Source organism: Cannabis sativa, unplaced genomic scaffold, assembly GCF_029168945.1.
Source record: "Cannabis sativa cultivar Pink pepper isolate KNU-18-1 unplaced genomic scaffold, ASM2916894v1 Contig3, whole genome shotgun sequence".
In the NCBI taxonomy this organism is placed as follows: Eukaryota; Viridiplantae; Streptophyta; class Magnoliopsida; order Rosales; family Cannabaceae; genus Cannabis; species Cannabis sativa.
This window is the reverse complement of record NW_026870039.1, coordinates 3,674,257-3,818,435: the sequence shown is the minus strand read 5'-3', so window position 1 is coordinate 3,818,435 and position 144,179 is coordinate 3,674,257. Positions and strand designations below refer to the sequence as shown.

At 34.8% G+C, this 144,179-nt stretch overlaps 13 protein-coding genes and 1 long non-coding RNA gene across 16 annotated transcripts; 4 read left to right on the top strand and 10 right to left on the bottom strand.

The window, feature by feature from the left end:
- Position 1: 1 nt before the first annotated feature.
- LOC115723443 (uncharacterized) lies at positions 2-1,615 on the bottom strand. Its single transcript, XR_009685564.1, has 4 exons — positions 1,313-1,615; positions 594-674; positions 323-512; positions 2-176 (listed from the first exon to the last, which is right to left on the bottom strand). It is a non-coding gene; the product is annotated as an uncharacterized LOC115723443 (long non-coding RNA).
- A 30,232-nt stretch (positions 1,616-31,847) lies between these two features.
- On the bottom strand, positions 31,848-32,576 carry LOC115702492 (pathogenesis-related protein 1A-like). The gene has a single exon (XM_030629932.2). It carries the CDS (start codon positions 32,508-32,510, stop codon positions 32,022-32,024), a length of 489 nt encoding a protein of 162 aa, XP_030485792.1. The 5' UTR covers positions 32,511-32,576; the 3' UTR covers positions 31,848-32,021.
- A 6,923-nt stretch (positions 32,577-39,499) lies between these two features.
- Positions 39,500-44,184, bottom strand: LOC133033175 (uncharacterized). Its single transcript, XM_061107802.1, has 3 exons — positions 44,050-44,184; positions 43,647-43,756; positions 39,500-40,026 (listed from the first exon to the last, which is right to left on the bottom strand). The coding sequence occupies exons 2-3, from the start codon at positions 43,741-43,743 to the stop codon at positions 39,782-39,784; spliced, it is 342 nt and encodes a 113-aa protein (XP_060963785.1). The 5' UTR covers positions 43,744-43,756; positions 44,050-44,184; the 3' UTR covers positions 39,500-39,781.
- Positions 44,185-48,317: 4,133 nt separating this feature from the next.
- On the top strand, positions 48,318-50,187 carry LOC133033296 (uncharacterized). Its single transcript, XM_061108008.1, has 3 exons — positions 48,318-48,833; positions 48,953-49,711; positions 49,854-50,187. The coding sequence occupies exons 2-3, from the start codon at positions 49,293-49,295 to the stop codon at positions 50,119-50,121; spliced, it is 687 nt and encodes a 228-aa protein (XP_060963991.1). The 5' UTR covers positions 48,318-48,833; positions 48,953-49,292; the 3' UTR covers positions 50,122-50,187.
- Positions 50,188-55,651: 5,464 nt separating this feature from the next.
- On the bottom strand, positions 55,652-57,743 carry LOC115702381 (probable xyloglucan endotransglucosylase/hydrolase protein 10). The gene is made up of 4 exons (XM_030629851.2): positions 57,292-57,743; positions 57,113-57,213; positions 56,369-56,562; positions 55,652-56,284 (listed from the first exon to the last, which is right to left on the bottom strand). Exons 1-4 carry the CDS (start codon positions 57,497-57,499, stop codon positions 55,882-55,884), a joined length of 906 nt encoding a protein of 301 aa, XP_030485711.2. The 5' UTR covers positions 57,500-57,743; the 3' UTR covers positions 55,652-55,881.
- A 1,117-nt stretch (positions 57,744-58,860) lies between these two features.
- Positions 58,861-65,791, bottom strand: LOC115713450 (uncharacterized). The gene is made up of 6 exons (XM_030642120.2): positions 65,544-65,791; positions 65,243-65,334; positions 65,035-65,130; positions 64,328-64,431; positions 64,103-64,239; positions 58,861-59,269 (listed from the first exon to the last, which is right to left on the bottom strand). Exons 2-6 carry the CDS (start codon positions 65,300-65,302, stop codon positions 59,187-59,189), a joined length of 480 nt encoding a protein of 159 aa, XP_030497980.1. The 5' UTR covers positions 65,303-65,334; positions 65,544-65,791; the 3' UTR covers positions 58,861-59,186.
- Positions 65,792-89,019: 23,228 nt separating this feature from the next.
- Positions 89,020-91,879, top strand: LOC133033297 (uncharacterized). 2 transcript variants are annotated; one of them, XM_061108011.1, is made up of 2 exons: positions 89,020-89,188; positions 89,885-91,879. In XM_061108011.1, the coding sequence occupies exon 2, from the start codon at positions 89,936-89,938 to the stop codon at positions 91,517-91,519; it is 1,584 nt and encodes a 527-aa protein (XP_060963994.1). In that variant the 5' UTR covers positions 89,020-89,188; positions 89,885-89,935; the 3' UTR covers positions 91,520-91,879. The 2 variants fall into 2 exon arrangements, with proteins under 2 accessions (XP_060963994.1, XP_060963995.1); XM_061108012.1 differs by having other exon boundaries at positions 89,051-89,188; positions 89,851-91,879.
- A 3,751-nt stretch (positions 91,880-95,630) lies between these two features.
- Positions 95,631-97,395, top strand: LOC133033115 (uncharacterized). Its single transcript, XM_061107720.1, has 2 exons — positions 95,631-96,490; positions 96,603-97,395. The coding sequence occupies exons 1-2, from the start codon at positions 95,631-95,633 to the stop codon at positions 97,393-97,395; spliced, it is 1,653 nt and encodes a 550-aa protein (XP_060963703.1).
- A 1,762-nt stretch (positions 97,396-99,157) lies between these two features.
- Positions 99,158-101,272, bottom strand: LOC133033173 (ergosterol biosynthetic protein 28-like). 2 transcript variants are annotated; one of them, XM_061107799.1, is made up of 4 exons: positions 101,019-101,272; positions 100,680-100,811; positions 99,972-100,178; positions 99,158-99,762 (listed from the first exon to the last, which is right to left on the bottom strand). In XM_061107799.1, the coding sequence occupies exons 2-4, from the start codon at positions 100,792-100,794 to the stop codon at positions 99,692-99,694; spliced, it is 393 nt and encodes a 130-aa protein (XP_060963782.1). In that variant the 5' UTR covers positions 100,795-100,811; positions 101,019-101,272; the 3' UTR covers positions 99,158-99,691. The 2 variants fall into 2 exon arrangements, with proteins under 2 accessions (XP_060963782.1, XP_060963783.1); XM_061107800.1 differs by having other exon boundaries at positions 101,125-101,257.
- Positions 101,273-109,340: 8,068 nt separating this feature from the next.
- LOC133033114 (uncharacterized) lies at positions 109,341-112,342 on the top strand. The gene is made up of 3 exons (XM_061107719.1): positions 109,341-109,344; positions 109,780-110,466; positions 110,607-112,342. Exons 1-3 carry the CDS (start codon positions 109,341-109,343, stop codon positions 112,340-112,342), a joined length of 2,427 nt encoding a protein of 808 aa, XP_060963702.1.
- Positions 112,343-113,949: 1,607 nt separating this feature from the next.
- Positions 113,950-117,915, bottom strand: LOC115724764 (uncharacterized). The gene is made up of 5 exons (XM_061107718.1): positions 117,679-117,915; positions 116,289-117,152; positions 115,134-116,033; positions 114,287-114,804; positions 113,950-114,195 (listed from the first exon to the last, which is right to left on the bottom strand). Exons 2-5 carry the CDS (start codon positions 117,150-117,152, stop codon positions 114,054-114,056), a joined length of 2,424 nt encoding a protein of 807 aa, XP_060963701.1. The 5' UTR covers positions 117,679-117,915; the 3' UTR covers positions 113,950-114,053.
- Positions 117,916-118,515: 600 nt separating this feature from the next.
- Positions 118,516-120,456, bottom strand: LOC115719968 (uncharacterized). Its single transcript, XM_030649309.2, has 2 exons — positions 119,535-120,456; positions 118,516-119,433 (listed from the first exon to the last, which is right to left on the bottom strand). Exons 1-2 carry the CDS (start codon positions 120,182-120,184, stop codon positions 118,713-118,715), a joined length of 1,371 nt encoding a protein of 456 aa, XP_030505169.1. The 5' UTR covers positions 120,185-120,456; the 3' UTR covers positions 118,516-118,712.
- Positions 120,457-123,634: 3,178 nt separating this feature from the next.
- LOC115715534 (uncharacterized) lies at positions 123,635-126,452 on the bottom strand. The gene is made up of 4 exons (XM_061107717.1): positions 126,305-126,452; positions 125,830-126,222; positions 125,297-125,711; positions 123,635-123,773 (listed from the first exon to the last, which is right to left on the bottom strand). Exons 1-4 carry the CDS (start codon positions 126,450-126,452, stop codon positions 123,635-123,637), a joined length of 1,095 nt encoding a protein of 364 aa, XP_060963700.1.
- A 4,245-nt stretch (positions 126,453-130,697) lies between these two features.
- LOC115715550 (uncharacterized) lies at positions 130,698-132,472 on the bottom strand. Its single transcript, XM_030644207.2, has one exon. The coding sequence runs from the start codon at positions 132,231-132,233 to the stop codon at positions 130,698-130,700; it is 1,536 nt and encodes a 511-aa protein (XP_030500067.2). The 5' UTR covers positions 132,234-132,472.
- Between the last annotated feature and the right edge of the window lie 11,707 nt (positions 132,473-144,179).

Here is a 144,179-nt window from a genome sequence, read left to right as displayed (position 1 = left end):
AAGAGATGAAGTGTTGAAACAAAGTACAACCACAATGATGGACTCAATCACTTGGTCATAAGTAGTTGCTTGGTATGGAATTGTTGATAGATTTTCCACTAATAACATTCCATGGCATGTTGTAGAGAAGGTATAAGCCCTTCATCCAATAATTCTGAGTCAAATATCTCACTTGCCTACACAGAAATTCAATTTAAACAATTATAATGAAAAAAATAAAGATATCCCAATTCACATAACTCAACCAATTATGAGCAAAATATATACAAATTAACATAATTGTATACTCAGAAGTACATCTGCTTGTGAAGATATATCTTACCAATTTTAAGTTCATCAAAACGTTTGTTGAATATATTTATCTTCTTTTCCATACCATTAAGCCTCAACTCTTCTCATTATCTTTACCATTGGAAGGTAAGACTCACAAGTTGTTACCTTCTCCTTTTGCATTGAGGCCCCCAAAATCCATTGCCCTGGCAACCATCAATGAGAACAAACCAATTCCAGCACTACACAATACCATAATCAAAATCAAATAGTAAAAATATTCAAATCACAAAAAGAAAAAAAATTAAGTGGCAAGTAATTACCCAACATCAAGGTAATGGCAATGTGCTGTTATAATCTTGTTAATGACCCCAATGTAAGCTTGATTTCTAATATTAAAGCAACTACAAAAAAGTTCTTTCCCAATCAATGATTTCCACTTTTAGCATCAAATGAAAACTAGATTCATTGATTATAAAATATTATTTCAGTCATACTTCATAACACTTCATAACATTGATGACATGATGAAATACTTACTTGATAACATTGATGACATGATGAAATACTTTCTATGAACACATACATTTATTAAAGTACAAATGAGATACATTAAGACATTTGATAAAACACATAGTTTCTCTAGGTAAACAAGAAGCATTGAGACACTTGATAATTGTATATTTAAAGAAAAAAATATTTAAGGTTTTCAATTGAACAACACAAAAGATACATAAAGAGAAATATTTTAAGCACACAAAATAGAGAATGATGAAATTGCCAACGAGTTAGTTGTGAACCTCGTGTATCATAGTTGTAAAAAAGTAAACAAGAAAGAACAAAAAATGAGAAACAACAAAAAGTAAAAGGACATATAATTTTGAGAGTATCACAATACCAATATGATTTTTGAGCATGACTTTTAATTGACTTTAACATGAATGAGTTCATGGCACTTAGTATAGGCATATCAATTTCCTACAGTCGTAACTATTATATGAAAAAAAATATAAATAAAATTCAAGCATTAAGAGAAACATACATGTGTGTTTATCTTTGCCATATTCAATCACCATGCTTATCCATTACCACATTCTCCAAATATGGCAGAGTCCTTGGGCACCTTATCAACCATACATGGTGGATTGGATTGAGTCGCCGTTCGACTAAGGGACGAGTGTGGGAAGAGTTGTTGTTAATCTAAGATGTGCGCCCACACCCACAGAAGACGGTAGGCTGGTTCGAAATCGTCGATCGCCCACAAGAGGAACGAAGGTGGCGGAGGTGGCCGAAATCATCGATCGTCCTCCCACAGAGAGTTGTTATCTGGAGGAGTCATTTAATTTTTTTCATTACCCTAAGGGTATAGTGGGAACATGAGATATGAAAGTGGTTATATATTAAAGAATTAGAAAAAAAGGGTAAAAATTAAAATTGGTAAAATAAAAGAGGTATAGAGTGCAATTTTCCCCTTTTGTGCCTAATGACTTTTTGAGCCTTCTTTTCTTATTTGAAAAATCACTCACTCAGCATTGATTGAGTTTGATGGAGCTGAGCATTTACAATCACGTTAATTATAAATTTTGAGTTGGTATCAGAACCAATCAGCCTCACAATACCGAGCATCACCTCAAGACTAACATGTTGAGGGATTTAACCCTACTATATAGCCAACATGTGTTAGGCCTGAACCTATAGTACTATTGCTGGAACAAGCACTAATAATGCGTAACTCCAACAACCAATCTCTCATCACTTCAACACCTTAAAACCACATCATGAACGACAAGGAAGAGATTGAAATCATTACCCCCAACATCTAAGAGACAGAAACCCTAACATGGGAGGAGGAAATAAAGGTGGTTGAGGAAGAGGCTTGTTTAGTGGTAGAAGAAATGGCTCAAAGCCAACCTATCATGTATGTGGAAAATATGGCCAATCTGTAGCTCTTTGCTACAACACATTTGATGAAAATTACATAGAGACAGGTCCAAATGGTGGCGCTCAAAACAAAAAAAAAAAAAAAAAAAAAAAAAAAAAATAATCCATTTGCCTATGTTGCAAGCCCAAAGATATTAGAGAGTGATGACTGGTTTGCTGATAGTGGGCCTAGCAACCACATTACTTCTGACTCTTCTTCAATGACACAAAAGCAAGAATATGGTGGTAAGAAAAATGTTACAGTTGGTAATGGTACTCAAATATCTATTTCTCATCTTGGGAATGGAATATTGCAAATTAATACTGGTCAAAATCTTGTGTTAAAAGAAATGCTATTAGTACCTAAAAATTTTAAGAATTCACTAAGTGTCTCAAAACTTACACATGATAACAATGTTCTCATTGAGCTTCATTCTGATTGTTGTGTTGTGAAGCAAAATGTGACAAGGAAGGTTCTTTTTCAAGGGATGCTTGGGGATGGCCGCAGCCAACCCTAAGCACCAAGTTCCAAGTTAGATCCTCAAGTTTCCAGGAGAATGGAGTCAAATAAAAACACTATGTTTTCTGGTGATGTCAAGTCTAAGTCCACTGTAAATCAGTCAAAAACTTATCTGTCCTTTGTGACTAAGTGTGATGCTTATCACCATCCATCACCAAGTCTTGAGCCAAGTTTTAAATTCATGTCAAGTTAAAGTTTCAAAGAATATGCTTGTCAGTTTAGTAAATTTCACTCTCTACCATTTAAAAATTCCACCAATAAAGCCAATAATGTCCTTGATTTAATAAATTGTGATTTGTGGGGAGCTTCACTCATCATCTTCAACATTTATTGTAGATTTTACATACATTTTATTGATGATTGCACAAAATTCACATAGACATAGGCACATGGTTGCTCAAGCTCACATGCCTTTAAAGTATTGGTGGGAAGCTTTTGAAACCTCTTTCTACCTTATTAATAGACTTCCCACAACTGTATTAAACAACAAATAACATTTTGAAGCCTTGTAGTCAAAGAAACCAAGTTATGCCTTTTAAAAAGTTTTTGGTGTTGCTTGTTTTCCTTGTCTAAGGCCTTAGCAAGCTCATAAGTTCCAATTTCATCTCTAAAATGTGTTAATTTAGGCTACAATGAATCTCATAATTGATATAGGTGCCTAACACCAACTCGGAAAATTTATGTTTCAAGAAATGTTGTGTTTAGTGAACTTAAATTTCCTTTCACATCTAGTTTTCTAAACAATTACCAACCAGAAAAACTAGTCATTATTCAATGTTCCTCCTGGAATAATTTTCTATCTATCTCTCTTCCAATTAGTCATGTTTCTCCCTCAAATGCTCCGTCCTCGCGCACTCAAGAAGAATAACCTTCCTCACCAACACATTCTTAAGTAAATTCTTATGACCCTGCTGTTCCTATGCACTCACTTGTTGCTTCAACTAATGTTTCAGCTCCAGGAAGTGAGAGGGGAAATACCCCTTGTTCATTTATAAGGTCCTTTGCTATAAGTCATGATGCTCAACCTTGTTTCATTTAAGACGATCATGACCAGGATGATGATGTAATTCATCCTCCTATTTTCGAACATCCTCAAGTCACTAGCCACCCTATAAAAACTCGAGCAAAGGCAGGTATTTTCAAACCAAAAGTGTTCATGGTAAGCTAAGTGGACATCAATCTTTTTTGAGCCAACAAGTGTCGTGGAGGCACTTGCACATCCCAGATGGAATAATGCAATGAACACCAAAGTTTATGCTTTCTGAAATTTCGTATTTTAATATTCACAGTTTATTATTTAATTAAATGCAAAATAATAAAACTAGTATTGAAACATTTTTCTATAGCTACAGAAGACAACTATGTAACTCCAGAATAAACCAGAAAAATAAACAGTGCAGAAAAGTAAACACACACAATATTTTTGTACATGGTTTCAACAATCCTTTCAGATTGTTACTAGTCCACAAGGCCACGCCCAGAGATAAGATTCATTAGATAGATCTCAAAAATACAAAGTAATTGACTTATGTATAAATAGACTCCCTCGTATTGTATGCCGCAAGCTTGATGTATTCCACCTTCTAATTGAATCTTGCCGAAACTTCAAGTGCTCAAAATCCCTTTGATCTCCTTGAAGGGTGCTTGCGTTCTCCCGAGGTAAGACTTGAAAAGCAATATCCCGAAAGCTTTGTAAAACCTACTCCTGAAGGTAGCATTATTGTTCTTCTTCATTGTAGACTTGAATATAGACTTAAGACAATACAAAATACATATAAAGAGAGTAAGAGACGAAAAATCTCTTCTCTAGAAAACAAAGACACTCTTTTCTAAAGATATATGAATACAATTCAAAGTGTATGAAAGATATACATGACCAAGTTACTATAAGGTGTATTTATAACCAATACACCTTATTGACATCTCACACACTATCTGAACAAGACCACAACTCACTAGACAATTCCCTAAAATAGATCTTCAATCAAACATAATAAGAAACTCACCCAAGGTTAAATTTAACACAGCTGGATAGATGGAAAAGGGATGTGTCACCAAACTTACCCTTTATACCTTATTTTCCATAAATAGAAAAGCTAGACAATTTTCCTTCCAAATATAAAAGTCAAATATGAAAAATCTGGAAACCAATTTAAATACCTAAGTCGAATTTAAATAATAAATTTTAAAATATTTTTGTCACATGAAAGATGCCAAAAATGGAAGTTACAATCTCCCCCTTTGGCACTTCGATTGACAAAATATTTTATAAGAAGAAAACATATATCAAGTGTTAGAGTCAAAAACAATAGAGTATAGAAAATACTCCCCCTGCATGAAAGCACACTAACAAATAAACAAATAACATTTTAAACGGAAAAGTTCACATACCACAAACAAAACAAACAACACCCCCTGAGTAGTTGACAATAAGACACATAAACACTTATTTTCCTTTTTTCTATCAAAGAAGCCAAGGACGAAAGGAAAATAACTTCTCCCCCATTAGAAGATCATTCACAATCGAGAAACACAAGAAGAATGAGAAAGTGAGATAGTGAAGAATGTGGGTGAGGATATTATCAAAGGAAGAGAGATGTGGGTAGTTAGATATAAATAACAAATAGAAATCAATACCCACATAATTAAAATAAAAAGAAAATGAAAACTTTACTTTCTTTCCTTGAGCATCACATGTGCCTCAAATAGGAAACACACAAAATCTTCCCAATTTTTGGTTAAAACTTTCCAAAAAGGAAAATTAACAATAATAAAAGGAAACAAAATAAATAAAATACAATAAAAATATGTTTCTAAAAAAAATAAAAAAAAAATAAATGAAAAAAAAATTGCTCAAAAACCAAAAACCACGAAAATATGCCCCCTTTTTTCTTGAATTTTTTTTAGTATAAGCCTTTTTTTTATAGAAAAACGAAAAGGAAAACACACAAAAATACATAAAGCACCAATCAACACTTTAGAGCAAAAATAGTGTCTAAGAAATAGTGAAACATAACAAAGAAAATACCAAGAATTTTTAAGAAAGCTCAACTGACAATGACGGCCACACATTGTTTTTTTAAAATGAAAAACAGAAAAAAGAAATAATAAATAACCTTGATATATTGCCAATAAAAAGTACATTATTACCGCTTATCTTTGTCCCTGATGAAAAAATCAAACTCATAAGAATAGTCAGAAATTATTTTACCAAGCTAATGAACTAGTAAAATGAGGTCATACCAGTGACGTAGGAAAAATATTTACTCAGTCACCAAGGTCTAACCACCCCGATATGTGCAATCTTCATCTGCTCGTTCTCACTGCTACTCAGTCTTAGCTTTACCCTTTGTTGTTACTAAAATTTCACAACACCAAGAAGTGTAATTTAGTTGGTAAAAGATAGAATTATTTGAAAGATGATAAATGCGAGTATTCAACCTAAAACGGCGAGCACTCAAATAGGAATGCGAGAACAGACGACAAAGCTGGAAAAAATACAGAAGACAATGAAATATAGTGGTTCAGTCAGATTTTGTTCTGCTTAGTCCACTGTAGCAAGGGATTCGTAGGTGCATTTTCATGGTGGATCACCCCTTTATATACAAAGCAGGTGCCCAATCGGTTACATGAGGATCACATTTATTGTTAATCCATTATTTACACATTAAATTGTCATGATTAAACTCAGACAACGTTAACATTAATAAATATATGACAGTTACTGAACTTATCAACGTATGCGTCCTTCGCATCTGCGAGTTGACCGTTCGTGTTCCGTCTGTTGAGTTCGTAGGGTCGCACGTACGTTTGGAACGTCTGCGTCCTTAGGTGATCGCTCGATACGGACGTCGCATGCTGAAGTTGGTAGCATCTGGACATGCGAACTTACACTGGTCCGTTAGGGCTATTGGGTCATTGGGACCAAAACTGCATCACAGGGCATTGGCCTCTATACTTAACCGCAGAGGTATAGAGGGAGGCACTCGCACATGTTCTGACATATGCGAGTTGGGTCTACCCTGTATGATGAGGATTACGGTTATGCGATGTGAATTAAGTCGCATCCGCGATATATCGCTGGTTTTATCCTGGGCGAGGTCTAAACTTCGAGAAGCCTCTCCTGGACATTTCAGTCTTCATTGGAAGTCTGGATACACGTGTCCTTCAAAGAGGGGTCTGGTCTCGAGTTTCTAAGTGAGAGAAATCTCACTATAACACATGCCCCTAGTTTCGCGATGTGACTTGAGCGGTCACTGAGGGAAACTACTGCTCGAGAGACAGGTGAAAGGTTGTCACGAGGAGGTGACCTTTTGGTTGTCCCATCGAGGGTTTCGAAAAATGACGGCTGTAATGATTAATTTTCATTATCTCTAGGATGCCACGTCACGAAACTCTTCGGTTTTCGTGTAGGCGTGGCCATAGCTGGCCGTTAGATTGGGCGACCTTAGGCATTCTGGTTGCCACGTGTCACAATCCCAATAAATAAGGGATAGGGGTATTTAAACGCTTTGATACAAATCAAATATCCCATTTTTCCCTCCTTTCTCTTAACTCCTCCCCAGTATATACACCCCAGAAAAAAGAAATTCATTCCAACCTTTCTGTCATTTCCCACAGCATTTTCATTCTCAGAAGTGATCGAGAACAACCGCAGGAATCGAAACTAAAGGTTAGCTTCTAAGTCCCTGCATTTTCGTTTTCTGTTTTTTGGGGAAAATGTGCTTTCTTTCTGGTTTTGGGTGCTCATGGAAAACTCTTTTAGGAGGGTATGCTAGTGGGTATTTATGTGTTTTGGTCAATGATACTGGGTAATACTCATAGTATAGGGCCTGAAAATTGACATAACCGCAAAAAACTGATCACTACTGATTCACGTCTTCGAATGCTCGCGGATATTCGGATGAACAATTTGAATACTCGCGAGGGTTCGGTTGAACAACTTGAATAATCGCATGTTTCCAAACTTATTTCTGTTTAACTGTTGATTAGACCTTTTTAGGATCTTTTCGTGTCGCGGGCTGAGTGGTAAGAGTATTAACTGCCATTTCAAATGGTGGGTGTGTCACAGTATTCTAATGGCCATATACGCGATTATATGTCCCTTGAGATACTGTGATACGCCCAGCCATTTGTTGACGTGCGTTAATGCTCGAATGATCGTACTTTTTGGTTGGTAGGTTGTCTCGAAACGGTGGGTGTCTCCCAGTAACTTCAGGGTTATGCTCGAAAATGCATACTTCTTGAGTCACTGGGAAACTCCCAGCCGTTTCTGGAGGTACACCGCACAACCGAGGATGCGTGAATTACTCGCCCAAAGATAGTTACATTTCTTCTCGCATATCGATAGAAGGGTCAGTTTTCGCACAGAGTCTGACTTTCTTGCTGAATGCGACTTTTATAGTTTACTACGGGTGAGATCACTTATCTTTATTTTTTCACACATTCATCACGCTGAAAAGATCTTGTATCTTTCAGATGAGCGATCTATCGGATAGCCAGCAGCTCGGATCAGGAGGTCGCGCCTTTGACGGGGAATCGGACCAGGAGAGGGACAGTTTTCTCCCTACGGACATCTCCGAAATGGAGGCTGCGGAGATAGAGTTAGGTCCGATGTCTTCTGTGGAGATCGAGAAGATGGTACAGGAGCTTACTGAACCTGGGGCAATCGATATCCGAGATAGCGAATCTACAGTGTCAGCACGCGACTACCTCATCCGTACAAGGCAGGCTCCCGACATCGAGGTCGAGGAGGTGGAGGAGGGATGGACTACTCCAGCCCGCGAGTCAGGTGGGGAAGAAGAGGAAGCGGAAGGGAGCGGGACGGACTCGGTTGACGACTCCCAACTGAACGAGCCTTTCTCATGCGAAGACCTAGTCTCGAAAGTCGTCAAATCTGACTTCACCACTTTTGTGAGGTTAAATTTGTTGCGGCTTGCGTTTCAAAGTCCCAAACCCTCTCAGAGAGCGCATCTTCCGTTCACCAACCCTGCGATCATCCCCACGGAGGACGTGGTCATCTCAATACCCATTCTTCGATGTGGTGTATCAGTCCCATTTCATCCTTTCGTCGCAGCCATTCTTAGACGCTATGACGTATCGCCTTTTCAGCTAACACCCAACAGTTATCGCACTGTTCTAGCCTTCTATGCGATGTACATGGAGTACGCCCATAGAGCTCCGTCAGTAGAGGAATTTAGTTATTTTTATGACATAAAGAGCGTGGGTCTTCATAATGGCTTCTTTTGCTTTAGTAAATGGGCGACTTCTGAAATCAACGGGGTTGAGGGGATGGTTTCGAACATGGGTGACTGGAAGTCAAAATGGTTTTATGTTTTTAAGGTTCCTGGGATCAGAACCGACTTTAATCGCAGACCCAGTATGTCGCATATTTGTTGACTTAGATAAAGTTTGTTACTCGTTTTTCGAGATCTTTTGCTAACTCGTTCTTTTGTTGTCATCGCAGATAGACCAGCTCGACCAACGCTTAACGCTCATAAAAAGGGGGTAGCTGAAATTCTTGGGAGTCTTCCGGTACAAGATCGCGACTGGCGATTGCTGTGTACGACTGCCAAATTGCGAGAACACAAACTGATCCCTGAGAACGCGAGTCTTCAACGGGAGCCAGTATATAAAGAACCATCTGAGAGACAGCAGGAGCGGATAGATAAACGGCTTTCCAAGCAAACTCCTCGAGAAACTTCAGGTAACTCGTCCTTTCGCTATAACGTGATGAGTAGAGTCGTGATTTTTACTTATCTGTCTTTTATGCTTGTAGACATGACTTTCTTGAAGTCTGCCCCTGTCCTGAAGATTAAGCAAAAGGGTGGAACACCGGCATCTTCACCAGTCGTCGCCCAAAAAAGGAAGAGCGATGTGATGACTACGCTCGCTGCAGATTCCTCCAAGAAGTTGGCCAAGACTACTCAGGATAAGGGGAAGAAGGTTGTCATTGATTCTCCGGTTCGCCCTCGCGACTTCCTGGCCATGCAGGAAAAATTGCGGCCGAGATTCCTTATGAGGAACTTGTTTCTCGATCTACTGAACTGGCCGCACAATCTGTGGCTTTGTTTATGAAAGCCGTGGCCACGCCTTCGAAGGAAACTGACTCGCTGAAGAGGCAGAACGCTCATTTTCAGGAAAACATAAAGAGGCTGAAGCAGGAGGTGGCCAAGATGGAGGAACTTCACAAGGAGCTCGAGGAAGTCAACAGGGCCAAAGAACAGTTGGAGCTCGAGCTCAAGAAGTCGCAGGACACGATCGCTGAGATGGCTCGCGACTTAGAGGCTGAGAGAGAGAGTGGGAAAAAACAGTATGATCAGGCTGTGTCTGATTACATTTATACTACTCTCTCCAAGGTCCCTGACTTCGACTTCTCGCTGCTTGGAGATGAAGCTGCTGAAATGGCTGAAGCCTTTCGCTCGATGTCTCCTACCCGGACTCAAGGCAACCTTCCAGATGAAATCGAGGGAGTACAGGCTGAGGAGGTCGAGAATGAAGTTGTGAGCAAGATCGTGGATGAGGCTGCTCCTGATGAGACTACTCCCGCTGCTTGATTATTTTCTATCTTAGTTTCACTTTTTTTTTATATATGCGGTACACGGGTACTCGCACTTTTGTACTTAAAGAATTTTATCTTACTTTTTGGACAAATTTCTATCCTCGCGGGGATAGTATGCATTTTAATATTTACGCAGTACATGGGTACTTGCGATTTTATTTTCAACTTTGATCACAACTTGGTGTGACCGCGATTATATATATATATATATGCGACTTTAATTACAAATTGGTGTAACAAAGTAGAAAAAACTTAACAGGCACTTTTATTCAAACAATCAGTAATACATGCGGGTATACATGCCCCTATACTTAGGAATTATATTGAATAATAAATGTCTAAGTATAAGTACTCGAATCAAAGGACGCGAATATTACTGATAATAGAATTTCAAGCTCTCGCTATTCCATGCTCGTGGGATCGCGGTCCCATCGAGTGTTGCGAGTCGGTAAGTGGCATCACCAATTTGATCTGCGATCATGTACGGTCCTTCCCAATTGTCTCCGAAGACTCCGTGGGATTGGACTTTGGTGTTTGGCATTACTTTTCTTAGGACCAGGTCCCCTACTCGCAGAGGTTTTATCTTAACTTTCGAGTTAAAGTACCTTGCAGTTCGTTGTTGATAAGCCGCGTTTTGTAGTTGTGCTTTATCACGCTTTTCTTCTAAAAAATCAAGGTAAAGCAACTGATTCTCGTTGTTCTGCGAGATATCCAAAGCGTCTCTGCGCAAGGATCCGGCCCCAACCTCTACTGGCAACATGGCCTCGCACCCATAAGAAAGTGAGAAGGGTGTTTCGCCAGTTGTAGATCGAGGGGTTGTGTTGTAAGACCATAAGACTTGCGGTAATTCATCCGGCCATGCCCCTTTGCGATCTTCTAATTTTCCCTTTAGGGTGTGCTTAATTATTTTGTTGACTGCTTCAGTCTGTCCATTACTCTGCGGGTAAGCGACTGCGGAGAAGGCTTTTTTAATCCCCAAATCATCGCATAGCCGCCGCATTTCTTTACAGTCGAACTGTTTTCCATTATCTGAAATGAGCGTGTGCGGAATGCCGAAACGGCAGATGATGGAAGTGTAGACGAACTCGCGCAACTTCATTGCGGTGATAGTCGCGAGTGCTTTTGCTTCAGCCCACTTTGTGAAATAGTCAACTGCGACTACAGCGTATTTGACTCCGCCTTTTCCCTTGGGTAACTCGCCAATTAAATCAATTCCCCATATTGCAAAGGGCCAGGGACTCGTGATAGAATGGAGGTTACTCGGAGGCTGGTGCGTGTAGGTGGCTATTCGCTGACATCTATCACACCTTTTTGCAAATGTGAGGGCATCTTGTCGCAATGTTGGCCAGTAATACCCTTGCCGCATGATCTTTAAGGCAAGGGAATTGCCTCCAGTGTGATTGCCACAAATTCCCTCATGCACTTCTCGCAGTATATAACCGCAGTCTTCACCACTGATACACTTGAGAAGTGGTTGACTAAAACTTCTGCGATACAAGCTCTGGTCATATATCACATAGCGGGCTGCTCGTTGTCGCAATTTCCTTGCTTCTATTTTATCATTAGGTAAGACACCCTTGTCGAGGTATGCGATGATAGGACTCATCCAGGTAATTTCCTGAGCGTCATCGATCTCCATGATTGTTTCTCGATCTATGGTTGGATGTGACAATACGTCTACCGGAATTACGTCGAGTAACTCGGCTTCCCTGGTGGAGGCCAGTCGGGCTGCAGGCGTCTGCATGGGCATTTTGAGTACGCGGTACTCGAGATACAACTATATGTTTGAATTTCTGCATGATTTCACGGACGATGGCTAAGTATTTAACCAATCTTCCGCCTCTTGCTAGGTATTCTCCACTTACTTGACATACCACGATTTGAGAGTCGCTAAAGGCTTGTAGGTATTCGACTCTCATCTCGAGGGCCAATTTCAGACCTGCGATTAAAGCCTCATACTCGGCCTCATTGTTAGATGCAGAGAATTCGAAACGTAGAGCAGCGTGTACCTTGAAATTGTTGGGACTGATTAACAATATCCCACTACCAGAACCTTCATTATTTGAGGCCCCATCGACATACAATGTCCATATGTCTTTGCCTGTCATGACGACGTCATTTCCACCGTCTACAACCGCTATCTCTGTTCTCGGTAGCTCAAGTATAAAATCCGCGAGGGCTTGCCCCTTGATCGCAGTTCTTGGTTTATACCTGATATCGAACTGACTCAATTCCACGGCCCACTTTAATATTCTCCCCGATGCCTCTGGCTTCGCTAAAACTTGCCTTAAGGGGAAGTTTGTCAGAACTTCAATGCTGTGAGCCTGGAAATAAGGTCGCAATTTTCTTGACGATATTATTAAGGCAAAGGCTAGTTTCTCCATCTGAGGGTAACGTGTCTCGGCGTCTAGTAATCGCTTACTGACGTAGTACACAGGGTGTTGATGTCCTTGGTCCTCGCGGACAAGTACCGAACTGACCGCATACTCGGAGACGGCTAAATAAATTGACAAGACCTCGCCGGGCAACGGTTTTGATAGAATTGGAGGTTGCCCCAGATGCGTCTTTAACGCCTGAAAAGCCTGCTCGCACTTCTCATCCCATTGGAACCTCTTGTTACCCTTCAAGATCTGAAAAAACTCTTTACACTTGTCAGAGGATCTGGATATGAAGCGGTTTAAAGCCGCAACTTTGCCTGTGAGGCTCTGAACCTCCTTTGGCTTAGTCGGTGATGGCATTTCTACCAACGCTTTAATTTTCGCAGGATTGGCTTCTATTCCTCGTTGATTTACCATAAAACCGAGAAACTTTCCGGAACCTACTCCAAAGACGCATTTTAAGGGGTTCAGACGCATCTTATATCTTCGCAATATGCCGAACATGGCTTGTAGGTGCGTGACATGATCCTTCGCATGTTGCGACTTTACGAGCATATCGTCAACATATACCTCCATTGTCTTTCCAATGAGGTCTGCGAACATCATATTCACTAGCCTTTGATAAGTCGCACCTGCGTTTATTAAACCAAAGGGCATTACCTTATAACAGTATAGTCCTCGATCAGTAATGAACGAGGTATGTTCTTGGTCTGGTTCGTGCATCGGGATTTGATTATATCCCGAGTATGCATCCATGAAGCTTAAAAGTGCGTGGCCTGCAGTGGCATCGACAAGCTGGTCAATGCTAGGAAGAGGAAAGCTGTCTTTGGGACAGGCTTTGTTCAAATCTGTAAAGTCAACGCAGGTACGCCATGAGCCATTGGGCTTTGGTACAAGTACCGGATTGGCTAACCAGTCGGGGTAAAATGACTCCCGTATAAAGCCGCAGGCAAGGAGGCGGTCAACTTCTTCTTTCAGCGCTAGGTACCTCGCGGGGTCCATTTTGCGGCGCTTTTGTCGGACACCTCGCACTTCGGGGTCAATGTTCAAGCGATGACACATGACCTGTGGAGATATCCCGACCATATCTGAATGTTTCCAGGCAAAAATATCAAGATTTTGTTTTAGAAAAGTCGTTAATTGTTCTCGCAATTGTTTATTTAATCTAGAACCAATTTTCAAAACCTTGTTATTGTCTATAGGATCTATAGGTACCTCGATTGTATCTTCCGCGGCTTGGGCTGCGGCCGTGTGATCAAGGATTCTCGGATCCAAGTCTGGTTTGTCTATATGCGGTACCTCTTCGATCCGAAGGATCTCCTGGCGAGGTGGTGGTGCGTCCAAAAGGTGGATAACGTTCACCGTCCTTTTTTCGGCGAGCTTTACAGCTGCGTTGTAACATTCTCGAGAGTCAGATTGGACTCCCCTCATCGATCCTACTCCGGAATGAGTGGGGAACTTCATTGTTAGATGATAGATCGAAGTTACGATCTTCATCTCCTTTAGAATCGGCCGTCCAATCACGGCGTTGTATGCCGAATATTGATCAATTACTGCGAAGTCGGCCATCGACTTGGCAGTTATCGGGGCAGTTCCCAAAGTGATTGGGAGTTTGATCATCCCTCTTATAGCTATGACATCTCCCGTGAAGCCATAGATGCTCGATGTCATGGGCCGCAAATCTTTTTCTTGTAGCCCCATTTGTTTGAAAGCTTGGAAGTTTAGTAAATTTACCGAGCTTCCATTGTCGACCAATATGCGATGGACGTTATCTCCACCTATATTGGCAATTATCACAAGTGCGTCAGAATGCGGGTGGTGGACCCATCTCGCATCGCTTTCCACGAAGACAATGTCCTCGCAGTCTCTCTTGAAGAGCTTCTCTGGCCGTTCACCAAGATTGTTCACATTGGTAAGCGGCTTTTCCTTGGCTTCTCTGGCATACCGTTCTTGGGATTTGCGAGAGTCGCCCGCGATGTGTGGTCCTCCGATTATAGTCAAGATATTGCGAGGTGCTCTAGAGCCACTCGCATTCTGATTTTCTTCTTTGTCATCCGCTCGGGGATGACTTTCCTCGTTTCTTCTATACTTATCGAATTTTCCCCGTCTGATTAATTCTTCAATCTCGTCCTGCAAGACCCAACATTCAAGGGTAGTGTGACCGATATCCTTGTGGTACTTACAGAACTTCTTGGGGTCTCTTCGGTCGCGATTTCCCCTGATGGGGGGCGGCTTCTTGAAGACGCCGTTCCTTTCCTCAACCGCATAGATGTGGTCTCGAGGGACGGCGAGTTCAGTATAGTTGACGAAGCGAGGTCCTCCTTTTCTTTTGGGCGAGGACTCCTTTTTAGGAGGCGACTTAGCCAACTTCGGGCTCCGCGGTTTGCGTGGACTGCGTCTTCTGGGGCTTCGGCCCCTGGAATTCTTTCCTCGCGGACTGCGGGATCGCGACCGCGGTATGGGTGATCGCCTCTTGTTCTTGCCCTTTTCCAATTCCGCCAGGGAGTTCTCGATTCTCTTATGAGGTTCGGCCATGGCGAAGAATTCTACCAAGGATTCTGGCCTTCGAGCCTGCAGCTCTTTCCAGAAGTCGGTTCTTGGCAGGACACCTGTTATTAACATGCAAACAAGCGAAGACTCGGGGGCCTTCTCAACTTTTGTTACCTCAGCGTTAAAACGCTTGAAATAATTCTGCAAAGACTCACCAGATTCTTGCTTGATGTTCGCCAAAGTCGTATAGGGTGGCCTATACGTCATCGTGGCCTGGAAGTGTGTGAGAAATAGATCGACGAAGTTCTCCCATGTCGATATCGATGCCTCTGGCAATTGGGTGAACCAATCATGGGCATTCTCTTCAAGCGTAGCCGCGAGAATGCGACACTTCGCGAGTTGCGGCACCTGGTCCACTTCCATTATGGTGTTAAATTTCTCTAGGTAGTCCAACGGGTTAGATGTACCTTTATACTTGAGGGATTCAGATAAACGGAATCCCTTTGGAAGTTGGGCCTGTCGCACTTCTGCGGTAAACGGCGAGGTGCCGTGCAGCTTGTATACGGGCTTACGTTCGTTCGAGCATTTTCAAAGCTTGCAGAAGCATACTTTGATCGATCCCTCCTGTCGCAGGAGGTGGAGTCGCTACAACAGTGGGGCTCGCAGCCACTGCGGCAAGGTTTGAAGGGATGTTAATCCCTGTGGTCGCGATCGGCGCGATAGGCGGGTTGGCAACTGCGTTGACACCCTGATCGCCCATATGGGGATCATGGAGTGTCTCCGTGTTGCGCGGGCCGCGGGAGCGCGCCCTAAAGACTGCATTGAGATGATCACGCAGATCACCTCGGTGTACACGGTAGCGTCCTCCCTGCTGTGTTTGCACAGAGCCAGACCTCGTATATCTGCTTGGAGTGCGGTTATGCGAGGATGAAGAGGCTGATTCTGCGTCGTTATCTCGAAGATGACGACTGCGAGGGTTGCGGCGCTCGGGATCCTCGTCGGTTCGCGTGCTCTGGTTAGGCAACCTTGCATATTGGTCTCTCGACGTCGGGTGATTCAAATCCAAGATTTCAGGATCAGTTCTTCGCTCCCTGCGTACACGGTTAGTTTGACGTCGAGAAACTGTTACCTGAGGGTTTTCATTATGAACGGCAGGGACCCGAGGAGGGTGTCGAGCGCGACTCTGTCCGTCTACCTCGGCTTGTAGTGCTCGCAGCTGATCCTGGATTGCAGCGTATTGATCAGTCGTGAGCTGGACCATTCCTTCGGACACGACCGCCGGGGTGACAGGGGGAAAGTGCATGGTTGCCGGCGGTGTGGATGTGCCTCCAGCTTGAGGACCAGTTGTTTCTGGAAACAGGTTGAGTGGTCTGATGTTGCTCCTCCCTACCCCGCCGTTGATGACGTCTACAGGCGGCGCTCCGGTTCCAGGCAATGGTACGTTCATCGTTCCAATGTTGATGGATTCATTGTTAGCTCTGTTAGCGTGATTTCCAGCCATGTTGAGTGATGTTCTTTGAGGTAAATAAAATCTTACAATCGTTTCCCACAGACGGCGCCAAATGTTGTTACTAAAATTTCACAACACCAAGAAGTGTAATTTAGTTGGTAAAAGATAGAATTATTTGAAAGATGATAAATGCGAGTATTCAACCTAAAACGGCGAGCACTCAAATAGGAATGCGAGAACAGACGACAAAGCTGGAAAAAATACAGAAGACAATGAAATATAGTGGTTCAGTCAGATTTTGTTCTGCTTAGTCCACTGTAGCAAGGGATTCGTAGGTGCATTTTCATGGTGGATCACCCCTTTATATACAAAGCAGGTGCCCAATCGGTTACATGAGGATCACATTTATTGTTAATCCATTATTTACACATTAAATTGTCATGATTAAACTCAGACAACGTTAACATTAATAAATATATGACAGTTACTGAACTTATCAACGTATGCGTCCTTCGCATCTGCGAGTTGACCGTTCGTGTTCCGTCTGTTGAGTTCGTAGGGTCGCACGTACGTTTGGAACGTCTGCGTCCTTAGGTGATCGCTCGATACGGACGTCGCATGCTGAAGTTGGTAGCATCTGGACATGCGAACTTACACTGGTCCGTTAGGGCTATTGGGTCATTGGGACCAAAACTGCATCACAGGGCATTGGCCTCTATACTTAACCGCAGAGGTATAGAGGGAGGCACTCGCACATGTTCTGACATATGCGAGTTGGGTCTACCCTGTATGATGAGGATTACGGTTATGCGATGTGAATTAAGTCGCATCCGCGATATATCGCTGGTTTTATCCTGGGCGAGGTCTAAACTTCGAGAAGCCTCTCCTGGACATTTCAGTCTTCATTGGAAGTCTGGATACACGTGTCCTTCAAAGAGGGGTCTGGTCTCGAGTTTCTAAGTGAGAGAAATCTCACTATAACACCCTTACCTACACATGTAAACAATAACTATGAGTCGACAGACTCAGTAAGAAAAACATAATATAACAGAATCTTAAATCGGATTATAACTAGGTGCCCATACACCCAATCATAACCCTGTCCTACGTCCCACGCTTACTAAGTCTAGAACATTTGTATGATAGTACTATTGACCATAATATCAACCTATACTCAGTACTCTAATTGTACCATTGTGATAGCGTCAATAAGTACTTAAGCCAAACATACAATCATCAGTTACTAATACAACTCTATGTATATTGATACTGCTTATTTCAATATGTTATCTAGCTAGCATTCCTAAACATGCACGCTAAACATGTAATCTCATATGCATATTATTATACTAATCTTACCTCAATCCCAAATTTTGGTGTGCCAGACAACCTGAGTGGAACTGCTGTTCGACGGTTTATAAGCCCTTAAATAACAATATTATTACAAAAATGATAAGTGATACGCTAAATCACTTTCTAAAGACTTAAAATCAAAACTAAAGGTTTCCTTATCGATGGATAGCATGGCAATATCCTAAGTATTGCTAAAATATGAAAAACCACGGTTCCAAAACTTCTAGAACCAGTAAACCGAATTCTGAAAATGGAAAACCAATTCTTAGGGTTCTACCTGGGGAAACGATTAACCAGTTATACAGAGCTAACCTGAACCAGCTAACTGGTTCCCTGCAGGAAACCCTAATTACCCACTAATAACTCAATTTTACCCCCAAATTGTTTCCAACTCTCCAGACCACCTAATTAGGTCACAAACAAAATTATTCAATCAACAAATACAGATATAATCTCATGAAATCGAATCCACCATGGAAGAGCAAATTTTGAGCTCTAAAGCTGAAACTTTTTCTAAACTCAACAAGAAACAACAATTCAAGCCTAATCCAAGTCAAATAACTCCAAACCAACATCAGAAATCACTCTCTAACATAAACCCAAAAGCCAGCAGCTGAATTCTAAAAACAGCCAACAAACCTAACTTTAAACATTAGAAAAACAAGGAGAAGAGAGTGTGTGAGCTTACCTTGGATTGATTCTTGTTGTTCCTAAATAATTCTTGCTAAAACACCAAGAAATTGAGAAACAAAACTCTAGTTTCTACTGGTTCGAAGAGAGGCACAGAGAAAAAGTGTGTTTTGATTTCTATTTATTTTATTTAACTTAGGATAGAATTAATAAATAAAACTAATTTAATTACTAACTAAATAAGCCTATCATTTAACAAAATCCCACTTAAACAAAAGGGTAAATGACTAAATTACCATTTCTTAAATAGGAAGTAACTAACATACAGTTAGGGGTAAAATAGTCATAATTCATAATTCCGAACACCCTAACATTCCAAATGTCTATCTATACTGTTCTGCTATTTCTAAACTACTAAACCATAAAAAAGTGACTCTATAGGCCATACGTTGCATTCTACTATTACCGAACATAAAAATATTAAAAACATAAATTTATATGTAACATAATTAGCACACCTAGAATTCAAATATATCTCCACAATTGCATAAATAATAATTAAAAGTCTAATTTTTAATTAAACTATAATTATCTACTAATTCTCAAATTAAAACTAAGCCCTCATTACAATAGATACATATTTTCTACTAATAATACCTCTCAAGTGTTTCCTAAACTCACCAAAGTGTTTCCCAAGTTTGTCTATATAGATGTTGTCTCTCTCTTCCTCAAATTTCCCAAATAATCCAATTATACGAAGTTGTACCTGAATTGTTTCTTTTCATTGAGATGTCAATGCTCTTCTAAGAGCTCTATATTTATAGAAAGAAAACTTCAACTACCAATCAAATATAATAAATGAGATAGCTCATCTTTCAACAATATGTAATAAATAATGGAGCATGCTTTATAAAGAAATGAGGCAAATAGCAAGTCTCAAAACTCTTGAAAGTTGAACCATATCTTTGTAACTCTAAGACAAGTTAACTCTTGAAAATTGAACCATATCTTTAAAATTCCAAGATAAGTTGAAATTTGAGCCAAACCCAATACTGAAAGGGGACAAGTTTACTAAGAAACTATGTCCTAAGAATGACTTAGAAAGAAAAGCAATGAAGAACATCCTATATGCAAGTATAGTAGGGAGTTTGATATATGCTCGAATTTGCATTATACCTGACATTGCTTTTGTAGTCAATGTTTTAGGAGATATTTATCTAATCTTATATAGCTATAATTATTGGATTGCAGCCAAGAAAGTCATGGAATATTTTTAAAGAACGAAGAGTTTTATGCTTGTGTATAAGGATGTCGACAATCTTCGAGTTGTTGATTATTAAGATTCAAATTTTGGTGGTTATGTAGATGATTTAAAGTCAACTTCTGAATATATTTTCACTTTCGCTAGTGTAGCTATTTCTTTAAAAAGTGTTAAACTGACTTTGATCACATCATCTACTATGTATGTTGAGTTTGTCACATATTATGTGGCATCTTGAATTTTCAACCTTTATGGTTAAAAAATTTGATTTTAAAGATACGATTAGTTGATTCTATTTCTTCTCCTATACTAATCTATTGCAATAATAATACTAATGTTTTCTTTTCAAAGAATAATGAGATTAGTAGTGCTTCAAAACACATGAAAATAAAGTATCATAGTACTGTTAGAAACTTTGTCAAGAAATGAGATATTGTGATAAAATATTGCAAGACCAAGTCGATGTTAACAAATCCTCTAACCAAATGATTAAGTGTCATGTTGTTTAATAAACACATATTGTTGCTATGGACATTTTATAATATTTTATTCATTTGGATTAGTGGGAGTTTATAGCTCTATTAATAGAGATTACATTTATATGTAATTTTCTTGGTTATGTTATGAACTATTTGGTGGGCCAACAATTTTTATAATTGGATGTTTATGCTTTCAATTATGTTTTGTTATATTCTCGAGAATGACTGAATTAAAAGCATGTAGTTTATATCTTGTTGTGATCATTGTCTTTCAAGTTTAATAACAATGATATTTTGTTGGCTTAATTTATTAAGCATGTTTAGCGATACTGACTTATTTATTAAGTAATATATGATTAATTTCACTCGGTTATTTATTAAACATCACGGTATCAGTAAAATTAAGAATTGATAATGATATTATGTTATTTTAAATTAATCACATGTTAAACTTAATTCCTTACCACACTACTACACTTATGGACCATATCGATTTAATACTTTGGTATTTGTAATTCTAAATGTATTTTGTTGATTTAAAAAATAATATGATTGTTATAGTTCAATATTAAAGGTTAAATTGAACTGGTATTTTGGACGCTATATATCAAGAAACTATCATTTTTAAAATGGCCACAACTATTTTCTTGTTGTTCAACCCATTAGTTATTTCAAACAAAACTTTTTTTGATGTAATATATATATATATATATATATAAATATTAAAATTAATGCAGTGGGAGAATAATGTTAGACTTTTTTTGGGCTTACAACAACTTTAATTGGTTTTAGTTTTTTTGTTGTATTAGCCCATAATGGGTTTAGCATCTATGTTATAAAATCTAGTTGAAATAGAAGTGTAGGTTTTTCTAGTTAAGACTACAAGAATGTGTACTTTTGCCGGCGCAATTAAGGACTTGCGCCGACAAAAGTTAAGCAATGCCGGCGCAAGTCAACAAAGTCGCCGGCAATAGTGGTCAACTTTTTTTGCCCACATCAACCTTTTGCCGGCGATTATATTCGCCGGCAATAGACAATACTGCCAGCGCCGTACACTAATTGCGCCGGCGAAAGTTGGAGCCAAACCACCAAAAGGTGGGAATTGTTGGCTGTACGGTTCCCACTTTTGCCGGCGCAGTTAATTGCGCCGGCAAAACCATTAAATTAATTTTTTTTAATATTATTTAATTTTGCCGGCGCACAAGTAGGGGAAAACTTGGCGGTCAATTTTCCATCCCAAATAAAAAACGTGTGCGCAAAAGTAGGTAGGGGGTTTTGCCGGTGCATCACAGTGCGCCGGAAAAAGTGGGAATCGTTTCACCATTGGACACGGGGATAGGCTTTTTCCAGCGCATTAAGGTCAACTTCCCGCCCAAATGAAAACGTGTGTGGAAATTTTGTGGGAAACTTTTGCCGGCGCAATTAGATGCGCCGGCAAAAGGTAAAACTTAAATGAAACGTTGCGTTTTGTGCGTTTTTATTTAGCATCGACTTTTGCCAGCACATCGAACTGCTCCTGCAAAAGTCGATGCTCAATAAAGCCAGGGACGAACCCTTCTCCCCCATGTTCCTCTTTCTCTTTCTCTTTCTCTCTCTTCTCTTTCTGTCTCTCTGCAACCTTCGCACCTCACCGCCGGCAGCCCCTATTCTCCCCCTCCAAACACCATTTTCATCATCCCAAAATCCCATTTCCACTACCCAACCTCTTTTTCTCTCTTTTTCTTCATTTTTTTTCAAAAAAGCACATTTATACCGGGACTCCGGCGAGAACCGCCGCCGCACCTCCGGCAGCCGCTGCCCGAGCCGCCACCATCTTGCCGCCACACATCACCGCAGGTACCTTTTCTCCTCTATTTTAGTTTTATTTAATTTTTTTTATATATAATAATTTTAATTTATTGTGTATAAAATTGTGTTTAATTTATTTTTTAAGTTTAAATATGTGTGTAAATTTTTATAGTTTTATGTGTATTTTAGGAAATTTGTGTGTATATGTGTATATAAATGTGTATAATAGTTTATATATGTGTATTTGTATATATGTGTAAATGTATATATATGTGTATATGTATAAATATATATGTGTGTATAAGTATATATAGGTGTATTTGTATAAATGTATATAACTGTATATATATGTAAAACTATTGTTATATGTGTACATGTAATTGTATGTTAAAATATATTGGTGTGTATATATATGTAGGGATATGATTTTGTCCCGTGATGTACTTTCACGGAATGTATTCCGTGGTACATTAGATGTGTCTCAGGGTACATTAAATGAGTGTCAGGGTATGTTTCTACTTTTTAACCCTAATTATCCTTAGATCAATCTCAGCCGTCAGATCAAATAACTTTCTCATCTGACGGTTGTCGTACATCACGGATTACAATCCGTGAAAGTACAATAACGGAACAAAATAATATCCATATATATGTATATATAAAGACATATAGGTAAATGTATATATTTATGTGTATATATGTATATATATATATGTAAAAGTATATATTTATGTGTATATATATATGGAACACTTCTTAATGGGTAATACCCATTGATGGGAACTAAAAAAATTAATAAGGTAATAATCTAATAACCTTTTTATGGCAAGTTTCTAAAAATTATTTTTTTAAAAAAAATTATATTTATTTTTTATAAAATTGGAAATAATAATTACAACTAATAATTTGAAAAAAAAAATTATAAATTATTTTTAAAAATTAATTAAAATTACTACTTTATTATTTTATGAAATTATGAGTTTATTAATAATTTATTATTGTAAAAATAAAAATCATTTACATGTATATTAATGTGTTTTTTTTATTAGAAGAATATGAGCTTGATTGTGGAATCCAATTGTCTTAATACTATTTATATTCTTAAAAATAAAACGCTACAATACTTCTTAGTTCTTACTTAGGCTATCATTGTTAGAAAAATATTATTACCATCCAATGATTTTTTTGATATTACCATGAATCATTCTCCTAGAATAACTAATGAGGTGTTGTTCATTATTTATATTTTTAGGATTGGAAGATGATAATCTTGTCTAGGGGTCAAATATAATTTTTTGTGCTGAAATTCTTGTGTTGGAAATTGCCATTATTCAATAATGTTTATGACACTTTTTTCTTCCTTCATTTTTTTTCTGTTAAAATTTTCTTCATTGGTTTTGTTCTTATAGATTTGGTAAGCTCAAGTATTTAAAAAAAAAACATATAAATAATTGTTAATTATTATAAAATTAAAGATTTTAGGTTTAAAAAAAAAATCTTATACATTTTATGTGTATTACAGTTTAAAGCTTAAAATTATTATTTTTTTATTTTTAGTAATGCAATTTAGAATTCTAGTATGAAGAAATTTTATAAAAAGATAAATATACACTTTTTTTCTTTTTAATCTTTAAAATGATTTTTATTAAAAAAAAATAGTTTGTTAATTTTTTTAGTGTGTTTTATTTTTTAAATAACAATTCCATTTATAAACTATTTATTTCTATTAATAGTTTTATCTATTTTAGGAATATAGAGAATAAGAAAATAGGAAATATTAATTTTTTAATATTTAATTAATGATTATAAATATCAACCATTAGATATTTGATCCAATAGTCAAGAATAAAATACTCATACATGGGTAATACCCATTAAGAGCATACCCATATGTATATATATGTATATATATGTGTATATGTAAATGTTTATATTAGATATAGTTCTATACTTTTAATTTTATTTAGTTAATATTTATTTTTTTTGGTGAATAGGTTTTGTGGTATTCACTTTTTCGGTGTTTGGCAAAAATCACTTCTCAGCATATTGGAAGGTTAGTATGCCTATGTTATATTATTTATAATATTAAAAAAAAAAGTTTATTTGAAAATGCATATTAGTAGAGTTTGAATATCTTATATATTCATCCATAGTGAAGTAGGTTCTGTGAAAAATATACTGTGGTCGGATGGGTGGCATAAATTAATATGTATGTATATTGTTCTGGTATTGTGTTTGTGATTTTTGTGTAGGTGTTAAAAATTTGGGAATGGTCAATTGTAAAGTGTTATGCTGTCGAATTTTCGGTAGCATAACATTTTCAATTTGATTGTAAGTTATATTTAAAAAATAATTAGAACATCATTAATATTATAGATATGATAATAGGTATAATGTAATATGCATGTAAACTGTTTTGGTATTGTGTTTATGATTTTTGTGTAGGTGTTATAAATTTGGGAATGCTCAATTGTAAAGTGTTATGCTGTTGAATTTTCAGTAGCATAACATTTTCAATTTGATTCTAAGTTATATTTAAAAAATTACTAGAACATCACTAATATTATAAATATGATAATAAGATAAAAATATTGGTAATAGTTTATTTTTGAAAAATAATTACAACATCACTAAGTAAATTTAAATTAAAAATTGATAATTTAAATAACTTGGTAATTTTAAAATGTTACAAATTTACTTATTACTAAATAATAATTTGAAACTTTATTAAGTTAAAATATTGATAAATTAAAAACTTATTAATTAATTTGAAAATTTTCATTTATTTTAGTTATAATGTTACATAAATTGTTAATTTAAAGAAATTAGATAATTGAAAAAATAATTAAAGTTTGCAAAAAAAATTATATTTATCACTAATAGGTGAAATTCATTAATTAAGTACAGTTTTCAACTTTGATTAAAAAAAGTAATTGAAATGAAAAAATTTGGAATTAAAAATAACATTCAACATTGAATTAATAATAATATTAATAAAAATACATAGGTGGTATATAATATATTATAAAATAACATTGAATGAATAATAAAATTAATAAAAGTACATAGGTGGTACATAAAATAGCATAAGACATTTTAATATGGCATAAAACATTATAAGATATCATAAGACATTTTAATATAGCATAAAACATTATAAGATATCTTAAAATATTTTAATATAGCATAAAATGAAATTTTTATCCTGAATTGATTTCTTTGGTTATAAACCAAAGATAGGATAGAACAATTTTGTTTGTATTATCACATAGTGATAATTTATTTTACACACACATTTTTTCTTAGACCCGTTTGGAGAGGCTGAGTCAGTAAGGACTCTTAAATACACTTCTCCAAATTATCCAGGACTTTTTATGTTCACATGGATAGTTTGGACTTGTTTTATACCTATAGTGTGATCTATTGCTCATTTGATTGTTTCTTTGTTAAAGATTTCAGTACACCATCTCGCTGCATGTTCTTGTAAGTTGGCATACTTGGTAATAGTTTGCTTACTTATGAGAACTGTAGGGAGGTGTTGCCGAAATTTTTTTTAAAAAAAAAGAAGCAATCTTAAGAGAATAGATTGCACTATATGTATATCACAAGCCTGAATGGGATAGGTTCTTTACCCTTTTAGAAATGGAGTGACAAGGTGGAGTAGGACACATTTTCAACTTTAATTTAAATTGTGTGTTTTCATATTGTGTAGCAATATGGTGAGCGACAGAAGCTGGATGACTTCAAACAGACGATCTGTAGAGTTTCGTAGGGGTGTAGATGAGTTTGTTGGAGTTGCTCGAATGCAACTAAATTCTGTCGGAGTTACACGATGCCCTTGCATGAGATGTCTGAATGTCAACTTTGAAACTCCAAATAATATTAGGGTACATCTGTTTCTGCACGGCATCCAACGATCATACACGACCTGGTATTTTCATGGGGAGTCGTTCACGCAACCAGCTGTAGAAATATTAGACAACGAAGAAGAAGAAATGGCAGATGTAATGGTGGATATTTTAAGAGAAGATCCTAGTTTTGACGATCCAAGTTCTACCATTGCTTCCTTTAATGAGCCCCCTGTGAATGGTGGTGGAAAGTACGACGATTTGTTCAAGATATGGAAGCTGAATTGTACCCGGGTTGCAAAAAATCAGCGCTCGACGCTTTGGTGAAGCTGATGCATTGCAAAGGTCTCAATAAGTGGAGTAACTATTCTTTTGATATGTTACTCGCCATATTGATTGAGTTATTTCCAGAGGGTACAAAATTACTCAAGTCCCATTACGAGTCGAAGATGAAATTGCGTAACCTTGGTTTGGGTTATGAAACCATTGATGTATGCAATTATAATTGTTCCTTATTTTGGAAAGAGAATTAAAAAAAAAGAAGTATGTCCGATTTGTGGCGAGAGTCGTTGGAAAAAGAGAAAGGGAGACGGAAAAAAGTTACTAGAAAAGTTTTGCGGTACTTTCCTTTAATTTCGAGACTGAAGAGGTTATACAGTTCAAGACACTCGGTAGAGGACATGCGGTGGCACTACTCTAAGAGACCTAAAGAGGATGGCGTGCTTAGACACCCTGCAGATGCAGAAGAGTGGAAGCAGTTTGACAGACGTCATCCATCCTTCGCACTTGAGCCTAGAAATGTGAGATTGGGATTTGCCACAGACGGGTTCAACCCCTTTGGTAACATGAGTAACGCTTACAGTGTGTGGCCTGTTATTTTAGTCCCGTACAACTTACCCCCGTGGAAGTGCATGAAACCTGAGTCGTTGATGTTGTCTCTTTTGGTGCCAGGACGCACTGCCCCTGGAAAAGACATGGATGTTTTCATGAGACCATTGATTGATGAATTGAGGGAGTTATGGGATTCAGGTGTCCAAGCTCGAGATGCTTACAACGGGATCGTGTTCACACTGAGAGCTGCTATTTTATGGAGCATTAATGACTTCCCGGCGTATGCAATGATGTCTGGATGGAGCACCAAAGGGTACAAGGCGTGCCCCACCTGTAACGAACACACTCCTTCCATTGGATTACGCAGCAAGATTGGTTATGTTGGGAACAAAAGGTTTCTTGAAATGGATGATCCAAGGCGTACAAGTAAAAAATACGATGGGAAAATTGAGAAAAGAGCACCTCCTCCACAATTGTCGGGGGACGATATTTTAGCTCAGCTTGAGCGGTTACAATTTTGTTTGTCTGGAAAACACAAGCAATTTGGTGGAGTCAAACGTAAACGTTCTGTAGCTGAGTTAAATTGGTCAAAGAAGAGTATATTTTTTGAGCTAGAGTATTGGAAGGATTTGTCTCTCCGACATAATCTTGACGTAATGAATATCGAGAAAAATGTGTGTGAAAGTGTACTTGGAACTTTGTTAAGTATCGAGGGGATGTCTAAGGACACAGACAAGGCAAGATTGGATTTGGAGGACCTTAAAATACGTCGTGAGTTGTGGTTATTTGAAGACCGTAATGGGAATTTAAGGAAACCGCATGCTAGTTACACACTTACTCTTCCTGAACAACGTGAATTTTGCGGATTTATTAAGTCTATGCAGTTCCCAGACGGATTCGCTTCAAATTTAGAGAAAAATGTCAATGAGACTGAAGACAAAATTTCTGGTCTGAAGTCTCACGATTTTCATGTGTTGCTACAACGCTTGATGCCCGGTGGCATTAGAAAGTTCTTGAAGAAAGAAGTTAGGAATACCATAATTGAGTTGTGTGTATTTTTTCAGAAATTGTGCTGTACAACATTGAATGTCAAAAATCGTTCTCGACCGAAAAGATCTATTTCTGAAGCTTATGCAGTTAACGAAGCCTTAACCTTTTGTTCAATGTACTTCCAGGAAGTAGAAACTCGATTTAATCGTCAAGATCAAAATAGTGATGTCCTCCCAAATAAGCCTGAAAGGGAATTCTCTGTATTTAAGCATGTTGGGCGACCAATTGGTCAGAGGACCATTGTTGCTTTACAAATGCAAGATAAATTGAAGGCAGAGTGGTACATTCTGAACAATTGTAATGAAGTGGAGAAGTATATCACGTAAGATTACTTTTTTCATATTCAATTTAGTTCTCTTTAGTGACGACATTATCTAACATTTTCCCCATTTTTCATGTAGTGAGCATAGGAACAAGCTACAACTTAGGGGTCATCAAAATCTTGAGACAATTCAAGAGAATGAGTTTCCTAGTTGGTTCAAGTCTCGAGTAAGTATTGCTTTCTACTTATTTTGTTATTGAAATACTGTGAATTAATCTAGCATCAATAATTAAATTATTTTTCTTAATGATAGATCAATCAACTCCGAGCAGATAAACCTGCAGAAGTATCAGATGAGTTGTATGCCATCGCAAATCCCTCTAACCCAACATGTTATTGTTATCCTGGAAGTATTGTTAACGGTGTTAAATTCTTAGTCGAGGATCGGGATGAAAATCGTAAGACCCAAAATAGTGGTATTTTGGTGCCTGGAGAGGATGGTAACAATTTTTATGGCGTACTCAAACAAGTGTACGAGTTCACTTACTTGAAGGATTGTAGTGTTATTATTTTTAGGTGCAAGTGGTGGGACACAAACGGTACAGGACAGAAAGTGATGATTTTTTCACTAGTGTTTGCGTTGCCCGTGAATGGTACCAAAATGAACCATTCATACTTGCATCCCAAGCAAAATTAATATATTACATTCTTGACTTGAAGAATGGAGTTGATTGGAACCTTGTCAATTTTTACACCCCTCGCAATGTCTGGGACTTTTCGGATGAGGATGATGATGAGACCACAACTATACAAGAAAGAAACTCTTCGGGAATTTCTTTAGTCGTTCAACTTCCACAGTTGGATGATGTTCAATATGTTTGTGATGATGTGGACCCAATTCAAGTGACCAACATGGGCCGTCATGAGCAGTCTAACCGTGAAGATTTAGATAGCTTCATTGTTTATAGTGATGATGAAGACGCTAGTGATAGTGATAATGAAAATAATGTAGTTGTTAATGATGATGATGATGATTATGATGACTTGTAGACTTTCAAGTATTGTAATATAGATGCCACTATTAATTTAATGAAATACATGCCTATTTCGTCAATAGTATGATTAATTAATTATTCGTAGCTTGTATTTGTAGAATGGCTGATGCAGGTTCAAGTAGTGGTCTATTAAAAAAAGGAGTTAGGGGAAAGTACAAGGGAAAAAATATTGAGGAAGAACTGGCCAAGCAGCCAGCAGGTCAAAAATTAAAATTTAGATTTCATATGGCGACTGGGGCCCCTGTAGATGACCATGGCAACAAGTTTAACAGTTACATAAAGTTTCTTGTTCGCAATACTATTCCTATGAACAAGTTTGAGTGGGAGGACGTTGAGGCTACACTCATTCAGACTATATAGGATAGAACAAAATCCTTATATAAAAAATACAATATATATGACTTTGGTATTTTTTTTTTCGACCAAGTTTGAGTTTCCAACTAATAATCCTATATTCGTGGATTACGTCACCAAATCTATGTCAAAAGGTACGTGACTGGAGATCAGACACGAAGAAGGCATGGAAGGAGAATATTGAAAAATATGGGGAGGAAGAAGCAAACAGGAGATCACGTCCAGATATGGTGACACCGGAGGTGTGGACGGAGGTTATCGCATACTGGAAAGACCCGAAACAACAGGTATATTATTTGAAAGTTTTAATAATTTTTCTTATTTACTTAATATTTTTTTTTCTCAATTTGCTAAGAATAACTATACGTTAAATTACAGGCAAGAGCTGAGCAAAATGCGAAAAACCGAGGTAACATGAAGGTTCAAGGTGGATGGGGATCTAAGACCATAGTGTCGACCATTGTCAGCGGGGTATGAAATTTTCAATATATGATAAAAATATGGTTTACTTGGAAATTTTTTAATAACATTGTTCTAATTCCAATTTTGTAAAAAATTAGGCTGATCCGCAGATGGTAGAGCTTCCCAGTGTTGTGGATACATTTGCAAAGTTCCACTGTAAGAACAATAAGTGGCGAGACGAGCACACCAAACAACTACATGTAAGTAACTTTATATTTTTAATAAATTAGTTTTATAATTTAAATTTCTTTCACTCTAACAGTTTCATTATGAAATTTTTCGCAGGCCAAAATGGTTGAGATTCGTGACACTCAACCAACGCCAGCTGATGCCCACCGCCAATACAGTGTCCACCCCACCCAATTTCCAACAGATACGCATATCATGACACAGGTATTGGGTGAGCGGTCACGCCACTTGAGAGGACTCGGACAGTTGCCAAGACTCAAGGCAGGGGCAAAAAGAGCAACTCCCAGGGCAGGTGCATCTGGGCAGGCCAGTGTCACTCAAGAGGAATATGAGGCATTGAAGCGAAGGGTGGAAGAACAAGAGGCACGGAACCAGTGGCAACAACGGATGATGATGACTCAAAATCAGATCATGAGTTTGTTCCAACAACAAATGATCCAATTGGCCAGCGCTGTTCTAGGGTTTACCATGCCGGATCTGCCTCCGATTCCACCATTTCAGCCTCCTGGCCATGCAGCTGGTTCCTCATCACAGGCTGCCCCTCCCGTTGATGACGAAGATGATGCTGTTGATTTGTAGTTTTTTTTACTTTACACTGTAGATATTACTTTTATGAATTCAGAATACTTTTACTTAGTTTTTATGACGTTTAATATATATAGTTTTGTAATAACATTATAAATTTCAGTTTTATAATATATTGGATATTATATTTAGTATTATTTCGATTTTTAATTTAAAAATTAATTTATAAATAAAATTAAAAAAAAAATACTTTTGCCAGCGCTTAACATGCGCCGGCAAAAGTATTATATAAATAAAAATAAATAAAAAAAAAACCTTTTGTCGGTGCATGTGTCGCCGGCATAGATAAATTTAAAATGAAATTTATTTTTTTAATTAACGTTTTGCAAAAAACAGGCGCCAAATGCCCTGGTTCGCGCCAAAATCTTTGCCAGCGCAGTACATCGCCAGCAAAACGTCGTCAAAGACATATCAGTCGGCGGACTTATTGCTGGCGATTACGTTATACCGACAAACAAATGCGCCGGTGTAAATACTTTTACCGGCGCAAGTCTTGACGTCGCCGGCAAAAGATCATTCACCGACGAGCCATTGCCGGCAGCTTTTGCCGGCGACAATTGGCGCCGGCAACCGTCTGCCGGCGAGTTACACGTACTTTTGCCGGCGAGCTTATGCGCCGGCAAAAGTAGCTTTTCTTGTAGTGTAACTGAAGCTTTTGATTAGTATGCCTATGTCCAACTAGAATTATGTAGCTAAGTCTCTTCTTTAACTCTATAAATACTTATTGCGTCATCACAATTATATACTTTTGATAATTAGGTAAATAAAAATTACTTCTAACAAATTTAGAGATTTAAGAAAGAAGACTTATTTAATAGTATGACACTATCGAATTGAGATAATAGTGATAGATATGTATTTGAGGGAAAGAGTTGGATTTCATATGTATCAAAAAAGAATGATGATGATTAAAATAAATAATAAAAAAGAAAAAATTGTAAATAATAAAGTCACTAACAATTTCCATATATAGTGTTATTTAATAAACATGGATAATGTCACAGTACTTTAGAAAAGTATGCTTCTCTTGTTTGGCAGTAACTGCTATTCCAACAAAAAGAAGGGTTACAGTAGTTTACATAGTTAAACACACATATCATCAATATATATATATATTTATAAATATATATATTAATCCTATATTTATATAATGGTCATTCCTTGTATATCAAGAGAAAAACCAAAACAATCTTATTATTACAAACCTTTCTTCTACTATAGCTTGTTTATTAAAGATCAATGTGCCTAATTATATCAGCTCATCATGATCATAATCAGTAAGTAATTAATAAGGGTACTCTCCCACGTAATTGCCTGGGGGATTGTAGCTGCACACAACGTAATACCATCCGTTGGTGCACTGGACCCTGGCGCACCCAACTTGAGTGGAGTCAGTCCAGACCACCTGAGTGTAATGGAGGCACTGCTGTCCATTCACGCACGAGTTTGAGTAGTAGTCATAGTAAGGCTTCTCGGCCACCCACAGGTTGACCGCGACTATGCCCGTGAACGATGCTGAGCTGCCTTTGGCTAAGTTTTCCCCATAAGGGCCGTTAGAGTGGACCAGATTACAGTCTCCTTTTCTTTGGTTTGCATAGTTTAGTGCATAGGTTGCCAGAGTGGTGTTCCACACTATGTTGCTCACCCCAACTTGGCTCCTAGGTGTGTTGTGGGTGTTGACGAAGTCTTGTGGGGCGCTTTGGCCTTGGCAAAGTCCCAAAACAGAAGTTAACATAATAAGTACTAACATTGTTGAGATTTTAGACAAATCCATTGTGTGTTGTACTCGTCGTAATGTATATAAAATAAGATAAGTTAAATAATCTTTGTAGTATTGTATATAGTGGGTTGTTGTGATGATTGACTTTGAGGATGTTAATACGGTATTTATAGAGTTGGAAACTATGTAAGTGCATGAACAATTGTTGAATTTAATTAGAAGTAAATAGTAATAAACAAATCATTTCCCACTTTTGAGAGTTTTGTACACTTTGCTGCAACTTTTAGTAAAGCATTAATCGTTAATAAAAGAAAGCTTAGTGGTACATATTGTTAAGATAACTTCTATATGTGTTATTTTTGTCAAATTACTCAAAGTAGAAATGGGTGAAATTAATAAAAATACTATTGAATGTGTTTTTCCTCATTGATTTTATCCCAGTATAATAGTAGTATAATCAACTTGTAAATGATAACTCGATAATCACTAGAGTATAATGTGAGCATAATATATTAAAATATATTTAGTGTAATTGCTTAAAGAAGAGTAGTCCAAGATAAAATACTCGGACAGAGACACTTGGAGGTACAAAACTAAAATAACAAAGCGTAGTTTCATTTATAGGAAATGTACATGCACCATGAGCAGGGCCGGCCCAAGTATTGGGCAGCTTGGGCCATTGCACAAGGCCCCCATTTTTCTAAAGTCTATTTTTTTTTTTAAAAAAAAAGGCCTATTTTTTTTTCTTTTTTTCCTATTATTTATACATAAATAAAAAAAATTTAATTGAAAATTTATGAAGCAATTAAAAAAAAAACTACTAATAGAATTGTAGTTTTAATGTACATGGTTTTTTTTTTTTTTTTTTTTTTCTTATATGGCCAAATTTTAAAATTTCGCACAAGGCCCCCAAAATGCTTGGGCCGGCCCTGACCATGAGACATGTAAAATTTTAGTTATATTTGGCACAAAATACGGTTTTGTGAATTTTTTACATAATTTTTATTATTGTGATCTAACTGATAATTGTAAATTTTGATATAAAATTTAATATGTCATTTAATATTTTTTTAATAATTTATTAAAAATATAAAATAATAATAATGTAAAGATAAATATAAAATTTAATAATAATAATAATAATAATAATAATAAAGGTCATTTGATGTAAGAGTGATAATTTAAATCATGACACTACAACACGATATGATATGAAGTCCACGAATTATTGTGGGTTAAGGTAATAAAAAATAGGCATTGGTCAAAATTGGGTCGAACTCAAATGACACGATTATTATTTGGGTTGGGTTAGGGTTAACACATGTGACATGAAATCAATACGAATTGACTCGCTTATTATTAAATTTTATATTATCTTTATATTATAGAAAAATATATAAATTAAAAAGAAAATTACTTACAAGAATATAAGATAAATATGTATACTTATATCAATAATTTTACTCATTCTATTTGTTAATTTGTGATAAATTATTTCAACTAATCAATATTATTTAATTACAACTTGATGTATTTTTATTTAGTATATTATTTAAATGAATAAAAAAAATTATATTTAAAAATATATATGAATTAAAAATGGGATATGTATTTTAATATAAATATAGTCAACAAGTAAATAAGACAGGTCGATACGAGAACACGACACATCGTGTCAGGGTTAAGATCACTACAAAAAAACAACTATTTTTAGTGATAATTTTTTAGTCACAACATAAATTTTTTGTGACTAAATGTGACTTTTGGTCACAATAAAAAACTATTTGTGACGAAAACAAAGTATTTAGAAACAAGTTGTCACTAATTTACTTTTAGTCACAACAAGTATTGTGACTAAAACCACATTTAGTCACAACAAATTGTAATTTTTGTGACTAATACATTTAGCCACAGACTTTTTAGTCACGACATAGGAATAATAATTAATAATTAGTTATAACTTTTTTACTTTTAGTCACAAATTTTGTTGTGACTAAAAGTAAAATTTTTTGTAGTGGATTTTTTAACATGAAATATATAGAAGAAATTGCATTGTATACCCATTTTATTATATTTATTTTGATTTTTACCTTTATTTACATATTTTTTAAATTAGTATCTTTTCCCCATAAACTTTAACATGTACCAAATCACGTCCCCTGAACTTTTTGGTCGTTAAAAATTCCCTTTGAACTATTGAGATTGTTGGATTTAAGGACTTTTGTCTAATTTCATACAATTTTACTATTTTAGTGATTGTTTATGTACTAAACCATGCTCCCCAGACTTTGATATCTACCAAATCATGTCCCTCGAACTTTGACATGTACTAAATCATGCCCTTTAAACTTTCATCCATCCTATAATTTTATACTTAAATTGGACAAAAATCCTTAAATTCAACAATCTCAATAATTCATGGGGCATTTTTAACGACCTTAAAAGTTCAGGGGGCATGATTTGGTACATGTCAAAGTTCAAGGGGAAAAAAACCTAATTAGCCTATTTTTTAAAATATACCCGCTTTTATAGGTGATGTTCCCATTATGCCCTTAGGTTAATGTAAAATATGTGCTAGACTTAAGTGAAGAGTGATAGTATATTGGTCAATCCACTCAAAAAAATTGGTATATTTTAATAAAATATAATAGAGAGTATTTTTGATTAATAGATAAAAAAAAAAAAAACATTCCTCAACTTATCCCAAATATATATGGATCAAGTTAGAGTTGACCAATTAATATTAGTTTACTAAAATATCATTACAAGTAGTTAAAGTGTTTTAAGAATAAAATACATTGAAGGGTAAAACAGAAATTTATCCCTACTTGATGTAGATCATCTATAGAGGATCTTTGAATATTTGGATTGAAACAATATGTGATTCAAAGCGCATCTATTTTTGGTATATTTAGTGTTCTATGTAATTAGGAATGCAATTCCGAATCTATAGTGGAGTTAGGAGGAAATAATAAGTTAAAAAATTTACTTGGTAAATTTTGAATCTACTTGTTGGGAGCTTGATTATATGGTCCCTACACTAATTGGGATAATATTATTTTGTAGTCCCAATTTATTGATTTTAATTAATCAATTAGAATTCTAAATAACACTATGTCTTGTTTGTGAATTTTTCACTAAACAAAGGCTTATTTGAGAAGAAAAGAAGATTTAGGATTTGTTTATTATTAATTAAAAGAATCTGCAATGTATTATTAATAAATAATTTAAATGATAATGTTATTTGATAATTATTTATAATTATTAAATACATAGAATTGACATTTATAGAGTTAGAATTAAAATATGGCATTTGTGAAAAGAAAGATGAGTTAAATAAAATGGCAAAATTGAAATCTTAAGGCCCATTAAGGGTTCAGCCTAGGTGGATCAATAAAGCTATAAATAGATAAGTATAGCTCTTATTTTTAGATGACTCTATTATCCTTTGTTAGACAAAATAGAAAGAGAGTCACTATCTATTTCGAATTCCCTCTTCCTCTTCCTCAAATAATTCGAAGCCTATGGTGAATTGAGAGTGTGCTCACTCATGTCAAAGCAATACCTAGCATAGTGAGGAAGACTGTGTCTAACCAAATTGAAGGAGAGAAGATCCAAGTTCAGATCTTGATAATGCTCTGCTACAGACAGGAATCAAGGGCTAGAGATCTGAATAGAATGAGTCATTATATTCCGCTATCATCAATGTAAGGATTTGTTAATCTCTTAAGTGTTTATTTCATTGTTTTAAGAAAATCATATTTAGGATATTAGATTATAGTCTATAATAAAACATACATGTTAGTAAATCTAAATCCTAGTAAAATAAATTTCAACACAAAGAAGCCAGAAGGCATAAGAAGACTAAGCACAAGTGCTAAGATGGAACTAGAGTTTGAGTGGAGATCAGAGGGTTGTGCCAGTGACACTTAGTAGTCATGTGAGCTTACGAAGCTCAGGAGGGGTGCTAGAGTTTTCATGAAGGCCAGAGGGTTGCATCGTTAGAACTTAATACATCAAGGGAGCCTGGAAGGGTGTGATGCTAGTGGGAATCAGTTGGATGGTTGAGTGGACAGTGCATGCATATAGAAATCAAAAGGGGTGCTATATGAGAGAGTTGACTCGAGAGTCACATCTTGTGGGATGCACTTTTTGATGGTATGGTGAGCATGAAGAGTTGGGAAATTAGGCATTCACGTGTGGGCATGTTGTCGAGGACGCCAACAGATGAAGTGGGGGAGAGACCCTCACTGTTCACTCAGTAGACTAGATATTCATTTCAAGCATCGAGATGATTATCATGGAGATGGATAGTTATTCAGGATGTAAAGTCAAGAAAATTCAGAACATAGGCAGTGCAAGTTATCTAGGGTGAAAGTCACCAAGACTCAAGTACTAAGATAACACCATGGCTATATTGGCCTAAGGTGAAACTCAGCAGGACTAAGGTACTAAGGCACTAAGGCAACATAGAAATATCGAGGGGCAAAGAGTCATAATGACTGAGGCATTAGTTTAACATCTTCATCAAAGTGACATTTAGAATAGAGGGACTGTATGCAAGTATGAAGTTAGCTTGCGAGCTATACCTTGAGAGATATTCCTCTAAGAGAAAATTTCTTCCCAAGTTGAAGTGGGAGCCCACTAATTCATATGTTTGAAGAATCTAGGTACTTGTTCAGTTTTGGTGTGTGGATCCAGAGAGAAAATTACAACATATGGATTGTTTAGTGCAAAGACTTGCATGATTTCTGCAAGCTACATATAGATAATATGCATGGATGTAGGCTGAGATCAAGAGTGAGCTAGTTTGCGGTATGTTATGGGTGTGATTTGCGTTTATGGGAATAATGGTATTGTATGGGATATTATAAGTCGAATGGTTCAAAAAGCATATGCTGATGGGAGATAGCAGATTGGGATGACTTCAAGTCTTAAGAGTAAGACTTCGTGTTATCAAGTTTGTCAAAATTTAGCAAGTCGTTAGAGGATGCAGGGTTGAGTTTGGGAGATAGACTTGTGACACAGTGTAGGAGAAGCCGCAGGGCCGCAGGCCTTTTGTATGAAGTCATGGGTGTGTGGTAGTGCTAGAGGGCCAATATTGAGTACTTCGCGAAGAGATTGTGTGCAAGAGTGCACTTGGTGCTGCATTGGGTGCAGTTGGCTTGCGAGCCTCGTCCAAAAGAGGCATATCAAATTTTGTCCTGCGCTAAGAGTGTCTTGGTCGATTGCCATTAGGAGGATGGTGCGCCAATGAGTTGGCTTGTGAAGTTTTTGGAGGGACTTTTCTAGAGAAACTTTGCTTCAGTGGAAGCGTATTCTGTAGGTGTTGTTGGATACAGTTGGTTGCGAGCCTCACCTTGAGGGGTGCACCATACTTAGTCCTTATTAAAAAGAGTATGCATTGGACAATTGGCGAGTGAACTACCATCAGATGATGTGTTAGCTTCAGAGTTAATGTTGCAAGAGCTACTTAGTTAACTGGAGGGACATTGTGATAGACTCAGAGGAGTTCATGTTGGAGTAAGTATTCAAGGGCGGAGGGACTACTCCATGGGTGATTATGAATAACGACAATGGCGCAGGTTCCTTGATTAACTCTAAGAGTGGGCGAGGGAGATTGTCACCAAGAGGATGTAACTATAAAGATAGAGAGACAAGTGTAGACATAGGATTCGGAAGAAGCTTAGAGTAAGCTTAGGATTTGAGATCAGGAAGATTTGCCTACAGTTCGTCGATGAGGGCATCAACATGTTAAAGTGGGGGAGATTGTAACGTGATACCCACGATGGCACGATACAAGCTAGGTGATGCCCATAAGGTAGCCAAGTGGTGGTCAAGTAGTGACGCATGTTGGTGTGCATCTTTGGTGGCATGATAATGCTTAGTTTGTATAGTAGTGGCATTTTTATAAATATGTTCAATATTGTTCAAATTGGGACGAGACTTGGTATTTGCCATTTATTTAGGTTTATGAATATAATAGTGCAATTGGATTCAAGAAAATTTATGATTTGGTATATGGTGATGACCATATGTCTATAGACCAAAATTATATATGTTCCTAGTAGAATGTTAAAAGTTTAGAATGCTCCTTAAGGGGGAGTAGCTGGTGTCAACTCTCCACCACCCATTGTCACCTTAGTTCTAAGTGAACTACTAGTAGTCAGTGGTAGGGCGGGCATATGAGGACCACAAGGGGACTCATATGTCTCCATAAGTTGGAATACTCATGGACACTATCTAGCCGACCTGATAGCGGATCTAAAAATGTTGCCAAAGTTTAGCATGTATGTTTCTATTGGTTTGCCGGTATGTCGCTTGCACGGGACATGGACTAAAACTTCTGAGAGACGTTATGGTGCGCCTGGCCACGAGTCTTAACAGGAGATGACACGGGTAGTTATTCGTGGGCTAGTTTACACACGCTCATGGGGCAGATGCACCATGCTGAAAAAGAGAGAGATTCAACGTATGCTACTAGTTTGGTGGCTTGTCTCGAGGGCCTGCCAACATGCGTGGAGGCATGGTGCCTTGAGGATTGGACCATGAACGTATGGAAGTTCTTGGGCGATGAGGAAGATTTTTCGAATAGTATCGAATGGGACATAATTAGAAGCATTGGCACGTTAGTTTAGTGTTGGCATCTTGCCAAAGATGCTACATTGGTCACGAGTGACTAGGTGAGCGATGGTGTTGGAATTGGCCTTATCATAGTGGGAACCTATAGATAGTGTAAGTATCTTGACTAGAAAGCCTCGATGCATGAATACTCATTAACGCTTGCTAGCATGACTTGGCAGGAGTTGAACCGTGTGAAAAATAAACTCATTGTCACTCGAATGGTTAGAAGGCTGACCTTAGCTTAAAAAAGTCAATGTGTCGCACAGTGATTCAACTACCTAAAAAGGTGAGCCCATGCACTAGGCACCACTAGCACTTTATAGTTTATACCAATGCTTGTAATATATATATTTTTCATTTAACCAAAATATATTTACATTGATTCTAAAACAATTCTACGATGTATATATTTTTACACATTTTAGATCACATTGTAGTATATTCTAGTTCAGTAAAATATTTTACATTATATTTTCTTTGCTAGTAAAATGTATTTACATACAAGTGAACCAAAATCTTACCTTTGCTTATTCCTCTACTTCCTAATTGTTTATTACAAAATCAATTTCATATTTTTTTAATAAACATAAAATATAATTCTCGTAAGCCTCATCTGCTTTAGGTATTTTGTTACATAAACCTCAAATCTCTAGTTCAAAAATAGAAAATACTAAAATGTGAAAATGACAGAGTAGTTCATGTCACTCTTGTTTTTTTGAGAATTGCAATGATTTACTGGAGTCACCTGACTGGTTTTTACCAGAGTCATCCCCAGACTGGTTCACGCTAGCTTTGGCCGCCGCAAGAAATGCAGGATCTGGTTCGTGTTTATCTGAAGGTTCCTTCATTGCCATGTATATATAGAATGCAATAACTATGTTGACTGATATTACAGCAACAAATCCACTCAGTAGTGTCAGAGAATGGGGAGATAAATCACTTGAACCTGTTCCAAACGAACATATATAGCTCAGATTCTAACATAGTAACATCTTGTATAAAAAGATTCACAAGAGAATTCGAATATTACATTTTTCTGTATCCTCATATATTGATGGTTATTCTAGAAGTTTTCTTTCTTGCAATAAATATAAATCAGCACAAGTTCAAGTTATTACTAGTTCTGTATGTTGAAACTACTCCTCTGATAGCATGGTCACATAACTATGATATAAGCTCTTTGAACTAGCTTCAATATACACTCACTAATAAACCCTATTTTGTGTTATTTTGGTTTAGGAAAAAGATAATGGGGTATTTGTGTTGGAGAGTAGTGAAGTAGTGTATATCGTGGTAGTAGTAGCTAGTAAGATGCGCTAGTGATGATGAGTTGATGTTGTTGGTGTAATGGATGATAATAGTTCGGCTGAGAAGAGCTTTATGTATTAGATCAGTATAGTATAGTAGTAAGTAATAAGCTTTATTGATGGTTTGTAGTTTTTGGTGTTACACATTTTGAAACACATGATAGAATATTTATGCTAGCTAGCCTCCCAACACTCGCGGCTAAAATATTTGGTCTGGATCATTTATCCGTACAAATCTATAGTTTTCTGTGTACAACTAGAAGATTCAAGACTAAAGTATTCTAGAAGTTTTTATGCTGTTCTAGAGCATAGTATTCTTTACATGTTTACGAACCTCTAGAGTAAAGTAGTCCCCTTAGAGTTCGCTTGGTACATCGTATTAAATTGCATTATATTATATTGTATTAAAATTTAACATATTGTATATTTATACGCCCATAAAAAGTAATACCTCTTATAATTTTACATAAAAATATAACTTAAAATACAATTCCATATAATATTACACAATACACTACAGTTAATACGACGTACCAAACAATCCCTTAAATTATTCTAAAATATCATATTAGTTTTAGAGTAAGTATGCTAGAAATGTGTAGCATCTTCTAAAGCATCTTATCAAAAAATTAAAAATGTAATAATAATCTTATTCTTCCAAATCTTCAACTAGATAAAATCAAAAGAGTGGAAGGCTAAAAATTAGATAGCTCGTTGTTCTATGGAAATTGCTACTAATTCATGTATCTTCAGAAACAGAAGAGAACTATCAACTCACTCACAGCTCACTGGAAGAGATATAAACTCCATAGGGATGTAATTAACACAGCTCATTTACTTGAGCAGAAGCAGATATCCTCAGAAAATATTACATAATTCAATTTTGATCGACAATATTAAAATTGAGCAAGGTGGTGTTGGTTTGAATGAATGTCAAAAATACCATTATTTCTATTTGGTAGTTTTAGATGCATGTATGGTGATAACAATCCCAATGCAATTACTACTGCTGCAACTAAAACTATCCACTTGCCTTTCTCTCTCCTCCATTTCTCATTTTTACGTTCTCTCTCATCCCTTTCGGTAACATTGTTTACATTCACTATTCTTACCTACATATCTAGTTACCCAATTGTATAGTTTCCTAAAATAGATTCTTAATTGTGCATATATGCATCACTTGTCAATGAAGACTGAGAGAATATAAATCTTTTCACCTCACGTAAAAATTATCTTAAAATATACAATTATAAACCCCACCCTCTAGGCCTTCACACCCACCTCCATATTTAATTCCAAGGCAGGTATTTTGTGAAAATCCAAATAAAATTATCTCTATCATAGTTAATCTTAAGTTTTCAACCAGATAATTTAGTCAATCCTTTATTCAAGCTACACTCCTATTCCATCACCATCGTTATTCCTTGCCTTTTCATTCTATCAAGGGTCATCTACAAATCCCACCATAATCAGCTTCTAATTTCCAACTTATTATTATCATTATTATTTTAAGAAATAGTTAGCCCTTAGTCCCAAGTGGACTACAAACCCCAGACTCCTTACACACTCATCTAACTACTTTTTTTTTATTCGAAACTAGGATCCCGCCTAAGCCTACAATATTTGGAGACCATGAAACTATAGCAATTTCTATGTAGGTACCAGGAAAAACTCCTCAAACCTTGTGGGAGCAAACCCCACTCATCTAACTACTTGAGCTAGATTCATGCGGCACACGTCATGAAATTGTCAAAAAATTAAATTTCTATAAATAAAGACTAATGGGAAAAAAAAAATCGCCAATGCTTGCCAACGCAAAACAGTCTACTGACTGATATAATGAGAGGCAAAACAAAGCAATTTTTAAGATACACATGCAGTGAGCATTTACCCAGCAAACCTTATAGCAGTAAATACACTATGTATTTCACTTGAATACCCATATTTATCCTCACATGGCTAGTTACTTATTTCTCAATTGTGCTAGAATTTTCTAAAAGATTAGCGTTACTTTTTCAATCTTTTCTACTTGATACTCTTGTAAGGAAATCGTACTTGTAATTTCTACAGCTATTAGTTAACCTCTTTACAAACTTCCTATGGATTTGATGAATGACAATGATAAAAAGTAGAGAAAGCTTAGATGTGAAATAAAATCCTCTCATTCCACAATAGAAAATTATTAACTTCAGAGAATAATACCCAACAAAAAATTCACAAAGAGTTTGACTGATGAAATCAACCCAACTGGTGGGTGTGTGCCCATGGGATTCTACCTATGATGGTTACAGTCCATTTTGCTCCACATTCTTGTAATTTTTCTCTCAAAACAAATGCCCCTTGACTTATTCAAATTGTCAGAACAAACGAACTCTCCTTATTAATCTCTACATGGGCCACGCACTAACCCCAAAAACTATAAACATTTAGCAAGCAAGAATTTCCAGCTGTCATCAACTCAGCTACATCTGTGCTTTACTAGACACTAATACATTATGAACTGCAATTAGTATTTCAACTTTATAAACTTTCTTCAACTATTGAATTTATCACATTAAGAAAATTCTAATGCAGAACACATGTTCTGTTTTCTTAAGCTAATAATAGACAGTTGATATCTCATCTTAATTGATAAGTACACTTTATATAGGACATTAGGATGCTCGAATAAAAGAATAAAATATGTAATCATCAACATCTGCATTCATCAGCACCTCAAGGCAAGAAAATACTACTCTAATAATTTTGGTCATGTAAATTCATGTAGTAAACAGCCCAGACTACAAGTAAGGTTAACAATTTAAACAAGGATGAAGACAGATATTTTGTTCAGAGGAGGGTAAAACGATAAACTTAACATTATTGAGTTTCTCTTGAAGACTTGTAAGGCTTATGCATTTGCTTTAGGAGTTATAAATATGGTTATGATAAAGTTTTTTAAAAGATTAAACTGAACACGGAATCCATCTCTGACCCTAGAATCCACTGTAACTAAACTAAACCCATCTCTGACCCTAGCTATTAATTGATTTGAGATTATAAAGTTAAAAATATGGTGTGGTTAAATGGGTAAGAAAGTTTATAAAGTTTCTATCAAAATAAGCATTGTAGTATGTAGACCGTAGTACGTGAAGAATTAAAGGGTTTGTTGAGTAAAGGAAAATTACATATGAAGCAACATTACTTGTAAGTTGTTCTAGGGTTACAATGTATAAAATGAATACACAAAACAGAAAAACAAATTCACAAAAGAACTTACCAGGAAACAACTTATGGTTAAACCCGTACAAAATCGCAACGGGAACCATCCACATAAACATTGACGCAATGAAGAACTTCTGTATTACTCCTCCCATAATTCTCCGATCTCTGTGAAAAGTGATATATCAGAACAATCACACAGTAAATTGATAATAAAAGGGATTCGAGAAAAGATTGAGAAATTGAAGTGATGACTAGAAGCTGTTTCAACTACAGATTAATGAATTGGAGAGTAGTGAGTAGAATTCTCTGATTGAGGAAAAGAATGACGTTGGCGGAGTAAAAGAGAGAAATGAATAAAACACTTATGTGGAAATCTCAATGAAGCATTTCCTCAAACACAATGTCAACAAAAAGTAATGAATATAATAGATTATTGGGTGAAGATTTCGTAGATTTACAGTCAGGGGTGGGGAGGAGATCTGGGCGGGTTGAGGACAACGAGCACCGAAGACAGAGGTTGGGTTTCTTCGTGAGAGAAAGAGTTTGATTTAGGTGGTGGAATGGGTGAAACAAAGTGCAAAGGGAGGATCTAGTAACGGTGTTCATCCGATCCAATCCGCACTTTTTTGGTCAAACAACATCTAATCCGCACTAAGTGTGGATTTCATATTTTGGATCCAATCCGATTCGCATAAGAGTTTAAATCCAATTCAATTCAATCCGCCATAGTGCGGATTGGATCGGTTATTTTGGATCGGTTATTTTTTTAATAATAAATTATTTAATATTTCATAGAAAAAAAATTAAAAAAAGACTATTGTTTCTTAATCTCCAATAATAATCTATTTCTATCTCTATTTATATACAAATTAAACCAATATATATATGTACTTATCTTTAAATTTACACTAAAATATATATGTATCTCTTACTAAAATAACTAAGCTAGTATACATATATTTAAATTTATGTGTATATGTCTATGTGAATAAAAATTATTTTTCTTGTATTTTTTATTATAAAATAAATAAAATGCACCAACTCAATATGTTACTAAAAGAAGTTTGTGTTTTTTTTTTATTAATATATATTATATATTATAATTTTTTAAAAATATGTATAATTAAGTGCGGATTGGATTGGATCGGTTACTTTTTGAGGTCAAACAACATCCAATCCGCACAAGTGCGGATTTTGGATTTTTCAATCAAATCCAATCCGCACTTGTGCGGATATCCGCATTTTGCGGATTGGATTGGATTGGATCGTGCGGATTGAATTGGATCGGATACTTTGTGAACACCCCTAGGATCTAGAATAGAAATGCATATTACGATTAAAGACCATTTAATTACCGATACACTATTTTTTTTTATAAATATTTTAAAGTAAAAAAAAAAAAAAACCCTCAATTTAAAATTGTGCTAAATTTTATCTCAAAAAAATCGGTTAAATTATTGTCAAAACAAGCACAAAATTTTATCTACTGGAAATTATCTCATGGAAAGTTGGACCAGATTTGTGTTGAATTTTTTTTTTTTTTTTTTTTGAGGGAAAATACTTGTTATTATTAAACAAATAGAGATTCGTTTACAACAACAGAGTATATAGGTGGAGGGATAATTTCCAACCAAGTACAAGTCTCATCCAACCCTAATGCAAATTTAGCGAGTCCATGAGCCGCGTCATTTGCAGAACGTTTAACATGTGTAACATTTACATTAGGGAAAAAGGATAATAGACTAACAACATCAAGAATTAAATCTTTAAATTCAGAATTTGAATTGAAGGGAGCTTTCAAAGCATTGGCCACCATAAGAGCATCGGTCTCAATATGCATGATCGGCAAGTGGTTTTGGATAGCCCAATTGAGACTGTGAAAAAGAGCCTTTGCTTCCATCTCATGAGATTTAAAGTTTCCTATGATTGGCATTGAAAGAGCAGCTTTGACATGACCATTTGAATCCCTAAGAACAGCCCCTACACCAGTTGTGTAAGTGGAAACATTAACTGCTGCATCAATATTGAGCTTAAAAGCACCAGCAGATGGTTTTGACCAAGGAATAGTAGCTGGTGTCATTTGGAGAGTCGGGACTGGGTGCACGATTGCAGAAGTAGCAGCAGTAGGTGAAGTTCGATGTTGAGCTGCACTAAAATTCTGCATGAAAACAGTAGAAAAAACAGCAAGATCCTTGGCTGGCCGAGCACTTTTACCGTGAACTACTTTGTTTCGTTCAGTCCAAATCGCCCATAGAGTGCAAAACAGTTGCTCCATTTCTGGTTTTGTATAAACTGATGCAAGATGAATCAAGTAATCACCATGTTTCATAGAAGTACAAGCATGCCAATCAAACCTGTAATTAAGAGATCGCCATACTGCTTTAGCATATTTGCAGCTAAAAAGAGCGTGACCCGTGGTTTCCCAAGCTTGTTTGCAGATGGAGCATGTGGAGTCGGTGATAAACTTCCTACGAACAAGTGAGGTTGCAACTGGAAGAGCATCATGAGTGATACGCCAGGCGAAGATCTTAACCTTTTGGGGGATCTGAAGTGACCAAAACAGCTTCCACCAAGCTAATTCAGACGTTGAGCATGAACTGATGTCGGCATCTTCCAGCGATGTTGCAAGATGATAGGCACTTTGTACTGTGAATATTCCTGAAAGTTGATGATGCCATATCAATTTATCTCGTCGTACCGAAGTAACTTAATGGAATCGTCATGATTTTCTCCAAATCAAGTGGACAAAAAACTCGCCGCAAGAAGTGGTACATTCCATTGTCTCTCTTCAGTAATAAAATTTGCAACCACACCATTGGAAGGCCCCGAGTAGCAAATGGGAAGGAAGGTAGTGTGACCAGGAATCCAAGGATCCGAACCACAATGAATAGATCGACCCTCACCAATTTTCCACCTCAACCCTTTTATCAACAGCTCACGACCCCATGTAATTCCTTGCCATGTTAGTGATGGGGAATGACCCATAGAAGCTTCTAGGAATGAATTGTGTGGAAAATATTTTCTTTTAAGAAGTTGTCCAAGGAGTGAATTCGGGTTCTCAAGTAGACGCCATGCTTGTTTCGCTAGAAGAGCTTGGTTAAAGTGTATAAATGATCTAAAGCCCATACCTCCTTCACCTTTTTTTTTGCATAGCAAATTCCAAGAGCGCCAATGTATCTTTGAGCCATTCTCATTCATACCCCACCAAAAGTTGGCCATCATACTTTCAAGTTGTTTGCAAAAATAGACTGGTAGACGGAAGCAACTCATAGCATATGTAGGAATTGATTGGACAACAGCTTTAAGGAGGACTTCCCTTCCACCGGCTGAGAAGATTTTTTCGTTCCAAGATTGCATTAGTTTCCAAATCCTCTCCTTAATATTGCTGAAAAGTACCTTCTTATCTCGTCCCGAATAAGATGGCAAGCCAAGGTATCTTTCATGACATTCACGAATAGGCATGGATAGATGGCGGTGAAAGAAAACTTGGGCAGCTAAAGTTGTATTCGGGGAGAAAGACATGACACATTTGTCAGGATTGATCATTTGTCCAGAAGCTAGACGATATGTATCTAAGACCCTCTTGATGGCTCGGCATGAACTTTCATCAGCTTGACAAAAGAGTAGACAGTCGTCGGCAAACAACAAATGAGAAATGGATGGAGCATGTCTCGTTAGCTTGTAACCATGTAAGTTGCCCATATCTTGCTCATGTTGAAGTAGCCTCGACAAACCTTCAGCACAAATCAAAAAGAGATAGGGGGACAAGGGGCAGCCTTGTCGTAACCCTCTAGTTGGCACTAAACAGCCAGATACTTCACCATTGATGAGAAAAGAAAACTGGTTTGTAGTTAGGCATTTCATGATAAGTGCAACCCAACCAGTAGCAAAACCCATCTTCCTCATTACCTCTTCAATGAATCGCCATTCAACTCGATCAAAGGCCTTACTCATGTCAAGTTTTAGAGAGGCAATTCCATGACGCCCTGTGGTCTTGTTCTTAATAGCATGGACCAACTCGAAAGCCACCAGAATGTTGTGCTGAAATTACTTCTATCAAAGAGTGCCAACAACAAATTAAGGATGGTATTTCTAGCTTGAGGATTGAATTTTTGAGTGAATTTGCTAAATTAGCAGAAATTATCAATGGATTGAAGAAGAAGGAGAATGATGGAAGTTCTAAGGACTCTGAATTTTTTTTATCCCCTATAAGAGAGGTAACTAGTTTCTTTGTTTAGTGTTTTTTGATTATAGGTTTGTTGTTTATGGTTTTATTATAGTTTTTTATCATTTTGTTGAAACTAGCTTCTGTATTGAATGTCTTATTATATTATTTTACACAGTTGTTTGAAACAGGTTTCTGTTTTGGGTTTGGTTTACATTTTTTTGGTTTATTGGCACTGGCAACTGGGTGGGGTTTAGGTCTCTGTTTTGTGTTTTTTTTTTTTTTTTGTAAGAAACCAGTTTCTTGATTTATGTTGTTCTTGGTTTTTTTTTATATTTTTTTCATCATCTTGTTTAATGTAGTTTCTGTATTGGATGTGTTGTTATGATTTTTGACTGTTAGTGAAAACAGGTTTCTGTAGGAGCTGGTTTCTGGTCTTTGTTTATGTCTATGTTTCTGTGTTATTTTTGGTAGGAAACCAGTTTCTATATTTATGTTAAAAATCTTGTTTCAATTAATTTATGGTTCAGGCATACTATCAGGATATATCAGATGATGGTGGTGGGTTACAGTTGTCCGTTCATACTGTTCAAGCTGAGGTACAAGCTTTTTCACATTTATGTTTTACATTGTTTGGATGCTATTGTTTGTTCTAAATATTTTTTCTTCAATTCTGTAGGAGGAAAAGGACACTTTGAATTTTGAAAATATGTTTATCGATCCTGATTTTCTTAAGGGTGTGGTTGATAGCACTGTTAAGAGTGCTTTGAAGACAGATGATGTTTCGTTTCATGATGATAGTGATAAGTTGAGTTTGGTTTTGTACGATGAATCGTATTTGTCTCCGTAGATTCAAAAGAGGCAGCCTAAACCAAGCTCTGTTGTTCTGTCGCCATATGTTGTGGACTTTGGGTCTTCGTCATCTTCAAAGGAAGACTTAATGAGGATTGTGCAAGATGATAAATTTATTGTGCATGGAATCAATCCTTTTAAAGATAAAATTGGTTTTAATACTGGTGCTGAGCAGTGCATTAAGTTTTCCAAGTTTATTGATGAGAACATAGTCATGAATAGGGGGTTAGTATTTTTTTTTATTTATATTTATATTATTTACATTTGTTTTTATGTCCTTTTTTTTTATATATATATGTGATTGACTTTTTTTTTTGTGTGTTTGTTGTTTTTTGTGTTGTCAGTGTGAAGAAGTACTCCGATGCGGACAACATCTTATCTCCACCGATGGATTTTTCTTTCATTGAAATTTCTGAGAAGATGTGGTTCTACGAGCTTCATGCTTGTGGTGAATTTCTGCGTGACAGTGTAAGAAACTAGTTTCTTTTTATTATTTTCTATGTTTTTGCTGTTTGAGTCAATGTTTTTGGTATCAGTTCTTTCAAAAACTGGTTTCTAATACATGTGTTTATTGCTTTTCTGTAGCATTTAGATGTGGTATTCTATTACCTTAGGAAGAAGAATAAGCAAGATGATACTTTGAACCAGAGGATTACCACTACCGATTGTTTGTTTGATCAAGTCATGTGGAATTCCTACAATCAGTTCTTGAAATCGGGTTCTAATCCTTCTAAGATTGACTTTGATAATGTCATTCCTAGATACATTGTTGGTGAGTATTTGTTTTGCAATACTCCTTGGGTGCTTACTGACCATGTTCTTATATATGTCAATATTCAAAAGCAAAAACATTGGATATTGGTCCATTTTGACATCAAGGAGAGGATGTTGAACGTATATAACTCCATGTCTGGTGCTCTCAACAAGAAACGCGCCTTGGATCATGTGAAAGCTTATTCTACTATGCTGCCATTTTATTTGGAGTATCTTGACGTTTATTCTTCTAGGCCGGATCTTAATTTGGATCAAGGTCCATATTCTGTTGGGAAAAGAGAACCTTTGAATTTCAAGTTCATAGATGGGCTTCCAAGTCAGGTCAATAGGTAATTCTTCTTATTTTCATCATATATTTTTTTTAATTGAAACTAGTTTTATGTTTTGTTCTGTTTATATTTTTTGTCAGGTTTTGTTTTGTTTGCACAGAAATCGGTTTTTTTACTTGAATTAATTTTTTTTTTATTGCAGTGATTGTGGAGTGTTTGTCATCAAATTTGCTGAATTTTTCATTCGTGAAAAAATTGATGACATTCCAGCTAAGATGTCTGATTTGGTAACGGTATATAGAGATAATCTTGCTGTGAGTTTGTTTATTCATGCTAGGAGGAAACAAATTGGTGGTTATATAACTGATGATGAAGTGTTGAAAAAGGAGAAGAAATCCAAGGATAATGCAAGTATTAAGGCAAAGGTCAAAGGGAAGGATATTCCAAAGGGAAAGGGCAAAGCGAAATGATTTCAAACAATGTTCTATAGTTTTTAGTTTTCAGACAAACTGGTTTCATTTGGTTTTTTTTTTTTTTTTTTTTTGTTGTATTTGGTATTTTAAGACAATGTTCTATAGTTTTTTAGTGTTTTTTTTTTTGAAAGACTTGTTACTTAGTTAAAGTGGTTATATTTTTTTTTTTTTGTAAAGACTGGATGTTTCAATGAATCAGCAACACTTTGTATTATAAGTTTTTAGTTGATGGCCAAATTTTTCTTTCTTTTTTTCTTTTGTAACTGGTTTCTTTTTTACTATTAATTTCGTTTCTTTTATTTGAATGTACTGTTAACTGATTTTTGTTTTTGTTTTGTTTTGTTTTTCTTTTTTGTAGGTGATACCAATGGCAGTATGTGTTTTTATTTATTTGGTAAGTGGCAATTATTTTTTTTTAGTATACTTTTGTCAAAAACTGGTTTCTTGTTTTTATAAAATTTATAATTTTTCATGTACCTTTTTGAAATAATCTAGGATATTAAGAAAAAATCTTTAAAACAATGATTATGTAAACAGATAAAATTTCAAAAGTGTAAAAACGTTGTTGAGTGTATCTTTCTGAAAAAAATTATATTCTGTTCAACTTTATTCAATGTTGAGAAACCAGTTTTTATAAAACTGGCAATCACTAAAATTATATTCTGTTCAACTTTATTCAATGATGAGAAACCATTTTTTATAAAACTAGATGAGATCGCCGAATTTATTGATTCTGCTATGTTTGAAGTCATCATTGTGTACCTTCTTGTAGGGCAGTGGCTCCTGGTCCAAACCTCATGTCCAATTTTCTCAAGGTATGGTCTTATTCGTTTGTCGATTCTATCTATCTCTGCCATGTATCTCTCGAATGAGGTGAGCTTGTACGTCTTTGCTACCTTTACAAAGTTTATGGTCAGATCGTCTCCATGCACTCGAAAGTTTGTTTTGATGTTGTTTAGCAGGTGGAAGATGCATGCTCCGTGGAAGTGGTTTGGGTAGACATTGCTCACTGCCTTCTCTATACTCTTATGCCTGTCTGATATTATTGTCAAACCTATTCACATAAACCAATTTTTTGAAGATCAGTAGGTATGTTTTGGAAGCCTAGTCATTTTTTTGTGGAAACCAGTTTCTAAATTTTGTTATCTTTTTGTCTGAGATCAGTAGCTATGAAGTTAAATTTTTAGATGGAATTCACATTAAAGGGAACCAGTTTTTTCGATAGCGTACCTTCTCTATCTCCGAATGTTTCCCTTAGTTTTGTGAAGAACCATTCCTAAGAGCAGTCATTTTCTGAGTCTCCTATGCCAAATGCTAGAATGAATATGTTGTTGTTTGCATCCATTGTAGAGGCTGTGAATAGGGTTCCTCTAAATGATGTTTTTAAAAATGTTCCGTCGGTTACAATGACTGGCCTGCAATGTTTCCAACCTTCTATGGAGTTTGCAAAAGCTAGATACAAATATTTGAAACGATCCTTCTTATCGGTTTTCAATTGTGCAATTGTTCCAGGATTTACTACTTTTAGCATGTGCAGGTATTTTGGTAGTTGTTGATAAGATTCATCTTGCCTTCCTCTTGCCAACTCCAAAGCTTTCTCTCTTGCTCTCCATGCTTTTTGGTAGCTCATTGACACTCCAAAATCATCAATCATGTCTATCATAATGTCATTTGGTCTGCGATTTCTTTTGATTGACATAAATTTCTTTTTTATCATTTCTGCAATCATGTTGCAGTTTGCCTGCTTGTGGTCGCCCATTACAATATCCAGTGAGCAGTTGTGATCTTGAACATATTTTCTTACTTTGAATGTTGAGGTACTCTTGAACTTTGAAGCTCTCAGAAACCAGTTACAGTTGTCATCCACACAAGTCACCACATACTCTCTTGGTTCAGATCTTTTGGTTTTAAACTGGAAATTGTTGATCATAGCAAAAAAAACCCACTGCAGTCTTCAATACTTTTCTGTCCTTGTAGATCTGTCCTTTTTCAATGTTGAAAACCTTATAATCTGTTATTATTTGTCTTTCTTCTTCTTGTCTTTTCCTTTTGTGTTCTTGTATTTTCTCAATGATACAATCAGCAACACTATCAGCTACTTGAAATATGTTTGGTAATGCAAGTACCTCGCTTATTTCTGAGGTTTCATCATCGTATTCCATATAGTCGTATGTTGGCTGGTTGGCTATTTGTAAAACCAGTTTCTGAACATCTGTATCTTGTCTTACAGATTCACTTTTTGGTTTTTGTTGAGCAATGATCTGGAGTCTTGTCTCGTCTACTGTTGTGATGCAGAGTGGAGACTCACTAACTGCATTTTGTGTCTTTCTCAGTTGTAAATAGAACATCAGTGAGTTGTCACTAATTATTTTCATTGGTGGTGAGTCTGGGCATAACTGGTAATGCATTTCTATTGTTGTGTTGCATTTGATTTCAATCTTTACTATTTCCAACAAACTTTTTAGATCACAGTTTGTTGGTATTAGTAGTCCAGTCATTATGTAATCTTCATACTTTTTATCCTCTTTCCATTGCCCTCCATATTTGACCACACACATTATTGAGTCCATTCCTGTACAGTATTTGAAAACTGTTAGTTAAAAATTACAATGTATTAAGAAACCGGTTTTTTTTTTGTTTTGTTTTTATTTGTTTTAAATTTATATATTTTTTTTTTTCACTTTATATTTGAGAAACTGGTTTCCAACATTACTGTATATTTGTTTATTTTTAACAGGTAATATCATTTTGAAAACTGTTAGTTAAAATTTATAATGTATTTAGAAACCGGTTTTCATTTTTTTTGTTTTTATTTGTTTTAAAATTATATGTGTTTGTTTCACTATATATTTCGAAAATCGATTTCCAACATTACTTTAGAGTGCGTTTAGAAAGCCACAATGTAATTGAATTTGTGTGTAATTGGAGGTAATTACACAATTTGGCATGTTTGTCTGACCATGTAATTACACTGTAACTGTGTAATTGGAAGTAATTGAGGGGTTCCAATTACACTCTCCAATTCTCATGGCCTCCCATGAGAATTGGATGTAATTACACTGTGTAATTACTAAAAATTTTCCATATTAAACATTAGCTACTAAAAAATATTATTTTCCCGTGTAATTACTAAATTATTTTACCAAACAAGATATTAGGAATTTATATGTAATTACCACCTCATATCCAAACACACCTTGCATTTTAAAATATAGTGTAATTACTAAACTGTGTAATTACCACCCTAGTAATTACCCTACCTAGTAATTACACAGTTACTACCAAACACACCCTTATATTTGTTTATGTTTAACAGATAATATCATTTTAAAAACTGTTAGTTAAAATATATAATGTATTTAGAAACCGGTTTTATATTCATAAATTTTAGTAATCTTTTCATTTTTGATCGTGGACGTCTAAAACTAAATTTTTCATAATGTTTAATTTTCGTTTTCTTTTTTTTTTTTTTTTTTTGTTTGTGAAACTTCATAGTCTAAATCTATATTAAGTATGGACATTTCATTATGAAGCAATGCAAGATCATATAGTTTTGGTATGAAATTTACTTCAATCTAGTTTTTTTTTTCTTTTAAGTTTAAATTGGAAATGCACATATTCGGTGTATTTTTCTTTTTCAGTATATATATGCCTATAATATTCATAGCATAATTTATATAGTTGTACCTGTATTTTATTTTGATCGTTGTTGACAGGGACGATCGGAGTTGGCTTGATTTGTTGATTGAATTTTCTGTGTGCAGGTTGATCGGTGCTCTGAGCTTAAGAATTCGTTTTCTGCTTTAAGGTGAGAGCTTCATTGCTTGTCAGGTGCCGATGTTGCAGGTTGCTTCTGTGTGTATGGCCATGGCCATGGCTTCAGATCAGTTTTGTTTGAATCAGAGGAATAATTTGCACAGGGAGAAGAGAGGAATTGAATCGGAGAAGATGGAGAAGTGAATCGTAGGCCAGTCGAATCGCAGTAGAGAGAGAGAGAGAATCGCAGGAGAGAGAAGAGAGAATCGCAGTACAGAGAGAGAGAGAGAGAGAGAGAGAGAATCGCAGGAGAGAGAGAGAGAGAGAGAGAGAGAGAGAGAGAGAGAGAGAGAGAATCGCGGGGAGAGAGAGAGAGAGAGAGAGAGAGAGAGAGAGAGAATCGGTGTACAGAGAGAGGATTTTGTTTATATATGGTTAAAAATAGTAAATTTTATTCATTTAAAATTAGTTTCTGTTTTTAACTTATTTTATGGTTTTTTTTTTTTTAAAAAAAAAAACCATATTTGTAGTTTGCTTCCTTAGTTAATGTCATATTTTGTGGCATTTAGTTTTGTTGCCATATTTATCATAAGATGGCTTATTTTTCCCATATTTTTGAAAATATCCCTTATTTAATTAATAAATATATAGATAAACAAATACTATTTATAGTTATATATCTATTTATACTAAATGCAATTGTATTTTTTAATTATATTATTTATTTATTTTTTAATTTTATAATTATAATTTATTGAAAATATGAATCAACCACTACAAAAATTTTTATTTTTAGTCACAAAAAAATTTATGATTAAAAGTAAAAAATTGTGACTAATTATAAAATATCATTCTTATGTTGTGACTAAAAAGTCCGTAATCAACCACTACAAAAATTTTTATTTTTAGTCACAAAAAAATTTATGATTAAAAGTAAAAAATTGTGACTAATTATAAAATATCATTCTTATGTTGTGACTAAAAAGTCCGTAGCTAAAGGTATTAGTCACAAAAATTACAATTTGTTGTGACTAAAGACTAAATGTGTTTTTAGTCAAAATATTTGTTGTGACTAAAACTAAACTAGTGACAACTTGTAACTAAATGATATGTTTTAGTCACAAATAGCATTTTGTTGTGACTAAAAGTCACATTTAGTCACAAAAAATTTATGTTGTGACTAAAAAATTGTCACTAAAAGTAGCTATTTTTTATAGTGGCAACTAATGCGTTCAAATATTTCACCTTAATATATTTTAATAGGATTTAACGGACTTATGGTGATGAAAGTAACATAAATGTAACTTTAGATTTTTAATCTGCCAGAAAATATATATAGTATATAAATATATGAAATTTAAAACATCAGGTATTTATGTCGCATATACTTTATGTTTGACAGGATTTAACAGAAAAATAGTGACAGAAGTAATAGAAATATAACTTAAAATGTTTAATTTGCCGAAAAAAATATGTGGTATTTAAGTATATAAAACCGAAAACTTATGATATTTATATTGTAAATATCCTTATTTTTTATAATTTTTCAAAGATAAATAACAATCAACCAATAATGAGTCAAGCCCAAAAAGTTAGGCAGAAATAAAGTGCACAATTCTAAGACCAATCAAAAGCACCCCACTCCGATACAAAGGTAAAATCCCACAATTATCTAAACAATACCAATTTGAATGTAGATAAATGAATTATTCATGCTCATGTACATATATTGTAGTATACACGTTCAATTCATCATATCGTAGCATTAAAATACAAATGATAATTAGATCATATAATTCATTTTACTACCATTCTTCATTAAAACGACAATAATAAAAAGCAAAAAGGAAAGGAGACATTTTGGTGTACTGAAGAGAATTAAAGGCTTACTTTACTTCCAAGGGACAATTACTTTGATCTAATTAATGACCTCTATGATTCCGTTTTATATCATATAATAATAATAAAACAATCTCACAAATTAAACTACTTTTTGATTAGTTAGTACTTTGGTAGAGAGCATTCCTTGGGAAGATCATTTTGGAACCGTTGATTATCTTGGCAATAATCATAAATCATGTGATACTTCCTAACCCATTTGAAAAGCTTTCTTTGTGTGGATGTTAGTGAGCTGAACTTGTCTTTGTGCCACCAATTAGTAGAACTTTCTGCTCTACAAAACCTTGCATTCCCATTCCATACACACGCATCTATCTTATGATTCCTAAACGAAGCCAAGAATGGACCTTTTGACCAATCAATTTTCTCCTTCCCACCTCGAGTGGCCCAGCTGTCACCGTTCCATAGGCTGACTTTGATCCCCATTGGCTGCCACCTTGGAAACCCTACACCCTTCTCTGCATGGTTTCTGTACACTCTTATGGGGACCCAATCAACCATGAACCTATCAAAATTATCATATCATTCTAATCATATAGATGGGACGGTTATGTTTGAAATTAAAAACGAGAAAGAAACAAAGACTTACACAATTTGGTGAAGGTTCCATAAAATAGAATAGGTATGGAAATCTTTGGTGGGATCAAACCAGAGATTAATCCTTTCTTCGCGGTTGTCATAGCCATCTGCAAAAATATTTGTCTGAAGAATATATGGTTTACCATCCACATTTCCAAGGAACTCATAGTCTATCTCATCACGATTTGGTTGATCAGATGTCAACTGCATTGTGTTGCACATTTATTTATTAGTACATCATTAATAAGTCCTAGGATATATATATATACATATGAATGAGTAATTGATCAAATAATTATTAGAGTTATGCTTGGAAATAAATTATCATTCGATATGAATGAGCTACTTTTTTATTGTGAATTGGTTTGAGAGCCCAAAGTATTGCGGGTCTAAAAAGACGAGCCAAACTTAAAAACTTTCTCGGTCTTGTGCCAGTTTCTAGTAGTAGGGCTTTTGATCTGTTTTAAAATTCACAAATTTTCCGACGTGTACACTTACAAATTTTTCAATTTGACCTTGCCCAAACGTACTAATGTATGGAAATAATACTATGTAAGATCAATGGACTATTCCTTTCAATGCCAATTGGAACAATAATTTTGTTTTCTTATTAATGCCTTTTTGAAAAAATAATTTTTTTTATATATGTAGCTTTATTTTGTAAAATAGTTCTCTAGACAGAATATGAAAAAAAGAATTCTTGTGTAAAGTAAGTGGTAAAAAGTGAAGGAAATAAAAGGAGTTTAAATCTTACATAATAGGCCACAACTGTGCCAGCTGAATGGCCTGGTACGAGCTTTATTTGCATGTCAACTTGTCCAAACAAAAACATTTGATTTGAGGCAAAACCAGCTCCTATTTATTTATATGCACAAAAAAAATGAGAATGTTTTAAGACAGAAAATCAATTTCTTTAGGTTTTTTTTTTCATACCGGATTCTTGGTCAAGTTTCAAGCTTCTTTGGTGGCCATCAGCTGAGGTATTTACATGGTTAGGAGACCATGTTACGAAGAAATCCTTATTGAAATCTCCAGTAGAAACGACAGAAGCTTCTGCAATTAATATTTGAGTAAATCTCATGCAAAGAAGGCTGATAAAGATGGTAAAAATCTTGTAATATTGGTCATTATTATTATTCATGGTGTACAACTCTTACTTTGTCAATGGCATGAGATGTATAAATAGGTATTGTATGGCAAAGGATAATGAAAATGTGAGCAAAACATTCTCTCAACAAAGAGAAAATGTGATGTTGAAGTAAAGGTTTTGATTAAGGAGGAATATCTTTAGGTTGAAGTAAAATTAATTAGCATTTCCTACATAGTTTCTTTTAGATTATGTATGTTATACTATACTACTCACTAGTAATGATGGTAGTTTAGTTCAAATAATTGGTCTAAATATTTTAATCTTGTTTTTTTTTTTCAATGATATTCATTGATATAGAGATACATGTAAAATATACCAAGCTTTGAGAACACACATAGGCTTTTTGATTAAGAGTCTTTCTATCTGTCAGTAAGATGAAGAAAGTGAAGGACTTAGTAGGTTGCTTTCCTTTCCTATAATATATATTATCATATATATGTATACATGATCATATTATGCTTTTCTTTTCAAAATAACTTAGCCGTTGATCAATAAGTTTGTTCACTCATATGCTCTTTGTTTATGGAGTCTGTTCAAGTTTATTCCTTCCCTCTTTTAAAAGGAAAATGATCACATTAATTATTTATTTTTCTTAGGTACACTAAGCTACGACTCACCACATAATGTTGTGTAAATCTTCTTGTTAGACAGAGTTATGTTTCATTCATTGTAATCATAAGGATATGCGCCTTGGTATCTTTAAAAACAAATTTTGGTATGCTTAATTTCATAGTAGCATTGCTAGCTAAAAGTCTAAAAGTCTAAAAGTAACATTTTAATATTAAAAAAAAATGTGGAAAATAAGCCTGATTAAATATCAATATTACCATTGGTGGTGGCTATAAATAGTAATAAAAAGCCCAGAGCATGTTATAAATAAAGCTAAGTAACTAATCGAAAATTAGCCCATAACTTGCTGTGTACATGAAGTATATTGTTGAAAGGAAGTGTCTTTTGTAATATATTGGACTTCCTGATAGTTCCATTTGCTTTTAACAAAACATATATTCAACTATACATCCTTTGCTACCTAACATATATTAGCTAATTTGTGTTAAAATGAAAAATATGCATATTCACTTGTAAATAATATAGTACTGTTTACATACATTATTCTTGGTAATAAAAAGTGTTGTCAATTGAACAAATAAGAGTTTATTGCTTCTACAAAATGGAAACCTTATAATATATATTTAATATTGATAACTCAGTGAAGCATAATAAAACAAATAAATAACTGGTAAAATAATTTAATTTATTAGTATTAAATCTATTAATTTATGGAGAATTTACTATTTAGAAATATCGACCTAAAAATGTAACCCAGGTCCATAGAACAAGACACATAAAAATGCAAACAAAGCTACACTCTGCTATCTTTTCTGATGACATATGGTCGAATAAATAAATAATATACTGAACACACTGCGTAGTAAAGGCACATATGCAAGTGAAAGTAGCGTATCGAACCATAAAAGGTCAGAGAACAAATTGGCAATCTGATTATTCACTTGTCTGGAACATTAACACTAAATAATAGGCATAAAGAAGCAGAGTACAAATTTAGAAGAACTGAAATTGTAACTTGGCGACAACTGAGATTTGAGATGGCCACTTTTCTGCAACATCTTCACCCTGGTTCCATTCAATGACAAAACTATATAAGAATGTAATTCTTTCAAAGATCAGGCATGCCTCGTCCTGTTTTTGCATCATAAGTCTTCTCCATCACAACATCCATTGGGGTATCCTTGGGACCAGCTGAAAAACAAGTTAAAGAAATTGTCAAAAGCAGGATATGAATTGGTGTCTCAGAAACAATCATAGAATTACTAACTGGCAATGTCAACTGGAATGATAAATAACTACAAGATCACAGGGAGCCAAGCAGAGACCTTTAACTCAGCTCTTGATTACAGGATACAATAGTTCAATACTTATTATATATTTGTATGTATACAAAGATTGGGACAAGTACTTTGGCTAACTTACTCCGAGTTAAAGCTAAATTGCAGTGTTAAACATCAGCCCTAATTCTATTCCTTGGGCAAATAAGATGGTGTTTATCATAATCTTAGTATGCAACATCTTAGCTATTGCATTAAGTGAAACATGCCCCTATGCCTCAGAAAACATCATGCAGACAGGGAAAAAGAAAAAGAAGAGTGTAGAAATATCTATGTAAATAGCTTTGTACAGTTATATTTAGGGTGTTTTTGACAGCTTAGTTTAGGTTGTATTTTTTCCTAATTTCCTTGATTGTTGCCTAATTCTACTATGTAATCAGCCTATATAAAGGCTACATTTTTCATCAATAATATCAGATTAGAAGTATCATTCCCAAATTGCTACATGGTATCAGAGCATTTGTAGTAAAAAAAAAAAATCGTTTTTTTTTCTGCCTTTTTTTTTTTTAAAAAAAAAAATTAGGGTTTAGTTCTTTGAGGCACAATCTTAGAAACTGCACACGGTCCTCTTCTAATCTCACCTCCTATCCAAAAAGCTGACCACAAAGACCGACGCAAAACCCCAAAGTTCGGGGTCCATAACAGTGGCGCGTGAGCCACACGCGCCGCCATCCTCCGACGTCATCACCCACGCGCCACGCGCGTGCAGGCGCGTGAGACATCTCCGACCTTCGTTTCTTCGACGTCTTCCTCCCTGGCACTCCCTATTTCGGCTGTGACTCTTCATCTGCGGTTCTTCGCTACAACAGATTATTTCTTTGGCTAAGTTTTTCTCTAGATTCATTTTCTTTTTGCTTCATTTCAATGAATCCTCTTCGACAGTCTATACAACAGCCAAAATCTCCCTTAATCAAGGAAAATGCTAGTATAGTGTGTCATCAAGGTTCTACATCTCACACGTTTACTGCTGCCTCCAACAAAGGTAATTGGATAGTTGATTCAGGGGCCTCCGACCACATGACGGGTGATTTCCAACTCTTCAACACCTTCAAACCATGTGCTCATTCCCAAACAGTTAGAATTGCTGATGGCTCTCTCACACCGGTGATAGGGGACCGGTTACGTAACATTATCAGATGACCTTCTCCTTTCATCTGTTCTATTTGTCCCTAAACTGAATTGCAATCTTCTTTCGATAAGTAAACTTACTCGAGATCTACATTGTGTAACTAAATTCTATCCAAATCTTTGTAAATTTCAGGTTGATGGCTCGGAAAAAGTGATTGGCAGTGCTGAAATGCATGATGGGCTCTATATTCTCAAGGCTTCTTCTAAAAGTAAACAAGTTCATACACCAAGTTGTGGTAACTACTCTAATTTAGATTCAGTTTTCAATTCTGTGTCTGTTTCGAATGAAAATCTTGTCATGTTGTGGCATTTTCGGCTTGGACATCCAAATTTTGGTTATCTTGAAAAATTGTTCCCTCAGTTATTTGTCCACAAAAGACCAAAATTCTTTTATTGTGAAGTCTGCCAACTTGCTAAACATACTCGAAACTCTTACCCTAGTCTTCCTTACAAACCTTCCCGACCTTTTTCAATGATACATAGTGATATTTGGGGACCATCGCGAGTAACAAATATTAATGGATCTAGATGGTTTGTATCATTTATTGATGACCATACTAGGACAACATGGACCTTCCTTATGAAAGAAAAATCTGAAACTGTTTCTATTTTTCAAAAATTTCATTCCATGATTCAAAATCAATTTAATCAAAAGATTCAAATCTTGAAAATTGATAATGGAAAGGAATATTTCAACTCCATACTTGGTCCATACTTGTTAGATCAAGGAATTGTTCACATTAGCTCATGTGTTGATGCTCCGCAACAAAATGGAGTGGCTGAAAGAAAAAATAGGCATCTTCTTGAAGTTTCTAGATCTATCATGTTTTCAAATAATGTTCCCAAACAGTTTTGGGGGGAAGCCTTACTCACATCCACCTACCTCATCAATCGTATGCCTAGCCGTGTATTACAATTCAAAGCCCCAAGAAATTTGTTACTTGCTACATTCCCTCATATCTCAGCTTTTTCTTCAGATCTTCCATTCAAAGTCTTCGGATGTACAGCCTTTGTTCATGTTTATGATCACAACAGAACAAAACTTGATCCAAAATCTCACAAGTGCATCTTCATCGGGTATTCCAACACTCAAAAAGGGTACAAATGTTACTCTCCAATTTCAAAAAGGGTTTATAACACTATGGATGTCACATTCTTTGAACATCAACCTTTCTTTCCCAAATCTGGTATTCAGGGAGAGCATTCACATGAATATCAGTTTTGGGAAATCCTTCAGAATCATCAAGCTGTTTTTCCTCAATCTAATGTTATGGCGCACGAACATCAAAGTGCTCAACCTTTGCCTTCCTTGCCTCTTTTCCCTGTCCAATTGGATATCAATCCAGAAAACACATCCAATCCGTCTCCAGAAAACACATCCAACTCATCTCCAGAAAACACATCAAACCCGTCATTCTCTACACTCAATCCAACATCACTTTCCTCTTCAGAAAATCCAAACACTCTTTCAAACTCACCACCACTTCAAACTCAAGCAATAGGTAACAAAGAACTTCGTGTTTATAGCAGGAGGAAAGTTGGGAATATAGAGGCCAACATGCAAGACAAGAGCTGTTCAAACACTCATCATAGCCCTCTCAACCTTGAAAATCATGAAGGTAAGGATTTTGTGACTCATGAGTTAGTTTCTCCTACTATTGATGATCTCGACCTTCCTATTGCTCATCGAAAGGGTGTCAGAACTTGTACCAATCACCCCATTCAAAAGTATGTTGCTTATGGGAAACTAACACCTATGTATCGAGCTTTTGTATCTTCTCTTGATCTTATTCAGATTCCCACAGACATTTATGAGGCCTTGAAAGATCCTAAATGGAAGAGTGCAGTCGATGAAGAAATGAATGCCCTTGAGAAGAATGGTACTTGGGTTGTCACTGAGTTACCTCAAGGAAAGCGGACAGTTGGTTGTAAGTGGATTTTCACCATCAAGTATAATTCAGATGGGAGTATCAACAGATTCAAGGCTCGACTTGTCGCCAAGGGATTCACTCAATCATATGGTGTTGACTATCAGGAGACCTTTGCTCCCGTCGCCAAACTTAATACAGTAAGAATCTTGTTATCACTAGCTGTAAATTGTGATTGGCCTTTATATCAGCTGGATGTAAAAAATGCTTTTTTGAATGGGGATCTCAAAGAAGAAGTCTATATGGAAATTCCACCAGGGATAAAGAAACACTACAGTGGTCGAGTAGTGTGCAAACTTCTCAAATCCCTTTATGGCTTGAAACAGTCACCTCGGGCATGGTTTGACAAATTTGCAAAGTTAGTTGTCAAACATGGATATACTCAAAGCCAGGCTGATCATACTCTATTTTTCAAGTTCTCTCCAACTAGAAAGCTAGCAATTCTCATTGTATATGTGGATGACATAATCTTAACTGGAGATGACACAGAAGAAATTTCAGATCTCAAAAGACTTCTTGCCTCAGCTTTTGAAATCAAAGATCTAGGAACCCTCAAATACTTTCTTGGTATGGAAGTAGCTCGATCGAAAGAAGGAATTGTTATATCTCAACGAAAGTATATCCTAGATCTTCTAAAGGAAACTGGAATGATTGGGAGCAAGCCGGTTGACACTCCCATGGATCCAAACTTGAAAGCTAATCGAAGAGAGGATTCAACTCCAGTAGAGAGGGGGAGCTATCAGAGATTAGTAGGAAAACTAATCTATCTCTCTCATACTAGACCAGATATCGCCTTTCCTGTCAGTGTTGTTAGTCAACATATGCACAATCCTTGTGAGGAACATTTGGAAGCGGTGTATCGTATTCTAAGGTATCTGAAAATGACACCAGGTCTAGGTTTGCACTTCAGAAAATACAACAATCGAGACTTGGAAGTTTACACAGACTCTAGTTGGGCTGGAGAGCCGATCGACGGACGATCAACCAAAGGGTTATTGCACTTATGTATGGGGTAATTTAGTTACCTGGCGCAGCAAAAAGCAGTCTGTAGTCTCAAGGAGTAGCGCAGAGTCAGAATATCGGGCTTTGGCCTTAGGTATTTGTGAAGGGATGTGGATCAAAAGGCTTATGAATGAATTAAGGTTTGAATCTCCCGAGTCCTTTAAAATGTATAGTGATAGTCAAGCTGCAATTAGCATTGCTAAAAATCCAGTTCACCACGACAGAACTAAACATGTTGAGATAGACAGACACTTCATTTCGGAAAAGGTGAATTCAAAGATCATTGAACTTAACTACATCCCTACAAAGAAACAAATCGCTGACATTCTAACAAAGGCCCTACCAAGAACAAGTTTTGAAGAATTTAAATCCAAGCTGGGTTTGTATAACATATACAACTCAGCTTGAGGGGGAGTGTAGAAATATCTATGTAAATAGCTTTGTACAGTTATATTTAGGGTGTTTTTGACAGCTTAGTTTAGGTTGTATTTTTTCCTAATTTCCTTGATTGTTGCCTAATTCTACTATGTAATCAGCCTATATAAAGGCTACATTTTTCATCAATAATATCAGATTAGAAGTATCATTCCCAAATTGCTACAAAGAGTGTTAAAGATTTGAGTAAGTACCAACTGTAGGCCTTGGCGTAGTCCTTATTTTCAATATCTCAGGTCGAGGAATAATGGATCCTGATGCACCCAGGCCTCTGGATACTCTTACTTTGGTTCCATCTTCAAGATACTTAATCCCAACTTTACAAGGCTTCCTGCAAAGAAATCACTAATGTCCACTTACAAACATGGGAGAGTGAAAACTGAAGGATTCTTCAACCAGAATTGAAGGCAGTCACATACCCTGTGACTGGATCAATAACTTGAACATTTGAAACATGAAGAGGAGCTTCAACCGTAAAGATCCCACCTTCATGACCCTGACCTTGCTTGATATGCTTCTTAACCTGCAGACAAGAAACAAGTTCATAACATAATCAAATACTGTAGTCTTGTGCACACAAACAAGCGTTAAGTACTAACAATTAACATTTCATACTATGCAGCATCATCTTCAACCAAGGAATGTGATTGGTTTGCATTATTTCATAAATTCCTACATCATATTATAAAGAATTTCACGGTTATGTCAAATATAAAATGAATGGTGGCTCACTTTAAAGTTTCAAATATTAATGAATACATGAAACACAAATAAACAATCAAACTTCTTCCGTTAGCTACACATTTATTTTGAGGATTGATAAATAATTGACGATTAATTGGGGATTGAAAAGTAGAAATCCAACAAACTTATCTTCCAGGCCATTCATTTAAAATCCAATGAACAGCCAAAGAAAAACAATGCCAGGTATATCCAACACAAGTACACTAAGAATTGGCCTGTATTAACTCAAAGATTATTTCAAACCGTAATCGAACTATTTTCTGGTTAAAAAATAACCCTTTATTAAAAAAAAAATGCTGACCGACGAAAGAAAACTATAAGAACAAGCAATACCCCATCTAATTACATCAATCAGACGTAAATAACCACCCATTACTCTCACCAGATTCTTGCCTTCGACAATTACACGATTTTGAGAACGAACAACACGCTTAACAACACCAGTCTCTCCTTTATCTTTACCCCTGATTACCATCACCTGAGAAAGACCGCCACAAGGAATATCAAACCCTTTTAACTATGTTACAAGAAGTTCAAAAAGCCAACTAACGATTTTCAATTAGAAAATCCCATGGACTCACTGCACATACATTATCACCTCTGAGGATCCTCCAATGTCTAATAAGCTTTTCAGCTGCTTTCCAACCCATATTTTGACACCCGAAATGTAGGTCGAATGTATCTACAATATCCAACACAAACGCAAATGAAATGCTTACATTAACCAATTACAGACATTTACACTCTCATAATTCAACCTAGAATATCATTCTGAAACGCGAAAACGTGTACGGATTTTCACATAAATCACATAACAATGAGTTGAAATCAGCATAAAACGGCTCAGGTGGAAGATTTCGTAAATCATAGAACTATGCCACTGGAACGTACCAAACAGTATACTACAAGGATATAGTGGCGGCGGCGGTTGTGATGAAGAGAGTGACCGTGTCGGAGGGTGATGAACGGTAGTGACCGGCGAGGCTGTGAGAGGGCGGGGTGAGAGACTTGGGCTACTGAAGTAATTCTAAAGATTAGGGTATTTGTCTTCGATTTGTTAGGCCTGGCCGGGCTGGCTCATCCAATTTAAGGCCCAGTTCAATGTCATCATTCAATGGGGAATTTTCATATGGGATTTTTTATTTTGTTTTACATTTATATAGGTTTTTTTATGCTATATTTTTTAAAAAAAAATAGAAATTCTATATTTGTAAAACAACAATAAGTTTTGCTGGAAAAGTCGTCGGCACCGGAAAAGTCGTCGGCGCTGGAAAAGTTAGTGTCGCCGAAAAAGTTACTCGAATAATTACAGTCACCGAAAAAATCACTGTCACTGAAAAAGTTACTAAAGTCACCAGAAGTAGATGTCTCAAATATAACTAAAAATATAATCGGTTCTATGAATAAAAACTAATAACTCAAATCGGTTATAATTGAAATATAACCGGTTATGTAACATAATAAATAAAAATAAATAACATAAAATAACTTAAACCAATTATAATTAATATAGAACCAGTTCTACAATAGTGTTATAATGAATAAAAACCAATAACACGAAATAATTCAAAACCGGTTATAACTAAAATAAAACCGGATATATAACATAATGAATACAAACAAGTAACACACAAAAATTCAAACCGATTACAATTAAAAAAATAGAGGAGAAATCAATTCCTAAAATACTAAAACATAAATTAAAAACAAAACTAATTCTACAATAAAAAACCTCATAACACATAATACCTCATAAAATAGATTATAATTTTTAAAAAAAATGGAGATCAATTTCAAAAAATATTGAGGCATAAATTTGAAAAGAATCAATTCCATAACAAAATAAATAAACATAAATAATAACGCACAATAACTCAAATGTAATATTTCTCAACTAGTTAAAAATTTAAGATAAAAAAATAGGTTCCGTAAAGCAACTATGATAAAAAACTGACACACAAAAACCAGTTAAATAAAATAGTTCAAACAAAAATATTCATTCAACATGCTTCCACCCACAAAATAGTTACACACATACCATATCTACCTCAAAAACACTCATTCATTATGTTATATAACCGGTTCTATTTTAGTTATAATTGGTTTGAGTTATTTCGTGTTATTTATTTTTATTCATTATAACATTGTTATAGAATCGGTTCTAATTTAATTATAATTAGTTTGATTTATTTTATTTTATTTATTTTTTATTCACTATGTTACAGAACCGGTTTTATTTCAATTATAACCGATTTGAGTTATTTTGTGTTATTTATTTTCATTCATTATATTATAGAACCGGTTCTATTTTTGTTTATAGTTGAGACATCTACCTCTGGTGACTTTTTCAGTGACTTTTTCCGGCAACGGTGACTTTTCCGGCGACAATGACTTTTTCGTCGATGTTGGGATTCTGGTGACGTTGACTTTTCTGACGACAGTGGCTTTTTCGGTGACTTTTCTGGTAACTTTTCCAGTGACACTAACTATTCTGGTGATTTTTCCGACGTCAGCAACCGGCAACTTTTCTGGCAAAGCTTATTATTGTTTACAAATATGGGATTTCCATCTTTTTTTATAAGAACATAGCATAAAAAAGCCCATATAAATTAAAAAAAAAAAAAAAACACAAAAAAAAAACTCCATAACCCCTTAACATTATTTATTTAAGCCATAAAAAGGTAAACTCTTATAATTTTCTCATGTATAGTGTAATTTATGTAGTACAACTTGGTTAAAGATTAAAATTAATTTTTTTAAAAAATAATTTTAATAAAGATAAACACATTTTAAAATAGTGAGTGGGAGAGGGATTTCATCTGTTATGAAACACACGGTCCATTATTAGTCCAACACCAAGAGTATGGGAAAGGCCTCGAGACGGCTTTGTTTTCATCCCCCTAAGGAAGGTGTTGAACCATACATTATTAAGGTTGGCTTCCTTTATGGATAGGACAAAGTGATATATTTTAGTGTGATACTGACCCTTAAGCGGTGCTACTAAGTTAGGTCATAGAATCCAAAATAATGGGTTACACTCACAAAGTCATGTCCCTGCCTTTGACACTAGAGGATATAACTTGACCAAATAAACGGTACTTTATTTTGTAATGAAAATAAGAGTTATTTTAGTTGTAATTAATAAATACAAGAACAAGTCTTGTAGATTATTCGATATTAATTTGACCGACCCTAAGGTGGAACTTTAACCTTTGCATAATTTTATCGTGGAATTTCTAAATTATTTTATGTATTTTTTTAAGTGTGTTCATGCATCATATTTAGATTCCAAACTTGATATTTATTTTTTCTTATTTATGGTACTTATATTGTATTTATATCCTATTGCTTATTTCTCGCATTATTTATCTTTTATTTCAGTCTAATAACGATATAAAATGGAACAATAATATTTTGTGAATGACTATCCCTATTACAATGTAACTGAACTTTATGGCAACTTCCAATGCAAATGGAGCATCTAAATAGAGCTTCTCTTGCAAAGAGAAAATCTATTTCACCTTGTCTTTGTTGAAACTCTCTCGAAAAAAATGCGTAAACATTCTAGTTATGCAGTTAGGAGAACTTTTAACCGATGGCATGATGATAATGATTATGCTAGGGGTATTTCATGTTGGCTTCATTTAATGAAAAGATAAGAGATTGATATGACTGTTTAGTTTATGTATGTGACATCTGGAAGGCAATACATAGCATTTACACTGCCGCTCATGACCAATTGGCCTATGAGAGAAATGCTCATCCTAACAAGATGGATATTTTGATAGAGTTGCGAAGCTGGAGAGAAATGTAAATATAATTTACTTTTCTTTCTGTCTTATTAAATAATGGTGGATTGAATTGTTCTATATCACTGACATTATTTTCTCTCTTGCTTCTAGATTTGTGAACAAAAGACGAAGATGATTCAAAGAAGTGAGACTTCTACAAAGTTCGTGATGGAAGAAAATTTTAGAAGAGCAATGAAGAAGTCAACTTTAGTTTAAATTTTTGAAGACAATTTATTTAGCTTATTGTTCTAAATTTTAGTTATATATTTAAAGTTTGTTTTAATTAAATAATTTTATTTTGAACACTTGATATTTTTTCAATAAAGTTTATTTAATATTCAAACTTATGTTTGCAAAGTTAACTAAAGAATTCAATGCTCATAGTATAATTCTAAAATAAAGTTTAAATATTTTAATTATTTATAATAAATAAGTAACTATATTCTTTAGGGACTTATAAATGTTTCTATATTTAAATTTAAGATGAGTTAAAATATGGTTTAAATTTAAAAATTAAATGAGATTTAATCGAAAAGTTTAAATTACTATTATAACATATACATGGATATGGAATTCCATTCCAATCATGTATAATTAATGATTCATTAAGGAATCATTAGTAGAAGCATATTCATTTAATTAGATAGTCTAATTGAAATGAACTCACATTCAATAGTTGAGTTTATTAATTGTAATAGATTGTAACTAACTATTTAAATCAATTTAAGATATGATTTAAACACATGAAAAGAGTTTTAATGAAAGTGGTTGGACTACATTGAGAATAATTGATAGAAAGAATTCATACAATTGAATCTCAATAAAGATGACAATTAAAATGAGGATAATTTTAAAGAGTCAAAATTAAATTTTAATAATCATGACCATCAATTAAATTCAGCAGTAATAAAGTATTTTAGTGGGAGTATACTACTCATTAAAATACAAGATGATTTTGAGAAAACTAGATTGTTCTTCATAACAACAATTAGTGCTTCTAAATCATGATTTCTAATGGAACTATAAAGATTTCAATGAATGAGATTTATGAAAATACAAGATATACCAAGGAAAGGTTTGAAAATCTAACTAGTTTAAATTAGTAAATATTTTGATATATGGAATATCACAGCCTTAGTGAAAAAGTTAATTCTTTCTAATTTCGAACTTTGGAGTCGAAATATGATTATTCAATAATCATGCATTAATAGTCTCATTAAATTATTCAATACACTAAGATGATTTTGAACGTTGAATTTTTATAATTAAGAAATTTTAACTTTATTAAAATTGTATTGATTAGAGTAATCAATAAAATGGTATATGAGATAGTTCAGTTAAATATCCATAAAGAGAATGATGATATGGTCATTGACTTCATAAGATGGACATTTAATTATTATATTTAGATTTGAATAACAATGAGATTGAATTCAAATAATATAATAAATTAGTAATTATTAGATATCAGAAATTTTTGGATAATATAGTGATAGATATCTTGTTAGATAAATTAACAATTAACCCAGGATCTATTTGTATGTAACATAGAACACAATAATAAGATATAATAATTAGGTATGTGTACCTGATTGATCCATAGCAATTATCTATGTTTGATCCACAGCAGTTACTCCACTTTGATAGTGCAATACTATCAACTAAGTCTTCCTCCCTGAATCTCTAAATCAGAAGCAGTTTATTTATCTGATTATCAAAAGGTATACAATTGTGATGAGACAATATGTATTTATAGAGTTAGGGAGGGGACTTAGCTACAAAACCCTAGTTGGCCGGGCACCGCTCATCAAAGGCTTCAGTCAACTAGAAAAGCCCACACTTCTGCTTCACCTAGACTTTACACACAGATGCTAAGCCCATTAACAATTGATCACCAACAACATGGGCTAACACAGCAAAGAACTATCCAATCAACCCAAGTTTTAATAAAACCAATAAAACTTAATGTAAGCCCAAATAAAAAGTCTAACATATCTATCATTAATAATTACTAATAATACAATATGAAAATAGGGGATGTTATTAAAGTATTGGATAAACAATTTAAAATAGATGTTCAAAGTATGAGATACAAGTTTTGAATATCATAATTGTTTAATTGTTGAAATTTATGAATACTTGTACAATGAGATTAAACAAGTAATAAATTTCAGATCATGAATTAAGAATAGTCTTAATAAAAATGATCATCGACAATGGACAAATAAGTAATTGTCTAATTGAGTAGGAGTATTAAGTATACTTGAAGCATATTTAAAAGACTATTCATAAGAAACTGTCTAATTGAGCGAGAGTATTAAACATACTGAGAGTGTATTTAAAAGACCATTCAAGAGGTGAATCTATTTTTAAAAAGTTTATTGGAATTTAAAATTATGAGAGATAATTAATTTGAAGAATATATATTATAGTATCGTTTACGAAACAAAAAATAAATATTATTATTAATTATATAATCTTAACCAAAAAGACAAGTGATCAAAGACTAATAAGGATGTGAAATAAAAAATATCATTCTAAACATCCAACTTGATTAGCCATAGGATTTATTGAATTCATTAATTATCATAATTAATAGAATTAAATAGATGTGACTAATAGACGGTTCTAGATTAATCAATTTCAAAACTAAAATTTTGAATAAATACCTACATTTAACATTGAGAATATTAAGTGATTAATCAAACAAAGTCAACCTAGAGGAAATAAAAGGATGGATAAACTAAATATACGAGAATTTGATTTTGTATATTTATTTAATAATAATGTGGTGGTCTCTGGGATCTAGTGCTATATTATGTGGAGGTCTCGTTCATATGACTCAGTCTGAACAGTCGAGTGAGATACTGTTGGAAATTATTTTACCAGGATCTTAGATCTACTCACAAGTATGTTGATTAACACCCTAAATATGAACTTTCTAAAACGATGAAATAAACACATATAAAGTTTAGTAAACCTTACATTGGGTGCAGTAGAATATAATTACTCCTTCCGTTAAGATATATCGAGCCCTTGATTCCTTTCTGTAGCAGAGCATTATCAATATCTGAACTTGGATCTCTTTCTCTGATTCTTTAGTGCTGAAACTCCTTCTTGCTGAAAGTCTTTCTTCACGATCTTCCTCACTATGATTGAGGTATCACTTGCTGTGTGTGGGCACTACTCTAACACTAAGAAATTTCGAAATTGAAAAGGGAAGAAAGAGAAGAAGGTGGCGGCTAGGTATATAGAGAGAAGACTCAGGTTTTTCTCTGAAGGAAAAAGTAGAAAATTTAGTGTAAATTTCCTGAAGCCTTCACTATCTATTTATAGCATTCCACTAGGGTTAGGTTTGAATTATTTGGCATTAAAATAATAAAAATATCAGTTTGAAAAATCATTCCAAGTGGCCGGCCATGTAGTGTAATGGGCCTTACTTGGATTTTGCAGTTTTCTCAATTCTGCATCTGATTTTCTCAAAAACGCTAATTTTCTAATTCAACCATTTAAATGCCAATTCTAACTATTTAATAACTATAAATAATTATTAACAATATTGTCATTTATCATATTTATTAATTGAACCATACAAAGTATCATAATTAACAAATATGCCCCTAAAACTCTTTCTTTACAATTTTGCCCTTACTTAGTGAAAAATTCACAAATAGACATAGTCTAATTTGAGAATTATAATTGATTAATCAAAACCAATTATATGAGTCTTACAAGCAATATTATCTCAACTAGTGGGGGGACCATGGGTCTATATAACCGAGCTTCCAATAAGCAGATCAAGAATTTATAACCTAAATTCACTGACTTATTAATTCTTCGTTGAATCCACGCATAGAACTTAGAATTGCACTCTCAGTATATAGAATGCTCTATATGTTCCACCATATAGACACATCATTAGTTATCCATTGTTATAATCCTAATTTGATCAATGATCCTCTATATGAATGATCTACACTGTAAAGGGATTACATTACCGTTACACCCTACAATGTATTTTATCCTTAAAACACTTAACCCCGTATAAATGATATTTCAGCTTATGTGAAATGAGATCTCCACCATTTATTTTCGTTTGGTCAAGCTCGAAGGAGATCATCCTTTACTTACTATTTTCCAGATAGAAGCTATAGATTCCATGTTTATGTTAGCGCTCCCACTCAATTGCACTACCGTGTTCCCAAAATGTACGTATCACCCTGACCCAAAAGTAGGCTTAACTAACAAATCAAAGAACACGAATAGCCTTTCGAGATTGAGCCTAATCATAACAGGATTAAGATCATTTGATCTAGGATCAACTAGGCGATATTGACTTGAATAGATATTACGGTAAGTTTAATAAATCTAAGTCAAAGTTCAATATCGGTCCCTTCCGATGCATACTCCATGCATCCAACCTGAGCTTTACTTTAACCAATGCTCTGGAAAGAACATAGCATTTCTCCAAATGCAAGTAAACTCTGTTGTAGATTATCATATCAGTAAAACTATGTGTCTAATAAATCTAGGAAATTTTATTCACATAGTCATGTTTACTTTCCAATGTGTTGACGACACAATAAACATGATCAAGTATGTGAAAAGGGTTTCAGATGAATTCATACATTGTGTACATATAATCATGAAATAAATCATGTGAACCATGCAACATTAAATGTTATTTCTTATCTATATTAATAAGTAAATCTGATTATATTGAAATGAGTTTTATTTAGGGCATAAAACCCAACAGATACATCGTCTATAAGAGTTATAGAATGAGCTACACTTACTTTTAATGCAAATGAGAGATTGCATGTTGGGATTTATGCCATAAAAATAGTAATTAATATATGAAATACAATTATAAAATAAATGATATATTAATTATAAGAGTATAATTATTAAATATCAAAAAATTTCTTATTTGTATGGAGAAGGTATAATCTTGTAAGGATGTACAAGAGAATTAAGATTATACGATATGAATAAAATAAGTCGGCAATGTATTAAAGTATTGAGAATCTTTAATATGGAATTGTTAAGTACGATTTACTATACACTATACTTCTAGTGTATGTAATTTTGATTCGGATCACATATGTAGATGGACATATAGTAAAGGCACTGTGTATAATTAGATTATAAATGAATGAACCGATATGTAATAAACATCTTTCATCAAATTTGTCGTTTACCATATCACAATGATGCTCATTAGTAGATCAACCTGAATCCTGAGTATACATGAACTCCTGTTTGTGTTCATTATGTTCTTTGATTCACTCGTTAAAATTTCTCAGAGAAGATGATTCTTACAATTTCTATTTTGGGAACTTAAGAACATGAGTGGTTGGGAATATGTTATACAATAGTGGACTCCAAGCTTCCCTAACGAATCGAATATGACTTCCCTTATAGTTTCAATTCAACGAGTGCTAACAGTTGAATCTAAATCTATAATAAGTTATAGATTAACTATTTACATTGAATTAATGGTACATAAAAAATCAAGAGATAATTAGAAGGGTAAAATAGTATTTTTACCAACTCTAATTATGAACTAATAATTGGAGGGCGGGCTACTTATATTGATTATATTAATGGACTACAAGTAAGAATTCTGTAAATATGATTCTATATTGTCAAAGAGTGTAATTCCATATTTATAGTGGAGTATTAATGGACTTAATAAACTATATTAGTTTGTTTATGAGATTGATGGTAATCTTGGGTTTATTGGAGCTTTGAAATATAGGTCCATGGTCCCCAAGTTACCTCTATACAACACTGTCTATGGAAAGATTTATTTGACGAATGAATTTCGAGTGAGAATTTATTTCTCATAGAAATAAATTCTCAAAGGCAAAATAGTAATTTTAAAAAAATTATTGTTTTCATTAATTATGACAATTATAAATTGTATAATTAATAGTATTTAACTATTTAGTTTTATATTATAAAACTATATTAATTAGTTAAATATAATATTATTATTTAATAATATTGAAGATAGAAATTTAAGAGAGAAATATATTATTTTAGAAAAAATAATATTTATTTTCATCCTTGTAAAATAAGAACTTAATGAGAATTAATTAATTATTATTTATTGGCAGAATAAATAATAAATCTTATTTGTGGCAAAGTTGAGAAATTAATTTTGGACCTTAAAATATGGCCCACACGAATAAGGATATTCTACACGTGTAGGGTGACATATAAATGTCCATAATTAATTTAATTGAATTATTTTATTAAGTTAAAATAATATTTTTTTTTTGAATATTATAAAAAAAGTTAAAATAATATTAATTAAATTCAATTAATTATTTTTCAATTATTAATTAAATGTATTAAATATATTATTGGATAATAATTTAATTAAGAAAGATAATTATTTAAATAAAAGATCTACTGATATTTTGATATTCAGTTACTAGATATTTATATTTGAATTTGAATTCAGAATTTAATCAAACTAGATATTTATCTTTTATTTAAAATAAAGGATTAAAATAGTTTATATATAGCACTATATATAGAAATACATAGTATCATAATTATAGGGATATATAGTATCATAATTAAGCACCCATAAATAACAAAAAATAAACTGAAAGGAGAGAAAACATGATTGATATTTTCTCACTCCTCTCTCTCTCTCTCCTCACGCCATCTCTCTCTTCTCTAGTCTCAGCCACTTTCAAGTGTATGTGAGATTAATCCTTAATCTCATTATAGTGTCTCATGAGTTGATTACACACTGTAATACCTAAATTTGATCATATTTAAAATCTAATAGTCCACTATATTCTTGAGTGTTGAGGTTGGCTTAAAAGATCAAGATGTAGATTTTTCAATCAAGTTCTTGGATTGGATGTTCAATTGATATACGAAAAGAATCAAGGATACCCTAATAAGCATCAAGAGGTAATTGAATTTCTTTCAGTAGATTAGATTTAATCTATATTCATTATGTTGACACACTTGGACTTATGGTTCATATTAGATAAAAATTGTTTTATCAAAATTCTGCTTCAATCTGCTTTTATAACTCTAATATGGATCATAAAACCAACAAGCATAACACATTCAACGAAGAATTTTAATCTCATAATTATCTAATAAGGCTAATTATACATTCTTTTATTTCTAGCAAATTCTATTATTGAAAAATCAATTAAATATTGACAATAATTTTTTTTATATATAATATAAATGCGCAAACCATGATTATTATTTTATTACACATTTTTAACAGTATATATTCCGAAAGAATTCATAATAATAACAATAATAAAATTCACAAAAAACTCCCAAATATCATCAAGGGCACATATATAATAAAATTATAAAATGATAATTAAATGAAAAATAGCCTATTAAATTAATCGACAATAAATTTATCACAATTCTCATGTATTTACAATTAACAAAATTGACATGTTTAAACTCACAATAGATAATAGGTGAGTACATAAACATACAATTAATTATTCACTAATATTATTACATTATATAAAAAAAAAAAATCAATCATCTATCAAATAATGTTATGGCATGAAAAAAATTATGTTTTCATCCAGTGAAATAAACAAAAATAAAATTGTGAAAAAAAAAAAAAAAACCATTTAGTTCAAATTAACTATGTGATTATGTGTCAATTAACAATTTAAATTGACCAAACCCAAAATATAAATCAAAATGGTAAAAAATTTGGTCTGACTCTTCATGCACCCCCACGCGCCCAATTTTTTTTTTTTTTTTTCTTGGGAAAGAACTATTAAAACTACATGTAGTTTGTAATAAATGACATGTAGCTTATGGGAAAACAACATGTAGTTTATGGGAAAACGACATGTAATTTGTCTAGAAAAGACGTAGTATATCCATGAAATGATATATAGTTTCCAAAAAAAATGACATTTAGTTTATCAGCTAAGTCAAAAACGACATGCAGTTTATCAATCAACCCAAAAACGATTAACAATACTGAAAAAAGGACATATAGGGGCTGAAACCATACAAAAACGACAAGTATTTTTTTGATCGTCTTAAACCTCTTGATGGGCCATGCTGACCTGGTTTGACCTATTTATTTTGAACTCAATCACCGACCCAGTTAGATTTCAGCCTTCGGTACACCGTTTTTGACGTCGTTTGGGGGTTTCGGTCCAATTTTCATAATCTTTCAATTTCCCATACCTATTTTCGATAAAAAAAAATATAAAACCTGAAAAATATTTGACCCATTTACCACTATTAATAAAGCTTGAAAAGTTTGTTATTCACTGAATTTTTTACAAGAAGAAACATAAAATATAGTCTCAATCATTGATAAACTCAATACTCATCATCTCATCTGATTTTTTTAGCATTAAACACAAATCAAAAAAATTATGTGTCAAAAAATTTAGATTTGGAAAAAAAAAAAAGATTGAACCCAAATGTAAGCTCTAAAATCAAATGAGATGACTTTAGATACTAATTGTTAAAAATTACTACACAACGAGCATGCAATTATCAATAATAATCAATACAAACTCATGCTCATCTCATGCAAGATCAAATATTTAATTTTAAAGCATTAACTTTACAATTAGTAAACATACCTTATTTAATATTTGGTATTGAAGTTGTAAGAGCTATGAACCATTGTTGATTTCATAAACCTCTTTGATCTACACACATGAAGCAAAGCAAGAAAGTTTGGGTGTAATGAACACTACTCTTTCATTCTCTCGCATACCATTGTCCACACCCATCACACATCACCGTAAATAAAAGACAAACTCTTATATGAGAGATTATGGGGCTAATTGGGCTAATTGAGAGATTATGAGAGATTATGGGTTAATTGGGCCTAAAGGCCCAATTATGAGAGATTATGGGCTAATTGGGCTTAAAGGCCCAATTTAAGAGAATTATGAGAGATTATGGGCTAATTGGGCCTAGAGCCCCAATTTAAGAGAATTAGTTATTTTGGCACAATGGGTTAAATAAAAATGTTTTTAAGCGTGTTTATCGGTCCCGAACATGTTAGTACATTATGTCTATTTTATTATGACTTGATGATAATACCATGCAATACTAATTATATACTAATCATTATATATATAAATACTTAATTATGTTAGTTCACATAAATATTCTAACATAAAAAAAATCTAAAACAAATCCAAATTTTTATTGGGAAAAAAACAAAAAAAATAAAAAAAATAAAAAAAAGAAAAAAAAATTACAAAAATACTTTGGGCCGGCCCATTAAACATTTATACAGTCCACATACAAATATTTACAAAAATACCACATGCACTAAGCCTTCAGTTGTACAGAGCGAACCATGAAGGTAAAAATACCGCGACCGTTTCAAAACCGCAAAACAACCAAAATGAAACCAAAACGATAAAAATACAACTATTAATTCTGGCGAAATCAACTGGAAAAGAAGACCTGCAATGATCTAAACAGAAAATGATGAAAAAAAATTTAAAAAACTGTGAAGAAACTGAAATTACACATTTATTTTCTATTTTATTCGATCAAAATAACTCCCCCTAATATCGAAATCTATATTCATAAAATGTAGATCTGTAACAAACAGATTTGGAGCTCCCACCAAATCCAAAACAATGTATGATGTGAAAAATTTTAAAACAACCTCATGAATAATACATCTACGTTATATACAGTTGTATTTTGATTGATTACTGGTTTCCAATATATATATATTTTTTTTAGAAACACAATAAGAAGAGTAAATTCGAATTAAGATACAACCAGTTACGTATAAGTCTGTTTATTTTTTTTATTTTGGTTGCCTTATAGTTGCATTATCGTTTTATGTTAGTTTATATATTATGCAGGAATTTAATTTGACGGGGACTAAGAAATAGTAGTTATACATAGTAAGTTTTGTGCAAAATAGTTGCATATTAGTTTTAAAATGAAATAACATATGCAAGTAGCAAAACTATAATAAAACTACAAAACAACTGTATACAAACTAAAATACAGGAAAAACTCTTTGAACATCAACATCCATGGTAAATCTAATTGTTACCCATTATATAAAAATGGACAAAAAATATATTATAAAAATATATTCAAAAAAATACATACAGAAGGTGTTTACACTATTAAAAAACAATGAAAAAACTATTACAAAATGAGAAATAATCAAATGAAGAAATTGAAATGAAAAACAATAAAACATCTGGAAAAATAAAAATAGAAAAAAAAACAACAAAATGAAACAGAAATTAAGACTAAACAAACGAAAATGAAAAATCCATAAAAGAACATATAAATTAAACTAAAAAAATAGAAGCCCTAAAAAACCAAACAAAACAAAAAGAAATGTTAAAAGAAAAAACCTAAATAGTAAAATCGATAAACACAAAACACACTAATGTCAAATACGAAAAAATTTCAAAAAAGGGGGAAACCAAAAAGAAACCAAAAAAAAACCTGAGAGCGAAGACCACCACCAACTTGATTATTTTTTTAAGAAACATCTGATTTTTTTCCTGGGCAGCCACCTTCGATTTCTTCTTTGGAGGAGGTCGCTTACGTTTAGACAATGGAGGAGCAAAATCAGAGTCATCCTCCTCAACAACATGTCGTTTACCATTGTTCTATTAGCTAAAGATTTCAATCCCATTTTAACGCTTTTCTTTTGAACAGGGGAAGGAGTTGATGAAGAACGAGTTACAACTATATTTATATATGGATTAAGAGAAAAATAAAAGGATAGAAAATGGTTATGGGATTTGGTTAATGGGAGTTGAAAAAAAATTTGAAGAACAAAAAGAAGAGGAAAAATGGAGTTGGGATCATGGAGAAGAAAGAGTTCAGTTATGAAGGTTGATATTTTTTTTAAAAAAAAAAAAAAACTAAAAATAAATAGAAAATAAAAGGAAAAAGAAGAGAAAAAAAGAAGAAAATGATGGATGATTGATTGATAGAGGTTATAGTCTATTGACATGTAGTGATGCATGTATGAAATGTGTGTGTAAGTGGTAAAATTGTAATAAAATAAAGTTGAAGAGTAAAAATGTAGGCTTAGCCGTGTGGTAGTATTTTAGTAATAAAATATGTATTTTGTATTTTTAGTGTAAAAATTTTATTTTTATTTGGGAGAAAAAAAGAAAAGAAGAAAAGACCATGTTGAAATAAGTTATAATAAGTTGAAAATGTAATGAATTGATGGCAATCCCACTTATAGAAACCTCATGTTGTAACAAGAAAAATATGGCGGCAAAGAGGATGTACCAAAAATCAAAGAGGTTGTTAGGTATTGAAATTAAGTTGAGTGTTTTTTATATATAAAAAAAATGAGTCAGATACATTGTGGGGTAAAGTGTTTTATATTTAGAATTGGAAAATAATCACATAAAGTGACGAGGCTGAATTCAATAAGAGAGTATTATTGTATGGAACAATATATTGGCTGGAGAAAATAATTGGATTTAGATGGATTATGATGACAAAGAGTCCATGTGGATATGTTGGTACTTAATTGGCAACTTGGTATTATACAAATAAAACTAGGTGTACATACATCTGGTCTTGTTCTTGATCAAGGCACATTGATCCTCAGAAGTATCGGTAATAAATTTGTAAGGTTAATTAATCTTATCAATGCCTTATAATATGGACATGTTGCCAATTAGAATGGTATATGATAATATCATCCATGTGAATGCACAAACAATTTATAAACACATCACTCATTGAATAGAGTTACTTAGTTTGAATGGATACATGAGTTGCATCATTCATGTTATATCATGAAAATTTAAGTGAAAGCAACGGCACATTACTTTTTAGGTTCCAAAAATTAGTTTTTTCTTTTCTCCAGAAACTCATAACAAATTAATATGCACTAGGAGTGTGCAGAAAGTCATCTGATCGAATCCCAACCGACCGATTCAATTCCAACCGATTCAATAGAATCGGATATCCAATCATAATTGGATCGGATCGGATGCAAATTTTAAAAATTCAATTGGATCAGATCAGATGTTGGATGAGACATCCGATCCAATGGATAACCGAACCGATCCAATCCAATATCATCCAATGTCCATCTAATCATATTTAATATTTATAATTTTATATATTTAATTATTTTATTTAATATTTTATATATTATTTTATTATCTATGTTGGATTATTATGTTTTAAATTATGTTTTTTCATACATTTTTTTCTTTTTAATGAAATCAGCCTAAATAGTGGCTAAAATAGATTGGATTCATCCATTGGATCCATTGGATGGATCCAATCCAATCCAATAAAAAACCAGTTAAAGCATCCAATGGATGGAACCGATCCAATCCAATACATCCATTGGATCAGATCGGATCGGATGACTCAATTCAATTGGATGAGATCGGATGGGTCCAAATCCATTGGATGTGATCCAATGAACACCCCATATGTATGTTCGACACCATAAACAATTTTTTATAAAAAAATTACTTTTTGTTTTTACAAGCAAAAACTTACTTCTTGAAAATAATTAAGCACGTTTGGTCATGTTTTTAAAAAAAAACAATTTTCAAAAAATAAAATTTTTGATAACATCATAATGTTAATTTCTAGTTAAAAATAATTGTTTTTTAAAATATTTTTTTCTTTATTTTATCTCACTTGGTTTTTCTCATCATTTTCTCATATTATATTTTCTCTCATCATTTTCTCACATTATATTCTCTATCATCCCTTTTTTGTTCTCATTTTCTCACACGTCACTTTCTCTCTCACCACTATCTCTCTATTCAAGTTGGGTCCAAGATTCGTGTCTGTGTTCGAGTTCGGACCAGGGTCCATGGGCAGGTCTGAGTATGGGTTCAAGGGCCGGATCTGGGTCCAGGGTCTGGGTTCGAGACTGGAGTCTGGGTCCAAGTTCAGATTTGATTTTGGAGTCCAGGGTTCGGGTCTAGGTCTGGCACCAGAGTTCGGGTTTAGGGCCAGAATTTGGGTCGAGTCTTGATCATATCAGTGTCACAAAGTATTGAAGTGCTTTAAATAATAAAGTTCAAAAACTGTTTTGTTCTTATTTCTAAAAATAGGATTTCAAAAACCAAAAAGTGATCATAAGCTAAAATATAACCTACCTAGCTAAAAATGTGCTCGAATAATGCTGCAAATTTGACATATAGTATATATTGTGCCAAATTTGAGAAACATTTATTATGATATAGAATTTTACATCATCAGCTTTTTTCTTTGTTTTATGTCATTTTTATTATCTTATTAGTTTTTTTAGTTATAACATTAATTTATAAACTATTTATATTCCTTTTTTTTATTGTTTAACATAATAAAATTAATGATATTATTATATGTGTTTCTAAAAGGAGACACGTGGAATATTCAGTTCAATGTTAATCAATTATATTGGGACTGCTCAAAAAGCCCTAACAAGATAATAGGCCAGGACGATTAGGAAAGATGGGCCTCAAGACTATCTGAGCTACTAGGTAGGTATTTCCAAAACTAGATATCTCTAGATTTGGGAGGGCTTCTCACCCAAATAAGGAGAAAAAATAAGGATCCTTCGAATGAGTGTTTGGGATACATCCATAAGGGCTTTCGAAGAGACATCTCAGAAGCCAAGCTGAAGTTGATGTGGCGATTCTTTGACACCAAATCCCACTGTATTAGGGGTTGTCCCCTATGTCAAACTCTGAGAGTGTGTGTGCCACAAAAGGAACATCTCTTTTTTCCTACGGCCACTACTCTAACACTACAATATGCAAAGGCAGGGCACGCACGACACCTATCAACCTCAAATGGTCCTTTATCGTGCGGAGCATAACAGCCCCACGGGCTGGGCCTCAATCCGCATGCCCAAAGTCTGTGTATTTTATGTATTTACCCCATTAGTGAGTCAAGTTTACATGCCAACTATAGAGGGTCACGGATATTCCCGTACCCGGATCTTAGCTTATAAATACTACCTTATACTGTCATGCAAATGGTGAGAAAATTCATGGTGTAAACACTATATCAAAAAGTTAAGGTTCTTAAGCTTATCAAGAACATTGGTGTAATACTTCAAGGCTTCTTAGCCTAATACCACTGTTGCTTTAAATTATTGAATACTACGCAAGTATACGCAGTCAAGTAGTAGCTCACGCAAGTGAGGTCGAACCACAGGGAATTGGATTAATTACTACTAAAGTATACTTATAATTCTATTTGGCAAATCAAAAGTATTTATGATTTAAAAGAATTAAAGTAATTCAGAAAACTTAATAACACAAGTGAAAGTTGAGCAAGATGAGATAATAGGGAGGAGAATCCTGTTGTTTGTTTACCCAATTGTTAATGCCTAATTGCTATCCTATTCTTGAAGTGAATGACAGATTATAAAATTAACCTAGCTTTTTTCAGATCTTCTAGATTCTAAATCACATGTTCTCTAATTAATCTCTTAATTAAACTAACATGAAATCAGCATTAAGCAATAATCTAATTGTCACATAAGTCATGTGAATACTCTCGTTTCACATAAAACATCGATTATCCAATTTTAGCATTCTCAATTCTCACTTTTTAGATTTTGAATTGAGATCATAGAACATGCACAAGGTGATCAAGCTTACACATGGAATTAAACACAAATAAAGATAATTTCACAATCAAGAATGGAGGAATGGCAACTATGCATTAACTAGGCAAAAACATTAAACAACATTCATCATCCTCCCTAAATGGGAAATTTAGTTCAGAAATAAATCCATAACCATTCCTATGACAATATTCAACATAAATAAATTAAAGAGGAATAAAGAAAGAAACTGTTGGTGGATGAATTCTAGATCTTCACTTTGAATCACTCTGCTCTTCCTGCTGCTTCCTGTTGTGTTTTAGGTCTCCAAATTACTTCCCCTGACTTCCAATCGTAGTTTTCTATTTATATGTGATTTTTAGGGTTCGTCGAACAATTTTACCCCTGGGCCGTAGGGTTCTCGCCGCGGCCAGATAGACACCAAAAAAACTGCTTCTGTAACTTTTATATGGCCGTGCCGAGGGTGTGTCTCGCCGCAGCGACTGGAGCCTCAAAAATCTGGCTCTCTGCTTCATGATCTAGCCGCAGCCAAACTGTATCTAGCCGCGGCCAGAAATGCATCTCGCCTCAAATTGGTGTTTTCCTTGGCTCATCTCGTCTTTTACTGGACTTTTGCATCCCGAGACCTCTATTATTCAAAAGAACCTGAAAACATAGAAAACAAGCGTAATTCCGTCCTAAAACAGTGAAAAACGAACATAAAATCGATCCAAAATATAGGCTAAAACTAGCCTAACAACCACCGCCTCATGGACTAGGGTTCATTAATACCCAACCATTTAAAAACTCCATCTCCATCTCGCTTATTTGATTTATTTTTACTTAACATATTAAGTTTTTGAAAATCTGGGTAAATATTTTGGTATTTTCATTGAGAGCTGAGGAAAGACTTTGAGCCAAAGTGTATCTGTAACAATGGTGGCTACCAGAAATGTCATCACTAAGCCCACCGCCCACAGTCAGGACACCGTCATGGACGACGTTAACCCACCTCCCATAGTGCATGCCCACTAGGAACTGCGAGAGACGGGTAGACTTTTAAAGATGGGGGTTGTCCAGCCAATAAAGCCCAGCATCAGGAGAAATTTATCGGTGAAAACCCCATCGATGAAGATGAGAAGGATGACCGAGAAGAAGACCCTAAGGGCGAAGGTGACGGTGAGGATGATGGCAGAGACAACAGTAAGATTAAAGACGAGTATTACAAAGAGGAATATTATTATGAGAAAGATCTCGAGGTATATCGGATGGCTGAAGAACTTATAGTAGCTCAGCAAAAACTGGTTGCACAAGAAGATATCTCCCATCAAATGCAAAAAATACTAGTGCAGCTACAGGCTAGATTCGAGGCCCATAAGGAAACCTCAGAGAAGAACGCTCTAGAAGAGCCTGTCCCTAAGAAAAATAACCTCACAAAAAAGGCAAGCCCAGTTGATTTTGGACATTCTGGACCTGTAAAAGACAAGGGGAAAGGTGTTACAGGTGAACCCAGGAAAAGACTGCTCCACTGTTCCTAGGACTAACTAGCCTACAGTCAACCAACCTTTGTGGAAAAGGAAGGCTACCCCTGCCTGAGGGCCAATTGTTGGGTTTTATGCCCTAAATAAAACTCATTTCAATATAATCAAATTTACTTATTAATATAGATCAGAAATAACATTTAATGTTGCATGGTTCACACGATTTATTTCATGATTATATGTACATAATGTATGAATTCATCTGAAATCCTTTTCACATACTTGATCCTGTTTATTGTGCTGTCAACACATTGGAAAGTAAACATGACTATGTGAATAAAGTTTCCTAGATTTATCAGACATAGGGTTTTACTGATATGATAATCTACAACAGAGTTTACTTACATTTGGAGAAGTGCTATGTTCTTTCCAGGGCATTATTTAAAGTAAAGCTCAGGTTGGATGTATGGAGTATGCATCGGAAGGGACCGATATTGAACTTTGACTTAGATTTATTAAACTTACCGTAATATCTATTCAAGTCAATATCGCCTAGTTGATCCTAGATCAAATGTTCTTAATCCTGTTATGATTAGGCTCAATCTTGAAAGGCTATTCGTGTTCTTTGATTTGTTAGTTAAGCCTACTTTTAGGTCAGGGTGATACGTACATTTTGGGAACACGGTAGTGCAATTGAGTGGGAGCGCTAACATAAACATGGAATCTATAGCTTCTATCTGGCGAATAGTAAGCAAAGGATGATCTCCTTCGAGCTTGACCAAACGAACATAAATGGTGGAGTACTCATTTCACATAAGCTGAAATATCATTTATACGGGGTCAAGTGTTTTAAGGATAAAATACATAGTAGGGTGTTACGGTAATCTAATCCCTTTACAGTGTAGATCATTCATATAGAGGATCATTGATCACATTAGGATTATAACAATGGATAACTAATGATGCGTCTATATGGTGGAACATATAGAGCATTCTATATAACTGAGAGTGCAATTCTAAGTTCTATGCGTGGATTCAACGAAGAATTAATAAGTTAGTAAATTTTAGTGCTAAATTCTTGATCTACTTATTGGAAAATCGGTTATATAGACCCATGGTCCCCGCACTAGTTGACATAATATTGCTTGTAAGACTCATGTAATTGGTTTTGATTAATCAATTATAATTCTCAAATTAGACTATGTCTATTTGTGAATTTTTCACTAAGTAAGGGCGAAATTGTAAAGAAAGAGTTATTAGGGGCATATTTGTTAATTATGATACTTTTTATGGTTCAATTAATAAATATGATAAATGACAATATTATTTAATAATTATTTATAGTTATTAAATAGTTAGAATTGGCATTTAAATGGTTGAATTTGAAAATTGGCGTTTTTGAGAAAATCAGATGCAGAAAAGATAAAACTGCAAAATTGCAAAAAGTGAGGCCCAAATCCACTATGTAGGGCCGGCCACTTTTGTAGAGAATTTAAACTGATATTTTCATTATTTTAATGCCAAATAATTCAAACCTAACCCTAGTGGAATGCTATAAATAGATAGTGAAGGCTTCAGAAAAATTACACACTTAAATTTTCTACTTTTTCAGTCAGAAAAAACTGAGCCTTCTCTCTCCCTATCTTTGGCCGAACCCACTCTCTCTCTCTTCCTCATTGAGATTTCGAAATTCTTAGTGTATGAGTAGTGCCCACACACAGCAAGTGATACCTCAATCATAGTGAGGAAGATCGTGAAGAAAGACTTTCAGCAAGAAGGAGTTTCAGCATCAAAGATTCAGAGAAAGAGATCCAGGTTCAGATATTGATAATGCTCGCGCGTAAAAGGAATCAAGGGCTAGAAATCTGAACGGAAGGAGTCATTATATTCCGCTGCACCCAATGTAAGGTTTCCTAAACTTTATATGTGTTTATTTCATCGTTTTAGAAAGTTCATATTTAGGGTGTTAATCAACATACTTGTGAGTAGATCTAAGATCCTGGTAAAATAATTTCCAACACCAATATGATCCGCGGGCCAGGGTTGATTGGAATAGTAGGCCCAGTGCTCTGGTACCAAGGCCTGTCGTTCATGGATGGAGAAACTGCCCATGCAATTCTGTAAACCAAGGTGGGGAATTAATTTCTCCTGAAGATAGTTGGTCCACTGTAGATCTCCGTAATTACCTAAATGCAAAATGGGAAAAAGCTAGAGGCAAAAGGGGGAGGCCTCATGGAGATGATCTCTAGAACCATATTAATGACGGGATCCATGAGCATGAGCTCCCGAATAGTGACACCAAGCACTTGGAAGAGCAAATAGCTGCCCTGGCCAAGCTTGTAAGGAAACAAAGTGGGATCATCTCTAACTCAGAGGATGAAGATCTAGAACCCTATGCCAAACGGATCATAGAGACTCTACTACCATAACTTCAAAATTCCACAAATGGAATTATACGAAGCCAGGAAGGACCCATGGGCCCATTGGTCCAATTCTAATTTCTAGTTGTAATTGTGAGCTCTCACAATTTAAGCCTAAACATTAAAAAAGATTGATTTAATAGAAACAAAAGAGTTTACTTCTAGGGAGAGAATATTCCATGCACATATCTAAACTTAATGTCGTCAAACTTAATTAGTAACATTTTATTTATCAAATAAAGTCTTATGAATTCTTAATATAATTTATTCTAAATTTTCAAGAAATGAACACTGTCCTTCCTAGTTTCAATTCAAGACAATAAAGAAATATAAAACCTATTCATCTTTTTCGTAAAGAGTGTAATCAATCATAAGAGATAGGACATTCTTAATTTCTCTAAGCATCACTTCAGATGAGGCTCTAATTCTAGGAAACATATTTTAACAAAAATCTACGTATCACATATAAAACTATTAATGGAAATATCAAGCATATTAAAACTAACACTTACGTTATAGTGAGAGTGATCTTTTTAGTCTTCTGTATGTAAAGAGATAAGATACAGAAATATCCTGGTTCGAATCTCAATGTGAGCCTTAATCCAGCTCTCCCTCAAGGAGTTTCTCCACTATGCAAGTGTATTACAATCTGAGAATCACACGGAGAGAAAAGGACTCCCCAACCACCATGTTACATTCTTCTAAAAAAAATAATTGGGCAAGACTAAATTCTTTAATCGCCCATAAAAAATAATAAAAATAATGTAATAATGTAATACTAATTTTGAGACAAACTAAAGATAAGGAAATAATTATCTATATATAGCCTATAATACAACATTCACAATAATTTTTAAACTATATGAAATTTTTTTCTTAAGAATTTACTAATGAATAAAATTACCAAAATTTTAAAAAATAAATAAAAAAGATAAAAAAAAAAAAAAGATAAAATGTAGTAAAACTTTCCTAAGATGTAATCTCATTTGTTTTATATTATATTAAGATGTTTTTAAATTCAAAATGATTTTTTTTTTTGGAAAAAAAAAATTAAAGACTATATGTTAATATTTATTTATTTATTTTAAATAATGATGTTACTATTTATTGTTATTCTTCATAAAGCACACAACTATCATGCCCCTTCATCAAGATGACAAAAGTTTTGAGACTGATGTGTTTCGTGGATTTCGTGTGACTCTCAACTGTAAAATATTAGGAAACCCACTCAAATCAAATGCCTATAAAATAAGTAAATAAAGTAAAAGGTTTTCCAAATCACAAACCTAAATATATATGAGCAATGTTAGATTTGAGATGGCATACACATTTTTTTACACATAATGATACAATAATGTATATTAAATTTTTATTATATATATATTATATATAACACATTATATATTATTGTTATTATTATTCTTTGTAATTTTAGTTTGTTACTATTGTTACTCGAATATATACATAAAAAAACTACTTGTTTAATATTATAATAGTTCCTTTTTTTTAAAAAAAAATATTATAATAGTTCGAAAGTCATACAAATGCACCCTAATGAGAAACTGTTTCACTACTTGACATAATCAACAATTAAAAATGCTGAATAAAGTTTAAAACAAAAAAATTAAAGAATGAGCTTTTATCAACTTCCTTTACTAATTCAAAAAATTGAATAACGTGTAAAACCATATAAGACTGTATTAAATTGATGATTTTTTTTTTTCATATTTTATATGTATATATATGTTAAGTTTCACCTTTGTATGATATTTTACACTTTGGTCTCACAATTCATATATTCAAGATAACTTTTATCTGTTTTTCTAATGTGAAATTTAAGTTGATACCCCAATAAATCTTTCCTCAAACTAAAAACCACATACACATACTCGAAGTAGTCTTCCCTCCAGCAAAACCATTTTATGCTACTTTATACTTTAAATTTAACAATTTTAATAGTTCGGGATAAATTTTTAACGGCTAAAAAAATTCAAAGACACGATTTAGTACATGTTAAAATTCAGAGAAAAATTACGACAAATTATAAAGTACATTCCACTTATTATTATTATTATTATTATTATTATTATTATTATTAATTTTTACATACCGAAATATTTCAATTAAAAAAAAAGAATAAAAGAAAATATATTTGGTTGGGTATCAGTCTCTCACACACTCAACTTAACCATAGAGAAACCTCTTTGAAGACCGGAACAAGCATCTCCTTGTTCGAGTTCTGGCGGCATCTTCTTCTCAAAGGTGACATTTTCAGGTACCCATCTGCTCCATTAGCTTCTTTATCGGCTTGGTCATAATAGGATTTCATTGCATCAATTACACTGAAGTCTTGTCATAATATGTTACTGTAATTAGTTTTCGAAAGATTCATTTTTAGGTGTTTATTTCTGCTCTAGAATGGTTTCGTGATTGTAATTTACTATTTTGGTAAATGGTGTTTCGATTTTGAATGTGAACAAGTATCTTATTTATTTATTTTCTTTCTTTGCTGATCTTTTAGGGAAGTGGGTTTGTTATGGTTCTAGGTTTTATTTTGGGGATTTGCTTTGAATTCGGTTGTTATACAAACGTTGAATACCTTAGTTTTCTTGATCCCATGAACTTTCAAGTTATGAGAATTTTTATTTTTGGAGCTTATTCATTTTTTTTTTCTTGTGATTTTAATGCTAAGATAACTTTGGATAATATTTTGTTGGGCTGATAGAACTAATTGGTAAGATTTTATGAAAATTTTGATACAAAAGTCTCTGTGATTTTGATGAAAACTTCAGGAAACATTGCACTTGGTTCACTATAAGTTGTAATGAGGTTAAACTTTAGAATTGCACGAATGGTTTATGTATTTCTTATTCTTCATTTTTGTTTCTTATTTGCTTGAATTTATACTACTGTTGTTTTTTTTTTTCTTTTTCCGAGTGGCTGGAATGATATTCTTTGTTTTGGAATGAAGGCGAGAGTGATTGAAGGTGAGGGATAAGAATAGAAACTTCAGGATTATATCATGTTGAAGCGGTTGCCTAGTAGAAATCAAAGAACCAAAGGTTTTAGGGCGAAGCATGCCTTGCAGATTTGTCTGCTTCTTGGGGTCTGCTTTTGGCTAATTTATCAGGTCAAGCATTCCCATGATAAGAAGAAAGAATTTGATGAAAATGATGCGAAAACCACGATTAGGGTAAGTGACGGTGAGATTCCCAAGCTTGGGAGGAAGGATCTACATCCTCGAGAGGATATAGCTAAAGTTGAGAAGCATGAGGAAGAAGAGGAAGAAGAAATAGCAGTAGAGGAAGAAGAACAACATGGAGAAGAACGGGAAGAAGAAGAAAACAAGAGTGAGTCACAAGAACAGGAGGAGGAGGAGGAGGAAAACAAGAATGAAGATGCGGAAGATAACAAGAATGAGGAGGCAGAAGATGGTGGAAGAGGAGGTGGAGATGATGAGATAGATGAAAGTGACCAAGAGAGAAAAGAGGAAGAAGGAAATCATGATGAGGAGTTTGTAGATGAAGAGAAGGAGCGAGAAGAGGAGGGTGGTGATGATACCAAAAAAAATGACAATGAAGAGATTGAGGATCAAGTGGACAAAGAACACTCATCTGAGGATCAGGATAGTGATGGAGGTGACCAAACTGATCACGAGGCACGAGAGGAACATTACATTAGGGATGATGCATCCAGTGAAGTTGCTCATGATACACAAGTTATAAACACTGGAACTGAGAAAATAAGTTCAGAAAGTACAAATGAGAACACAGAAGCAAAAAATCTAGAACAGGATGACAAATCGAACAACCCAGAGGATGTTAAAAAGATTGAAAGCAATGCAGGATCAAAGGTGGCAGAAGGTGAAACTGGTGGGAATCATACTTCCTTGGATACGGTTTCTCTTGCACAGAAGGTTGATTATGATAATTTGCCAAATTCTTCCGATAACCAAGTTTCAATAACTATGCAATCTAATAATCGTCCGGAAGCAGGCAATTACTCTGAGATGGGAACTGAAAAGTCTGGCTCTTTTGAGCAGCTAAAAATTGAAACAAATGACTCTTCCCAGCAGAACATAACAGAGTCTGTAACTGATTCAGTTCCTGCTCAAATTACCAAGGATGTTGCAACCACCAGAGGGAGTGAAATAGAAGAAATTCCATCACTGGCGCAGACAGATAACTCCACCATTGGTTCTTTGGAGAATAAAATTGAATTTAATTCTACAAATTCAACAAAAACTGACAAAACGGATGGAGCCTCTGAAGAATTATCTGATTCGTCTAAAAATCCAGTGTCTAATGCTTTGGAACAGGTAGTAAGACCTGAACAAACACTACAAGTAGAGGATGGTACCACTTCAACAACGAAGCAGAATGCCGATGCTACTGAGAATGGAAAATTAGACAACAAAATTGATTCTGATGCAGAAGAGGACAGTTCAGACTCTACTGGTGGGACAGAGGAGGCAGTTCAACATGATCCAATAGATTCGTCTGATACCCAAATAGCCCAAGAAATGAATGAGGTTCGAATGGATCTCAGTACATTACCAGACATGGATTCCCAAAGGGTTGACAGTGAAGAGATTGCTGCAGAATGATGATTATGATTACAAGCCTTTTGGCTCTTTCCATGTCCATCCAAGGTCTCTCACACTTATGTTATTTTTTATTCCTATGTCCAAAGCATGATAAATTTAGCATTTTTTTCTTTTATTATTTTTTATTATATAGATTAACTGCGTGAAGCTGTGTCGCCTTAGAATCAACACTGCAGATGATTGTAGGCATCTGTATAACTTTTAATCTCAAGTTTTTACCATGTACTGCCTTTCTTTCTTATTTGCTTTTTCTTTTTTTCCTTTTGTCTGTGATGATTTGTTTATATTAGTAACTGTTCCTAATACTAACAGTACAGTGCTGAAAGCTAATGGTGAGATTGAAATTCGTTTGCCTGCTCATTGATCAAATAGTACTCACAATTTTTCACTTCTCCTTTATTGACATTTTCCTGTTATGTAAGACCTCAGTGTTTTATCATCGAATACAGATTTTGGGTATCTAAAATTTGAAATCATACATAATACTAAAAATGAGAATAAGTATGAAATGAAATAAAATTTAAAATGTATGAAAAAAATATTAAATTTGTTTTTATTTTGTATTAGAATTTTTTCCATTCCATCAAAATAGTAGAAAAATTATTATATTGGAATGACATTCTAATAATTTAAATGCAATTATATAAAATAATAGAATAAAGATTAATTCATTTTCATACCATTCGGCATTTTGTTTCATTAGTTCCAACCAAAAGCGCATGGGGGTACTACAATAGAAAATAATCAATTTGTATTGTATTCTTTTGTTTAGTTATATTTTAAACTATTTGAATGAATTTTCTACTATTTTAGTAGAATGATATTCTAATGTAAGATGAAAAAAAAATTTTTTTTTTATCAATTTTTTTTTTGTATATTAAATTTTATTTTGTTTTATTCTTATTTCTATTTCTTTGTTTCAATTCTTTCAAACTCAACGTATCATTAAGCATAAAAATATTACAACCTCTCTTATATCAATAAACCACAAGTGGATTCAGCTAATTATTTATAATTTTAAAATATAAAACAATTGAACAATGTTCAAATGTAGTTTTTTTTTTTTGATAGCAAATGTCATTTAGTTAATGATGAAGAAAAGTGTAAAATAGAAGTATCTTAGAAGCTCAACATTTGATTCGGGAAGGAGTGCGTTGGTGTGTGGGTAATGGTCAAGACATCAATATTCTCGATGAACCTTGGTTGCCTATCAAGGAGAACCCGTATGTTTCTTCCCTACATCTTGGATTGTTTAATGCTAAAGTTTCTATTTTATTATGTATTGATGGCTCTCGTTGGGATAAGGAAATCATCCTTGATTTGTTTGAGGAAACAGATCAAAGAATCATCTTTAATATCCCTATTCAAATTTTCAATAGCATCGACCACTATGTATGGTCTTTAAAAATTTCTGGCTTGTACTTAGTTAAAAGTGCATACTCTCTTCTCCAAAAAAATTGTGGTCGCTGGTATGACAATGAGGATGTTATTTTTTGGAAAAAAATGTGGGGATTAAAGCTCCATCCAAAAGTAAAAAATCTATTTTGGTGTGCAGCTAGGGGTTGTCTTCACACTAAGCTTCAACTTCGAACTAAGCATGTGGATGTAAGTTCGCTTTGTCCCTTCTGTCTTCAGTATGAGGAGTCTATTTTTCATACTCTGGTCACATGCGAAGTGGTGAAAGCTTGCTGGAACAGAGTTGGTATTGGCACCAACGTAGCCAGGAATATGGATTTTTTCGACTGGTGTGCATTCTTTTGAGACCCTGGATGTTGATCATCAATGCACTTTAGCAATGGTATGTTGGGCGATTTGGGATGCAAGAAATAACCTTGTCTAGAATGGAAAAAATTTCAAAGAGGATGATGTAGTTGCTAATGCAAAAAGATTCCTTGATATATGGAAGAGTGCTTAGAACTCGAAATATGAGTCGTCATGGCCTGGTTTTCAGGCGGGTGACGGAGCAAAGCGCTGGATCTCACCACAAGTTAACAAAAGCAAGGTAAATGTTGTCACAACTCTATTTGACTCTGATAAAAAATATGGTTGGATTTGGTTGCTAGAGATGAAAAAGGACTGTTCATTGAAGGTGCGCAATGCTGTCCAATGGCAGTATTGAACTAGAGCTTGTCGAGGCTATGGGGGTTCAAGAAGCTCTTAGTTAGATTAAAGAGCGAGGATGAAATAATATTTCAGTGGAAACAGATTGCTTAAGTGTTGTTCAAGCTTTACGAAGCTCCATTATTATGATTTCTATGTTTCGTCATGTAGTCAAAGATTGCAAAGCTTTAATTTATGAACTTGGTAATATTGTTATCTGTTTTGTTAAGTGATCAGCGAATAAAGTAGCTCATAGTTTTGCTAGAGTTTCTTTACTCTACTCTAGGTGTAGTTTCAGTTTGGAGTCTGTTCTAACTTATTTGTTACCATTGTTGGTGATGGAATTTGATGGTTAATGTTATCCCAATTTTCGCACTCTGACGTAGCGTCACATGATGGTGACACGTGGAATCAACTTTATGTACATGCTTGCAAGAGATATGCCAAACAGAGCACCACATACATTCGCTTAGACGAAGCCTTCTTAACCGGGCAGTAAAGTCCGAACAGCACGCCAACAGTTAGAAATTTCAGTTTTCGCATCGTGAGTCACAGAAGAAATCCCTATAATTTTGGGATCAGATCACAGAGATATGACAAGCTGTCCGAATCCCTTGATTAGTGTATTTTGTACTTAATACGCAATCTTTCCAATTATATCAATTATAATCAGAAGGGAAATTCTTCCCTCAAAGCTTGTAGCCCTATAAATAGCGATTCATACTCACTAGGCAAAAGGTCGAAAAACTTATCTAAGAATTCATATTCAAAGATATTATTGTAAGAGCTCTAAGGAAGGGGATCATTATATTCCTTGTTCTTAAGTCAATACAAACCAAGAGAATTAGACTATTCTCGAACTGCTCGGGGCTGAAGCTCTATAAAATTCTTGTGTCTTATTTTACTTCATTATATCACATATATCTCATACTACTTGTCGCTTACAATCAAGACTCACTGTCGTTGGCCAAAAGCGAGGTTAACATTTTGGTGCTTTCATTGAGAGGAGAATCGCAGGATCGCTCTTTGTTTCAAACCTAATCATAAGTACAATGGTGGTACAAACTCGTAGAGGCGTGGTTGATCCAGAAAATCCACAGGCGGTGGATCCTGCACTGCAGAATCCAAAGAACGCAAGGGTTCCACCAACCACAAATCTCGAACAACCATCAACTGTAGGTCACGGTGTGACAACTCCTGTAAGTAGAATCACACCTGGTGTGCAAGAGACTGGAAATACAAGTTCAGCAGCCAATCAGGGCACTCCCAACACTGTCATTCCGCCCGTAACAAATGTTCGAACAACCATTGGAGATGACACCAAAATACAGAACCTCCGTGCTGCTCTTGGAGTCATGCAAGGTCATACCAACACCTTGCATCACGATCAGGAGGAACTCTGTGCTGCAGTAAATCTCGCGTTTGAAGAGCAAAGGCGCATGTTCGCTAAATGGAAGGACAAAGAGATGGAAACGTTAAGGGCTCAGCAAGCAGTCATTGAAGACCGAACCAGACAGGCCACCGTGTTGATATGAAAAGCCTATCAGGCTACCAGTCAACAGCCTGCAACCGTCATTCCCCTGGGCGAGATAGACAAAGATCCCGCTGTGAACACCTTTCAAACTCTAAATGATCAATCGTCCAATCCCCGGTCACAGGTTCCAACTGTGGACCAAGCGGTAGGCGGGTAGACCTTTTCTAGCAATTCATCAGGAGAAGTCATACCTAATACTTCCACCCAAGTTAATGGTGCCGGCCAACTGATTGGTCAAACCAACCAGTCACAGAGATAGCCGGGTGTTTCTATATTTAATCGATTGGGAACAGTTCATGATCTCAGAGATGATCTGAACAGAATGAGAGGGTTGGACGAGCAGCATGATGCGCCAGTCGTTTAGCCCGAGGCTCGTGCTTAAAATCCCATTCAAAGAGATGCTGATGTGACTCTGGTCGGCCAAGAGGCTGAACAAGCTAATCCAACCGTGCAGGCACAGCTGGATGAGCTATAAATATGTTCCAAGGCCTGGCCGGTCAGAAGAACAATGACCTCGAGTTGGACCGAGCACGTGGATCCCCTTTCTCCCTAGAGATTAATGTCTTAGAATTGCCTCACAAGTTTAAGAGGCCAACCTGGAAGATGTATACAGGGAAGGAAGATCCCTTTTCGCATCTCAAGTATTTTGAAATGCAAATGGACCTGCAAGGAGCACGAGGAGATGTATGTTGCAGAGTTTTTCCTACCACCCTCTTAGAGGCCACCCAACAATGGTATTTCAAGTTGGCGCTCGGAAGGTTTAACTCATGGAAGGCTTTATCCTCAGAATTTCATGCACAATTCTCCTCTTCTCGTCAACTTCTGTTGCACTTAGAAGACTTGGTCAAAGTGAAGCGAAGACCAGGAGAACCTCTCCGAGCTTACATCAGCAGATTCATGACGGAGGCAACTAAGGTTGCACGGGTGACTGAAGATGGAAAGTTGTCCGAGATACTGGGGGACATTGAAGTTCTTAGAGAACTTTGGAAGGACCTCAGAAAGAACAGACCAATAAATTCTATGAGTGACTTCCTTGATCGTGCGGATGGTTTTATCAAGCTTGAAGAAGCCATTCATCGAGCAGAGGTTGAGCAAAAACCTAGCCAGCCAAAAGTTCCTTCTGTTGGAACATCCGTCCAGCTCCCCCAGTACCCTAAAAGTTCAAACTCGAGTGGTAAATGGTCCAATAACAACAATAGGCAAGGAAATGGAAAAAAGGGAAAGTTTGTTGGCGAAACCGAACAAGCTCCCAGGGAGAATACTACCAAGTTTACTGCTTTCTCCGTCCTGACAGAAGATATAAAAACTGTTTACATGGCTACTCAGTCATTAGCTCCGTACAAAAAGCCCGCACCCATGAAAAAAGACGTGACCAAGAGAGATATGACCAAGTTTTGTCGTTTTCATGGAGATTATGGCCATGACACTAACGAATGCAACAATTTAAAGTGGGATAAGAAAAAATAATCCGCACGTGCAAAAGTATGTCAAGGCTGATCAAAATCAAAAGGGCGATAACAACAAAGATTTACTACCACCACCAGTAGATGGACATCTGCAAGTCATTATTAGAGGTCCGCACATAGCTGGAGATTCAGGCAAAGCCCGGGAAAGGTATGCCCGAACAGTACAGCATGAGCAAGAAGAAGTAGTTCTGGCCGTCGAAGAAAGGAAACCAAAAATACCACGAGCAGGGGAGCCCACCATAACATTTAGTGATGAAGATGATGTCAAGATTAGTTTCCCGCACAACGACCCGTTGGTTGTGGAAGTCCAGATAGCCAACAAGATGGTGGCCCGAACCATGATAGATAATGGAGCCTCTACGAACATCTTATTCAAAGCACCGTATGAAAATATGGGGCTCCAACTCAAAGACCTAACCCCCTGTCTCCAGACTGTGTATGGTTTCTCCGGCCAAAATGTTACACCTCTAGGGCGAATTCGCCTGCCCCTCACTGTTGGGCAAGCTCCGAGGAGCATAACTATAATGGCACAATTTTTAGTGTTGGACGTTCCATCAGCATTTAATGTCATGTTAGGCCGACCAGCTTTATATGACTTAAAAACTGTTACGTCGATATTCCATTCGTGCCTTAAGTTTCCAACAAAGAATGGGGTGGGGTGCCTGAGAGGAAATCAACAAGTAGCTTGGGAATATTACAACCTTGCCCTAACCAAGGCTAAAAAGGAAGTATCCTCTAGCCAGAGTTCGGACAAAGGGAAAAGTATTTCCAAATAGGAAACCGCCCAAGGCGGGGATGAAGATGTGGATCCTCAACTTGGGGTCCCAAGAAACAATGTTGGACCAATGGAAGAACTAGAAGAGATTGAAATCGACCTAAATATTCCGACCAGAAAGCTTAAGATTGGAAATTATTTGTTGCTCGTAGTAAAATCAGTATTGATAAAATTTGAGAGAGCAAACCTAAACATTTTTGCCTGGTCGCATGAGGATATGGTCGGAATTGATCCTTCTATAATTTCACATGTCCTAAATATTGATCCAAACTTGCGGTCGGTTCAATAAAAACGAAGACTGTTGGATAAGGAGTGAGCCCTAGCTCTGAAAGAAGAGGTAGAAAAGCTACGGAACAATAATTTCATAATTGAGGCTTCCTATTCGGCTTGGGTTGCTAATCCCGTACTGGTACCCAAGCCGAACAAGAAATGGCGAGTTTGTATTGATTTCACCGACCTCAACAAGGCATGCCCCAAAGACTGTTTTCCACTTCCAAGAATTGATCAGCTTGTGGACGCAACAGTAGGGCACGAAATATTAAGCTTTATGGACGCCTATTTGGGGTACAATCAAATCAAAATGCATCCACCAGACCAAGAACATACAAGTTTCCGAACAGATTTGGGTCTGTATTGCTATAAGGTCATGCCATTTAGTCTCAAAAACGCTGGAGCTACATACCAAAGATTGGTAAACAAGATGTTTAAAGACCAGATCAGACGAAACATGGAAGTGTACGTGGATGTCATGCTCGTCAAATCCAGGAAGGTTGGGGGCATATAGATGATCTGGACGAATGCTTTAAAGTCCTCAGGAAGTACAACATGAAACTCAATCCCCTAAAGTGCTCTTTCGGAGTTAGCTTGGGTAAATTTCTAAGCTTCATGGTCAACGTCTAAAGAATTGAAGTCAATCCAGAGAAGATTCAAGCCCTTCTGGATATGAAATCGCCAACAAGAACCAATGAAGTTCAAAGTTTGACTAGTCGGATTGCCGCACTCAGCAGATTTGTTTCAAAATCAACAAACAAGTGTGTTCCGTTCTTCAACATCCTACGAGGAAATAAACAATTTGAGTGGACGGAGGAATGCGAAAAAACTTTTCAAGAGCTAAAAATGCAACTCGCAAAACCTCTTATACTCTCCAAACCTTTGGAGGGAGAAGAACTTTGGATATACTTGGCTGTCATGGAGCATGTTGTAAGTGCCGTACTGGTCAAAGAGGAAAACAACATCCAACATCCGACCTATTACATCAGTAAAAGACTCATTGAAGTTGAAAGTCGATATCCATTGATAGAAAAACTCACTTACTGCCTATTTTAAGTTTTTATGTATTTTTTTTATCAATTGTTTTCATGTATTTTAAGTTTGATTCCATTTTATTCCTATTTCTATTTTCATTCTCATTCTTATTCCTACGTTTTTATTTCTTCTAACCAAATACTACCTAAATTAAATTGTATACAAAAAAAAATGTTCCGTTTTATTTTATGAGATTATATTTTTCTTATATATAAAAGTATAATATACATTTGATATATTAAAATTTAAAATATATTTATATTATATGTCTTAGACTTTTAAATTATTAATTTTTTTACATTAAAATATTAATTATATATATAAATATGTCTCATTTAAATTAGATCAATTACTTTTATAATTGAACAAGTGCAAATTTTAAATTTTTCAATCCTATCCAATCTGTACAAGTACACATATCTAAACTTTCCAATTTAAATTAAATTGAATCGTACAAATTAGATTAGATTGAGTATTTTATGATCACTCCCGACTTCTTTCAAACAATAAATTCTCTCCATTTTCTATCTTTTCTACCCTACAATAAACATCAAATATCAATTTATTTTTTCTTCTGGTAAAATAAGCAAAAAAGAAAAAGAAAAGGTTTATTCTACAAACTTCAGAATTGGTCAGATGCATGTGGAATGGAAGAACTCAGACTCAATGAGCCAACAGGGCTGAACCCATAATGAGGCTTTTGTCGGTTTCATATGTCGTGGGGTTCACAAGGACAACAAGAGCTGGTCAGAGTTCAGTCCCACAACAACCAAAGGGGAGAGCCCACTTGGACCATCGACGTGCTGTCCTTGCAACAATGGAAGGGAGGAGTTTCCAACAATACTTCGAAAGTGAGAAGAAAGAACCAAGAAAATTCATCTAAAGGGTTAATCAGAAGAAACAAAACTAAGACTTAAGAGGAGAACAAAGCATCATGTGATTACATGTAAACAAAGGAACAAGAAGCTTTGTCTTCAATGTGGTCAAACAATTTAGTCTGCTTTCGAGGAAACTTGGGGTTGATGGGAGTTCCACTGCAGAAGCATCCATACTATAGATGTGCCTGATCAAATCATAGACATCAAATTTAGTCAACTTTAATCCAGCTCAACTAGGATGAGGCAAGGCAAATGTACATGTTGGGGATCCTTTTGTTTCAAGATTAAGCAATAAGCAACAGAGCAATCATTAAATGGGATTAAATTAGTCCCCACTTTGTGTTAAAAATACATAAGAAATAAACAATGAATAAGGTAAGGAAATAATTTATACCTGCGAAAAAACAGACGGTTGAGAGATTAGCAATAGCCATGGTGTGGTAGATAATGTATTCAGTTAAGAAATGACCAAGTGCATAAACAAATGATAAGAAGGTGGCCAAGTAAAGTGGCTTGTTTTCAAGGTTAAATGCGCACAGGTAGCAGAGAGTGCAAGTGAGAAGAGTCCACACACCGAATGTTCTACCATGAACCTCAGTCACTGTTGACAAGAATACAAAATTAAAAAAAAACTACATAAGAAAACACACACAAGTATACGTTAGTATCCCAGATATCTACACTACACAGGTAGGTTTTGGTGTCAATATAGAGCTCAGCAATAAATTGGCACATTATTATTATGACAATAAAATTCAATTCTTACTAAAATGACCATGGAGCTGTGACTTATAACTGCATGTGAACAATGCCAATTGATCCGTTGGCATTGAGAAATTTAACCAAGTTGAATAAGAATCTCCTTATTACATAACCAAATAAACAAAGTGCAGGTTTCAAATTTCACAAACAGCTATCTTCCTTTCCTTACCTTAATGAGTCTTTTTTGGACTCAAACAAAATATGCTAAATACACCACAACCAGAAGTATGAAAATTTTCTAGCTTTCGAACATAAAATTTGTTGATTTGAACTCAAAACAATCAATTGTTGAGAAATAAAAAATAATAATAATAATTAAAAATCAGGATAGTTGACATACTTGGAGATTGAGAAAATACAGCTAGCCGGAGAGCCCAAATGTTAAAAAACCCGAACCAAACGGAGGCCAAGCGAAGAGACCCCACTAGCAATAACCACATACTCAAAGGCTTCATGTTTGTATATGATTTAGCTGAAACCAAGGGTAAATCACAGATCATCAACTTCCTAAGTTTCAAAATCGGCACATGCTATTAACATTTAAAGAAAAACCATAGCAAGGATTCCAAGTAAATCCCCAAATAAAATGAAAAACTTAAGATCCGATTGATTTGTCAAGTGTTATTGGAAATATGCTTAGATGCATTGTTTAATGTAATAGAATTCGAAATAATCAAACCTGAGTGTGACCGGAAAATGAGCAGCGACTGGGATGGCGAATAGGTAGTAGCAATTGAAACCCTAAAATGAAGATTGAAGTGACGAAGAGGAATAGATGATAGTACCTGAAAATATATCTTATATGTTCTGCAACTGAAAAGTGAAAACCAGCGCCAGTGACTACTGAGGGTGAGGAAAGAGAGGGCTTGTTTGAAAATTTTAATTTTAAAATTTTTCCATTCAAATTTCTAAAATTAAATTATGGACAAATTTATTTTATTTTGGAAAATAAGTGTGGTACACTTTTATTGTTTCAGCCTCCAAAATAGTAAGGGTAAAAATCGATCGGTTATGGTCGGTTTTTATAATTTTATAACCGACTAGTCGGTTACGATTTTTATTCTACGAAAACTGTAACCGACCGTAGGGTTTTCGGCAGTTTTTCGGTTTGGCATTTTTGGCGGTTTTGGGCGATTTATTACGGTTTTTTGCAGTTTTGGCGTTTTTTGGTTTAACCCTTCTTTTATTTCAAAAACTGAAACTGACCGCCAAGTCAAAAAAACCAAAACCAAAATCGAAACCGACCACCAAATTTGGTGATGACGTGGAACCTAAAATTCGGTTACGGTCTGGTCGCCTGGTTGCTGCTTTATGTTAGTTAGGGATGATGCTTCAGGTCGCCAATCTCTGACAACTTGAAATTGTTTCTTAAAGTCCTTAGATAGATGTTCCCAAGAAGTTATCGAATGGTGATTGAATTTATCGAACCACCTACTCGCTGGCCTAGTTAATGAGGTTGGGAATAAAATGCATCGCAAATTATTCGAGACATTGCTCGCTCGCATTATGGTATTGAAGTTATACATATTGCGAGACGTGTGGATTTTTGAATCCCTGAGGGAATTCAAAATTCATAATATCAAGATGAAAAAGCTTAGTTTTCTCATCCAAGTCATAGCCAGGTAATTTCCTGTTGGGTTTTATGTCCTAAATAAAACTCCATTTCAATGTAATCTATTTTATTCAACATCAATAAAGAAACAGAAGTATTTTTCATTCATTTGTGTATGTTTTGCTTCACCTTATCAATTGCTTGTCTATTTGATTTATAAATTCATCTGAAACCCTTTTCACATACTTGATCCTGTTTATTGTGTCGTCAACACTTTGGAAAGTAAACATGACTATGTGAATAAAGTTTCCTAGATTTATCAGACACAGGGTTTTACTGATATGATAATCTACAACAAGAGTTTACTTGCATTTGGAGAAATGCTATGTTCTTTCCAGAACATTGGTTAAAGTAAAGCTCAGGTTGGATGCATGGAGTATGCATCGGAAGGGACCGATATTGAACTTTGACTTAGATTTATTAAACTTACCGTAATATCTATTCAAGTCAATATCGCCTAGTTGATCCTAGATCAAATGATCTTAATCCTGTTATGATTATGCTCAATCTTGAAAGGCTATTCGTGTTCTTTGATTTGTTAGTTAAGCCTACTTTTAGGTCAGGGTGATACGTACATTTTGGGAACACGGTAGTGCAATTGAGCGGGAGCGCTAACATAAACATGGAATCTATAGCTTCTATCTGGGGAATAGTAAGCAAAGGATGATCTCCTTCAAGCTTGACCAAACGAAAATAAATAGTGGAGTACTCATTTCACATAAGCTGAAATATCATTTATACGGGGTCAAGTGTTTTAAGGATAAAATACATAGTAGGGTGTAACGGTAATCTAATCCATTTACAGTGTAGATCATTCATATAGAGGATCATTGATCAAATAAGGATTATAACAATGGATAACTAATGATGTGCCTATATGGTGGAACATATAGAGCATTCTATATACTGAGAGTGCAATTCTAAGTTCTATGCATGGATTCAACGAAAAATTAATAAGTCAGTGAATTTAGTAGGGGTGAACAACGGTCGGTTTGGTCGGTTTTTTACACAAAAAAAATCCAAAATTCGGTTTTCGGTTTTTATGGTTCTAATCCGAAAACCGACCGACCATTATAAAAATATAAAAAAACTGACCGTTTTAATCCATGGTTTGGTCGGTTTAAACCGACCAAACCGAACTTTATTTTTTTAAAAAAAAAAAATAAGTTTTTAAATTTTTTATAAATATTTGAAAGCCAAAAAAAATAAAGTATTGTATCAAATATCATATAATTTAAAAATAAAACTTTCTTAGTTAAATAAATAATGTAAAATAATTTTTTTAAATTTGTTCAAATTATTTGTACTACTAATATGATAATGAGTTATATTAAAAAAATTAGTATTATTTTATGAATGTGTATATATAATACGTAAATGCATCAAATTATAATAAAATAAAATAATGAATAATTGAGACTTTAAATAAAAAAGATATAAGTAAAATTAGTTTAATAAAATTGTATATTAAATATGTACAAAAATAATATATATTATATATAATATATATGTTCGGTCGGTTTGCCATTGACACTAAAACCGACCATGTTAAGGCGGTTTTTTCAGTTTTCGGTTTTTTCGGTGTCGGTTTTTTGGTGTTCGGACAGTCGGTTTACTCGGTTTGGTCGGTTTCTTGGATTTTTTGCTCACCCCTAGAATTTAGGTAATAAATTCTTGATCTTCTTATTGGAAGCTCGGTTATATAGACCCATGGTCCCCCCACTAGTTGAGATAATATTGCTTGTAAGACTCATGTAATTGGTTTTGATTAATCAGTTATAATTCTCAAATTAGACTATGTCTATTTGTGAATTTTTCACTAAGTAAGGGCAAAATTGTAAAGAAAGAGTTTTAGGGGCATATTTGTTAATTATGATACTTTGTATGGTTCAATTAATAAATATGATAAATGACAATATTATTTAATAATTATTTATAGTTATTAAATAGTTAGAATTGGCATTTAAATGGTTGAATTAGAAAATTGGCGTTTTTGAGAAAATTAGATGCAAAAGTGATAAAACTACAAAATTGCAAAAAGTGAGGCCCAAATCCATACTGCCATGGCCGGCCACTTTTATAGGAATTATCCTCTAATATTTTCATTATTTTAATGCCAAATAATTCAAACCTAACCCTAGTGGAATGCTATAAATAGATAGTGAAGGCTTCAAGAAAATTACACTTTTCATTCAGAAAAAACCTGAGCCTCTCTCTCTATTCTTGGCCGACCACTCTCTCTCTCTCTCTTCTTCCTTAAGATTTCGAAATACTTAGTGATTAGAGTAGTGCCCACACACAGCAAGTGATACCTCAATCATAGTGAGGAAGATCGTGAAGAAAGACTTTCAGCAAGAAGGAGTTTCAGCACTAAAGAATCAGAGAAAGAGATCCAGGTTCAGATCTTGATAATACTCTGCGATAGAAAGGATATAAGGGTTAGTGATCTGAACGGAAGGAGTCATATTATTTCGCTGCACCCAATGTAAGATTTACTAAACTTTATATGTGTTTATTTCATCATTTTAGAAAGTTCATATTTAGGGTGTTAATCAACATACTTGTGAGTAGATCTAAGATCCTGGTAAAATAATTTCTAACATTTCCCATGCTCCCCATTCTGATATTTTCTAAACATATCCTTCAACTCAATGATTCGCAACTGGATTGGGTCCATTTGTTGTTGGTTAGAATTAAGTTGATGGCGTAAGTCAGGTGCATTCTGATTTAATCGCTCGTGGAGATCGGGTTGTCTTCGATTCAAATGCTCACAAAGATCAGGTTGTCTTCGTTCATAATTACCTACGGATCTTGTATCTGAGTAACTCTCAAATTGATAACTGCTCGTATTGCTCATGCTTTCTTGATTAGCATAACGTCAAGATCTTCTTCCTTCTCGCGTTCACCTTCCTAATCGACTGTTCCCTCGAGACCTCGAGTGTCCCAAGCTGGAACTTGCCTCGTCTTGTACCGGCCTTCTCCTTTGGAAGAGGTTTGATACACGTCCTCTATTTAGATACGTGTATATACCTTCCCTCTCAGATCGAGAAGGATGTTGGGGGTGCTTTGGTGGTAGCCCACTTGTCCTAGGTTGAGTCACAGGATTTCTCTCGTTATTTCGAGGGATTTCCTATGTCCTAGTTTGGGGCTGCCTTTAGAGATGGAAATTGGTCGGTTAATGTACGGGGAATGCAATCCCCGCCCCCATCCCCGCTACCTATTTATACCCCCATCCCCGCCCCATCCCCGTCTAATAACCAACGGATTCGGGGTAGGGGAATACCCATCGGTTATGGGAAACCCATCGGGTATCCATTAAGGTAAAATGAAAAAACAAATTAATTTAAAATAATTGAAAAAAATAAGTCAAACCAATATTCTCACAAATATTTATTATGCATTCATAATTCATAGAAGATAAAAAATAAACCTACTTAAAAAAAGCATAACCTAATAGAAAATAAAAACTAAATATGTGTTAAAGTTTGAAAAAAAAACAAAAAAATTATATATATTTATATCGGGGTCGGATATGGTGCGGATAGTATTATCCCGCCCCCGCCCCATCCCCGCTTCGGGTATTGAAATTGTCCCCCACCACCGCCCCATTAACCACTAAGATGGGGAATCCCCACCCCATTAGGGGCGGGTCCCCGCGGTTACCCATCCCCGCGGTATAAATTTCCATCTCTAGCTGCCTTGTGTCCTCATTCTTGCGAGAAGCCTTTGATACATCATTACGTTCATTCCCCTGATTCATAAATCCATTGGATCTTTGAGGAACTTCTCGGCGTTGTTCTTGGTTATTTTGTTGTTCATCCATTGGAACATCCCTAGTACCCCCAGGTTGCTCCTCCTTGGTGTTTTGGGGATTTACTTGATTTGCTTCCTGCCTCTTGGTTCTTGAACCGTGAGGTCTACCTCGTGGCCTTCTTACCCTAAGATCAGGTTGATTCTGTGTATCAGTTCCTTGAGTCGCCCTTGTCACTGCAGCCTCTCTTTCCAACTCAGTGTTTCGTCAGTTAGATTCGGCTAAGCGTTGCCGGAGTTGTCAATTTTCTAATTCCACTAATGAAACATACCTACTTGGATCATAAGCATCCTCACTTCTAGGTTTATACCCTGCAGAAGTATTAATTTCTTCGTTCCTTCCTTCTGGGTTTTGATTACCACCACCATAGTTTCTTCTTAAGCGTGTTGTTCCAAAAGTACGGGGTCTTTGAGAACCCATTGGTTATTTCCCAGGGTGATGTGTAGTTTTCTCAGGACGACTTCCATCATTTTGATTGTTATCAGCCATGGATATATTTTTGTTTGTAAGGAGGGATTTTTCTGAGTTTTATCACATAGGCTCTCAATAAAAGCACCAAACTATTAACGCAGATTTTCGTTAACCAATAATAAGTCTTTTCGTAATAAATATCACACAGAAATAAATAATGTATAATTAACACCAGATATTTTTATGTGGTTTTGCAGTTAAATCTGCATACTCTACGAGTCTATCTTATTTGAGATATTTTCTGATTGCAAGATGCAATATACAATTGATCGTAACTATTTTTCTCTCTAGAATTCTCTGTCTTTATTTATAGGAATGTAGGTTAGCAATTATTTACATTCAATTCAAAATATGTAACTGTTGATGAAATGTGATCAATTCCCACGTTTCATTTAAATTGTATGTGGATAATACTTTATAACTGCTTAATTTTTTGTTATTCTCATCCTTAAAGATGATCAATGTTGATTTGGACAACTGTATCTTGCTTATCTCTGAGTTATTATCTTTAGCTATTATAATGTAAAAAAAATGCTAAGTGTTAGCAAATGATTCGCCTAGCCAAGTTTATTACGAATAACGAGGTGATGGTCTCGCTATACATAATCTGAGATTGCTTTGCATAACCAATTCATTCCTTCAAATAAATGAATTATCTCCTTAGATCTGTGTACTCCGAGGCAGGCATGTGTCTCGTCAATATAGGTTTTTATAGTCATCTATCCTTGCCTCGCTCAAGACTGCATAGTCAGCGAGTTATGAATATTTTCTATTAATCTTTTATTTAACGAGTTATTCTTTTTCTTTGCATTAAATGATATAATTTTATTATATAAAGTGGTTCATATTCCATTGTACGACACGTGTCACCTTCTAAAATGAAGTCGAATTTTGGATATAACACATCCAAAAGACTCTTGAAATAGGCAATGGAGTTAAGCCAGTTTGACATCCATTACCAACCTAGAATATCCATTAAAGGTCAAGCTTTGGCATAATTTATTGTTGAATGCACATGGATGTACAACAACCCTGAAGAACCCATCTCGAAGCTATAAGTCTGGAAGATATATGTAGATGGAGCATCGAATGAGAAAAGTTCTAAAGCTGGAATCATCCTCATCTCACTGCAAAATTATCAACTTCAGAGTGCACTCCGTTTTGAGTTTGAAGCTTCTAGGAATGAAGCAAAACACAAAGCAATGATAGCTGGCCTACAATTAGCTAAAGAAGTCAGAGCCCAGAACATTGAGCTCTAAAGCGATTACAGTTGGTAATCAACCAAATTTTTGGAGAATATTAACCTAAAAGGGAGAATATGGCTAATTACGTAGCAAAATTTAGAGATTTATTGCAACATTTTAAGCATTATTCTGTTAAGGAAATTCCTAGAGATCAGAATGCCTCGCGAATATGCTAGCAAAGTTGGCAACAGACCCAGAGATAGAAAATTGCGGATTAGTCCCCATCACCATCTTTCTTCTCCAATCACAAAAACACTGGGGGTAATAATTATTGATCCTTCCACTTCCTAGATGGCTCCAACCCAAAAGTATATGGAATCTGGAACACTTCCAAATGACAAAGCCACTTCACTTAAGGTTTAATATCAAGCCCTACAATACGTGCTCATGGACGGAGAGTTATACAGAAGAGAGTTGTCAATGCCCTAATTAAGGTGCATAGCTAGAATAGAAATAAGTGTTGTCATGCACAAAATACATGAAGGATGTCAATTTGGGGGCTCGGACTTGAACTTCCTACAGTAAAATAACCATAACTCACTTAATTGTTATCTGATTGACGCGATTCAACTTGCATTTTGAACCTATTTAATCGCTCTATCATATCATGTCTCACACCCTGGACATAATTATGAAGCTATCGTTGTCAAAATTCACCCCAAGAGAGTTACGAAAATAAGCTTCGAGTTACCCACAGTGGAACTCACCGGGCACCAAAAATTGGCCATCACCACCAGATTTTAATTTTCACTGTTTAATCATCATCAACGATTAAAAATATCTTTTTTTTATTTTTTTTATTTTTGTGGGCCTCCTTCACCTATAAAAGGAGAGCTTCATTAGTTTATTTTTCACATTCAGAAAACTACTCATAAAGTCAGAACTTCTTTCTCTCTAGACTTTAGATTTTTTTTATACTTAGTCTATTGTTATAATTACCATGTTGTGAGAAATAAAAAATTGAAGTAGGCGTAGCCCCATCACTATCGCAATATATGGGGTGAACTACTATAAATTGGTTGTCTATTTAAATTACTTAATTACTTTTATTTATTCTCATCAATCTAACGAGCGAGTGTGGCTTAAAAGTCTAGTCTAAATTTCTGAGTCAACAATACTTTAATAATTATTTAACAAAATATATTAAAAAAAATACTTACTCATTAATTCACAAGCTCCGCCTTTCGAACTTTGTGGTGGGATGTTTTGGATTTTTGACAGGCTTCCATAAAGGACAAGCTTCTACAACGGACGTTTGAGTTTCAACGGAGGATCGGTGGCTACTCCTTTGGGCAGATGAGAGAGGGAGCTAGAGAGAAATCAGGAGTGGAGGGAGGGTGGCAGCTCTTGGGCAGTCTAATGAGATAAATGTAGAGAGAAGAATAAGTTAAACAAAATAAATGAGAAGGATTTTCTCTTGTAATTAGAGTTTTTTTTTTTAAAAAAAAAAAAAAATAGTAAATGAAATTTCTCCTAGAATTTTAGTCTACCCAATTTTAGCCTTCCCCTACCAAATTCAAACCTACAAATACAGCCTAACATATTTTAAATGGGAAATTTGACAATATATGCTTAAAAATAAAGAGTACACTAAAACTATGCTAGCATTCTTTATATTATGAAAACTATACTTAAAACATTTATACCTTACAATTTTACCCCTAAAACAAATAAAATCATAACACTTTCTCTCTCTCCATCTCTCGGATTTCTCTCTCTCTCTCTCTCTCTCTCTCTCTCTCTCTCTCTCTCTCTCTCTACAATACACACATTGCCACCACCGGAGCTAGTGTTCGGCCGACTTACTCAAAGGGAACTTGAAACCCAACCAAAGCTCTAAGAAAGTCATTCCTTTAAACAATAATGGGTATGTAATTTCTTTAGTAATTATTGTTTGATTTAGATGTATTTATGTTGAAAGTAATAGATCTACACATATCCGTGGTTTTTATGCACCCTTTTGACACCCTTTGTCAATGAAACACGAAATGCAGCAAGTCTGCGACTTTACTGGTTTTTTTGCAATTTTAGCGGTATGTTTCGACATGTTAGCGACATTTAGCGATCACTGGCTGGCTAGAGGTTAGGGATGACTTTTAGCGACATATGTCGACATGTCGCGACACACTTCGCGACACATAGAATTATTGTGTTATATTGTGGATATATTTAGTTTTCTCGACAAGTTCGCGACGTTTATCGACATACTTTTTTTGTGATTGGTTCGCGATAAGTAGCGATAGGTTAGCGATATCTTGCGACATATTGGTTTGTTATAATTTGTGGTCATTTTGGTTTGCAGATTCGAATGTGTTTGTAGTTGTACTATATGATGGGGCTTGGGCAGTTGAAGGTTTCAACTGGATTTTCAATAATCCCAAAAGTAAGATGTTAATGTTTGAGGTTGACACTACTTTAGAAAAGATGAATGATATTTTGTATGAAGAATTGGATATAGACCCTATTGTGTATGAACTGAAAATAGAGGTGTGTTATATGTACATGAAAGGCAATATGATACCGCCAGAAGTTTTAGTGAAAGATAGTCAAGTAAGATTGTTCTTAAGAATGAAGGCAAAAATGAGTGTGGAGAACTTGCTGCCACTGTTTGTGACTAAGGTTAAAAGGCATGCGCTTTTGGGGCCTACTCCGCCAACTGTCCTCCCAAGAAGTGTTGTTGGGAGTTTTGTCCCAGAAACAGATCCAGCCGTAGGGATGAATGAGCAGGCCCCTACTAATATAGAGGAGGATAATAGGGTTGACTATGGATTTGACCAGTTCAATGAGTTTGATGGTGCATTTTACAACAATGATCCTATAGTAGATTTGAACGAGGATGGTGATGCGGAGTTGGAAGTTCATGAACCTATAGAAGTACCTTCTTTAAGGTTAGAACTACCTCCACCATCTCCACCACGTCCAAGGGAGCAAAGGAAAGACCAAGAAAGAAGAACCCCTCGGAGTGAAAATCACGAAACACCAGGCACCAGTAGTACCGCCTGTGTCCTCCTCGTAGTACTGTACCATCTGATTTTGAAGTTTGTACAAAATTCAAACCTATTGTGTGGACAAGGGAAGACATAGAGGAAAATAATGTTTATACAACTTCTTTTACTGGTACACATTCAGGGGAAATATATGTTGGCAAGATGTATACAAATAAGACTGAATTGAAAAATGTGGTTGGAAGGTTTGCATTGAAAATGAATTTTGAGTTCATGGTGAAGAAGTCTGGGACCGATGTTTTTTATGCAACTTGCAAGGGTTCAGATTGCAAATGGAGAGTGAGGGGTGGGAAGAGGGCACGTTGTGACATGTTTGAGGTTACTGTATTCCACAACGAACACACATGTAGCCTGGATTCTAGACATGCTGATAACCGTCAAGCAGCACCGTGGGTTGTTGGCCACCTCATTAAGAACAAGTTCAAATCAGATGGAACTAAGTACAAAGCTAAAGACATACAAAGGGATATGTTTCAGGAGTATGGGATCAAGATGAGCTATGAGAAGGCTTGGAGGTGCCGAGAGAAGGGACTTTTGTATTCTAGGGGTACGCCAGCAGCAGCTTATAGTCAGTTACCTGGTTACTTTTACGTGCTGGAACAGAAGAATCCAGGTACTATTACAGACATTATCACAGAGGATAACAGGTTCAAGTACTGTTTCTGGTCACTGGCTGCTTGTAGGAGGGGATTTAAGTTTTGTCGTCCTGTGATTAGTATCGACGGCACGTTCTTGAAGACAAGGTTTGGGGGCACAATGCTAGTTGCTGTAGCGTACGATGCAAATAACCAACTGTTTCCGATTGCCTTTGCAATTGTTGACAGCGAGAATCATGACTCTTGGAAGTATTTCTTGCAGAAGTTAAAGGAAGCGATTGGGGAGGTTGAAAACTTAGTGTTTGTATCGGATAGGCATCAAAGCATTGAACATGCTGTCGAGGTTATTTTCCCCGAAGCATGCCATTGTGCATGCTACAAACATATTTCTATGAATGTCACCCACAAGTTCAAGACTGATGTGTGTAACACGCAAATATGGTTGGCCGCTTACGCATGGTCGAAGAGGGAATGTGATAGACATTTGCAGGTGCTCCGACAGATGGATCCTCCCATCGCTGCTTATGTTGACAATATAGGATTAGAAAAATGGGCTCGTCCTTATTGTCTAGGAGACAGGTACAACATCATGACAAACAACGCTGCAGAAAGCCTTAACAACGTGACTGAAGAATTCCGGGCATATCCAATAACTACTCTAGTTGAGTTCATAAGGTTCACACTACAAAATTGGTTTGCTAACCGTCTTGAGAAGGCAAGTAAGTGTGTTACCCCTTTGGCAACTCATTTTGAGGAAGATTTGATAAAGCAACACGAGGATGGTAGACGTAGAAGTGTCCTACGTAACGGTGCACAATTGTTTAATGTTGGAAGAGGTGCTGACGGTTCTGACTTTGAAAAAGGCGGAGATGTGAACTTAGTTGAGAGAACATGCACTTGCGGCATGTTCCAATTGTTGAAAATTCCTTGTCCCCATGCATGTGCCGCAGCGCTTACTCAGAATGTCAGTGTGTACGCTCTGTCATCTCCCTATTACACAAAGGAGACGTGGAAGAATACTTACGATGCAACAATTAATGTTGTGGGCGAGGAGGATGAATGGGTGCTTCCAGAACACATGCAGAACATGAGAATCGGTGTACCAGTGGAGAAGAAACCTGTAGGTCGTCCAAGAAAGAGCAATGCAGGAAGACTACGGACTAACCGATTTCCATCGAACGGTACCAAAGTCAAGGAACCACGCAAATGTTCAAACTGTGGCGCATTGGGACACAACAAAGCTACTTGCAAGGCCAGGGTTTGAGCAGCATTTTCGTTTTTAAATTGCATGCATTATTATTATTATGGTTTATGACATGTTACTTGTATTTTTTTATGTATGACTATGTTTTATGGATATTATTTTCTGTGTACGTGGTCGTTTACTCGCACTATCTCAGATTTTTGATTATAATTGTGCATTTCACGACATTTTGCGATATGTAGCGACACTTTCACGACATGTTTGGAAATTTATTTTATTTTGGACAAGGTCCTGAAAATGCGACTTTCCACGACTACACTAGCGACATGTCGCGATATAGGAAGAACTTTTTTCAATTATGGAAAAATTTAAAAACTGCGACTTTCCACGATTACACTAGCGACATGGTGCGATGTAGGAAGAACTTTTATCAATTCTGGAAAAAATTAAAAAATAGCGACGTTTCACGATTAAGTTAGCGACATATAGCGACATTAATGCAACTTTTATTTATTCAGTGAAAAGTCGATATTTAGCGACGTTTAACGATTACATTTGCGACTCAAAAGCGACATGTAGGAAGAACTTTTATCAATTACGGAAAAAATTAAAAAATAGCGACGTTTCACGATTAAGTTAGCGACATATAGCGACATTAATGCAACTTTTATTTATTCAGTGAAAAGTCGATATTTAGCGACGTTTAACGATTACATTTGCGACTCAAAAGCGACATGTAGGAAGAACTTTTATCAATTCTGGAAAAAATTAAAAAATAGCGACGTTTCACGATTAAGTTAGCGACATATAGCGACATTAATGTAACTTTTATTTATTCAGTGAAAAGTCGATATTTAGCGACGTTTAACGATTACATTTGCGACTCAAAGCGAAGTGTAGACTTGCAATATTTGCATAGAGATCCAGGCTTCACCTGTTTACCATTTAAATAACCTAACTTGCAGCGACGGCAGCCTTCGGGGAAGCCTGGTGGTGGAGCCGGCCATACACCTGTTTTGTTAAATTTTTTTTCAAGTTTTAGAAACCTCCACTCGTTCATAAGCCGTTCATGTTCAAAACGTTTCATGTCGTCAAGCACTTTTTGCATTTGAGGCGTAATTTCCCCACAATCAGGCTCCTGCTTGATCTCTTCAGGAGTAAGAATCGGATATTTGCCCTTGTTCCTTCTAGTAGACATTGCTAAGAGAATTATCTTAAGAGGAAAAAAATTAAGAAAATATGTGTAACTTATGAGATAGACAATTGCCTTTTATAGAGAAAACTAGTAGTTGGGAAGGTGGGATAATAAATGTAAAAATTGAATTACACAATTGTACACATGTTTGTCATGCAAAAAGCAATCTGGGAAATTTTCGCGACATGTCGCGACACATAGCGACATGTTAGCGACATAATCAAGTAGTTGGTTAGGCGGGATAATAAATGTCACATTAATTACCATTTAATGTGGAAACGTCTTTTGTAACGACGTTTCGCGACATTCTTGCGACATGTTAACGACATCAACTGAAGAGTCAAAACATGATTGTACTATCGACATTTTAACGACATGTTCGCGGTGCTTTAGCGATATGAAACCAAACACTCTGAAACTTAAAAATTTCGACATTTAACGACATGTTAACGATTATGTAGCGACATGTAAGTAAAGTTTTTAAATTGAACACTTTTCCATATATAAAAACTGTACAGTACTAAAAACAACTATCGTCTATAATACAAAAAATTTACAACCCTTTTAAATTATATTTTACCAAGTTAAGTTCTGATAAAACAAGTCTACACACCACCGATCTCTGAACATTCTCATGCTATCGTCTGTAATGTTGTCCAAGGACCGATTCAGCATGAGGTGTTCGATGTACTCAAGTGCATACACCCCGCAATCACCACTGAAAAATTAACAACAAACACATTTAGAGACTGAACTGCATATAAAGAGTAATGGCAAATGAAATAATAATATACTATATTAACAAATACCTTGTTTTACTTTGGGGAACCACCTCACTTGGCATGCGTCTAGCATGCATTGCTTTCAGTTGGCTACTGTCCCCTAAGTCCACATTCAGAATGTTGTTGTTGACCTGATCATAATAGCCAGTAGACCTCAGCAGATGTGGAAACAACTCAGTCCAAGGTAGCATGATGGCATCAAACTGTGCTTCGGTGGTGCATGATAAATCATTATCGTACACCCGAATCTGCCACATATCAATATCTACCTCAACAGCAACCCAATGTTGTTGATGATCGAAGTACAGGACGAAGTATATGAAGTTCAAATCCTTCCAACATGGCATGTAACGGCTCTCCATACCCAGATAGTACTGGTTCACCGCATCTGGCCATTCGAACGTACTTCTGTCACCAGCATGGCAGCTCCAAATGCCTATGAGGAATTGTGGAAGTGTTGTGTCCAGAATCACACCTGGCTGAGGGTACAACTCTGGAAAATGATGGCGTCTCCTCCTCATCAAGTGTGATATGGCATCTATGTGCTGCATAAAAAAAAGAGAAGATTAAGTAATGTCGTAAATAAAGTCGCGAAATGTCGCGAAGATTGTCGTTAAATAAATTTGCCTTATGTCGCGACAATGTCGTGACAATGTCGCGACATGTCGTTAAACAGAACGTGGAAAAAACGCGACCATGTCGCGAGAATGTCGTGACAATGTCGCGAAATGTCGACAAATTCAACAGAAAGAAAAACACTTCTGTGCCAGCAACAATGTCGCGAAAATGTCGCTACATTGTCGCTAACACATCGACAATACAATAAAATGTTGCAAAAAAAATGAAAAATACTAATTAATGATTAAATACTTACCCCATCGTGAAGCCACTCTGACCTAAGATACAGAACTGTGAAGAACTTCACATCGCCAACACCGGTGTGCACATTCCTAGGTCGAGCATTGGGAATGTCTCCAATCAACCACCTCTTGAACGTACGAAGCAATCTACGGTCTGCTGGTCTCTCCGGGTCTACGTTCTCTGGAAGAACTCGCCTCTTTTTCTTTTCCGCAGTGTAGTCGTTCAAGTACGTTGGCGGCTTCCTCTTCCTCACAAATGGCACATTTTCTGGGGGTGCAGGTAGAAGTAGGACTTCGTCCTGTGATTGTGTATCCCCAATGGCCGTGATGATTGCGTCCAATGGAGTTGACGGTGCCTCGTTATCATCTGCTTCCCAATCTTCTGGGAAGACATCTTCGTTATCACTCGCCTGTTGTTCCTCATTTTGCGGTGCAGGTGTGGGCTCTGCAGGTGTGGGCGGTCCTTTTACCATAGCCATCAACTCGTCCATCTTAGCCAGTAGAGTCTCCTTCAGATCTTTCTGACTCTCTGTGAAGGACCGCCTCATACTGAGATGGCTATTTACTAACCCCGTCTGTGCCAACATGACGGCTTCTTGCTGGGACTCAAGCTTCTCTAGCCGGGCCTCAATGCTATCCAACCTCTTTACAAGGTCAGTATCCACAGTTATGCGGTTGGAGCGAAGGACCCGTGAAGTAGATGGCTCGTGTACTTCAGGTGCCGGTGGTGGTGGAACTAAATTTGCCTTTGTCACGGCCTCGTTGATGGTCTTCGCTTGAGTTTCAAACACAGACTCTTGTGTACCATCAACGTCCACCGTCTGTTCTACGTCCATCTCAACGCAAAGAGGGGCTCTACCCTCATTAATACTCTTGAAGTATGCCTCTTCAACGGGCCGGGGAAACAAGCACTTCTTCACCACCAACCGAAACAAAAAAGAAAACACGAATAATTAAAAGCTCGTTAAAAGAAGTCAAAAATTATGATAATTGAAAAAAGAAGCACAATGTCGCTACATGTCGATAACACGTCGCGACATATGTCGCGATAAGCGATACAGCCACTTCTTTTGCGACATCGCATAATGTCGCTAACATATCGCTAACAATGTCGCGAATGTTCATTTTCAATAAATTTAAATAAAATACAGAACAGTAAAGAAACATACCCGACTGTTGAATAACAGTGCAATGTCGGTTGCCTTGACATCTTGTTTCCGCTGGCCCTCCGGTGTTTTCCAGCTCAACATTCTGGGGAACTTGGTCCCGTTGCAGTGGGCATACTTCTTCCCCAACTTCTCAATTGCTTCGTATGCCCGATCGAAAGGCGGTACATAGCCACTAACCGTGTACTTTGCCTCCTGAGCAATCTTCTTCCCCTTCTTCTTGTCAACATTATCCTTGTAATGTTGCATATTCTTTCCTAATGTCTCCATCAGCTTACGAAAAGCGCGCTCGCCCCACGGATACTTAAAGAAGAAGTCGAGATCGTTAACAAACTTCAACATCTCAGGCCAAACTTGGACATTGCCCTCCTTTGATACTAATACACCTTCAATGAAAGCGATCGATCCAAGCTTGTAGGCATCATCTTTATCTTCGCACCTCTCAAGTTGGATCATAAGGGAGTCCAACTGAACAGAACTCTTCCCTTCAAAATAAGTCCGAACTAGATGGTCGTTGGACTTGGCGTGTATTTCCTCCTCCGTAGGGGCACTACCCATAGGTAAGCCAGTAATGAGTCCAAACTCTATCCGTCCGAATCTCATGTCATTTCTCCCTACATGAAACCAAACCTCATCCTCCTTTTCTGTGTCCACTTTCATTTTTCGTAAGAGGAGGCTGTGGACCAACGCGCCAGAGAAAGTTAACTCTCCAGCTTCCCAAAAGTGTCCGAAAGGACTAGCCTTCACTGTCTCAACCAAATCCATCTCAGTAAACTTGGCCTTGATATATCTGAACCTATCTGTACCCCGATAGGTAAGACGTCCCGTGAAATGAGAGGTAATTGGAAGTTTAAGTTCAGGAGCCATCTGCAAAATTGTCAAAAAATTTGTTAGAAGTATGTCGCGAAAAATGTCGCTGTATGTCGCTATACATCGCTAAATATAATCCTGATCAAATCGCCAAATACGTCGCTAATATATCGCTAATGAATCGCTAAACACAAAAAAGAGGCTGCAAAACTAGTCCTATGTATAACTGTTATATATCGCTAATATATCGCAAAACATGTCGCCAAACACACATACAAGTCGATAAAAATCATGAAACCTAAGTACTAAATTCAATATCGCTAATTATGTCGCTAGTATGTCGACAACACGTCGTGAAAAGACGTTTAACAGAAAATCCCTAACTTTTTCTAGACGATGTCGCGTTATGTCGTGAACATAGTCGCCCTACGTCGCAAATTTTGCACAAAAACCAGAAAATATACCAAAACAATGAAATTCAAACGAAATCAAACAAATTGAACCTAAACTAACTACATTACTTTAAAATGAAGCACAAACAGAAGAAAAAGTAATGAAACAACAAAAAAGTTTAGAAAAATACCTTTTTTTAAGGTTTTGGATCTGGGTTTCGTTTGGGGGTGTCGCGAATGGGGGTTTCTCGATCTCGTCTGGGGTTTCACGATTTCTTCTTCGAAGAGTTCGCGATGTCGTCTGAGATGGGTTTCGCGATTTCCTCTGGATGCTGGGGTCGGGTGGTGAGGGGGTGGTCCGTGAGTGGGGTGAGGGCTGTCTGGTTTGCGTGAGGGGTGGGTGTCGTGGGTGGTCCGGTGAGTGAGGGGTGGTCGGTGATCGGGGTATGGGTTGTCCGGTTTGCGTGAGAACGAGAGAGAGAGAGAGAGAGAGAGAGAGAGAGAGAAAACTGAGAGTTAGAGGGAGAGTGAAAGTTTGAAATGGGGAGGGTAAAGTTGGGATTATAATTAATTGGAGAGTATTTTTTTAATTTTTTTTTACATAGTATATTAAAACAATATATGCTATATTTAAGCATATATTGTCAAATTTCCCTTTTAAATTAACAGTCTACAACCCGTGGAAAGGTTTTGTTTTGATGATTTGTCAAGTTCACGAAATAAAGCGAAAATGCTATATTTTGGCTGCCATCTTGAGGATTATTAAAATAATAAATAAATACGTAGATATTTCTGACATTCCAGTCATCATCATGTCATTTTGCCCTTTTTCTTTTTTAATTTTCCTGACTACGCCAACTAATAACCAGCTGGATTCTACAAATAAGTGCTGCCACGTCATCGATTGCATTGATTATTTCAGAATAATTACGCCACCATAGGATTCTCAGCTTTTAGCTTCCCAACAAATCTCAGCAAAGAATAAATATCACCCAAAGATAATACTATTTACAGACAAAAACAAAATCGGAGCAGAAAATTAATAATTAAAATTTTAATCCCTACTAATTCCTCCTCACTGTACAATGTGCTCTTCAATTAAACAATTAAAAAATAATACAGCTAAAAAATTGCTGTTAGTCACTACTCACTACCCACCAAAACAAAAATAAAGTAGCTTTCATTCTCAAAAACGACAATCCAAAGTACCAAACGACACACTTCACTACTGCCTTAGCTGAGTTAGTTCCTTTGGAAGTTTCTTCGAAAACAACCGGCAAGCATCCATGCTCAAATCCATGGCTGCGGCAACCGCCACGAACGCCGCCGCGTCCTCCGTGCAAGTCACGTGCTGCACACCCACCTCCACCTCTGGCCTGCTCCGCTTACCCAAACCCTCAACCGTCGACGACATCACAAACCCTCTATACGACATGTGACAAGGAAGAGCGAAACCGAAATCAGACCCGGATCCGGAACCCGATCTCGACCCGGGCCTGGAACCAGATCCGAAATCGCAACTGCTATTCGGACTGTTCGCCGGAGAGATGCTCGATGTAACGTCAATGGTAAACTTTCCTCCGGAGTTAGCGTTCACGGCGGAGCTGGCGAGAGTAGCGGCGGGTGTTGATGTATCGCTAAGGAGCTCGAATTTGTACCCTACCGAGTCTGAGCCACAGCGTTCGCGCCACGCCTCGAGTCGGCCCCATGGCTTCCATGTCCCCTCGCCGGGACGGAGAATCAACCATGCACCGGGGTTGGATCGACTGACCCGGTCGGAACCGGGAGAGGCCACGAAGGGTGTAACCATCGATGCAACCGCCACTGGCGAACCGGAGAGGTCGTGGATGGTAATGGACCATCCTTTACGCTCCTTCGAGTAATTGTCCTTGTTGGTCTTCAGAGATGGTAACCAATTCCTTGAAGTGCTTGGTTCAGACATTGAACTGTAAATTTAAAAAAAAAATTAGAAAATATGTTAAGAGCAAAGAACGAGATTTTGTTAATTAGAAAATCCCATGTACTAATCCAGAAGAAGAAAACCAACCTGTTTTTCAAATCACTGGAACTTCTGAACCCAAATTTGCAAGTGAAAACGGGTTGTTTTACATTCCCTTGAACCTGAAAAACTTGGGGACTACACTCTGGCTCTCCATCGAATTGGAAAACAAATCTCGGGTCGGGCTCGGCACGAACACACAAATGCAACTGCGACGAAGACCCTTTATTAGTACTACTATTATTATCCCCCATATCCACCCAACCATTCTGAAAAAAGAACGGCCTTGATTCAGCCTTCTTTAGATCCAACGGTACCGAAACTTTCCCAACAAGCTTAGCAGCGTTAAACCCACAAGTGGATCCTCTCCGACCAGTGTAGACGGAAATCTTCAATACCAGAGGCTTCCCTGCAAAACCGTCGATGTGGGTCTTGTTCAAATTGAAAGAAGCGGCTAGAGATTGAGAATTAGCATCCGGGGTTGGAACACTACAACTACTACTACTACAGCTACTAGTTCTACTAACTTGTGGGACTAAAGGGATGGTAGCGAACTGTACAGGGAAGTTTTTGAGTTTGATCTTACAGAAGCACGGCGACGTTGAAGGGTGGACCCCGGAGAAGGACGGCTTCAAAGCCACCGGGAACTTTATCGACAAGTCACCGATTAGGATCCGGATAAAGGGACACGGATCCATTGGAGATAAATTAACGAAGTAATATTATCCTGGAGTTTTGGCTTGGATTTGATTTGGTTTCTCTTCTTAAGAGAGAAACATTTGTTATAAGTACAAACTAGAGAAGGTGTGGACTGAAAAAAAAGAGAGGGTACGAGCTTGAAAGATATACGGAGTGAGTTATTATGGCTATGGAGAATGAAGAAGAAGATGATGAAACCAAGGGCGCAACAGCCTGTATTACAGCTGGGTCAATTCTTGCAAAAACAAAAATAAATTCAGATTGGGTTTTTTTTCTGTGGGTCCATATCCTGTTGGCTATGTGTGAGCTCACTTTTATTTTTTTTAATTAATTTTGTTTCCTTTTATTTTATTTACCTTGTAACTCTTGACTATTGACTCCAAATTAGGAAAAGGAAAGATTCGAAAAAAATATATAAAACTGCTTTTCTTAAATTTTAAGTTTGTTGGATTTGGTTTTTTCTCTTACATGGGGTGAGGGATTTGTGAGTGTGAAATTAGTAGACTATTTGTATAACTACTCTTTGATATAGTTTTTGAGAATTGAGAGTGAGACTAAAAAAAGACAGAAAAGAGAATATGTAAGTAAATAAGGTAGATATTATTTAGGAATGTACATCCCACCTAATTTAATATTTTTTTACTAATTGGATCCAATTAGTAATGGAATATTTACATGGTAATAAAAAAATCTAATTTCTATAAATATAGTAAATAAATTTAATAGGACAAAATATGATATTTAAAATTAAAAAAAAAAAATTAACATATGATATGTCATTTATATTACTATAAAAAATATTAAAATTCTTTTTACATTTATTTTTTAAAAAATGAAACTACAGTGATTACTAGAATTGTTACTGGTGTTAAAAAATTGTCGGAGTTTGTTGTCGGTGTTAGAAAAATCATTAGAGTTACTTTTGCTACCGGAAAAGTCGTTGGAGTTGTTGTTGGTGCCAGAAAAGTCACCAGAATTAGTATAATCGTCGAAAAAATCACTAAAAAATTCGTCGAAGTTGTAACCGTTACCGGAGTTAGATGTTGGAATATAACTAATAGAAACTAGTTACGTTTATTTGCTAGTAAAAAATATGAATAATGAAACTAGTTTCTTAAAATAATAAAAAAAACATAATATTTAAACATGAAAATGAGTTATCTTAAACAACCAACTAAGAAATTAAACAGGCATAAAACAACTAAAAAATAATAATTTTAAAAACTAAAAATAAACATAAAGACTATATAAAGATAAATTGAAAAAAAAATGAACATACTTCAAAAAGAAAAAAAATGTATATACCAATTTACTGATTTTTCCTCTTTTTTGATTTAAGCGTTTATATATTATAACCATATTTTACTTGGGACTCGAACCCAGGACCTCCAACACCCACACACCCACCTATGGCCACTTGAGCTAGCCTCAAGTGGTTAAGATGGAAGTTTCTTCTCAGAGTCAGAACTTAAAATCTTTAGCAACATCTTTCATTATATTTATACTGGAAGAATTATATTCCATTTGAAAAAAAAAAAACACAAAAAATAAATCAAACCCAGTTTCGTCATACAACAATAATGAACATTATGAAATCAAACAAAAACCAGTTTCGTTACAAAATAATAATAAAGATTATGAAAATAAAATAAAAATAATATACAATAAAAATAATTTAAACTAGTTTCATCAATCAACCAAATGAGAAAAAAATCACAAAAAAATACTCTCAAATATATTAAAAACGACACACAATGCACAACAATAATTTAAAAACAAAATATAAATGTGAAAACCAGTTTCGAATCTAAAAACAAAATAATAATAAAAAAAAAACTTAAAATGAAAAATATACAATAATATCATAAAATAGAGCAACCCCATTACAGAACTCTTAAAACTTTTGAAACTAGTTTCGAACCTGTGAACCCTATAAAACTAATTTCGACACTATAAAAAGTAATAACAAAATATAAATGCTAAACAATAAATTTAACTGAAATCAGTTTTATCAAGCAACTAAATGACAAAAAAAAAAAAAAAAAAAAAAAGAACCCCCCCCCCCCCATATATAAAAACAACATACAATGTATAACAATAATCTAAAAATAAAATATAAGTGTGAAAACCAGTTTCGAACCTAAAAATAAAATAATAAAAAGGAAACTTAAAATCAAAATTATATAATAACATCATAAAATGGAGCTGCCCCATTATAGATCCCTCGAAACATGTGAAATTAGTTTTGAACCTATGAACCCGGTGAAATCATTTTCGAACCATTAAACCTGGTGAAACGAGCTTCAAACCTGTGAAACTAGTTTGAAACTTGTTAACCCTATGAAACCAGTTTTGACCCTATGAAAAATCATAACAAAACTTGTGAACTCATACAAGACCATAACAAAAATTAATGTTAAAATCTCAACTCATCAACTACAAATAAAAATAAGTTGAGAACAAATACGATGAAAGTCATATATAAATAAAAATAACATAATAAAACATAGAAACCAGTTACATAAATCAATGAAACTGGTTTTTACATAATAACATATGTAGTATTTTCTTAAATAAATTTGTATCTATGTATCATTATGTAAATTTTATTAATTTATGAAACTGGTTTCTGGTTGTTATTATATGGATGAAAATAACTAACAAATATAATGAAAGTCATATACAAATTAAAACGACATAATAAGACAAAGAAATCAGTTCCATAAATCAATGAAATTGATTTCTACATAATAACATATATAGTTTTTTATTGAAGAAATTAGTTTTTATGTGTTATTATGTAATTTTTATTGATTTATAAAACTGATTTCTTGTTATTATATGGATGAAAATAATTAATAAATTTATATATATAAGACAAATATAATTAAGAAAATAATAAAAATAACAATTAAAAATAATTATTACCAATGCATTTGGCAAAATTGAAGCGATAGAGAAAACCGTCTTTGGAGAGCTTTTTGAAATTTTCCTCAGATTAGTTCCATGCATCAACTCTATTAGTCTTACAGTTTTTGATAAATTTCAATCCACGAAGAGCCTTATGAGCTCCAGAACGAGTCTGATCAAGTTGAGCTCACTGTTTCCTTGAAGCTCTAGCTACTAAAGTCGAGTTGAATCCAACTCCAAGTTCGACAACCATTTTGAGGAGAATTTGATGTGGACATTGCCGCTGAGAGCACATGCGAGTTGTGACTGTGGTGGCTCCACGGAAATCGCTTTAGCTTGGCTCTTAGTTCTTGCAAAAATTACTTCACCTTAGTGACGGCTTCTACTTTAAGCTCATGAGAAAACTCACAAAACTGACTCGACGAGCTCTGTTTAAACATAGACGAAGATCTCGACACCAAAGTTGGAGTTTCACTTCCGGCACCACCAATGACGGAGAATGCATCATTGATGTTAATCATCGTCGCTGGTTCGACACTCTAAAGTAAAATGGTATCTTCATCTTGAAGATCAAGCGTAACCTCGACAAACTCCTCTTCCACCACAGTTGTAGGGGTGAGCAAAAAATCTAAGAAACTAACCAAACTGAGTACACCGACCGTCCGAACACCGAAAAAACTAACACCAAAAAAATTGAAAACTGAAAAAACTGCCTTCGATTGAAACTGCCTTTGCACGGTCAATTTTAGTGTTAGTGGCAAACCGACCGATTAAACCTAGAACTAACCAAACATATATATTATACACTATACATATATAATATAATTATTTTTGTACATATTTAATATACAGTTCTATTAAACTAGTTTTACTTTTTATTTTTTTTATTTGAAATCTCAATTATTCATTAATTTATTTTATTATAATTTGATGTATTTACGTATTATATACACACATTCATAAAATAGTACAAGTTTTTAATATAACTCATTACCAATTAGTAGCACAAATAATTTGAGCAAATTTAAAGAAAATTATTTTACATTATTTATTCAACTAAAAAAGTTTTGTTCTTAAATTATATGATATTTGATACAATACTTTAATTTTTTTAGTTTCTAAATAATTATAGCAAATTTAAAAACTTATTTTTTTAAAAAAAAAAAGAAGCTGACCGGTTTGGTCAGTTTAAACTGACCAAACTGTGGATTAAAACGGTTGGTTTTTTTACATATATATAATGGTCGGTCGGTTTTCGGATTATAACTATGAAAATCGAAAATCGAATTTCAGATTTTTTTGTGTAAAAAACCAACCAAACCGACTGTTGCTCACCCCTACGCAGTCGAACTGGAATCGTACCCCGACAATAATCCACCACTCACTGCCGATTTAGCAATTATTGAATCAAAACGCCCAACGTTGCTTGGCTAGAAGTGATCAGGCCAGCAACATCTCTAGAAAAAAGAGAGCTTAGAGAGAGAGAGAGAGAGAGAGAAATAAAATTATTACTAACAAAAATATGGCATAATAAACCAAAAAATAATAAGAAAAATACTTAAGCCCATAAAAAGTGGGCAAACATAATTCTGTCATATTTTCAACTTAAATATATTTTCTAATTAATTAAATATTAAAAAATATAATTAGTTACTAAAAATAACTATTTAGAATATATCTCATTAACTAAGTGTTTTTCTAAAATTAATTTTAAAATAATCAAATGAAAAGTAAATTTCATATATTTTAAAACTAATTATGTTGTTAATTCAATTTTAATTAGGTTAGACTAATATAATTAACATAATACAATTATTTAAATAAAACAAATAGGCCTTTACAATTGGGGTGGTTCGTGTGAGGGAGGGCTGGGCTCAGTATATCGTACCCACTACTAATGACCCCCTAACTCTCACACAAGGCCCAAATTAGAGGAATTTAACCATTAAATAAATAATTGTTATTCATTGAATAAGCCCAATACTACTTGGGCCTAAATAAAATTATCTTATGTGAAATTTTATTTTAGCAACCTAGTCCATTTAATTAATTAAAACTTAAATGGCTTCCTGTATGCATCTAAGCCCAAAAGTAAACACATAGGCTCACACACGTTAAATGATTTGGATGGACTAGGTTGAACCAGATCTTTATCTCGATTATTTAGCAATTCTTCCAGGATATCATTGTCCCAAGCTTACCTTCCAGTAACCATAAGCTGTTGAACATTAATTCCCTCAAATGCAGGATGGTCTGAAGTAATAAAAGGATTTTCCGAATGGGGGAGCCAAGCTTGATCAAGAACAGAAACAAAACTGCCATCTACAATGCACCAACGACACTCAGTTTTGATCAAAGACTGAGCTTCAAAGAGACTGTGCCACACAAAGCTCAGGTTCTGTCCAAGAGAAGCAGTAACATACGAGCCATTGGGATAATATTTTGCCTTGAAGATCCTACCAACCAAAGAGTTTTCATTAGTCAAGAGTCTCCATGCTTGTTTTCCTAGAACCCATGCCCCCAACATGTTCGTGAGCCACCATATGATCCCAACTTTTCCAAATAATACCCCTTCCTTGACCCGAAGAGGAATTCCACCAATATTTAACAAGAATTCTTTCCATTTCACGACAAAGCTTGATAGGTAAAAGGAACACACTCATAGCGTAACTTGGGAGTGCTTGGGCCACAGTTTTAATAAAAATTTCTTTTCCCGCTCTAGAAAGCAATTTACCATCCCAACCTTCCACTCTTTTCCTCACCTTTTCTTTACGAAAACCCAAAACATCAGTCTTATTTCGACCCATAGTACTTGGAAGACCTAAGTACTTGCTATGTTCATGAGCTTGGACCGTTCCCGTAACAACCATAATTCGTTGATGCACAGAGGCATCAATATTGTTGTTGAAAAAAATCAATGATTTTGCCAAGTTCACCTTTTGCCCCGAGGCAACCTCAAATTTATGCAGCAGAGACATCACACGAGAAGCTTCTTCCTCCGAGGCTTGACAATACAGATAGCTATCGTCGGCAAAAAGCATATGTGAGACTGATGGCGCACCACAGGCGATCTTACAACTATGAATCCATTGTCTTTGCTCAAATCTTTGAATAAGAGCCGAAAGTCCTTCAGCACACAGAATGAACAAATAATGGACCCCCTTGTCTTATGCTACGCGAGGGAATAATTGGCCCGATTCTCTGTCCACCATGAACAACATTGTATTTAACAGAAGACACACTGGTCATGATCAAAGCGACCCAACTAATATTGATACCCATCTTTAAAAGCATAGCTTCAAGAAAGGCCCACTCAATGTGATCATACGCTTTGCTCATGTCTAAATTAAGAGCCATAAATCTTTTTTTCCCTTTAATCTTTCTTTTTAAGTAGTAAAAAACTTCAAAGGATACCAAAACATTATCCGAGTGTTAGGCTATTTTTAGCATACGTTTTGGGTCACTTTTTATAGTTGTTTTCCTTCTTTATTATTATATTTGGAATAGAATTACGCTTGTTTTCTTTGGTTTCAGATTTCACACTTGGAATGTATAAATTGATCAAATTTCAGAAAACAACAATCTATAAAATAAAGAAAATTCTGCAAGAAAATAAAGCTGAAACTTCAAGCTTAAATTTGACTATGTTCTAATTATATTTTGGAAAAAGTCAAAACATAAAAGTTTTAGATTTCTTTTTCTTCTTTCCAACGCATCTTGAATCAACTCATTTGGAGTTTATATGTGAAAGTTATGCACATTTTACTGAAAGATGCTGAAGCTGTCAAATTTTGCTCCAGTAGTCGCGATCACCACTTTCCATGGTCGCGACTAGGAGCCAAACAACAAGTTTTTTTTTTTTTTTTTCGTATTTTGCCTATGGTCGTGACTAGGCTTTATATGGTCGCGACCAGGGGCGAAATACGAGATTTTTGGCCAGTTTTTGACTTTTTCAAAGGTAGCAACCCTAATTTCTATTTAAGGGGCTCGTGTTTTAGAAGGAAGGGAGGCAAAAATTGGGCCCAAAAGTGAAAGAAGGAGGCAGAGGAATCAATGGTGGCGATCCGAAATGCAATCACCAACTAGTTCTTTCTTAAACTCTTAATTTCTATGTTACTTTCTGTTTTAGTTTTGATTATGGATGTTATTATGGATTTTATGAACTAAACTCCTATTTGGGGAGATGATGAATGTTGATTGAAATTACTTTTGGTTAATGATAATTGTTATTTCTCCTTTCTTGATTGTGAATTTATCCATATTTGTGTTTAATTACATGTTTAAGATTGATCACCTTCTACATGTTCTATGATCCTAATTCAAAATGTGAAAAGTGAGAATTAGAAATGCTAAAATTGGATAAACTAGGTTTTGATGTGAAACGAAAGTATTTGCATAGCCTTTGTGACATTTAGATTATTGCTTAATGCTGATTATATGTTAATCTATCTCAGATATGATTAGATAACATGTGATTTAGGACCTAACAGATCTAAAAAGAGTTAGGTTAATTTTTATAATCTGTCATTCACATTGAGAAAGAGAATAGTAATTAGCATTAACAATTGGGTAATTAAATCAACAGGATTCTTTTCCCTAAATATTCATCCCTAATTAATTACACTTATTATTATTATTATTATTCAACCTTATTATTGATTCTACCAAATAGAAACAAGAATTCAATTGATTAGTACTTAGCTACAGTCCTCGTGGGAACGATCTCACTTACCTGAGTATTACTTGTTAAAACGATACGTATACTCGCGTGTTGGATTTATCACAACACCGAGATCAACCTCCTAGGAATGAAAGCACTCTGGAAAGGGGGGATAACATGGTCGAGGATATCTTTCAATCTATTAGCCAACGTCTTGGAGATAACCTTATAAAGAACGTTACAGCGAGAAATTGGCCTAAGATCTCCCATACCCACTGGATTTTTTTTCTTTGGAATGAGGACAAGGTTAGTATCATTAAGCCCCTGAGGAATGGAATTAGAGTTGAAAAAATGTTGAACAGCAACTACATCCGATCCAACAACTGACCAAAACTTTTGGTAAAAAGTAGGCGTCATACCATCGGGTCCAGGAGCTTTATCGGGATGCATATCGAAAAGTGCTACCTTCATTTCATCCATAATAACAGGTTCCATTAAGGAAGTGTTTTGAAGTTGAGTAATAGAGGGTGTTATACAATCAACAATCTCATGCCAATCCACCAAAGAAGCTTGGAAAATATTAGAGTAATAATAAAAAATAACTTGATGCAAGCCGTTATTCCAATCAGTCCAGTTCCCCTGATCATCTTTAAGTTTTTGAATTGTGTTGTTGTTCCTTCTTTTTATTGCAAAAGCTTGGAAATACTTGCTGTTACGGTCACCATCTTTTAGCTAAAGTTGCTTCGATCTTTGTCTCCAATACACCTCCTTTTGATGGAAAATATTAGCCAGCTTCTTTTTTTCCTCAGAGATTAAAGAACATGAGTGGGCATCTCTTAACTTTTTGAGTCTTTTCAAGGTAGATTTTGATTGAGCTATTCTACCTTTAAAGTCCTCTATAATTGTATTCCCCACTTAGCTAAAATTTCACCACAATAAGCCACTTTTTTCTGCATGGTAACTAGAAATTGTCTACAACAGATTACAAACTGGTTGAACTGGAATGTGCAAGCTACTGATCTTCATATCCTCATCAGGTGGATAGATATATCTAAAAAAGCAAGTTTAGGAGAATGGTGTATGCTGCTACCTTAGCAGGTTTGGTGTATCACATTTGGTAACTCATGAACATCAAGATTTGGCAACCAAGCTCTGAACCTGGTTCAAGTAATCTCTCTTTACAAGAGCTCAAGTGGCATATCAAGACTAGGATTACTTGTATAATGCCTAGGCAAGTTGAATAAGGAGACAAAACTTGGTTTGACCAATTGTAAATATTTTATGTATAGATTAATCCATGCGTCCTTCAAAAGAAGGAGAGCTTAGGTTGTAAAAATTCAATTTTAATGCAATGAAACTTCTGATTCATAAAAAAAAAAATTACCAATAACTAATAAATCATACATAATATTATGTAAAAGCATGCAACTATGGATCTATTAGAATTTTAGTGTGTATTTATATTTTTAAATTTCATGTAAAATTGTTGGGATTAAACTCACTTAACCTGTCAAGTCAGTATGTCCATCTATTTGCTCATCAAATGAATCTGAAGAAAGCTGCTGCAATTTATAACAGTTGGCTTTAATACCAACTTAAAGGGGACCCACCAGCAACTATATATAGGGGTTCCTCTAATCACGAAGGAAGTTCTGAGTTGAGAGAGTTCTGAGTTCTAATCTCCAAAGCTCATACTTTAGATTCAGTTTAGTGAGAGAGAGTCCAATATCATAGTGAGTGTGTGTGGAGGGATGTAAAAGGGAGTATCATTCTTGAAGTGATTTCCCTCAATGTGAGGCACGTCTTTGTAATTACTTACTGTGCTGAGTTGTAATCTTGGGCTCATTCTATTGTGTACTACTGACTATTCCTATTCAATAAAGATCCAATATTCATCCGTTATTGAGTTAAGTTTTCTTTGTCTTATTTTAATTAAGTTCAAGTTTTGATTTTGTGATTGGTTTTAATTTTGATTTGTGTTTCTTGAACATTGTTACTGCTGTAACAACTTGTTTTGAGGGTGAGGATTCACCACATAGATAATGCACTTATTTTACAAAAAGAAAAAGAGAGAACAATGAAATATTAGTGGTGACTAGGGAGGGAGGGAGGGATGGGAAAAAGAGAGAGGTCATGTGTTCGAACTCAAGACCTTTAAACTATTAAATTATTAATTGATTGTAAAATACCATTACGCGAGATTCAAAAAAAAATACTATTCGTAAATGAAAAGGCAAAAGTACCGTGGTTTAGTCTAGTAATTTCATACTTTTCCTCATAAAGAAAGGTCCCTAGTTCGAATTATCTCTCCCCCAATATAGAAAAAAAAAAAAAAAAAAAAGAAAGAATAAACAGAAACACCATATCTGAAAGAAATAAAAAATTGTAAACATTTGATGATGAACTATTATGGCCTTGTTTAGTTGATGTTTTGCTTTCTGCTTTTAGCTTCTCAAGTTGCTATTCCTCAAAAGAAAATTACTAAATTAGCTTATTTTGAAAAAGTTTTTCAGAATTAAAACTAGTTACTAACTAGCAGCAAAAGTGCTTTCGAACCTTCAAAAGCCTAAAATAGCTTTCAAAAGCTCAACCAGCCATTCCTTATTTAATATTATAAATCTAATTAAACAAAATCAATCTTTTTTTTTGTTTTTTGAGAGAAACAAAATTAATCTAATCCTATATTGATTCATTATATTGTTATAATAAAAGCACATGACACGAGTACTCATAATTAAATCAAATCACTTTCCTATAATTATACACCCATATCCCCAATCTCTTCTTACAACAATTTAAATCACTAATTAAAAGAACAACAAAATTAAAACAGACCAAAAACAATAGAGAAATGTCAACTACACTACTAATGCAAAACAACATGACTCATAAAGGGGAGGGGTTTTGTGTGAGTGGCTGGTACTCGAAGACTATCAATTAAATCAGAAAAAGTCATGGTCATATCCAACATTGTAGTCAAACAATTGATTAGTCTCCTGGGAATCGTTGGGTTGCTGTAAAAGCAATTGGGAAGATGGTGATAGAGTTTCATGAAGCATAGGCAACTGCAGCTGATGATTGACATTAATGGCAGAAGCAGAAGTAGTAGTGTTAGGCTGCTGCATATGATGACCATGAGATGGCATAGTAGTCATATTGAAATGTTTGTCTGCACTTTCTCCAGGTGTTGAAGAATTAGTAGTAGTGTTTGGTTGCATCGTATGATGATAATGAGGTGGCATAGGAGATATATTGAAGTGATTGCTCACAGTAGCAGAGGCAGAAGAATTGTCTCTCTGTTGCATCGTATGATTGGGCATAGGAGACATATTGAAATGGTTGTTGAAAGTACTAGAGGTAGAAGAATTGTTTGGTTGCTGCATCATATGAGGCATAGTAGACATATTATTGTTGTAGTTGGTACTAGCCTGCATAATATTTTGTATTTCAGGAGAGAAAAGCTGCTGATTGACATGGCTGAGAGTACTATGATCAGAAGCATTAACTTGCGTATGAGGAGGAGGCTGATTGGCATGGTTGACAAAGCTATCACTGGAAGTTAAATCTTGCATAAGAGACTGTAAATTGAGATCTTCATGATTATTAACAGTACCATCAGAACTAGTTATTTCCAACTGCATTTGAGGCATATTGCTCATACGGTTACTGTCAGATGTTATAGCCTGCTGCAATTGAGGTATATCAGTACAAGTACTACCAATTGGCATACCACCAACAAAACCAATTTCTTCATCATCATCATTATTATTGTTATTGTTATGCGGTCGTGCTTCTTGGTTGGGAAATAAAGAAGCAAAACTAGGCAGTTGCAGCAATCCTCCTTTATTCATATTATTAAAAGGAGGTGGTAGCAGGAGAGAGTTTGCTCTAGTAGGTGTAGACTGAATCAATATCCAATCAGCCAGTTTAGTAGTATCCCCTCTCAACATCTCCATCGCCAACTTAAGTTGCTCCAAACGAGACATATCATAGAAAGACTCGATAGGAAACTCCCACCAGTGACGATTAATATAATCTTGCTTTAGCTCAAAATTCTGCTTCCTCACCACATCCCACTGGTCCGTTAGAAGGTTCAAATGCTGGTTCATAACTCGGATATCTGCGTTTCGATGAGCTTCGATCAGCTGAAATGTCCCAGACAAATTTGCTTGGGTAGTCATACGACTGTAGTTTTCTGGGTTCATATACCGATCTATAATCAACCGAACGTTGGGATGTCCAAACGAGAAAACATTGTTTCCCGGTGAGAAAACAATTATAGCCAACTCTACACCACAAAGGGTGCAAAGCTCACTAGCTTTCTTGAAAATACCATAACGCCTCTTAGAGAATGTGACTTGAAGATTGCTCTCGTTCTCTATCCTCCTCATTGGCACCTTCTGCCTTCCCCTACAAACCCTCCTAATTGGTGGAATAATATTGTTGTTGCTGTTGTTGATGTTGTTAATCATCTCCATGGTTAGCTAAAACCAGATTAGTATAAATGATAATAATAATGTGTAATATTACTATATAGAGGCTTATGTTTATGTTATGGTGAGTGTGGTAGTACCATTGGGTGGTATTTATAGGAAGGGAAGAGTGTTGGATGTTGATGTTTTGTTTATATTTTTTTATTACTTCGTTATGCTGATAAACATGAACTAATTTTATATAGTTACTACTTACCTACTATAGGTTTACAATTCAGCTTTTTTTTTTTCCTCTATTTTTTGATGGATTTTTCTATTTCTTTTTTAGGTGTTTAGTTTATGGGAAAGAATTGTTTTAGCAAAAATTAAATGCTCTTTGTAATAATCAGTTATAGAAAATTTCCAGCTCAATGTAGGCTAATATATAGCTGTGTATGATATTAATTATATGTTTAGATAATTTTTTTAATGAAATAATTAGGCTTGTAATAATGATTAATAAAAATTAATGTTCTGTTATATAATATTTCATATATTATATGTATGTAAGATGAATATAAGACATAGTCATCTCTAGTTATTTAGGAGTTGAAAATCTGTATAATCTCTAGTTTTAATAAAAACAAATAAAAAAAATTGTATTACCGATATTTTTTTAAGGGTTTTTTTATTTTTAGACTTTAAAATAGTTTTTTTTTTTTTTTTTTTTTTAACATTTTTACAGAATTCTATATAGAATTCCCTATTACAACTAGCACGGGAACCTAAATCGCAACAAAAAAATGTATAGCAACCCACATAGAAACCACCAGAGAAACCACTTTAGAAACCCAAACCGTAAATTTGAAAAAAAAAAAGTTAAAAAAATAATATATGTGGTAATTCTTTTTTTTTTATATCTATATAATTCTTTTATATATATATAGATATAAAAACATGTAATTAGAAGACAATTTTAGATAAATTATAGTTTCATTCTAATTAATTAAATTAATGTAACAATATATTCAAATTTGAGGATTTTGTTTCTATTTGATAGTAAATCTCATGTTCATGTTATGCTCCCGTCTTTTGAAATGGAATGTGAATAATATAAATTATGGGCGATAATATTTTTTTAATCATTTTTCTATTTTTTTTAATAAAAAAAGTAAAAATATTTTTCAAAAATATGTTCTATAAAATTGTTTTTTACTTTTTAATTTTTTTTAATTAAAAATCAAAAACTTAAAAAATTTAAAAACAAAAAAATTCACTTTTATAGGGGAAGTAGACGTAACTCCATTACTGTCGTGATACAGGGAGTTATCTACTATAAATTTGATGTGTCTCTCTTATAATTACTTAACCATTATTTTATTCTCACCAATCTAGCAAGAGGGTGTGACTTAGAAGTCTTAGTCCATATTTTAGAGTCAAGAATACATATATGATATTAATTAATAATTAGGGTTAATTTCACAAATGCACAAAAACGACAAAAAAACAACAAAAATACGGTTTCACGGAATTTTAAACATTTTTACGATTTTTTTGATTTTATTTATATAAAATACGGTCTTTTTATGTTGAAATTTTGTTCATTTGTTGTTAATTTTTTGTTATATGTATATTATTTTTTGTTGTTTTTTTGTTGTTATTTTGATGTTATTTTCATGTTACTTTTATGTTGTTTTCTTGTTGATTTTATGTTGTTTTCGTGTTATTTTTTGGAAAACCGTAAAAATGTAAAAAAAACATTTTTTGAACGTAAAAATGTAAATATTTTACAAAAAATGGTGCCTTATGTAATTATTCCTATTAATTATATGTTTAGATAATTTTTTTAATGAAATAATTAGGCCTGTAATAATGATTAATAAAAATTATGGAACATATAATGTTCTGTTATATAATATTTCATACATTATATGTATGTAAGATGAATAAGAGATAGTCATCTCTAGTTATTTAGGAGTTGAAAATCTATATAATCTTTAGTTTTAATAAAAAATAAAAAAAATTGTATTGTTGGTATTTTTTTAGGGGTTTTTTTTTTTATTTTTACACTTTAAAATATTTTTTTTTTTTTGCATTTTTATGAAATTCTATATAAAAACTACTATTACAACTAGCGCTGCAACCTAAATCGTAACAAAAAATTATATAGCAACCCATATAGAAACCACCAGAGAAATCACTTTAGAAACCCAAACCGTAAATTTAAAAAAAAAAAAAGTTAAGAATACAGTATATGTGGTAATTCTTTTTTTTATATCTATATAATTCTTTTTATAGCTATATATATAGATATAAAAACATGTAATTAAAAGACAACTTTAGATAAATTATACTTTCATTCTAATTAATTAAATTAATGCAACAATATATTCAAATTTGAGGATTTTGTTTCTATTTGATAGTAAATCTCATGTTCCCGACTAAAAAAAATCATGTTATGCTCCCTTCTTTTAAAATGGAATGTGAATAATATAAATTATGGGCGTGTTTGATAATATTTATTTAATCAATTTTCTATTTTTTTAATAGAAAAAGTAAAAATATTTTTCAAAAACATGTTCTATAAAATTGTTTTTACTTTTTAATTTTTTAATTAAAAATCAAAAACTTAAAAAAAAAATTAAAAAAAAAAATCACTATCACAATTTTTTTTTCTTAACTAATATTTTGGACTCCGACCCCAACTTGGACCTTAGGGGCTCGGACTCCGATCCTGGCCCTAGTCTCTGACTCGGACCACGACCCCGACATGGACCCGACTTATATAGAATCAAAAAATAAAAATGAAAATAAAAGTTATAGAACACATTTTTATTTTCTGTTTTTAAAATTAAAAAATAAAAGTGGTTATAGAACACATTTTTATTTTCTGTTTTTAAAATTAAAAAATAAAAGTAGTTATAGAACATATTTTTTATTTTTTAAAACGAAATTTTAAAAACACGAATTTTACTTTTATTTTTGTGATTAAAAAATTAAAAAATAAATATATTTTATATATACTTATTACTGAATTATATAATATGTATTATATCTATTTTTTATTATTTTTTTAGGGGAAAAGTACATAAACAAAACATTATAGGAAGACCATATGAGAGTAATAACTGAAAAGACAGCAAAAGGATAAACTCCATCCAAAAATTTAGAAACCTTAACAATCTTGTTAGACTTTTATTTGGGATTACATTAACTTTTATTAGTTTTATTAAAACTTAGGTTGATTAGACAATTCTTTATTATGTTAGTCCATAATGTTGATGATCAATAGTTAATGAGCTTATATATAAAGTCTAGTTGAAGCAGAATTGTGAGCTTTTCTAGTTAGCTGAAACCTTTGATGAGCAAGGTCAATCTAACTAAGGTTATGTAGCTAAATCCCTTCCCTAACTCTATAAATACATATGTAAAGTCATTTTTTTGGCAAGTTAGATGCCAAAATATGTTTTATTTATGGTGAGATTGCTTTGTGTTTCCAATTCAATTTTCTCACCTTTATTATTCTGTTTTATTGCTCTTTTCTATGTTAGGAAAGATTGCTTTTTCAGCTGGACTTTTCTTGTATGGAAACTTCTTGTAAGAGAAGCAATTCTCTTATGGAAAGTTAGTTTTTAAAGGAAACTTTGACTATTGCTATATTCCTTATTAAATTTGATTATGTCTTGATACAATCAGATTATACAGACTGTTTATGGCAGGAATCAAGACCCAATACAAGATCGGACTTGTTTATGACAAGTTTCCTTTTCTGGTTTGATTTGCTGCGTCAGAATCCGTTTTTGATACTGCAAATCAAGTTTATCTTAGGAAAGTTTTGTAAAGCTGTAGATTCGACCTTATGGCTGTCTCTAGGGTTTTTATATTCTATAAATAGAACCTAGAGAGCAGTTATTCAAATCAGCGCTTCTAGTATTCATTTTTTGCATTTTTCTTATTTGTGAGAAGAGAGTTCGCTCTTTGGAGGTGTTTCAGAAGTCAGATTCATAAAGTGCATTACAAAGGAGTGCGGCAATAATTTAGAGGGAGCTAGACTTATTTAAGTCAATTGTCTTTGTAATTGTTGATACTTTATTAATTGATTTCATTCTCTAGGTGTGGCCCCGTGGACTAGGAGTGTTCGAAAGAACACTGATACCACGTACAAATCTCTTATGTCAAGTGATTTAATTTTCTGCAATTATTTTTATATTCTGTCTGTTCTGTTTTCTCGTTGCGAACCTGGTTTCTGCAGTAACAGAATTACATTCTGCTTCTGCAGACATATACAGTTTTATATTTTCATATATATTATTGATATTTGCAAAAACTAGGTTTTTCAATTGGTATCAGAGCGGGACACTAAACTCTTAGTGTGGTCCTTTTAACGTTTTTGTGTAAAATTTTATTTTTTGCAGAAGGAAGTTCTATATCTAGACCACCTTTACTTAATGATTCTAATTATCGTTATTAGAACGTTAGAATGAGGGCCTTCATCAAATCTCAAGATGAGAAAGCTTGGAGGATGGTTCTATCAGGTTGGTCTTCTCCAGTTGAGACAGATTTCGAAGGTAATTCTAAATTAAAATCTGATCTGGAATGGTCTATTGAAGATGATAAACTTTCTACCTAAATAGCAAAGCGTTCCATGCTATATTAAATGGTGTAGGTGAAGGTTATATTAAATTTATATCATCTTGTGAATCTGTAAACAATTAAAAATCACTCACAAACGTGTGTCTGATATCAATACCTCAAAAGTATTGGAATTGCTTCACATGGATCTTATGGGTCCAATTCAAGTTGAAAGTCTAAATGGAAAGCGATATATTTTTGTGTGTGTTGATGATTTCTCTCGTTTTACTAGGGTAGATTTTTTAAGAGAAAAATCTGACACTTTTGATGCTTTTAAAACTTTTTGTTTGAAATTAAGAGTTGAAAAAGGATGTAATATTGGAAAAATTGTTCGAATTCGGAGTGATCATGGTAAGGAGTTTGAAAACTCAGTTAATGATAATTTTTGTAAGTCTACAGATATAGCTCATGAATTCTCTGCTCCCAAAACTTCTCAACAAAATGGAGTTGTTGAGAGGAAGAATCGAACATTGCGAGATATGGCAAAAGTGATGTTAAATAGCAAGAAGCTCACAAAGCGATTATGGGTAGTTTCTATTAACACAGCTTGCTATATAATAAACAGAGTGTTTATTCGTCCAGGTACTTCAAAAACATCTTATGAAATTTGAAAAGGTAAACGTCCCAATGTAAGTCATTTTCATGTTTTTCGATGTGTTTGTTATGTTTCTAGAGATTGTGAGCATTTTGGTAAATTTGATGCTAAAAGTGATGTTGATGTTTTTATTGGATATTCCTTAAACAGTAGAGCTTATCATGTTTACAACATGAAAACTCAAATTGGAATCAGCTAATGTGGTTGTTGATGATTTTAAAGACTTTTCAGAATATTCTATAGAAGCCGAGATAGATAGCTTTATGGATACTCCACCAGAAGCAGCAAAAGTAGATTCTGATGCAGTAAAACTCAATTCTGACGAAGCAAATTACGAATCTACCGCTGCAACTGATATAGGATAACATGAACAGCCTATCTCAACTCATCCAAACATCATCACAGATTCTATTCAGAAGGAACCAAGCACTAGAGTTAAATTGAACCATCCCAAAGATCTCATTCTTGGAAATCTTGAAGAAAGCATGGTAACCCGAAGAAGGTATGTTAATTTGATTAGCTTTCTTTGTTTTGTCTCACAATTTGAACCGAAAAATGTGAAGGAAGCCATGACTTTTGAAGAATTGCTCAATGCAATGCAAGAAGAACTCAATCAATTTGTTCGCAACAAGGTTTGGATTTTGGTTCGAAGACCAAAATGTATCAATGTGATTGGAACAAAATGGATTTTTAAAAATAAAAGTGATGAATTCGGTATAATTGTGAGGAACAAGGCTCTATTGGTGGCACAAGGGTACACACAGGTAGAAAGTATTAATTTTGATGAAACTTTTGCTCCTATTGCAAGATTAAAATCTATTCGTTTACTCTTGTTCATTGTTTGTATTCTTGATATTAAATTGTTCCAAATGGATGTGAAATCTGCCTTCTTGAATGGTATTCTGAGTGAGGAAGTTTATGTTGGGCAACCAAAAGGATTTGAAGATCCTCAGTTTCCAGACCATGTGTACAAACTTGAAAAGGCTTTGTATGGTCTGAAACAAGCTCCTCGTGCCTGGTATGAAAGGTTAACTCAATTTTTAATTTGTCATGATTATCAAAGAGATAGTGTGGATAAAACTCTTTTCATCGAGCATATAAAATTTGATTTTATCATTGCTCAAATCTATGTTGATGATATGGTTTTTGGATCTACATCTAACAATGAAGTGCATGTGTTTGTTGATCAAATGAAAAATGAGTTTGAAATGAGCATGGGTTGTGAGCTTACTTTCTTTTTGGGTCTTCAAGTCAGACAAAAGGAAAGAGTTACTTTTGTATAACAAAGTAAGTATGCCAAGAACCTTGTCAAAAAGTTTGGCCTTGAGTCGGCTAAACAAGTAAGTACTCCTATGAGCACCACTTTGAAATTAACAAAAGATGAAAATAGAGTGAAGGTTGACACTACTTTTTATTGTAGTATGATTGGTAGTCTATTGTATTTGACTGCTAGTCGTCCTGATATTAGTTATAGTGTGGGAGTTTGTGTAAGATATCAAAGTAATCTTATGGAATCTCATGTATCTGCTGTAAAAAAGATTATTCGTTATGTTAATAGTACTCTTGACTTTGGAATTTGGTATTCAAAAGATACTAATTCTAACTTGGCTTGTTTTAGTGATGCAGATTGGGCAGGCAATGCTGATGATCGAAAGAGTACAAGTGGAGGTTATTTCTTTCTTGGAAATAATCTGGTTTCTTGGCACAGTAAGAAACAAAATTCTATTTCCTTGTCCACAGCCGAGGCTGAGTACATCGCTGCTGGTAGTTGTTGCACTCAATGGTTATGGTTAAAACAAATGTTGATTGACTATGGATTTGAATTGGGTGCTTTAACTATTTTTTGTGATAATACTAGTGCCATAAATATTTCCAAAAATCTTGTTCAACATTCTAGAACAAAATACATTGATATAAGGCATCACTTTATCAGAGAACTTGTGGAAAGTAAATCTTTGCAATTAGAATATGTTGATACTGAGAAACAATTAGCTGATATTTTCACCAAGGCCATAGACTCAAGTCTCTTTGACTCCCTCAGAAAATCTTTGGGAGTTTGCATTGTCTAATCTCTTTTGTTCTTGTTTTTGTATAATATTATTGAGTTATTCTTTGCTTGCATCTAATCTTCTTTCATTCTAATTTGACAAATCATGTATATGCTTTTGGATTATAATTAGTTAGGATCTCATTCTTATCGTACTTTAGAGGTTGAGTTCAAAGATTCATGTTACTTTTTATGTGTGATTGGGATTATATAATATTCTTATACAGAGTTGAGCGTGTCTTGTTTCAGTTACTTGTCAGGCCCCTTTCTGGAATAGAGCTACACATACTGAGGTGTGAAAGCCATCTTTTGAGTAAGCTCAAACTTTGTAATTAAGAATTATGAAGAAGATGCACTACCATAGAAAAGGGCTATCTTCAATATGGTGTGATAGCATCCAGTTGCGGGATCAAATTGAAAAAGGCGAAAATGAAAAATCTTGCCAAGGACAATGATCCTATTGTCACTGCACACACTTATGTCTGACAAGTGTGTACAAGTGTGTAAGTGTCCTCTACTAAAATAAAAAAAAATCTTGGTTCACATTATTTGTAACATGCATATATTTTTCCTCAACATCTACTAAAACAATGAAGATTCAAGCAAACTCGAGGAGAAAACCACAATCCTGAAACCTTGTAAATAGGGCCCAGCGCGCAAGTTAACCTAGTGCTGGGCCCAGCACCCAAGTTAATCATCAACCTAGTGCTCTAGTTTCGATCATTCAAATGTCAAATTTGATTTGACCATCGAATCTAGAATGATTAAAAATGGGGTCTCTTACCCCATTTTCAAGTTCATGAACCTTGGAAGTATCAAAACGACAACCGAGAGCTCAGAAATGAGTACCCAACACCCAAGTTGTCAAATGGTCTGGTGTGTTGGGTTCTACTTATCTGATTCTGATTCCATTTTGACCGTCTATCTAGTTTTTCACAATAACTATGATCCATGAAGCCAGAGAAGTAAAATTCTCAACTTTGCATTTCTCATTTCCAACATGGAAAACTTGCTTAGAATGAAGAGTTTTGAGTCACTCATTTCTACTAAACAACAACTCTGGAAACTAGTGACCAGCTTCGTCAGAACACATAACCAGAATAAGTGATGCAAAAATATCACTTAGGAATCATAAAGTATATCTCTTGGATGTTTTTTCACTTGCTCAGCGTCCAGGTTGGCATCATATGTCAACCTGGGCACTAAATGTGAACTTGGGTATTGGGTCATGAGCAATCTTCACTAAAACGACCATAACTCACTCAACATTGATCCGATTGATGTGATTCAACTTGCGTTTCAAAGCTATTTCAATGCTGTATTAAGTCATGTTGCACACTTCAATTGTAATTTTAAAGCTACTGCCCCACATTTCACTCAAAGAGAGTTACAAAATTAAAGAAGCTCTAGCTTACTCGGAGCGAGTCTCGCCATCACGACCCAGATTTCGAAAATTGACGATTAACTCTAGAAGTTAAATTTCACTGTGAGATGATCATCTACGGTCTAAAACAGCAAACTTGTATTTTTTTTCCTATTTTTGTAGGCCTCCTTCACCTATAAAAGGATAGCTCCCTTAGCTCATTTTACACATTTAGAAAAATTACCATAAGATTAGAGCTTCTCTCGATAGTTTCTCTCTCTAAAAATTGGAGCTTTGAGACTTAGCCTTTTCCTATAATATCATCTCGTGAGAAATAAAAATATGAAGTAGACGTAGCTCCATTACTGTCGTGATACAGGGAGTGATCTACTATAAATTTGATGTATCTCTCTTCTAATTACTTAACTATTATTTTATTCTCACTAATCTAGCAAGCGGGTGTGGCTTAGAAATCTTAGTCCATATTTTAGAGTCAAGAATACATATATGAAATTTATAATTATCAATATATTATACAACATATTATTGTTAGGTTTTATGCCCTAAATAAAACTCTATTTCAATGTAATCTATTTTATTCAACAATAAAGAAACAGAAGTATTTTTCATTCATATGTGTATGTTTTGGTTCACTTTATCAATTACTTGTCTATTTGATTTATAAATTCATCTTAAACCCTTTTCACATACTTGATCCTGTTTATTGTGTTGTCATCACATTGGAAAGTAAACATGACTATGTGAATAAAGTTTCCTAGATTTATCAGACACAGGGTTTTACTGATATGATAATCTACAACAAGAGTTTACTTGCATTTGGAGAAATGCTATGTTCTTTCCAGAACATTGGTTAAAGTAAAGCTCAGGTTGGATGCATGGAGTATGCATCGGAAGGGACCGATAATGAACTTTGACTTAGATTTAATTAAACTTACCGTAAAATCTATTCAAGTCAATATCGCCTAGTTGATCCTAGATCAAATGTTCTTAATCCTGTTATGATTAGGCTCAATCTTGAAAGACTATTCGTGTTCTTTGATTTGTTAGTTAAGCCTACTTTTAGGTCAGGGTGATATGTACATTTTGGGAACACGGTAGTGCAATTGAGTGGGAGCGCTAGCATAAACATGGAATCTATAGCTTCTATCTGGCGAATAGTAAGCAAAGGATGATCTCCTTCGAGCTTGACCAAACGAACATAAATGGTGGAGTACTCATTTCACATAAGCTGAAATATCATTTATACGGGGTCAAGTGTTTTAAGGATAAAATACATAGTAGGGTGTCACGGTAATCTAATCCCTTTACAGTGTAGATCATTCATATAGAGGATCATTGATCAAATTAGGATTATAACAATGGATAACTAATGATGCGTCTATATGGTGGAACATATAGAGCATTCTATATACTGAGAGTGCAATTCTAAGTTCTATGCGTGGATTCAACGAAGAATTAATAAGTTAGTGAATTTTAGTGCTAAATTCTTGATCTACTTATTGGAAGCTCGGTTATATAGACCCATGGTCCCCGCACTAGTTGAGATAATATTGTTTGTAAGACTCATGTAATTGGTTTTGATTAATCAATTATAATTCACAAATTAGACTATGTCTATTTGTGAAATTTTCACTAAGTAAGGGCGAAATTGTAAAGAAAGAGTTAATAGGGGCATATTTGTTAATTATGATACTTTGTATGGTTCAATTAATAAATATGATAAATGATAATATTATTTAATAATTATTTATAGTTATTAAATAGTTAGAATTGGCATTTAAATGGTTGAATTAGAAAATTGGCATTTTTGAGAAAATTAGATACAAAAGTGTTAAAATTGCAAAATTGCAAAAAGCAAGGCCCAAATCCATCAAGCCATGGCCGGCCACTTTTGTAGGCATTTTAAACTGATATTTTCATTATTTTAATGCCAAATAATTCAAACCTAACCCTAGTGGAATGCTATAAATAGATAGTGAAGGCTTCAGGAAAATTACACTTCTAAATCAGAAAAACTTGAGCCTTCTCTCTCTTCCTTGGCCGCCACTCTCTCTCTCTCTCTTCTTCCTTCATATTTCAAAATTACCTTAGTGATTAGAGTAGTGCCCACACACAGCAAGCAATACCTCAATCATAGTGAGGAAGATCGTGAAGAAAGATCATCAGCAAAGGAGTTTCAGCTTCAAGGATTCAGAGAAAGAGATCTAGGTTGAGATCTTGATAATACTCTGCTACAGAAAGGATACAAGGGTTAGAGATCTGAACGGAAGGAGTCATTTAATTCTGCTGCACCCAATGTAAGGTTTCTTAAACTTTATACGTGTTTATTTCATCGTTTTAGAAAGTTCATATTTAGGATGTTAATAAACATACTTGTGAGTAGATCTAAGATCCTGGTAAAATAAATTCCAACAATTATTTCATTCAAAATATTATAAAAGAACAAAATTAATCAACATTAATTAATAAAAAATAATTTTTAACTTGAAAACTTTTCTTGGTGATGTAAACATCAATGTTTGACACGTGGCATGAAGGATGATTTCACGGAGTTGAGTAGACCCGAGTAAGAGCAGTCGACCTGAGAGGGGACCCTAGCCCTGCGCCTAAGTTGACTTTGGGATCTCTGGGATAGAAGTTCGAGCTTTAATAACTTGAATCCAACCCAATATGTTTTAGTATTTTGTACCATGAAGACATGGAGAAACCTAATCCAAGCCTCATGAGTTGAAATTACACAAACCTGCAACCTGGAAGCCAACATGGGCTCTTAGGGTTTCACCCGACGCCCAAATTGACATTCTCAACTAGAGTTTCAGTTTTTGGGTCCATCTGAGTTAAAAAGGGTCAAAACCTACATTGGTACATCAAATAGACATACCACAGACATATTTAAGGCATCAAAATTAAAATTAAAGCAAGTTGATTTTTGAGCACCTGGGTCCCCGGGCCCCTAGGCCCCCGAGCACCCAGCACCCAAGTTGACAAGCTGTCAATTTGGAAACCTTCCCATTATCAGATCAGCGATCCAACTTTTTCATCTTCTTCATCTTCATTAAAAATGGGGAAATAGGGCCTGGGGCGCGGGTTGACATTTTGTCAACCTAGGCCATTTTAAATAGAGTTTTTCAGGAATTTTTTTGAGCATCTTCTCTGTTTTTAGAAAATACAGAGATTAAACTATTTCTAGGGACAAAATAGAATTTCCAAAGGGGAGAAATGGGGACCCAGCGCCCAAGTTGACGTATTGTCAACCTGGGTTGTTTTCGATCAAGTTTAGCAAAAAGTATTCTAGGAATTTTTTTTCGTCATCAAAAATAATGAAGATTCAAGCAAACTTGGAGAGAAAATCAC

Excerpts from the sequence above, each read along its gene's own strand:
- LOC115702492 (XM_030629932.2), bottom strand. The coding sequence starts at position 32,510 with ATGGATTTGTCTAAAATCTCAACAATGTTAGTACTTATTATGTTAACT.
- LOC133033175 (XM_061107802.1), bottom strand. The coding sequence starts at position 43,743 with ATGGGAGGAGTAATACAGAAGTTCTTCATTGCGTCAATGTTTATGTGG. Across the intron at positions 40,027-43,646 it reads TAACCATAAGTTGTTTCCTG|GTTCAAGTGATTTATCTCCC; the intron begins GTAAGTTCTTTT and ends CGTTTGGAACAG.
- LOC133033296 (XM_061108008.1), top strand. The coding sequence starts at position 49,293 with ATGTGGAATTCCTACAATCAGTTCTTGAAATCGGGTTCTAATCCTTCT. Across the intron at positions 49,712-49,853 it reads CTTCCAAGTCAGGTCAATAG|TGATTGTGGAGTGTTTGTCA; the intron begins GTAATTCTTCTT and ends TTTTTATTGCAG.
- LOC115702381 (XM_030629851.2), bottom strand. The coding sequence starts at position 57,499 with ATGAATAATAATAATGACCAATATTACAAGATTTTTACCATCTTTATC. Across the intron at positions 56,563-57,112 it reads GCACAGTTGTGGCCTATTAT|TTGACATCTGATCAACCAAA; the intron begins GTAAGATTTAAA and ends AACACAATGCAG. Across the intron at positions 56,285-56,368 it reads TGGAACCTTCACCAAATTGT|GTTCATGGTTGATTGGGTCC; the intron begins GTAAGTCTTTGT and ends TAATTTTGATAG.
- LOC115713450 (XM_030642120.2), bottom strand. The coding sequence starts at position 65,302 with ATGGGTTGGAAAGCAGCTGAAAAGCTTATTAGACATTGGAGGATCCTC. Across the intron at positions 64,432-65,034 it reads TTGTCGAAGGCAAGAATCTG|GTTAAGAAGCATATCAAGCA; the intron begins GTGAGAGTAATG and ends TCTTGTCTGCAG. Across the intron at positions 64,240-64,327 it reads GTTATTGATCCAGTCACAGG|GAAGCCTTGTAAAGTTGGGA; the intron begins GTATGTGACTGC and ends ATTTCTTTGCAG.
- LOC133033297 (XM_061108011.1), top strand. The coding sequence starts at position 89,936 with ATGTTGAAGCGGTTGCCTAGTAGAAATCAAAGAACCAAAGGTTTTAGG.
- LOC133033115 (XM_061107720.1), top strand. The coding sequence starts at position 95,631 with ATGTTCCAAGGCCTGGCCGGTCAGAAGAACAATGACCTCGAGTTGGAC. Across the intron at positions 96,491-96,602 it reads GCTACTCAGTCATTAGCTCC|TGGGATAAGAAAAAATAATC; the intron begins GTACAAAAAGCC and ends AACAATTTAAAG.
- LOC133033173 (XM_061107799.1), bottom strand. The coding sequence starts at position 100,794 with ATGAAGCCTTTGAGTATGTGGTTATTGCTAGTGGGGTCTCTTCGCTTG. Across the intron at positions 100,179-100,679 it reads TGTATTTTCTCAATCTCCAA|TGACTGAGGTTCATGGTAGA; the intron begins GTATGTCAACTA and ends TCTTGTCAACAG. Across the intron at positions 99,763-99,971 it reads AACCGTCTGTTTTTTCGCAG|GCACATCTATAGTATGGATG; the intron begins GTATAAATTATT and ends TGATTTGATCAG.
- LOC133033114 (XM_061107719.1), top strand. Across the intron at positions 110,467-110,606 it reads TCACGAAACACCAGGCACCA|GGGAAATATATGTTGGCAAG; the intron begins GTAGTACCGCCT and ends GTACACATTCAG.
- LOC115724764 (XM_061107718.1), bottom strand. The coding sequence starts at position 117,152 with ATGGCTCCTGAACTTAAACTTCCAATTACCTCTCATTTCACGGGACGT. Across the intron at positions 116,034-116,288 it reads CACTGTTATTCAACAGTCGG|AAGTGCTTGTTTCCCCGGCC; the intron begins GTATGTTTCTTT and ends TTGGTGGTGAAG. Across the intron at positions 114,805-115,133 it reads CAGAGTGGCTTCACGATGGG|CACATAGATGCCATATCACA; the intron begins GTAAGTATTTAA and ends TTTTTTATGCAG.
- LOC115719968 (XM_030649309.2), bottom strand. The coding sequence starts at position 120,184 with ATGGATCCGTGTCCCTTTATCCGGATCCTAATCGGTGACTTGTCGATA. Across the intron at positions 119,434-119,534 it reads TCCAGTGATTTGAAAAACAG|TTCAATGTCTGAACCAAGCA; the intron begins GTTGGTTTTCTT and ends TTAAATTTACAG.
- LOC115715534 (XM_061107717.1), bottom strand. The coding sequence starts at position 126,452 with ATGGCTCTTAATTTAGACATGAGCAAAGCGTATGATCACATTGAGTGG. Across the intron at positions 126,223-126,304 it reads TAAATACAATGTTGTTCATG|GACTTTCGGCTCTTATTCAA; the intron begins GTGGACAGAGAA and ends TGTGTGCTGAAG. Across the intron at positions 123,774-125,296 it reads CAGCTTATGGTTACTGGAAG|TTTTTTCGGTGTTCGGACGG; the intron begins GTAAGCTTGGGA and ends TTTTGGTGTTAG.
- LOC115715550 (XM_030644207.2), bottom strand. The coding sequence starts at position 132,233 with ATGGAGATGATTAACAACATCAACAACAGCAACAACAATATTATTCCA.